The 115,928-nt window shown below is 56.1% G+C and overlaps 6 protein-coding genes, 1 long non-coding RNA gene and 1 other non-coding gene across 18 annotated transcripts; 3 read left to right on the forward strand and 5 right to left on the reverse strand.

Annotated features, from left to right (window-relative positions):
* Positions 1–1,403: 1,403 nt before the first annotated feature.
* AGTRAP (angiotensin II receptor associated protein) lies at positions 1,404–15,651 on the reverse strand. Of its 2 annotated transcripts, none has more exons than XM_047872853.1 (5): positions 15,527–15,651; positions 7,367–7,401; positions 5,542–5,647; positions 4,456–4,651; positions 1,404–3,090 (listed from the first exon to the last, which is right to left on the reverse strand). In XM_047872853.1, exons 1-5 carry the CDS (start codon positions 15,551–15,553, stop codon positions 2,975–2,977), a joined length of 480 nt encoding a protein of 159 aa, XP_047728809.1. In that variant the 5' UTR covers positions 15,554–15,651; the 3' UTR covers positions 1,404–2,974. The 2 variants fall into 2 exon arrangements, with proteins under 2 accessions (XP_047728809.1, XP_047728810.1); XM_047872854.1 differs by having other exon boundaries at positions 4,477–4,651; positions 15,527–15,649.
* Positions 15,652–20,017: 4,366 nt separating this feature from the next.
* LOC125174245 (small nucleolar RNA SNORA73 family) lies at positions 20,018–20,201 on the forward strand. The gene has a single exon (XR_007155360.1). It is a non-coding gene; the product is annotated as a small nucleolar RNA SNORA73 family (small nucleolar RNA).
* Positions 20,202–29,000: 8,799 nt separating this feature from the next.
* Positions 29,001–54,240, reverse strand: DRAXIN (dorsal inhibitory axon guidance protein). The gene is made up of 7 exons (XM_047871996.1): positions 54,152–54,240; positions 39,276–39,730; positions 36,785–36,975; positions 35,940–36,051; positions 35,425–35,514; positions 34,499–34,588; positions 29,001–30,773 (listed from the first exon to the last, which is right to left on the reverse strand). The coding sequence occupies exons 1-7, from the start codon at positions 54,172–54,174 to the stop codon at positions 30,661–30,663; spliced, it is 1,074 nt and encodes a 357-aa protein (XP_047727952.1). The 5' UTR covers positions 54,175–54,240; the 3' UTR covers positions 29,001–30,660.
* A 5,053-nt stretch (positions 54,241–59,293) lies between these two features.
* MAD2L2 (mitotic arrest deficient 2 like 2) lies at positions 59,294–64,622 on the forward strand. 2 transcript variants are annotated; one of them, XM_047872001.1, is made up of 9 exons: positions 59,294–59,375; positions 59,826–59,877; positions 59,973–60,127; positions 61,076–61,147; positions 61,704–61,804; positions 62,912–63,006; positions 63,336–63,409; positions 63,942–64,034; positions 64,276–64,622. In XM_047872001.1, the coding sequence occupies exons 2-9, from the start codon at positions 59,838–59,840 to the stop codon at positions 64,315–64,317; spliced, it is 672 nt and encodes a 223-aa protein (XP_047727957.1). In that variant the 5' UTR covers positions 59,294–59,375; positions 59,826–59,837; the 3' UTR covers positions 64,318–64,622. The 2 variants fall into 2 exon arrangements, with proteins under 2 accessions (XP_047727957.1, XP_047727958.1); XM_047872002.1 differs by lacking the exon at positions 59,294–59,375 and having other exon boundaries at positions 59,421–59,877; positions 59,973–60,091.
* Positions 64,623–64,742: 120 nt separating this feature from the next.
* Positions 64,743–72,203, reverse strand: FBXO6 (F-box protein 6). 4 transcript variants are annotated; one of them, XM_047872000.1, is made up of 6 exons: positions 72,056–72,203; positions 69,030–69,325; positions 66,992–67,118; positions 66,471–66,566; positions 65,436–65,571; positions 64,743–65,190 (listed from the first exon to the last, which is right to left on the reverse strand). In XM_047872000.1, exons 2-6 carry the CDS (start codon positions 69,292–69,294, stop codon positions 65,002–65,004), a joined length of 813 nt encoding a protein of 270 aa, XP_047727956.1. In that variant the 5' UTR covers positions 69,295–69,325; positions 72,056–72,203; the 3' UTR covers positions 64,743–65,001. The 4 variants fall into 4 exon arrangements, with proteins under 4 accessions (XP_047727956.1, XP_047727955.1, XP_047727954.1 ...); XM_047871999.1 differs by having other exon boundaries at positions 72,047–72,192; XM_047871998.1 differs by lacking the exon at positions 72,056–72,203 and adding an exon at positions 71,678–71,809.
* A 604-nt stretch (positions 72,204–72,807) lies between these two features.
* FBXO44 (F-box protein 44) lies at positions 72,808–81,982 on the reverse strand. Of its 4 annotated transcripts, none has more exons than XM_047873356.1 (6): positions 81,963–81,981; positions 76,799–77,087; positions 75,245–75,342; positions 74,969–75,064; positions 74,723–74,858; positions 72,808–73,932 (listed from the first exon to the last, which is right to left on the reverse strand). In XM_047873356.1, the coding sequence occupies exons 2-6, from the start codon at positions 77,061–77,063 to the stop codon at positions 73,772–73,774; spliced, it is 756 nt and encodes a 251-aa protein (XP_047729312.1). In that variant the 5' UTR covers positions 77,064–77,087; positions 81,963–81,981; the 3' UTR covers positions 72,808–73,771. The 4 variants fall into 4 exon arrangements, with proteins under 4 accessions (XP_047729312.1, XP_047729310.1, XP_047729311.1 ...); XM_047873354.1 differs by having other exon boundaries at positions 75,216–75,342; XM_047873355.1 differs by lacking the exon at positions 81,963–81,981 and adding an exon at positions 78,017–78,116 and having other exon boundaries at positions 75,216–75,342.
* FBXO2 (F-box protein 2) lies at positions 78,166–84,253 on the forward strand. The gene is made up of 6 exons (XM_047873353.1): positions 78,166–78,630; positions 81,835–82,215; positions 82,645–82,774; positions 82,849–82,944; positions 83,430–83,565; positions 83,807–84,253. Exons 1-6 carry the CDS (start codon positions 78,609–78,611, stop codon positions 83,939–83,941), a joined length of 900 nt encoding a protein of 299 aa, XP_047729309.1. The 5' UTR covers positions 78,166–78,608; the 3' UTR covers positions 83,942–84,253.
* Positions 84,254–106,337: 22,084 nt separating this feature from the next.
* On the reverse strand, positions 106,338–109,583 carry LOC125173184 (uncharacterized). Of its 3 annotated transcripts, none has more exons than XR_007154948.1 (4): positions 109,374–109,583; positions 108,914–109,106; positions 108,395–108,517; positions 106,338–107,720 (listed from the first exon to the last, which is right to left on the reverse strand). It is a non-coding gene; the product is annotated as an uncharacterized LOC125173184 (long non-coding RNA). The 3 variants fall into 3 exon arrangements; XR_007154949.1 differs by having other exon boundaries at positions 106,338–107,042; positions 107,542–107,720; positions 108,914–109,583; XR_007154947.1 differs by having other exon boundaries at positions 108,914–109,583.
* Positions 109,584–115,928: the final 6,345 nt, after the last annotated feature.

Raw genomic sequence — 115,928 nt, forward strand, 5'->3', positions numbered from 1 at the left:
CAGCTCAGAGCCTGGCGCCTCCTGCGGATTCTGTCTCCCTCTCTCCCTGCCCCTCCCCCACTTTCTCTCTCTCTCTCAAAAATAGACATTAAAAAAAAAAAAAGGCGCCAAAGTCCTTGAAATGACCTACTAACCCTTTGCCAGCTGGTCCCTGCTGCCTTTCTGACCTCATTCTTCCATCCCTCCCTTGGCCCCAGCCGATCGGCCTCCTGGCCCTCCTGGCCATGCCCGGTAACAGGCTGGACAGGAACACACACGCTCAGGCCTTCTTATGAGCTGTTCCCCTGCCTGCAACCTCACGCCAGATGCAATCCCCTGACACTTGGGGCTTTTTTTTTTTTTCTTCCGGTCTGATTCTGATATCCCAGCATCTAGAAGCCTCCCAGTTCCCATAGGCTCTTGGCTGCTTGTTGAATGGATGTTACAAAATCAGTTTTGGGACATGCTGCGTGGAAAGGGGGCACCCTGCCGGTGGCCCTCGCTCTCTCTGGGCCTCTGATGGCACTCTTCTTGCAGGACAGTCCTCCAGCTCCTGGGGCCACTTGGTCTGCATGGTCAGGGCGCCAGAATAGCCTGGAAGTTTAAGTCACGGTCCCCCGCCCCCGGAGCAGCCCTTGGCCAGTGACTGGAAAGCCCAGCTCCCTTGCTTTGTACTGAGTCACATGCTGCATTCAGGGTCTGCATCTGGGGATGCCCACCTAGGATAGGAACCTTCCTCTGCCCCCCATAAAGATCCGGTCAGACTTGAGGGATCTCTGGCTATACCATCCCCTCTGCTTGACACAGGCTCTCTTGGCTGTCCCCCCGCCACCCCCCCCCCCCACACACACACCCCTCACCTTTTCATTCCCTTTGGAAATCTGACATATTCACAACATACACACGGGAGCATGTGCCCACTGGAGGCCTCCCATGTGCCAGGAACTGGTAGAAACCAGAGAATTGGAACTTGGGTTTTAGTCCCATTCCTCGAAGGCCACACCCCTCCCCAACCCAAGGCCGCCTCAACCATGACCTTGAGGGGTGTTTCCTTCTAGTCCACTCTTCAATATTCCACCACACGTACCCTCATGAACGACATACAGGATTGCTTGGAGGTTTTTAAAGTCATGCTAACACTCTCATATTGCACACACCATTCTGCAATCTGTTTTGCTCCCAACAGGGGGACCGATGTCCATAGAGATAGGTCTGGGGCGCCTGGGTGGCTCAGCTGGTTGAGCATCCGACTCTTGATTTTGGCTCAGGTCATGATCTTGCAGTTTGTGAGATCGAGATCCGCGATGGGCTCTGCACTACCAGCGAGGAGCCTGCTTGGGATTCCCTCTCTCTCTCTCTCTCTCTCTCTCTCTCTCTGCTCCTCCCCCGCTTGCACTCTCTCTCTCATAAAATAAACTTTAAAAGAAAAAAAGAAATTGGTCTGGTTTATTCATTTGAACTGCTGAACCATAGCCACAGGATGAATACAGCACGGATCATCTATCCATCCCCTTCTGATGGTGAAGGTAATTCCAGGTTTCTTACAGCTGCAGCCACTCACCAACCCTTGGTCCAGAGCACAGGTTCGGTTCCAGAGGTTCCTTTCGGAGCTCCTGCCTCCTGACAGCGGACTCCTAATGTCTATTCCCTGAGAGCAGGCACCAGAGTTCAGCCCTGCAGCCCCAGGCACTTGCAGCAGCAGGCACTAAGCCCCTTAGGACAGATGGACACAGGAGGATGGTGGGGTTTTGCACTAGGCTTTGATCTCTTTGTGCCGGGGACAATCCAGGACGGCCTGGGGAAGTCCGGGCACATGAGGCCCGGAGACCAACACTCAGTCCAGTCGGAGTAGAGCGGGACCCTGGCCATGGGACGCTTGGGGCTTCTGGACAGGTGATGGTCCTCCTCAGCCCTCACACCAAGACACAGGGTCTGCCAGGGAGATGTCACCCTTTGCCTACTGACCCCACATCATCACAGGCTCAAGGAGCAACCCACCAACGCTGTTACTTCGGGAACTTTCCAAGGGCCAGGCACTGAACTCTCTGTGTGTGGCATCACCCTCCGGGTGGGCATTAGCCCTTTTCCAGAAGACACTGAGGTCAGAGATGTTAAGTTGCTCAAAGGCACATAGCCAGGAAGTGGCAGAGAGGGATTCAAACCAATACCCAAGTCATCTGATTCAGAGACACACATACCCGTCTGCCACACCAAAGAGGGCCCTCCTCTGCCCAGGCCCCGGCGAGGCCAAAGCTGGGTGCACGGCAGGCCCAGCTGGTCGTGAACCCAGGCTTCCTCCCGCCATGACAGAACTGGCAACTAAGCCCAGTTTCCCTGGGGATTCAAAGGAGAACTCTTCTCAGGAATGACAGGTCCCGGACCCAGCCCGGCTGGGACATTAAACGTGGCTCAAAACACACCCAGCTACAGATTCCCCAAACTTTTAATGCCGTGGCTCTGGGAAGGGCAGCTGGAGGCTGCAGAGGGTCTCAGGTGCTGCCGACACCCCTCCGTCTCCGGCCCCAAGGTCCCCAAGCACCGAGTGACCAGGCAGCGAGAAGCCCAGGGACCTCACTGCCACGCTGCACTGCTCCTGGGACTGAGGGCTGAGCACCACCTAAAGCTCTCAGAGCTTCTGCGGGTGGGGTCAACAAACTGTGGGTAAGGCCTGGCCCAGGCGGAGCTCGGCCTGGGGCTGCACGGGCAGGTGAGGAGAGACCAGGTTCCCAGCTTTACTGGCACGGGCCAGTGAGCTACCCTGAAGGGAGAGGAGGTCTCAGGGAGTCTGGGACAGGTATGCATGGGGCTCCTGGCCACTCAGGGCACCTGATTCAGGCAACCCCTGAGATGAACAGGAGAACACAGTCCAAGGTGGGCGGGGCGGGGGGGGGCATCTAGAACACCATCCGAGGCGCAAGGAAGGTGGTGCAGCCTGAGCTGCCTCCACGGTCTGTCATACTGGCCCCAGGCTGGGGCCCGGCAAAGCAGCCTGGCTTCAGTACCCTTGCGGGGCGTGACCCCTGCTCTCTGAGCCTCCGAAAGGGTCTGCGGGCGCCTCTGGTGAGTCAATCGTCTGGTAGTCGCTGCGCTCCTGTGACGGTCCGAGGAAACCTAGGGGTGGGGGGACATGGGGGTAGGGGAGAAAAAATGAAGGGTGAGGACTCAAGATGTTCTACCCACCCACCCCCACCAGGAGGGCCCTGGGACAGGGATGGCGAGAGCACCGCCCCCAAGCTATTGGCACGTGTGCAGCCAATCCTCCCATATCCCTACAGAGCAGGCATCTTGTCGCCCCCACTTTACAGACGGGAAAACTGAGGGTCAAAGAGGTGGACTGACTTGCCTGCGAGCAGGGAGCTTGAAGCTGGGGACACTAAGAGTCAAGCCAAGGCAGCACGAGTGCTCTCGGCCACCACGCTCGGCCCTGCACAGTGCACGCTTAGCAACTCGAGAAGAGGGTGCCCAGCCCTGGGCCCACAGGCTCCTCTCCAAGGCACAGTGGACACCGTGTTACTGTGTCCAGAAGGCCCAGAGCTGGCACAGCCGCAGAGCCCAGAGCGCTGGGCTGGGGGTGCCAGGTAGGTGAGAGGGTTCGAGGTGCCCCTGCCCTCACTCCCATCCCTGCCCTGCACATCTGTCCCGTGATCCGGAGCAGGTCCCAAGGGCTAAGGGCGCCAGCTCCTTCATGTGTCCAACGGGAGGAACGTTACTGGCTCCCCGCAACCCCCCGGCAGTACTGAGGTCAGTCAGGGGGAGGCCACAGGCCACCCCTGCCCTGGCCCGGCTGCTCCCCTGGGCGGGTCATGGGCCCCTCTGGGCCTCTCTTCTCCAGACCGAACAGTGCAAGACTGCCCCCCAGCCTCTCCCTACTTGTCTGAGATGAGATGTCAGAGAGAACAGGAGAACGGCCTGGCCACCATGAGAGGGGTACAGCTCAAAGACGGTGTTGGAGGGGTAGCTGTGGGCCGGGACGGGAGCGGGGTGACACAGATGTCAGCAGGGAGAGCACCTGGGGCTCAGCCGAGGCTCCCGCGGCCCATGCCACGCCAGCGCCTTCTTCCTTGGCCACCCAGACCCCACAGGGCAGGAGGGGAGGCTCCAGGCTGCTACCGCCCAGAGCTGCCTCGGAACCGGGGCACACCCAGCTGTATCCGTGCTCGGGCTAAGAGGGGGGTCCGGTCGCCACCCCCAACTCTGCCCGCGGCCTGATGCCGGGGAAAGCTCCCAGCAGGCTGGGATGGGAGCACAGGGCTGGTGCAGCAGAAGCCGGAGCTTGTACGCCTCCTGGCCTGGGGTTCCGCGTCCCCGCCACACTCCTCCCTGCACCTTGAGCCTTGGTCCCCAGGGCAAGGACGGCCCACTCGGGCAGGGGCTGTGGGCCAGGCTAGACAGAGTCAGGGGAGACGAGGAAGGCGCTGCCAGCACCTGGGCCGGGGACAGGACAGTCAGGGAGCCGGCCGCAGGTGGTGGCCTCACCGATATGGAGCAGGAGCTCACCCCCGCGCTCCCGGTACATGTGGTAGACGAAGCAGCAGGACAAGGGCTTGAGGAGCAGGCTGAGGATGGCCATGCCGGCACCAAAGCGCTCCGTGTCCGAGAAGCCGGTCCGCTGGTAGAAGATGCTGATGTGGACGATGTCCAGGAAGATGGTGGCCGCCAATCCACCCAGAAACTGCAAGACAGGCCAGGCGCAGGGCCCGTGGTGACCACGTGTCACCAGGGCTTAAGAGCGCGCCGACGCCCTATCATGCCCTCATGCGCCCCCCCCCTCCCCCCATATACCAGACCGGAAGCTCTGTCTGTGCCCTCCTGTGTCCTTAGGCTTTGCTGCAAAACACATCAGCAAGCAGGCAGGACCCTGTGGATGAGGCGCCTGCCCGAGGACTGCAGCACCGAGCGCGGGGACGTGGGGACGTGGGGACCCGGTCCGGACCTAGCCTGTGGCTCCACCAGAGCCCCACCCCCCACCACTGCCCCTGTTGCCCTTGAGGCCATGATGGGGCACGAGACTTGGCTCCAGAACCTCCAAGACAGAGGTCCCTTGGAGTTCGCCCAATCTGTCTCCAGCACCAGGGAAGTCCTTCCTCGGTCATCCTGACGGGCCGGTGCTGGAGCGCCCACCGCCCGCCAGGGCGTAGCGGTTGTCCATGACAGAGCTCAGCAGGGCTGTGTCCACTCTGACCTCGTAAGTACAGGAGCTCCCTCTTCGTGGGCCTCCAGCCACATCCCTCCCCACCAGAACCTAGAGGCGGGTTACGGGAAAGGGGTCCAGTGCCATCGAGGAGCGGCCGCTCTGGGGCGCCTGGGGGGACCCCACCTGTGCCACTCTCTCGGGGAAGGCCCTGAGCAGACTCGGGGAGCTCTGGGCCCGGCAGGCTGAGAAGCAGGCCAGGCTAGTGAAGACACACGTGGGCTGGTAGCCTGGGCGGGCTTATTCACAAGGCTTTAGAGAACGGAAAACGGGGGCACGAGGAGAGAGGATCGGGACGGGTGAGGGGGAGACCGGGGGGGGGGGCCACGACCACCCTGAAGCCAGTCCTCTCGCTGCGTCCCCCGCCTCACCAGGCTTATGGCGTCGATGGAGTCCCTCTGAGCAACGGCCCACACGCCCAAGGCCAGGATGGTGAAGTTTGCCCAGGGATAGGGGCCCTCGAACGCTATGCAGCCCCTGTGGGAAGAGGCACCGGAGTCACATGAGGTGACCGCCCCCCAGGTGCCCGCCCCCTCCCGCTCCCGGGCCTCAGGGCCCTCTGACGTGCCACCTGCCCGGCTCCAGGGCACCTCCCCTGCCCTGGAAATGTCAGCAAGCAAATCCCCTTGGCTTCACTTCCCAAAGGGACCCCGAATCCGGCCATATCCCTCCAGCTCCAAAACACCATCCTCCCCTGGATACATCCACGGATTGATCTCTGTGGCCTCTGCCCACCGGTCTCTCACTTCCATTCCTGCCCTTCCAGGGGCGACGATGTCGCTCTCCTGCTAAGAATTCTCCAGCAGTTTCGCGTCCCACTTGCAGTGAAGTACAGACTCTTCCCGTGGCCTGAGGAGCCCTGTGGGATCCGGCCCGTGACACAGACTCTCTTACGGCCCAGCCACTGCCCGTGCTGTGTCCTCTACCCTGAACACTTGGCCCTGTTGTGTTACTTTAGTCTCAGCCCAAACGTTACCTCTGAGACTCTTTCCCCGACCACCTAATTTTAAGTACCCACCTTGTCACTTTCTAACACAACACCCGCCCGTATCTTCTGTTCTGGGGGATCGTTACCAACTCCGGATGGATGCGTTTACGACTTGTCAACCCAATGACACTATTAGCACAGAGGCCCTGCTAGCGACTAGCACAGTTCTAGATGCTTTAAAGGAACTCACTTATGTGCATTTATGTTCGCAACTCTAGAAAGGGAGCACAAATACCGGCCTCGTTTTTAAAAACGAGGAAGGTGAGGCACAGAGAGATCAGGTAACGTGCCCAGGGCCACACGGCTTCTAAGTGGGGGAGCTGGGATTTGAACTCCAACAGCCTTAGCCCTTTTCCAGAAGACACTGGAAGACACCGCCATTGACGCAGGCAGTGTACCTTGAAGTCTGCAAAACGCACACAGAGGCTCAACTGTTTCCAGTCTTGGTTTGGCAGAGACATCTCCCCAGCAGCTCAACCGTCATTTCATTAGGCGGCAATAATGAAAATCAGCCCTGCAATCCTCGAGCCTCCCTTTGTGGCCCCAGGGAGTGTGGGATGAGCACTGCCACACCTCTCCCCCACAGCTCCTGAGGGGTGTGCCATCCATATACCCATTTGACAGATGGAAACCAAGGCCCCAAGAGGTGGGTGGGCCACTTGCCTAAGGTAACCCGGCTGGACCCTGGCTGAGCCAGGACCTGCCCGGGTCCATCTAAATCCTGAATCTGCCATCATAGAAGAGTGAGGGTCTGCCCCTAAGCAAGTGACCACCCTGTGTCTCTCAGCTCATAGAATATCGACTTGCTGAGCCACTGAGCTAAGCCACAGAAGGCGCTCAGCCCAGCGGCTGGCCCCGAGACACCCTCAATAAATGTTCGCGGTTATGACAGTTTCTAAAGCTACGCTTTCACCTTCCAATGACCTTACAAGGTAAGGAGGGGTGTCGGTAATACCGTCATTTTGCAGGTGAGAAAATGACTCAGGGGGTCTAAGTTTCCTCTGGAAACTGCCTGCCCCTCACACGTTCTTGGGACGTGGGGAGCTTGCTGAGGACGTTCTTGGCAGAGGTGCTATTTGGCTTTGGAACTGGCCAGGAGACCCGTGGACAAGACCCAGGCGACACACGGACAAGACCCTGGCGATATGTGCACCCAGATCCCGGGAGACAGGTGGACACAGAGCCGGGACACCTGTGGAGTCACTCACCAGGTCGTCAGCAGCCAGTGAACCAGGAGGATCGTCTGCGGCACAAAATAGGGGAGAGGGAAAGAAAAGATCTATGAATGTGACCACCAGATGGCAGGGGCGTGGGGGGGGGGGGGCGCGGCGGAGCTTTTGCAGCCAGAAAACACGGGACGCAAGCCCCTGTCTAGCACCTAAGACGGCTTCGCAAATACAGGAGGGGAAGAGCAGGGGGAGGGGTGGGGGTGGGGAGGCAGGCCTTGAGGGTCTCGGCAAGGAACGTGGATTTCATCCTCAGTGCATGGAGGGGATGCCACCAAAGGCTTTTCTACAACGAAGTAACCTGGTATGGTTTAAGAAAAAAAAAATCCCTCTGGCTTTTTTCTAAATGTCTACACTATTCCACCCCTCTTATCGCCCCAGATGTCCTTAAAATCACAGCCCCCGTTACTGGAACTGGTCTCTACTCCTGGTAATCAAAAGGGCCCTGCTTGGAAAGCAGACGGAGGAGGGAGCAGATGCTATGGGGAGGGCAGGGCGGCTGTGAGTTGGCGTTTCCGAAGGAGGGCACTCGGTGCCAAGGGGTAAGCAGGGAGCCGCCAGGCAAAGGGGAGGAGAGAAAGGTGTTCTGAGCTGGCGTGACAACAGGAACAGGGAGGCAGGAAGGGGAAGAGGGAGTGGCGCTGAACCCATGGGGGGCCAGGAGCCCCAGGTCAGGAGCTTCAGTGGGGTCCCAGTGGTGGATGGGGGACCCTGAAGGAGTTACTCAAGGGATTGGTGGGGGTCAAGCTGGGAGGGAGGGGAATGCCGAGAGCATGGGGAGGGGATAGCATGCCTGCCGGCCCAGAGAGCGGAGAGCCAGGGCAGGCAGAGCAGGGGTGTGTAGTGAACCGCCCCGGCTCCTGGACTGGTGAAAGGGCAGAAGTGGGGGTTGCCACCTGCAAGAAAGAACCCTGGCTGGGGAGGGCGAAGCCCCTCGAGAGGAGTTACCACTTACCGTGCACATACTCTGTGCCAAAAGCATTACACAACCTCCTTGGGGCCTCAGAACAGCCTCTGGAACAGACACTAAGCTCATTCCCATTTTGGGGGGCCTGGCTAGCTCGGTTGGGGGAGCATTCAGCTCTCAATCTCTGGGTCATGAGTTCAAGCCCACGTTGCGTGGGTAGCGATTACTTCAAAAAATAAAATAAAAGATCATTCCCATTTTACACATGGGAAAACTAGTCTCCGAGGAATATCAAGTCGATCCGGATTCCATAGATGGCAAGTGGTAAAACCAGAGTTCAATTGTAAGTGTGCCTCCGGGGCACCCAACTTTGCAGCGGGGGCCTGGGCTTTCAGCGGAGAAAGGCCATTTGAACTTTCGACAAATGTGGACATTTTCTGCACGTGGGGGAGGTGAAATCCAGAGCAGATGGCTGGGATGTTCCGCCTTCACCCCTCGTGCCCAGTGCGAGTGAACCAAAAGAGCTTTGGTGCCATGGCCCAAAAGCTCAACAGACTAGGAGAAGAGTTCTGTAGGGACTGATGCTCCTGACTTTACGGAGGTCCCAAGACTCTGAAAAAACCAAGTCTGTACAGTATGGAAGGCTGGCGCCAGAAGGAATCTTCGCGGGGCACCTGGCTGGCTCAGTCGTTAGAGCATCCGACTCTTGACCTCAGGGCTGGGAGTTCGAGCCCCACATTGGGTGTAGCGATTACTTAAATAAATAAAACTTAAAAAAAAAAAAAGGAATCTTCACGCCTGGCTACCTTTGTTTACTACCGAGCGCTTCCTAAGTGTCAGACCCCCATACTAGGTACTTTCTATACACGAACGCACCTCATTCTTACAGTCTGTGGAGGTGCCATTTACAGTTGAGAAAACTGAGGCTCAGAGGTAAGTCAGTGGCAGAGCCACTCAACAGATTCAAATCTGACCATTAGCCCAGTGTTGTCTGACTGCCAGGCCTCTCTGGGCCTGGGCAGATGTGCTCTTCCCGTTACAAAGATGGGGAAACTGAGGCAGAGAAGTCTTAGTCTGCCACGGGTTTGTTAAAATGTTTTTTGTAATGTTTGTTTCTTTTTGAGAGACAGAGAGAGACAGAGCGTGAGCGGGGGAGGGGCAGAGAGAGAGGGAGACACAGAATCCGAAGCAGGCTCCAGGCTCTGAGCTGTCAGCACAGCGGGCACGCAGGGCTCGAACTCACAGGCCATGAGATCATGACCTGAGCTGAAGTCAACGCTTAACTGACTGAGCCACCCAGGCACCCTTTCCTTTTATTTATTTTTTTAATGTTTATTTCTTTTGAGAGGGGGGAGGGGCAGAGAGAGAGAGAATCCCAAGCAGGGTCCGTGCTGTGAGTGCAGAGCCTGACACGGGGCATAGAGTAGGGGAACATGAGAAAATAGAGGATCTCATGAACCATGAGGTCACGACCTGAGCTGAAATCCAGTCAGATGCTTAACCGACTGAGCCACGCGGGTACCCCTGCCATAGGTCTGTTTTTTTTTTTCCCCCAGAGGCTTAAGAGATGCGATCTCATGGTGCTACTTTTCTCAGGCATTTATACTTTAACCCGGCATCCCTGGCACCTGCTAGGCACCCGCCCTGGGGACTCAACAGTGAGCAGAGGAGATGTGGTGCCCTGCTGCCCTTCCAGAACTTTTACATGGTGGAGGACACCTGCTGATCAGATCATCACCTTAGAAACGAAGGCTCCAGTGAGAACCTCTTCCAGAAGGAGGGTGATAGCAAAGGAACCGGAGACCCATTCTACAGCCGGGTGGGGTGGGGCCGTGGGGTGGTTCTGAGGGAGTGACTTTAAAACAAATTTTTTTATGTTTATTTAGTTTTAAGAGAGAGAGAGAGAGAGCACGAGCAGGGAAGGGGCAGAGCGAGAAGGGAGACACAGAATCCGAAACAGGCTCCAGGCCCCGAGCTGTCAGCCCAGAGCCGAGACGGGGCTCGAACTCGAGAATTGCGAGATCATGACCTGAGCCAAAGTCGGAAGCTCAACCCACTGGGCCACCCAGGTGCCCCGGGAGTGACTTTTTTTTTTTTTAATTTTTTTTTTCAACGTTTATTTATTTTTGGGACAGAGAGAGACAGAGCATAAACGGGGGAGGGGCAGAGAGAGAGGGAGACACAGAATCGGAAACAGGCTCCAGGCTCTGAGCCATCAGCCCAGAGCCTGACGCGGGGCTCGAACTCACGGACCGCGAGATCGTGACCTGGCTGAAGTCGGACGCTTAACCGACTGCGCCACCCAGGCGCCCCAGCCCCGGGAGTGACTTTTAAGCAGGGGATTAACTAGGGCCAAAGATCAAAGAAGAGCCTTTCAAGCAGAAGGGATGGAGCTTGCAAAGGCTCTGTGGCAGAAGGAAACGTGGAACCTTCTGGAAACTGAAAAGAAGCCAATGCAGCTGGACAGAAGAGGAGAGCAGAGGACGGACAGGAAGCTGGGGGGTGGGCAGGGCTGGGCCCGGGAGGTGTGGGAAAGAATTCTGATCTTTATCTCGAGAGCTAACCACCACCACCCGGTCTGTCTTAACAGGAAACCCTACCCACAAGAGGGGAGAAGTCTTGCCTCGAAGGCCACAGCACGTGACCAGTCGCGAGAGTCCTGGTGTCCGGCTTTTGGACTAAGAGAAGACACTGAGAAAGACAGCACAGGGGAGGCGGCTCACATCACCACCTTCCTCCTGAAAATCAACACCTAAGCCTTCCGCACTGCTGGCTTCTATTCCAGGAACCGTCTTAATTTCCAAGTGCTTGGCTTCCTCCATTCAGACCATGCACACAACGGGCCCTGAAGAGCTCTGCCTGATTAAGGTGAGCTGGATGAGGAGCAGGCCCCCAGGGTGCCCGCTGATGCCCAGGCAAGCCTGTGGGGAAATCGCTCTGTGTCACCTGTGAGATAAAGATTTTTCCTGGAGCCGAAAAGACCTGTAAATGCAGTGAGCGCCTGCCTAACGTCCAAAACTATGCCACCTGTTTGGGGAAGAAAAGAGTGCAACCTGGAAATACTGAGGATCCTTGAAGACACAGGGTGTCCCCACCATGTGACAGACATCACTTTTGCTTTATAAATACTGAAGAAATTAAGCACCTTTTGATCATGTCTCTTAAGCCCCTGGGAAAAGGAACCCGCAGAAGACTAAGCCTCAGTTTCCTCATCTTTGTAGCGAGAGGACACGCCCACCCAGGCCTAGAGTCCAGGAGAGTTCCAACCAGACACCGAGCCAAATGGGCCCTGCCCTTCCCGACACAGGAGGGAACAGTGACTCATCTCAGCACAAAGAACTGTCTGCCGGCTGTTGGGGAGGTTTCTGGGAACCAAGGGGACACCAGGGATTCTCAGGTACTGCCTGAGAGACTGGGGGATGGGGCGGGGGGGGAGGCTGGGCTCTGAGAACGTGCCTGGGGAGCCCTTCCTGGCTGGGCAAGAGGACAGAGACCTGAGCTCCTGGACTCGTCATACAGTGCTCGGCACAGGGGGCCTGCCTGACTCTTCCCCAGGCAGCATCCAAGGTGTCAGAAGACTGGGGAGGGGAGGGCCAATGGGCCACGGCAGCCAGGGGTCACAGGATGCTGGACTGGAGACCTGGGTTCTGATCCAGGGGCCATGTCCCTTTGTGTCTGTGCCCCAGGGTCCTTCTCTGTGAAATGGAGGCAATACCTATGTCCCCATATGTCCCAGCGGGGTGCCTCAACTGTAGAGAGACAGCGTCTGATAGTTACTGTACGTATCCACAGTCATGCCAAGCACCCCCGTGAACAGGCATCTTGGAACAGCGTCAATAACACAATTCCTGTTACCGATGAGGACCTGTCTGCCATGTGTCTACACTGCCCCGAACACTTGGACCACGTCACCCTGCAACTGTATGGGGGAGAGAGTATGAAGGTTCTTTTACTTGTGAAGAAACGGAGGCAGTGAGAGATTAGGTCACTGGCCCAAACTGGAACACTTATAAACAAGAGAGCTCAGATGCCAATCTCCGAATCGGTCTGTCTGGTCTGAGTTTTTCTGCTAATAAAAATGTAATGCCCCAGGGCGCCTGGGTGGCTCAGTCAGTTAAGCGTCCGACCCTGGATTTCGGCTCAGGTCATGATCTCACGGTCCATGAGTTCGAGCCCCACGTTGGGCTCTGTGCTGATAGCTCAGAGCCTGGAACCTGCTTCCGATTCTGTGTCTCCCTCTCTCTCTGACCCTCCCCCGTTCATGCTCTGTCTCTGTCTCAAAAATAAACATTAAAAAAAAAATGTAACGCTCCACCAACTTCTGGACCACTGGATCCTCTCTTAGCACTCTAGAAGGTAGGGTTTATTTTTATCCCCTTTTTACAGTGAGGAAACTGATACTCAGGTTAAGAAACCTGTTCAAGGTCACACAGCTAACAGGTAGCAAAGTCTATGCTACACGGTCGGTTTCTGGAGGAGAAAGGGAAGGGTGGATGGAAATGAGGTTTAAGCAGAAGGGAAGGCTAAGGGGAACCCAAGCGGTCACGTGGACCATGACTTAGACCCCTTGTTTGCCACTAGAGGGGCCATGGACGAATGGGGTTGGGTGTGGGGGAGATTCCTAGACAGGTGGTAGACAGACCTGAGGTCAACCTACAGATCAATGTATGGAATATAGTTCTATTAGTCCTGTGTAAACGTTCAGCAGCCTGTTACGTGAGGCAGTAAGACCGCCCAGGGCAGCTAAGGCTGAGGGACCCTTGTCAGGAACGGCGGGGAGGCAGAGTCGGGCGGTGGTTAACTGCCTGGGCAATGAGGCCAAAGATGTGGATCTGATCCTGGCTCCATGATGTAGAAGCTGTGTGATCTCGGGCAAGTTACCAGATCTCCTGGAACTGCTGTTTGCTCATCTGTGAAGTAGGGACAATAACGCCCGGGTCATAGAATTGTCATGTGGATCTAGCAACACAGGGAGGTAGAGAGGTACGTGAAACACGCAACACAGTGCCTGCCAGGGAGGCAGCCCTCAGCACACGGCCATCCTCGTTACTCCCGTCGGGAAGTCGGCTTCCTAATTTTTAACCTAATGCTGCTATTCCCTGGCCCCTCCTCCCGAAGATCTTTTCTCACAAGACCTCATGGACCCAAGTCTACTCTGTTCTCAGCTTGCCGCAATGTCATTTCTGCAGCTCAGGACTTGCCTCTCGGATGGGGCTCGGTTAGGGGCTGCCCTTTGGGTAAAGGGCCTGTGGCAGCTGTTTCTTTCACCTGTCACCACTGACCACTCTGGCTGGGCTGGGCACAAGCAGGCATCCAACCAGTTGCCAAGGAATGTATGAAATGAGGGGGTGCGGGGCCACAGGGGTGCGTTTTCCCAGCTCCCCGGGGGTCCTGATCTCAGAACATCCCACTTTGGTGCCTCCAGGGAAGGAGTCAACAGCCGCTCTCTATAGGGTGGCCAGATTTAACAACAACAAGACAGAACGCCCAGTGAACTCTGAAGTTTGGTTAATAAACAGTTTGTTAGTATGTCCCGAATATTGCCTAATACTTACGCCTAAAAATCACTCGTTGTTGGTCTGAAATTCAAATTCAGCTGGATGTCCTGTATGCTACCTGGCAAACCTGTCCCCTCAGAGCCTCCTAGTACTTCCTTATCTCTGACTGGTAGCATCGGTGACCTTTGGAAACATGGGGTCTTGTTTCTGCCTAGGGAACAGCCAGCCATGTCACTCTGGGGCACCGAATACCAGGACATACCTGTGGGTGCATTTGGCCTGTTAGGCACACGAAGTTGCTCAAAAACAAAGGAAGCCCCAAAGGGACTAAGGCTCCCCCAGTGGATGGAAACCATCAAGGCAGAAGTCAGTCTTAACTGGAGGCCAGGAAAGGACCTGGCTTTGAAGTCTGACCCCAGTTGGTCCAAAGCCTGACTCTGCCACTGAATCCCTGTGGGACCTCGGCAGGTTACTTATCGGACCCGAGCCGAAGTTTGCTCCTCTGTAAAAAGGTGACAGTATCGGCTTTCTCAGAAGGTGGTTGCGATCGAGCAAACAACCTGGCGCCCGGGAATGAGGAGGGTTCCCTGCCCTCTCCATTCCCGCAGCTCTGCCCCTCACCTGATTCTCTCCTAGCAATTATTGTAGGCAAATCTGTCATCAGAGAAAAGGCAGCCGGCACTGACTCACACTGCCCGGAACACAGGGGATGTTGACCCCAACAAACCGCAGCTGCCCTCCTGTAAACCTCTTAGGCTGGAAGCTTCAGGGAGGCAAATGGCATTAAGGAAAACCTGCCCATGTGGAGTCCGAACACAGGCCCCGTCTAACAATCCGCAGACGGATCACGTGTTGTCTTGTAGCCCTCTAGGCGTTAGATTCCTTTGGTGCCGGACGCCACGCGTGCTAAGTGCTTCGTCACTGGGGAGTAAGAGGCCATTCCTGGATACAGCCTCAAGAGGGAGGGCGCCCAGACCCAAAATGGCAGGTTTGGCCCAAGGCTCACACCTTGCTGCCCAGAGCTAAAGGTCCCAGCCCCTCGCTGGCAAACTCAGCCCAGAAGCGGAGGCCGCCGGCGGCGGGCGGGGAGAAAATGAAGAAGCCGCTGGCATCTTGAGGAGCTGAGGACACGCCACAGGAAATGAAGACACCCCAGAAAGGCTCTCAGCGTCCTCCTAAGTGTATACGGTGGGGGTTTTCTGCTTTTAAGTAACTTCTCTCGGAGTTCCCGTTTTCTTAAGAAACAGGGACGCTGCACTGATCAACTTTGGAAAAAGCACTCGTCTGCGAATTTCGGCTTTTCTTAACCCGATTAAGCCAACAAAGCAGCAGGGCGGTGCTGGGCGTGCAGGTGAAAGGTCTGCCCCCCTCTCTCTGGGAAAGGGCAGGTGTCCAGCCGCCGAGACCCCCCTCGGGCTCTCAGCGCCCGCCCCCAAGTCCGCCCCTCCCACCCTCTCCGGGGGGAATTCTGGGCTCGTGGGCCGAAGCGATCCTCCCGCCCCCGCCGCCTCCAGCTCCCTCGCGGTCTTCCCTGCAGGCCCTTCCCTGGATCCCTTTCCTTTTCCGGTCTGCGCATCTCCTTCCCGGCTCGGCTCCACGCACTCTTTCTCCCTACTACCCCTCTTGCCCCAAGCTCTTGATCCCCTCACCTCTAAAATCCTTCTTGGAAAAAAAAGCAAACGCCCGACACACTCTGGAGGGCCCGCCCCGCCCGCGCCCCGCCCTGCCCGTCGCCACCTTCAAGTTCACGGTAGGCAGCTCCATCCCGAGCCAAGCGGAGGGCACCTGCGCCGCGGCCGCGGGGGCTCCTAGGCTCCGAACTCCGGGCGCAAACTTGCCTCGCCCCGCCCCGCCCCGCTTCGGCCACTCCACCTCCAGAGCCGCTCGGGGCCACGTGAGGCGGGCCACGTGATCGCTGCCCCGTTGCTAGGAGACGGCGTCGGGCGGCGCCCGCCCTCCTCCGGGTTTCCAGCTCCGGCCGCCTCCGAGGCAGTTCCCGCAGGCGGCTGGAGAACGCTGGGATTTGTGTCGCCAAGGGCGCGGTATCTCGCCTGGTTAGTAACCTGACAGGTGGATCGAGGGGACCACCTGCAGCTGAAGACTTGGGGGGAACGTCCAGGTGCCCACAGCTGGTGTCTCGTCTCGTCCCTGCGGGTACCCTCCTCCTTGCTTCCTGGCGTCAAAGTGGAGACACTGACAATACCTACCTCATAGGATCCTGGTGAGGTTAAATGAACTCATTCCTGTTGATAATGAAAAAATTATTCTGACACTTGCTGGACCGGTAAGGAAGACTGTTGCCGTAGGGGTATTGCAATGGGGAAGCCTGAGGAAGCTCACCTCCCAGGACAGCAAGGACAGGCGCAGAGGGAGGGTCAGTGGATGGAAAATACCAAGAACAGACATCAAGGGTAGGGAGATACTTGCTAAACTGACCCAGCAGGATTCTTGCTAAAGGCAGGCGAGGACACCAAAGGTGGGGGATAGGGAACTTGATCAGATATGGAGGGTGATCAGATATCAAGGGTGGGGAGAGTCTCACTAAATTGATTTAGCAGGGTTCTTAGGGCTCTGCAGTCCCAGGAAGGATAGGCTGGATACAGAAGGCCAGGCCTTGTCTGGGAGAGGGCTCAGAGGAACCTAGCTAAAATTTGATCACGGATAGTGTCTTTGTGAAGGTAAAATGCCCAGAACCGTGCCTACCACTTAGTAAGTGAGCAATACACATGAGCTGTTGTTATTAGTGATACAGAAGGTTATTATCACTATACTGCTTGGGGCCCACTTGAGTCAGTATACCAAAAGCTAGCTGGAAAATCTAGCTGGAAAACCAGCAGAAAACCTACAGGACACAACTGTCTCCAGAAAGAAGAAGATTGGAGAGAAAAAGATTTTATCTAAACACTGTCTGCCCCTCAGCTGTAAATGGAAAGAATTGAGGAAGGAAAGGGCCATCTTACCTGGCACCCCTCTTAGACTGTTGACCACCCTCTCCCCAACCCAGACAGGAACATTAATTCTCCCTACCTCCATCCCCCTCCCCACCTCATCCTTCCCCCATAACCAGAGAAAATTTTCATTTGGAGAGCGCCAGCTTCCATTAGAGTCACTTGGGGTAAGGGGCCCCCTCGGATGCGTCTGAGTGCTTGTTCTTGCTTTTAGGAGGGAGAAACCTCATGGGAGGCTACAAAACTACCTGGGATTGGCGGTGGGAGGTGAGGCGTGGGAGGGTCCTGAGATCAAATCAAGACACATCCTCTGGAAGCGCCTGGGTGGCTCAGTTGGTTAAGCGTTTTCGACTCAGGTCATAATCTCACGGTTCATGGGATCCAGCCCCAACTGGAACTTTGTGCTGCTTGGGATTCTCTCTCCCTGTCTCTCTCTGCCCCGCGCCTGCACACACGCACTCTTCCTCCAAATAAACAAACAAACATTTAAAACAAAACAAAACAAGACACATACTCTCTCCGGACACGAAGGGAGACTTTTGCAAGACTCCAGGGCCCATTGGCCTAATTTAATGCCCTTTTGGAGACGCAGTCCTCCAGCCCAGGGGGCAGAGAAGCGCAAACTGGCCACCGTGGTTGAGAGCTGGTAAACGGCTACACCTAGTTTGATTTTTTGGGATTTAGCACACAGCGGAACAGGTGTTTGAATCCCGACTTTGCCACTTACTGTTTGAACTTGGGCAAGTTGCTTCACCTCTCTGTGCTTTAGTTTTTGCAAGTGTAAGAGGAAGATCGTAATGGTAACTTCCTCAAAGGGTTGTCAGTAATTAATACACAAAAAGCGTTTAGAATAGTGCCTGGCAGATAGTAAGCACTAAATCAGGATTGGCTGCTATTGTCATTAAGTATTAGTTATTGTTAATTATTGCTGTTGGATACCGAGAGGAGAGTAATTCCTCAATAAATGGTGGGTATTATAACACTATATTATTATTTATCAATTTTTTTTTCTAAGAAAAAGTCCCCATCCACCTGAGATCCTAGAGGTGTTTCATCCAAGCCTGTAGGGGTGTAATAAGACAGCAATCCCATTAGAAGGAGAAAATAAAAAACAACTCCTAGGATTAAGACTGACATTTAGTAAGTACTTATTTTGTGGCCCACGGTGTGAAAAGTGTTCTGTAGTAAATGCTCACAATGACCCCATGGTGTAGGTGCTATCCTGATCCTTATTTACAGTAAGATGATTGAGGTTAAGAGAAGTTGCAAAGATTATCCAAATCACTGGTGGGTATGAAACTGGCCTGGGGACCGAGGAGGTCTGGCTCTGGGACCCTCCCTGACATTCAGCCCCTCGGTTCCACTGCCTCCATCTTGGGAGGGAAAATACAGCCCAGGCTGGGATGCAAAGGACGGAGGGAGGCGAGGAGGCAAGACAGATTGCGGATGAAACACAAGGCTGGGTCTGTGGAAGGTCCTTGCCGCTCACACAGTGACACTGCATTCATCCCAGCCAGCTGGGGCCAGAGGCATGGGGGAGGGGGCAGAAGACCCAGCCGGCTGGGGTTGTGGGGGGGGGGGGGGTAGCTCATAGGAACAAAGGAAAGTGACTATTCTCAAAGGAGTCAGAGTTTCTGCCATGACCCAGTCCTGACTATGGAAGGACAAATGCCCCCCTCCCCAAATCCTATCCCACAAGGCTTTGGGGTCATAGCTTTAGTGAGCACAGTTTTGGAATTCAGGTTTAAATCTGTCGCGTCCCTCGCCAACCGTGTGTGCCTCAGCCAAGTTTTATCTTTGCACTTTGAGTACAGAGAGAGACATGAAGAACACCGATTCATTCATTCATTCATTCATTCATTCAGGGGAGAGTTATGGAACACCTGTTTGGGTAAACATCTGGGAGCAGAATGACCAGATCATTCGGCAGGTCATATTTACCTGTTGAAGAAATTGCCAGGCCGCTTTCCAAGGTGATTGCAGCGTCCTATCTTTTATTCTCCGTAGCACTTATCACTGTCGGAAGGTGTTGCTCTATCAGTGTACTTGCTTACTGCTTATTATCTGCCCCACCCCCCACCCCCCAACTAGACTGTAAGCTCTAGGAGGGTGTGACATCCTCAGTGCCCAGCCCCCTGCCTGGTGCCTAGTAGGCACTCAGGGAATGGACCGGCATACACCAACTGAACGAATATGTATGCCCCACCCCCCATCACAGACATCTGAAAGACCTGCCGCCCAACCCCCTGCTTATCCTCAGCGTCAGGCTCCATCCGTCCAGGAAGCCGCTGGGTCAGTGGGGCTAGTTGTGGGTGATGCAGATAACAGATAAAACACTTAAGGCAGCAGGGGAGGGGGGGAGGGGCTCTGGGGTGGCTCAGTGGGTTAAGCATCAGACATCAGCTTGGGCAGGTCATGATCTCACGGTCCGTGGGTTCGAGCCCCGCGTGGGGCTCTGTGCTACCAGCTCGGAGGCTGGAGCCTGCTGTGTCTCCCTCTCTCTCTGCCCCTCCCCTGCTCATACTCTCTCTCTCTCTCTCTCTCTCTCTCTCTCAGAAATAAATAATAAAGATTAAAAACATTAAAAAAAACCACACCTAAGGCAGAGAAGCTACTGGGACTCCATTTTGGAAAGGCTCATCATGGCTTTAATCCTCACTAGGGTAGAAACTTCTACTTTGTTGATGGAAACATTGTTGCAGTTTGGATGACTTAACCCGAGTTGCAATTAGCAAAGCTTGCATGGGAGCCCTGTAAAGAAAACCTGCGAACCCTCCTCGAGGTCTGTCTTTGGGGGCCAAGGATTCCGTCCCAGGTACAAGCCCTTTCCGTGATTCTGGAGGTGAAGGTGGGCATATGTACCCCCCATACTCCTAGAACAATGAGGCACGGATCAGGTGGATGAACCCGAAAGAGTCAACAGTAATGGCTGGTCTTTATTTTTTTTATTAAAATTTTTTTTAATGTTTATTTGTTTTTGAGAGAGAGAGAGAGAGAGAGACAGAGCACAAGTGGGGGAGGGGCAGAAAGAGAGGGAGGCACAGAATCCGAAGCAGACTCCAGGCTCCGAGCTGTCAGAGCCCGACGCGGGGCTCGAACCCACAAACTGTGAGATCATGACCGGAGCTGAAGTTTGACACTTAACCTGACGCTTAACTGACTGAGCCATGACCGGTTTATAAATAGGCTTTCCTCAAATTCACTTGTGTGGTTCACCTTTCCAAAGGTGAAATCTCTGGAGAACGTTTTGAGGGGGTGATGCTGTTTAATCAGAGGCATGGCAACGTGGGTATCCCGGGAGGTCGCTCTCCCCGGGTGCCGTCCGGGTGGCATAGGGAGCATAGGGGCTCAGCCCCGTGATGTTAGAGATGAAGCCGGGTCCACGGTCTCCACTTGAATATTCCTATGGCTTCTCAGAGCCCTGTGGACGATGACTGAGAGGACAAACCATGCAGGAAACATCTAAAAAGAAAAAAAGAAATGGGGCGCCTGGGTGGCTCAATCGGTTGAGCGTCCAACTTCAGCTCAGGTCATGATCTCACGGTTTGTGAGTTCGAGTTCGAGCCCCACGTCCGGCTCTGCTCTCAGCACAGAGCCTACCTTGGATCCTCTGTCTCCCTCTCTGCCGCTCCCCTGCTCGTGCTCGCTCTCAAAAATAAATAAAGTTAAAAAAAAAAATAAAGCGAGGCTCTATCTGCTCTGTTTTTCTGCTACGCCCCCTTCACTCCTGTTCTACACTTTGCCTCTGAACAAGCCAAAGAAGCGATGTTCCCACTTCTAGGGGGGAAGCAAAAAAGCTTTGTCCTAGGCCTCAAACACCTGAGAAGAACACCTAAGAGGAGCCAGATCCCAAACAGGTTCCAGGGCATCAGCTTCGAACAAACCCCGGCTGATGTTGACATCAACGCCTCCTCCCTCTGGTGGTTTATAAAATAGTTCCTGTTATTCGCCCATCACGCACCTCATCTTTGATTGGACCCTACCCTGGATTCCCGAAGGAACACGTACCCTAGACTCCTTTCCAGTATAACCCACGCCCCCACCCCCACTCGAAGCAACGGGGAGACTCACTCTCCTTTGGTTTCCGCATCTCCCAGACACTCCCATCTGTTACACTCTGTCACTCATGCTATTCATTAAACTAAACTCTGCTTTCACTCTCTCTGGCATGCATTTGATTTCTATCCTGCGCGGAGCCAAGGACTCTCTTGGCTGGGTCTGCGGCGCACCCCCCCCCCCCCCCCCCCCGCCCCACTCTGGCTTCTTAGTCCCGGCCTGCCTGCGTCAGAACCACAGCCGTCGCTTTCCCAGGGTTGCTTGCTCCTTTGGGTAAAGGTGGGTGTTTTTGGATCCCTGCCTTGCCTCCTCCTGGCACAGCTCCTGGAACTTCATAAATGCTCAGTAGGCAAATAGCTACCCTCCTGCTGTGAAGAAAACCACAAGTGTCTTTCGGCGTCTCCCAGCACGTCTGGGCCCACAGTGAATGCTTTTGGAACAGATGCACCGGGGAAGACCCCTTTGATGGGGAGCAGATGCCCACCCCCCCCTTTCCTTCTAGCAAAGACCTCGGCATTTCAGCCTGCTGCCCACCACCTTCCCAGCTTCGACACCCTCCCCTCCCCAGCGCTGCCACTTTGCATCTATGACACTTAATCCCTCCGCATTTTTTTCTGCATTGAGACAATGGGGACAGTGACAATCAGTCCCCTGGCGCTGTGTGAGGCACAAAGGAGGCTCCGAATATGAAAAGGTTTGGAGATGATTTCCCCCTGTCCTTCAGTTCTTAACCCACGGGAGGCCCACCGTTGTGAGGGGGTGCAGCCACTTCCTTTCCCAAGGGGGTAAATCCAGCTGGAAGAAAGAGAGCAGAGAACATCACGGAAACACCATCTGAAAGTCACATGCGCCTGTCACAATGCGGAGCCCTCCGCAAGAAGCACATTAGAGAAGGGCCTGGAAGCAGAGCCATGGCCCCTGGTGGCACATCCCCCTGGGGGGCTTTGATCTGGAGACCCGTCCTCCAGGGCACGTGTTAGCTTGTCACATGTAACCTGCCGGCTCTGTGTTTCTCGGCCTGAGGTCTGGCGGGGTTGGGGAAGGCGTGGGAGTTTTGTGGGTCAGTGCTGGCCTTTGGATCTGTGGCTATACTCTTCTTTCTCCTTCTGAGGGCCAGCTGCTGCCCACCGACTACAGGAAACGGGGCAGGAGCTGATGGAACCGAATGGAACCCTGAAGGACTGGGGTGGGAGTGGCTCTCTTGGGCTCCCAGACTTCATTCCCTGTCTTCAGCCCGGTCCTCGGTTGATGCGCGTACCGAAACTATCAAATGCCATTATGACTCACCAGTAAAATCACTGTGTCCACAGCACCATTTACTCAGAGCCAGGAAGGGGACATGGTCCCGGGGGAGGCATGTGCCCAGAGGGAGTCAGGTTGGATGATCCTGCTACATCCCTGTTCCTGGATTTCCTGGAGGTGCCTGGACATTGCTGGGAGGTGGGAGAGGCCTCCACTCTAGAGGACACATTTGTTTTTTGTGATTAGTCAAAGGGGGACTGATTCCAGGGTATTTGTCCCATTGGCACACAATTCGAACTTACAGCAGCATCCATGGCTGGCTTTTAGAGGCCCCGGTCAGGCTCCTTGAAGACTCTCCCTTGAGCCTTAAAATGAAGCCCGTAATTCCTGATGGCCCTATAGCTTTGCCACCTCATCAGGGTCCTAAGAAAATTACTGCGGGTGAGCCCCACCCTGGGAAGGCCCTGCCAGACACGTAGCGATAGTACCCTGTCCCTCCAGACACCCGTGTGCTCAAGTCAGGCATCGGAGAACACATCAGAGAGCTCCATGGAACCCTTGGCGAGCGTGGGAAAGGCAGAAAAGGAAACTGTGTCCGGTTCCAGGAAACAGAGGCTGTGTTCGACAACAGCCAGAGGGAAAGCTCACTGAAGAGGCTGTGTTGCCCAAGACAGAGCCACGGTGCCCCTCCCCGCGGCTCTGTCTGTCCCGTGGCATTTTCTTCATTCGCCTCGTCCATACTCCAGCAACCCTCTTTATGCCATCGTGGTTGTGCGTTCCCAGGCTCTCACTATGCACCCCCTGCCTCCCACTGCCTGGCCTGGCCTGGCCTCAGTTCAGGCTGTCGCCTCTTTCCCCGTCAGGCTTCTCATCTCTCCACGTGCTCGGGGTGGAATTTCAAGAAAGGCATTTGAGGGCTCTGGCTGCACCTTGCTGATCGCTCAGATACACGCACAAGGCCAGTTATGGGCCCTGGGCCCTGCAGCCCCCAAGATGCCTATCTGCCGTGGAGGGTTATCCTGGTGTTTGCTTTCACCCCCTTCTGCTGGGCCAGCTCAGAACCAAATGGCTTTTGGGTCCAGGTCTGCGGCAGGCTCTCTGAGGTCTCGCGTTCCTTGCCGGGGGACAGTAAGGGAGGCTGTGAGCCATGCAGGGGGAGGAATCAGAAAAAGGAAGCGGGGACTGGGGTCAGGCAGCGTATCTCCGCAGGTTTCACCAGTTGGGAAGCCCCTGAGAGGGAATCTCAACCCCCTCCCCCTCCACACCGCGGGGCCTTCTAGAAGGCAGCATGGTGAGGGCATGATCTTTGGTTCTGGCAGCCCAGGGCTGGGGTCTGCCTGGCAGAACTCCTGTCCCCTGCCGGCCCCGCAAGCAGCCTTGGTGATGCCGGATGCACTGTGCAGCTCCTGTGACCCGGGGTCTGGGTGGGAGTGGGTGGGAGTGACCAACCCCTAGTAGGTGCTCGGCAAACTTGTGGCATTTGGGAGGCAATGTGAAATCGGGGGACATAATCGAGTTTTGGAGTAGGAAAGACCTGGGTGGGGTCCCCGATACATCTACTTAGTTTTCCTGCTCTGAAAAAGGGGCTCTAATAATACCTAGCTACACAAGAGGAGGGTGCTTCTGGCAGTGAGGACCGCCCCGTAGATAGAGGCCACAGTTGTGTTTGGACGAATGTGTTCCCTCTCTAAACATGACTTCCGCTTTGTGCCGGGCACTGACACAAGGTCAAGGCTGGGGCATGGAGAGACAGTTCAGGACCACCATGCACAGAGCTGCCCAGGCTGCCCTGCTGGACTGACCAATCACCAGTGGGGAAGGGTCCCAGGTGTCCCGCCATGGTCCCCCAGGCACAAACATGTGGGTTTCAGGATACACCATCCTGGAGGGGGAGGGTGCAGAGAAAGGAGTTTCTCTGTTTAGCCATTTGCCTACGCAAGTGTCCATCACACCACCTTCCCCCATCCCACGCCCGCCAGGATTTCACGTCCTGAGACTAGGACTGGTGTGTCCGCTTACGTAACAGATGGCAGTCACTGCTGCCATCTGGCACTCAAGCTGGCAAAGCAGTGAGGGAGCCCAGAACCTCGAGACGCACCAAAGACAACTCTACCACGTGCCCGGGTGCTATGATCCAGAGCTGGAGAGCTGAGCTTCGCCTCTCCGTCACGGTCAGCTTCCTGTGTCATCCTGGCCAGCGGGAGTATGTGAGGATTTCATCACACACTAATCTAGGTGCCACTGTGAAGGCATTTTGCAGATTCGGTCAACATCTACAAGCAGGTGACTTCAAGGAAAGGAGAGTACCTTCAATAATGTGGGTGGGCCTCATCCAACCAGTTGAAGGCCTTAAGAGCAAAGACTGAGGTCTCAGAGCAGAAGAAATGTGGTCTCAAGGCCATCATATCAACTCCTGCCTGAGTTTCTGGCCAGTTGGCCTGCCCCATGGATTTTAGACTTGCTGGCCCCTATAATAGGGTGAGCCAGTTCCTTAAAATAAATCTGTATAAATAGATACAGGGAGAAAAGAGATATATAAATACACAAAGATATATAAATACAAATATGCTATTGGCTCTGTCTCTCTGGAGAACCTGGCCAATACACCCCCCGTCCAGCTACCTGATCCCCTGAGGGCAGCACCCAGGCTGCTGGCAGAGAGCTGAAATCCCTGTGGCCTTGAGTTCAACTGGCCTTGACTCCTCATTTCAGTACTGCTCTAACCCCTCATCAGTAGAAATGGATTTGAGTAGACATCCCAGGGCAGGAGGGGTTTGTAAAAGCCTAGCATACCTTTCTGCAACCACGGACCCAGGGGTCAGCAGTATAGGTTAGGGGGTTGGCAAACCACAGATCATGGGCAGAGCCAGCCTGCTGCTCTTTTGTATGAATAAAGTTTTATTGGAACACAGCCATGCTCATGCATTTGTGTATATCCATTCACAGCGTTGTCTGTGGCTGCCTTGCCCTGCAGTGGCAGAGCTGAGCTGCTGGGCCAGCAAGGGGAGGACTTTTGAAGCTTAGACGAAATGGAACTTTTTGGGCTTGATTCCCTAAAACCATCCCCAGAGAGAGGTTCGCCAGCTACTTGGGGCCTGAGTGGGGGAGGAAGTTGAGTTCTCAGGAAGATCTGATGAAGCAATTCTCATACCTAGGGCAAGGGGCTTATCAAACATGCAGATTCCCAAGACCCACCCTGAGAGATTCTGAGTCACAGGCCCGAGTGGAGCTCAGAAACCTGGGTTTTCTCCCTAGAGGATCCTGATGCTGGGAATCCCAGGCCCATGCTGTGGGAAACCTTGGATTAGGGTGTTTCCCCCATCCAGGCTGCAGAAGCCAGTCCCTCAGTGGTGCCTGGGCAGGGAGCGCCCCACAGGGACACCAGGCCCTTAAGAGCATCCCATAGTGGGGCCCCTGGGTGGCTGAGTCAGTCAGGCGTCTGACTTCGGCTCAGGTCATGATCTCAGGGTTCAAGCCCCGCATTGGGCTCTCTGCTGTCGCACAGAGCCCACTTCAGATCTTCTGTCTGCCTCTCTCTGCCCCTCCCCAGCTCACGCTCTCTCTCTCTTTCTCAAAAATAATAAAATAAGCATTAAAAAAAAAAAAAAAAAGGGCATCCCATGTCTGTGGTTACCCCGGCCCCCAGAAGAGTCTGGACCCTGGCTTGGCTTCAGGATGTGGAGTCCCCTAGAGCTGTTACACAGCCTTGGTCTGTATTATGATCAGCCAGGCCTAGCAGGGCCTGGTCCGTGGAGCCGGGCAGCAGTGGCTGGAGCTGCCACAGAGATAAGAGACGTCTTTCCTGGTGTTAAGCCAGGCCACTCCCTGGCCAATTCATGCCCTTTCCCATGATGGCATCTGAGCCTGCTTAGATGGCGGCGCTTTGTTCCTTTCTATCCTGCTGAAGCTGGCGTCTGCTGTTCTCTACACGTGGCCACCCAGACCCTGAATGAGGGCCAGCCTGCTGTGACGAGCCTTGTGATCTCTTTGGGACCTCAGCTACCCCAACCCTAAAATGGAGAGGGAGGCCAAAATATGACATTCCCACCAAGAGGCCTGGTTAAAGGGTCACGATGAGGTCCAGGTGAGGACAGAGACTCTGTCTCGTTTCCCGCTGAGCTCAGAGCAAATGCTCAAAGATGTGGCTGAGGAAATGCTAGGCTTCCGGTCCCCTCCAAACGCCCCGCGTGTGCTCCCTGCCTCTGCACACACAGATCATCTCCTGGAGAGTCAGAGAGAGACAAGAAAGCAGCTAATGAACCATTGGCTCTTTATTTACAGCTCACGGGAGCACATGCAACACGTCATCACAGGACTACAAGGGCCTGGCACCTCCCCCCTCCCCCTGCTGCCCCCACACTTTAAAGAGGAACCACAGCACCCCAGGGAAGTTCCCAAGAGTCAGAAAACCCAATGACTGAGGGCTCCAGGCCCAGGTGCTCCGCTTGATTTCCTCTGAAATTCCAGCCCTGCCAGGGCCTCAGAGCCTGGGGGTTTGTCCACCACTGGTTATTAACTAGGCAAACTGGATCTCAGATCTGCCAACTCACACACCCAAATGTAAAGGCTCTGAATTAGCTAAAAGTCCCAGACCATTCAGCTTTTCTGTTTCCCCCTATACATCCTAGACCCGTGTCTCTCAAACTCAATCGTGCACGAGAACAGCCTGGGTCTTGTTAAAATCCAGACGGCCATGCCCCCTGCCACAAATTTTGGTTCAGCGGACCTGGGGTGGGCTCGGGATCCCACACTTCTATCAAGCTCCCAGGTGACGCCATGCTGCTGGTCCAGGACCACATGGTGAGTAAGGAGGGACTAGGGAGCCTCCTGCACCCAGAAGAGGTCGAGGATCCTATATCAGATGACCTGTCCTGACTTAGGATTCAGAAAACACATTCCCTGCCATGAAAGTCCCTGGTTCTGCAAACCAGTTCCTGCTGCCCCCTAACCCCCTCCCCCACACTCCTCACTGTCTCCCATGAGAGGAAAGGTCATCGTGGAGGTGATGGTGCCAGTCCCGTGGAATCCCCAGTAAGGAGCCTAAGTGGTTTGCTTTCTGGCTCCTCCCAGTGTCCCTCCCAGCACCCACTTTCCTTGCTGTTCTGTTGTCTTACAGAGATGTCTTTGTAGGTTCCGTGTATGTCCACTGACTCTCCTGCTGCAAAGCGGGTCCATTTCCAAGGAGCTGTGGGCCCACCATCTCAACACTAGATTTTACTGGGTGTGTTGAATATGGCTTAGAGTCAGGATCCATCTGGGGTGAGGAAGGGGTTGTGGCTTTGGATTTGACTTGTGGTTCCTGTCATTCCTCAAGGGGCAACTGAAGCCGTCACGTTCCCTATGAGGCTCGGCCCTCACGTCCTCTGACCCTCAGCCCATTCCCAGCAGGCTGGGGAGCCACTCTTGGCATCGTTGGACAAATCCCAGAAAGGAGTCATGTGGGAACCGTGGGCACCTCTGGGGAATGGCGTAAGACTCCGAAGAAGGAATGCAGGAGGGCACAGGCCACCCAACAAGCAGCTATTGGTTTCCACTTGACCTCCTGCTCCGCTCTCCCTCTGGTTGTATTTAAATTGATGAACCTGTATTGCAATGCCACTTAACACCTCTTCCAGCTCAGCCTCAGTGCAGGAATCTGTACATGGCTGCCTCTGGCTGAGTCCAGAATAGGTTTCCAAACTTCTTTGACCACAGAACCCCGCCCTCTCTTTTCTAAAGGAGCATCTCCTGGCCCCAGTGTTCCAGGGGAAGGAGCCTGAATGGTGACTTTGAAATGATCCTTGAGTATATGATGGATCATCGTCAAAGAACAGAACGCCTACTGATACTATCCTGGGAAACAAATTAGCTCACACTGGGGGCTTATTATGTGCCTGGCACTATTCTAAACATGCTCTAAGGATTTTACGTTTACTTCTGGCAAGAACTCTGTGAAGGGAGGGTCATTAACCCAGTTTACAGATGAGGAAATCAAGGCACAAGTAACTTTCCTAAGGTCGCCAAGGTGGTAAGAGGTGGAGCGGGCTGTTTGCTACCAGCTGCACTCCCACAGTCAAGAGGACAAGGGCAGAGTTCAGGCCCGGTTGTACATTAGAGTTGCCTGGGGGAGCCTTGGACACAAACGAAGCCCAGACGCAACCCAGATCAATGAAATCAGCACTGGTGACACTCTGCCGGTGGGCCTGGGCATCAGTACCTTGGAAAGCTCCCCATATTCTTCTAACGTGAAGCCAAGTTTGAGACCAGTGACTGTAGCAGGAACCTGTAAACTAGCGCCCGTGGGCCAAATCCAACCCACCACCTGCTTTGGGATAATCTGCCAGTTAAGAGAGGTTTTTACATTCATAAATGGGTTTTAGAAGATCAAACGAAGGCTAATAGCTTGTGACATGTGAAAATTATATGAAATTCAAACCTCAGTGTCCACAAATTGTTTTATTGGAACACAGCCTAAAATATTTAAGTGCCCTTTATGGTAAAAAGTTTGCCGAATCCTGGATTAGGGAGAATTGACTTCTGTACCAGCGAAAGAAATGTAAGATAGACCTAAGGAAGAACTTCCTGGCAGAGGGGTTTCTTAAACACAGGGGGCTCTGGGATCCCTAACTCTGGTGTTAGGAGCTTTGCACCCACAGACCACCTTGCAACCGCGGCAAAGAGCTAGACTCCTCTGAATTTCCAACCGTGGAACTCCCCTAGTAGACAGGGATAGTTCCACGGGGCCTTCTGTGTTTTCCATTGCTGACGTCCCCGGGCCATCCTATTAGCCCCCAGACACAAGCGATGCCAGACATAAGCAATGCTGTGCTTCCTGCCTGCAGCCACCCCCTTAGGGTTCAATCACAATCTCAGATCAGCCACCCCAAGTGAAGCACACACAGCACGGGCGTAGTCTGGTCTTAGCCAAAACTGCTGGTGGATTTCATTTCCAAACAGCCGGCTTTGATCTCTTTCAGTTCCCCTGCCCCGTCCCCACGCCCAAGATTCCTTTGCCCATAGAACTTGAAAGGGGAGAAATGAGCAAGGATATTTGGTTTCTCCTAGATCTGTCTGCTATGCTTGGTGCCAGACCTCTGACCCTGACTGATTTTCCCAATGGAGTAAACAGCCCTGGCATCACGGGTATGGTCCCTCTGGCGGGTGTCCAGGCCAGCGAGGAATTTGGACAGGGAACGCTTTTGTCATTTGCAACCTGGTTTGCCCTGGACCAGAGGGCTGACCAAGAATGAGGTGCCAGGTGTGTATAGGGGGGATTTCAGTGGCTCTCCTGAAGTGGCCCTTAGAGCCAGATCTGCTGGGAGAGATGTTCTGAGGGCATCGTGGGTCTAGCTTATGGGGGGGGGGGGCAGGTAGTTTCAGACAGCACCTTGACCTCAGAGGTACCTCAACTCCTCAGTAGGCTTTGCTGCAGAAGTGTGGTGTGGGGGTCTAGAGATGTCTGTGGGAGGCCTGGAAACCACTAAGGCAGCATGCAAAATGGGTGCATATTTTGAGTCCATATTGGCATTCGATTCTCAAAGGGCATGAACCACAGAAGCTTAAGAAGCTATCAGGGCAACGGCAAAGCGCATGTCCTGGGACATGCACTCTTGTTTCCCCCAAACACATCATATCTCAGAATACCAACTCCCAGAGGGCAGCGACCAATCTTCCCAAGTCATGCCTTACCGGCAAGCGGGAGCTTAATGCATGTTTTGTTTTTAAAGATGATACACCTTTGTCCAGGGAAGGAAGAGAACAGTTCGTTTTTGCAGACTTCATCACAGGGAAAGGAACTGCCAGGGAATGCTTCTTTCCCACTGAAAGCCCTGGGGAACCTGGGATAAATCCTTGGTTGTGGACAAGCAACCACCCTTTGGGCCTGGGGAACCCGACAGGCTTGGCCTGGGTTCAAATCCCGGCTCTGGCGTTTACTCCCTAGGACCTGGGTGCTCTCAGTGGGGTCCCCATCAGCATCAGCAGCATGCCCCCCCACCTCAGAGCTTGTTAAAAATGCAGAAGCGACTGAGCCAGAAGCTGCATTTGAGCCAGATCTCCCCGGGGGTTCTTACACAGGTTAAGGTTTGAGGAGCATTGATCTGGGACCCTGGACAAGTCATAACTAACTCTGCCTCGGTTTTCCTCACCTATAAAATGGTGATAATGCCCACTCTGAAAGGTCATTGTGATAACTAAGAGAGATAACGTATGGCACGCATTTAGCACAGTGCCAGGTACGGCAGAGGTGTTCCCGCGTTCACCTCCTCGGGTTCTCTGTCTCTGGGAGTGGTCCCTTTACGCGCTCAGAAACCTCTCCATTGCAGTGCTGAGGTCGGGCAGTAGAGGGCAGTCTCGACATTGCCATCGCGGAGTACGCGGTTCCCCCAGGGGCCGCGGGGGCCTCGTGGGTCCTCCGGAGGCCGGGAGGTGGGCGCAGGTGTGCCGCAGCTCGGCTCCTGGGCGGGGGCAGTTCGTCCAGGGCTCCCCTGCCAGGGCTGAGCGTCCTGGGCTGGCGCCTGCAGCCTCGATCATCTAGTCCCCATCCGATCTCGCACTGCTAGTTCTGAACAAATTGCCCGGCTTCTCCAAACCTCGGCGCGCGCGCGCGGTCCCCAGGCCGGCGGGGAGGCGCCTCGCGCAGAGCCGCTAGACGTTGATGAAGGATCCCTGGTCGCCGTTGGCCGTCTCCGGCTCCACGCAGCGCCCCTTCCTCCGTGTGACCCTGCGGTTCCGGTGGAATTTGGCATAGCAGCGCAGCCCTGAGCGAAGAGAGTCAAGGGGGTCAGGGGGGGCCCACCGCCAGGACCCACCCCTTCCTTCCCTGCATCGCATCCTCTGGGACCCCCGCCCCCACCGCCCCGCACACTTTCACCACCCCTTCTTTGTGCTGCCCTAAAACCCACCCACTCAACACACGGCAGCAGCCCGAGTGGGCTTAGAAAAGACAATGCGCGGGGGGTGGGGTGGGGGAGGAAGGATGCAGAGACGGAGCACAGGGGCTGTTCGGGGCCGTGAAGCTGTTCTGTGATACTGGAATGGTGGACACATGATGCATTTATCAAAACCCGTGGAATGCTCAATGCCGAGAGTGAACCGAATGCAAACCATGGGCTTTATCAAGACAGTTCTTCAATTGTAAAGAGCATACCACACTAATGCAAGATAACAGGGGAAACCGTGCAGGGGGGTGGGGGGAGAGGGCACAGGAGAACTGTATTTTCTGTGCAAGTTTTCTGTAATCCCAAAGCTGCTAAAAAAGATGGTCTATTAAAAAGTGTGTAAAGGGATGCAGATTCTGCCCTCCCCTATAAACCTCCTGTGGCTCCCCCTGGTACTCAAATAGAAATCCAAACTTCCCACTCTGGCTTACAAGACCGTCTGGGACCTGGACCCGCCTCCTGTCTGCCCTCTTCACTTCCCACTCTCCTCTTCACCAACTCCAGCCACACTCAGTCTTCTTGCTTTTCCTCAACACCCAGTCATGCTCTGCCCCAGGGCCTTTGCACTTGCTTTTCTCTTAGCCAGAATCCCTTTCCCAAGCTCTCTGCATCCCTGGCTCCTTCACAGCCTTCACGTCTCAGAGACCCTCCCTGACCACCCAAATTAAAGTCAGTGTGGCCCTTCTGGCCCACCAGTGGGAGGGTTTCTTAGCTGAAGGTCTCTCTGTCATGGCCACCAGCATCTACTGGGATACACGGCAGGTAGATGTATTTTTCATTTAAGGCCTCAGAAGGCCACATCCTCCTGGTGGTGGCAGGTGGAAAGAGATGTGAGTGTGGCCTGAGCAATCCCACCACTTCAGGTTAGGAGGGACCTCAGGGAGAGAGGACATTGCTACTTTAAGATTCACTTATGTCACCTTCCGGAGAATAAAGGAGCAAGCTGCTGGGTAGAGTTTGTGCTTAGTGGCCTAGAATTTACACCTGGGTCACTGGGCTTCCAGACCTGTGGCCACACAAGTGACACTTGGAAAGGGGAGGGGATTCACAGAAGCCCCTTCAGAACCCTCCAGAACCCAGGCTGGCCCTGACTGCTGGACTTAAGCCCTGGGCCCCGTGTTCAGCATTTCAGGATCTCTCAGAGGTCCTCAGGACTCTTGGTCCTCAGGAGGGTTCCTGGCCACCGCCTAGATCCCTCTGGTGTGGCATCTTGGTGACAGCCGCCTCCTGGACCATCTTTAATGAGCTGCCTGAGTTGTCACTTCTGTTCTTTTTTTTTCTGGAGCCTGAGTCTCCCAGGAGGAAGCAAGCGTTCCTTCCAGGACCGACCAGTGCCAGAGGGATGAGAGGAAAGGAGCAGATGGGGCTTTGGACGCCGACGTATCTTCCGGATGCCTGGAAAGCTGCCCCCTCCTGCCTGAAGTCCAGGGGAGGAAAGAAGGAAGGATTCCTGGATGGTGGGGCCACCCCCTGAGCACCCGGCCAGGCACCAACCAGGCAGGTGCAGCTCAGCAGGGCCGCATCCCCCCCACCTGGGCGCCCGGGGTTGGACCTGCAGGCCAAGGATTGAGATCGGACCTCAGAAGTGTTCTGGCCAACCTGGACTGGAGTGCCCTCCTGCCGGCTCCATACCTCAGCCTCCTGCTCTGTGAAATGGGTCCCCAACCCCGCCTACACGGAACAGAAGGCAGTTTCCCTGCACCCTCCCCACCCTGCCTTCTCCTCACCTCCCTGTCGGTCCTGTCTATCTCCACTCCTGTCCCTCAGCATCCTGCAGCAGGGACCGTGTCACTCTCCCACCTAACACCTGCCTACGACTTCCAATTCTAACTCAAACAAGGCTGACAACGTCCCATGTGATCCTCCCCGCTAGCTTCTCCCACCCGGCCCTTGGGCCACCTTCTCTGTTGGCCACTGTATGCCGGGCCCACTCAAACACACCAGCCTTGTTCCTGCCCACGGTCCTCGCCTTTGGCCTGCTTCTTGCCTGGGGCTCTCTCTCCGTCCCCACACCCTCCATCTTCCGGAGGCTGGTCCCCACTGTCCCCTCCAGTCTGTCCTTCCTAAAACAAGTCTGATCCTCATCAGACCACTTGGATTATTTACTTTACAGCCCTTATTACTTTCTAAAGACACCTTATCTCTTTATTTGCTTCGTATCCGCTCATCCCATTAGAATGGAATCCGTGGGTGCACTTTGCCGGTTCTCTTCGCCGCTGAATCTCGAGTGTCCAGAACGGTACCTGATACTCAATAAATATTTCTTGACTTGGGGACGCCTGGGTGGCTCAGTCCGTTGGGCGTACGGCTCTTGATCTCGACTCAGGTCATGATCTCACAGTTTGTGAGATCGAGCCCTGCGCTGGGCTCTGCACTGACAGTGTGGATGGAGCCTGCCTGGGATTCTCTCTCTTCCCCCCTCTCGCTCTGCCCCTCCCCTGCTTGTTCTCTTTCTCTTTCAAAGCAAACAAACAAAATATTTCTTGACTGACTAGACCGTGTAGATGTATTGCTTTCACCGCAGATAATTTTTGAGGCTAATCTGGGTAAAAACAGGGCTTGTATCTCAGGATGGTCAGTAGAGCGACTGAGACCAAATTCTCCCATTCAGAACACGTGAACACTGATTAGCTAGTGAATGATACCGAGCAACTATTGTTCACATTTGGTATTTTATCTTTAAAAGCGTACTTCTCTTTTAGAGAGATATACTGAACTAATCACAGGTGAAATATCTGTAAACTCCCAAGAGTTGCTTCAAAATCATACTGGGAACTGAGTGGCGGGGAGAAGTGGCACAGATGGGCAGTGAGTCTGTAAATCCTGATGCAGAATGATGGGAAATCCCCCTGGGGGGCTAATGGTTGTAATAATGATTTCTAACACGTATGTTTGAAATGTTTCAGAATGCAAAATTAAAAGCATTCCCCTACTTTTCTGGCTGTGTGAGTTCGGGCAAGTCACTTAACCTCTCTGTGCCTCGGTTTGCTGATGTGCGGAAGGGGGATCATAATAGCTCCCTTTCCCGGGACGCTCGTGCGGATTATGGGAGATGGCGTGAGTGAAGTTCTCGGCACAAGAGCCCGGCACAGCGGGGCGCACCTGGGCAGGTGGGAGCTCAGAAGAGTTAAGGACGTAGCTGGCCAAGTGCATCCTCCCCTGGGACAGTGCTGGGGAATCCACCCCACCCCTCGTTATCACACTTGGAAGGCCTCCCCAGGGATAGAATTCTGGTATGAAAGTACCAGCCTTCTCAGATGTGATCTTATTTAAAGAGATGCGCGCCTCTCCTCCCTTCTCCCACCTCCAGATCACAGGAGATCATGCCAGCTTGTATTTCAAGAGGTGAGAAAAGCACATCTGAGAACCGATGCCAGGAATCAAGACTAAATGAGTTCACAGATTGGGAAGGCACCGAGCAAAGCTGTTCTTGCTCATGTTTTCAGCTCCCAAGGCCCCCTTCCACCCTCTCCTTGGCCGCATGCCCCTCTGCCCACCCTCTTCAGAGCCCAGGGGACCCCTGCCCCCCAGGAGTGCGGGCTCACCTTCCATACACATGCAATCATCAAAGCATTTGTTGTTGAGGCCGCGGTTGTGGGGCGTGCAGAGATGTTCCCGAAGGTCACAGCAGCTCCCTGCTCACACAGCAAGTGCGCGGTCAGCCACGCTTCCCCGGACCCTCCCACCGCCGAGCCCGCCGTCCCACTAGACAGGAGATCCATCATCTCCGTGGCAGGGCCGTGGCCCGGCAGGGTGGGCCATCTGGTGCGCAAGGCTCCCTACTGGGACCACCTATGGATGCCATGGCCGAGGCCCCCCAGGGGCGGGTGGCAGAGACCCCAGCTGCCCCAGATGGGCAATTGATAGAGCACGGGCAGAGTGAAGGCGGTGTGGGATGGCCTCCCAGGGAGAGGGGGCAGAACAGCTGGGGGGGGGGGGGCGGGTGTGGAGCTGGGAGGGGCTTCAGGGACCATTGCTGCCAAGGTCCACTTTGACAGATGGGAAAACTGAAGCCCCTCCCCCCCGCCGCCTGCCTCGGGGGGAGCAGCAGGGGGGTGGAGGGGCGGGGGGGACCAAGGTAGACCCGAGACAGGGCTTTGCCCACCACACACCGAGCCAGCTCTTAGGAAGACTGTCCAGCTGACCCCAAATCAAGCCTTTTCTTTGCACTCAGGGTGAAAGCCATGTGTTGCAGAGGAAACGGCCTGTCCGGGAGCTGGTGGTCTAAACACTGGGGATGACAGGGTCCCTTTCCCTGGGTTGCTATGAGGAGCAAATAAAGTATGACAGCGCCACTCAGGAAAGAGGTAGCTCAGGTTTTTGTTATTTCTCTCCCTTTTAGGGCCACGGACCCACAGGCCCTGCTCACGTGCCTGGGAACGTCCCCACACCCGTGCAGCCTCCCCTCCACCACCCCAACCCTGACCCTGCACCCAGCCGTGTGCCCTGGAGGCGGATGCTGGCTCCGTACCTGGCAGGCAGTCTTGATGATGGTCGCACGGCTCACCCTCAGCCGGTGACGTTCCGTTACCATCGCTGGAGAGTTTAGCCCAGTGTTTCTCTGGCAACGAGAAGTTCTGCTGTCAGAAGCTGATGCCAAGCAGAGCAGAGAGACTCGGCACGGGGGTGCCGGGGACTGGGTGCTCACGCTGCCCCCAGTACGGTGTGGCGTGGACAGAACTGTCTACCTCGCTCTCTCTGCCTTCGTCTTCTCCTCTCTAAAATGGGCTCAACAGCAGGATGGGCCTAACAGTTTTGTTGTGTTTTTTTCAGGTAAAACAAGCCGGTAGAGGAAAACGTTTGCCGTGTGATCGGCACTTGAGAACAGCCTTTGCCTTGTGGGTGTCAGTGCCAATTTAGACGCCACGCCCTCCCACTCCGGACACCTGTAGGTCAGGCTGGGCTCACTGGGGCCCCCACCGTGACAGACAGTGAGGGGGGTGAGGGAGAACCCAGGAGTGGGGGTGGAGGGCTGGGCGGACGTACCTTTCTTCTTTGCAGAGGGCCAGACCTCAGGTTTTAAGTCTTCATAATCGGTCCAGTCGAACAAGGCCATGTCCAGTGTGGGCATCACCTCCCCATCAGGCCTGGGCTGAGCCTGCAGGAGGGACATGGAGAGGAGGGAGCCTGGAGCTCCCAACAGGTGCGAGTCGAAACATGGGACCCCAGAACCAGGGGGTTAAGGAAGGGCTCCTTAAGAGGCCAGCTCGTCCTCTGCTGGGCAGCCTGGAATCCCGCCCTGGGGACACGGGGACAGCTGCCTAAGCAGTTCTCTCACTCTTCAGCCACTACCCCAGTGGGATGGTATTAATGCAGACAGGTGAGTTATCCGCCAGGCCCCTGACGGAGGGACTGGGAAGGCATTCGTGCCTGCTCAGGGTTTCTACACCTATGCAGCCGGGGAGTTGGGTGAAGCCCAGCCACTCGCTTTCCTGTCCCTTCTCTCCTCTGACAAGTCATTGGCTCTGTAGCACCGTAAGGCCACCACTCAGTTCACCTCGCAGCCAGCGGTCTCGGGGCTGGATCAGTGCACAAGGACGTGTTGGTACGTGTGAAAATTTTTCCCCGAGGTCCCTGCTCTTTTCCATGCGGACCCGGTGTGCTGAGCTGGCACCTGCTCTCTTGCCTGTCCCTGGAGTGAACCCTAGGACCCCTTTGTCCCGGACAGTAGCAGCCCTTTTAGCACAGAGCGTCTGCCGGGCTGCAGCTGAGTTGGACAGGCATCAGGAGACCTGGTCTGCCTCTAGCCCCGGTGGCCTCATCCCGCTCCCTCCCACCCCTGTGCCTCAGTCTCCCTAAATATACGATGAGGCTCTTCTGGGGCCCCTTACCTGGGGCCACAGGGATGTGACAGGCAGGATCAGGGACTCTTCTGTGGCAGGTGCTGCCTCAAAGGTGGTTAGGTAGAGGATGGTGGGGGCCAGGCTGGTGGAGGATTCCTCCATCGTGGCATCCGGTGCCTGGTCTTCGGACGGCTCTGCCTTCTTCATCAGGGAGCTAGGACCTCGGACCAAGGCTCGGCCTGAGACACGGAGTGGGAAACACAGGAGCTTTATCTGCTCACCACCCTGTGTCAACCCACAGCACAACTCACATTTCCATCTGCAATCAAGGAGGCAGCAGGGACTATGTGACAAGCCATGGGCTCAGCCAACACTCCTGTTGCCCACCTTCCTGGGGAGGTGGAAACGAGGGACTGGGGTGGTGGGGAGAGAGGAGGGAGGTCTTGAATGAACTTGCAGTGTTGCCGCCAGGAGGCAGCCCAAGGATGCTCTCTCTAAAGCAGCATTCCGGCCAGTTCAAGTCAGGTTAGCGGATACAGCCGGGGGCGTAAGTGCAACAAGTGGGAACTGGTGGGATTGACCACGGAAGGCTTCCCGGAAGAGGTGAGGTGTGACTAGGAGAGGCTGAGAGGCACTGCAATGGGGAGAGGTCTTTGAGATGGTAAGATCCACAGTTTGTCACGTACAAGCAAGGGCTTCCTATGTGGTGATAACCATCGCCCTGTTATATGCTGGGTCCTTCCTTACAAGCATTATTTCATCTAACCACGGTAGGAACTCTTAGGAGGTGGGTGCTCCTTCAGGCTTCATCTATGGGGGGTGGTGTGGACACGGAAGCACAGAGAGGTTAGGCAACTTGCCTCAGGACACACAGCTAGGGGACAGCAGAGCCTGCATTCAAACACAGGTCCGTCTGAGCACAAGGCCGATGCTTTTGGCCACAGATGCCACCCCCCCAAGACCCATGGGCATTGGGGTAAGTTGAGTGTGAGGGGACAGTGTGCAGGATTGGAGGTGGTCAGGAACAAAGGGGCTCTGAGAGAAGCTGGAGGCCCCGGGCTCACCCTTGCCTCTTTTTTCTCGGGCAAGATCTGACTTTGAGTTTGATTGGGTCAGTTGGGGCCACCCCACCCTCCGGAAACAAACCCCAGAGAGTAGAAAGGGGACTTAGGGACCGTTGAATCTACTCCATTCATTTTATAGACAAGGCAACTGGGGCCCAGTCAGCCAGAGCTCCCCAGCAGGTCAGCAGTACCGGGCCTGGCCTCCAGCACTGTCCCCTCCTCCACTCACCCGCCACACCGACTCTCTTGGGGTGGGGGATGGGGGCCCTTGGCCCCATGGAGCTGGGGCCTGGAGTTGAGCCAGGATGAGTTCATGCCTTGTGAGTCCTTGAGGATGCCAGCCTCCCCCACCCAACCTGACCGTGACCTCCAAGGGGGTGGGAGGCTGAGTCTAAGCGGGGATCTCTCGACTGTGTTCTGTCCACTCGGGGGGTCTCAGGAGGCCTAGCAAGGAAGACCCCAGCGGTTGCAGGAGGTGGGGGTGCCCAGCCTCCATCACGCTCCTCTTGGAGAACACCTGCCCCACATTTGTGGCCCTTGGTCGGCCCCTGGTGGCCTTGGGGCCAGGTCAGGCAGGAGGAGCTGCCTGGGCCCAGCTGTTGGGACATGTTTGTTCAGGGACTGAGTGGGCAAAGGAGGTGGCGGCCGGGGCCAGGGGGCGGCTAGGCCCTCACGGGGATTTGGGGATGTGGGAGAAACTTAAAGAAGGTGACCAGGGCCGCGGGGGAGCACCCCAAGAGACAAACAGGACAGAGGCAGGAGGGATAAGGGCGCCACGTCTCTCCCTGGGTCATCCGTGTCCGGGTCAGGGGACGGTGACTCCACACTGAGAGCAAGTTGAGAATTAGCTAGTAACAGCTACTGCTCACGGCACGTGATGCTTGTCAGGTGCCATTCTAAGCATCTAAGGGTAGATGGAGCCCTCAACCTCGTTTTGCAAAAGGGGACACTGAGGCACAGAAAGGGGACTTGTCCCGGGCACGCAGCTAGAAAGCGGCAGAGCCACAGCCGAACTGGGGCAGACCTAGCTTCGGAGTCTGAGCTCTCAGTCCCCGCTCTGGGATTCAGAGTTGAGTAAGTGTTGATTAAGTCCCCTGGATGGGGACCGAACTAGTGTATCTCTACTCCGGGCTTATAGTAGGGTGGATTTCGGTCGGACCCAAGGCAGAGCTTCCTGACTTAGGAGGATCATTCCCACGCTCCACCACCAAGGCTCTCCCAGCTCCCGCCTCTTACCAGATCACTCCGACTTTTGAGAGACCCCCTCCCCTCCTCTGGGGGTCCACTGCCTGCCCTCTGTGGAGCCTCTGGATATCCTCCCCGGCTTCTCACACCATCGACACTTCTCCACTTCCCTTGTGCCCGCCCCCACCCCCCTCTTGGAGTCCCCTTGGCCATTGGGGTATGCCCTTCCCTCATCCCCCCACCCCTCCTTTCCATGGCAGGACCCCACCCCCTCGCAGACCTCCGGCTACCTCTGTGCAGTTTCAACCTTTCCCTGCGTCTCTTGAACTCCCTGCCACGTTTCTTGACCCTCTCTGACCCGGGAGACCGGTTCTCCTTCTCCGGGTAGGGCAGTGCCAGCCCCAGGCCCTTGTCCTCCAGTAGGCCTGCAGGACTCTGCCCGGGCAGCGGCTCCCCTGCTCCAGGCAGCCTGGAGGCCTGCCTGGTGGTGGTGACCACAGCCCCATCCTGAGCCCGGCCGGGCATGCCTGGGCCCCGCTCCTTCTTGCCCAGGCCCCGCCGGCGGTGGTGGCTGGCCTGAGGCATCCACAGTGCTGGGCCCTGGAGGTCGATGTGATTCTCAGGAAGGTTCCGAGCTGGGGTTCCAGGTCCCAGGGAGCCTGCCAGGCTCAGCTCCGAGAGCACCAGGAGGGCGAGGAACAGCATGGGGACAACGTGGGTGCTGGGCCCGGCCATGAGCTCTGGTCTGTAAAAAAAGCAGCACCATGAGCAGACAGCTCAACAGCCCTCCTCGTCCTCTGCTCCCCCACTTCTGCAAATCCCTTCACCCACATCATCATAGCCCGGTGTCTCTCAGCCCGGATGGAGGGGGACTTGGCCCCCAGGGGACATTTGGCAATGTCCGGAGACATTTTTGGTTGTCATAGCGGGGCAGTGCCACCCCTTCTGGGGTCAGGGATGCCGCTAAACACCCTACAGCTAGCACAGGATGGCCCACGAAGGAGGCTTGCCGGCCCAGGAAGACCACAGCGCCTGAGGCTGGGAAGTCCTTGTTTGATTGGCTTAAGCAGAATCCAGGTTCCAGATTAGTCTAGAATTCTCTTTGCACAGACCTCTGCCCTTTGCCAAGTCCCCCGGAATGAGCTGCGTCCTTCCAAGCTCAGAAACAGACCTGTCCTGCCCGAGGCTTGATTCAAAGCCCAACTCCGAACAAACAGAACAGCCTCTTTGAGCGCGTGCCACGGGCAGGAATCGGGTTCGGAGCTTTGCGGGAACTCCTATCACTTCGTCCTTTCAACAAGCCTCTGAAGTGGCTCCTAGCATTTTCTGGAACAGCCACTAAGGCCCAGCGAGGTTAAGCCACACCTAGTAAGTCTCATACATGTAATTGCTACGTCTTTGCTCTGCACCTCCCTCGTGGCTGTCCCAAGACCGCTCGGTCCCTGTCTTTGCTCTTTTCCTCTAAGGGGCCGGGAGGTTCTGACACAGCCCTGTCTCTGCCGGCGCTCAGCAACTTGGGAAGAAGCTTGGCTCTGACCCCTGCAGGGTGGGGTGAGCTGACCCTGACCTACCCTCAGGATAACCCTTCATTGCCCACCAGAAGCGGGGCCTCCTCAGGGCACACACTGCTCCCCCCGCCGCCCCCCTGTGGGAGGAGGAAGCAACCCCTGGGTGTTCCAGAAGACGTCGGAGCTAAGGCTCATGAGGCCTGTGGCTGGGGACGGTGGGGCAGGTGCCCAACTCTGGCGACCACCCCCTGTGGCCCCACCTGCCCCCCACAACCTCCCTGCCCCCGGCTCCCCCACCCACAGCTTCGCCTTTAGCCAACTCCCAGTGAGGCTCTCGGAACGGGCGGGGAGGGCAGGCCGGACAGGGAGGCCGGGGCCCCGCCAGGCTGACCCACTCTGAGGGGGTGGGGGGCCGAAGGGGGGGGGGACAGCTCCTCCCACCTTGCCTGGTCCCAGCATCCTTTATCCGGCTCTCCTTTCATTCCAGCCTGGAGTGCCCTGGTCCCCAGCAAGGCCCAGGCCCTGCCTCTGTGGCCCGCAGCTCCGATCTTGCTAGAACCACCGACTGAGAGAAAGAGGCCGTCCTATTTCCTCCCACCCCGGGGAGCCCCCTGCGCATGCATCCCGGGAGAGCCTCAGGAGCCGTGTGGGACCCTGGGATGGCATGGCGTGACAGCTCCTGTCTCGTCACACAGCCTTCCGTGCCTAAGACAGTAAACCATGAAGCCCTGGCCCGCCTTGCTGTCCACCTCAGTGGCCACACGAGGATTTGGCCCCATCAACCTCACCTCCAGCCTTTCCATAATGAGGGCTCTGGAGGCCGGGGCTCAGGCAGCCGGGGCCTGTGCTCCTGGGCTCCTGAGGCAGCTGGGCGGGAGGAGGGGGACCATTCTAAAGGCCTGTCAGTCAAGTATTGTTCTGCCCCCGGGGAACCCCTTGAACCCTGTTTCCGGGCCTGAGGCAGATGCAGACTCCTCTCCAGGCTGGTTGGCCAGGCTTCGCTCTGCCTGGGACTGAGAAAGGCTTTGAGGCTGTGTGGGATGCTGTCCCCCACCCCGCGCGGCCCTTCTGTCTCACAGGGACAATAGCCTGAGAGAGGCCCACAGAGTGCCCTCACCGGCAGGGGTGGTGGGAATAGAGAGGGGTGAGGCCGGTCACTCCAGAAGTGCAGGAAGAGGCCAGATGAGGCAGAGGAGGAGGGGTGGGCAGACCCACAGGCCCTCGTGGGCCAGCATGCTTGATGCAAAGCAGGTCGGTGACTCTGAGAGCCAAGGTGTGAGCTCGCTGACCCGCCCGGGGAACTGTCTCAGACGACAGCCCCTCCTCTGCAGAGCCGGAAGAGGAAGCCCATCGCCACACCCTCAGGCATCATGAGCCCACCTGTTGGCGTCTCTCTCTCCCACCGGGGTCCTGTTGCCAAGAGTCTTCCAATGGCCGTGGGTCTGTTTACGGTACCCCAGCTGGCTTCAGGGCCATCTTTGTTCCCGCCCTCCCTTTGCACCCCACAAATCATGCGCGAGCCAGCCTGGGACAAGCAAGAACGGATTTCAGTGTGCGGTGCCGATCGATGCACCCCCTGGGAGCCATTTCTCTCCCCAGACCTTATCGGCACCGTCCTGCCCCCAGAGCAGCTCGTACTGCTGACAGATTCCTCTGACCATGACCCTCGCCTGCTCGAAACTGTCCTTGGCTCCCTATCGCCTTCCCATTTAACGGCGACTCCTTACCTCGGCACTCAAAACCTTATATAACGTGGCCCCGACCTGGCTTTGCAGCCTTGACTTCTACTTCCTCCCCCTCACGGTCAACAGAGACTATTCTCCGGGCCCCAAACACACCCCACCTTTCCTATCTCTCTTCTCACTTGGGCTGTCCCCTCTGCCTCAAACAACCCCCTCCCCCCCCCCATCTCTCTCTGTCCAAATCCTGCCCGTCCTCTGGGGTCCATCCCAAATGTCCTCTCCTCCAGGAAGCCCTGTCAGTCCCCCAGTTACAAATGCTCCCCACCGCGCCCCCACTTATGTGTGTCCAGCTCCTGAAGACCTCATGTGCCATCTTGTGCTGGGGCAGGCTTTTTTAAAGACTGACTGGACAGAAAGATCCTAGGGGGCTCTGTCCCTCTCTTCCCTCTGTTCCTATCACATCTACAGGACCCTGCAAATAACAGGCACTGACAGTGGATGGGAATGGAAGTGGACTGAGCGCAAAGTGACCCTGAGCAGAAGAACATAAGTAAATTCCTAGGGTGGGGTGTGTGTGTGCGTGTGTGTGTGTGTGTGCGCGCGCGCGCGTGCGCATGTGTGGGTTTGAGAGAGAGCATGAGTACTGGAGTGAAGGCTGGGCATCCTGGCACCACTTTGCCCTGACGACTGCATGAAGCCCTCTCTCCAAGCCCACGGGATTTGTTCGCGGATCTTGGCACAGCCCAGCAGCTGAGATGCCAGCCTGGCAAAGCGCCTCAGGAAACGTGGGCCTGCTAACAGAAGTCGTGCCAGGGATCCACAGCGATGAGGGGCTCCAATCCATTTCTGTCACTCTGAAAGCCAGTTGGAGGCTGCATCACAAAGCGCCGAGCATCCAGGCAAAAAAGGGGCAGCAGGCCCCCCCCTCCCCCACCCCCATCAGCCCTGGAGGGTTGTCCCCGCCTGTGGCTTGCTCACAAAGTCCGCCCTTCCGGGCCCCCGGGGCGGATCCCCTCCCCAGCAGCCTGGAGTTGCCCTGGATGAGAATTGTCGAGGGGACTTCAAGACCATCCGCGACCCAGAGATGGCCCTCTCGTAACTGAGATCTAAGTGACTCATTAAAAGCAAAACAGAACAAAAGCAAATGTAATCATAGGAGCTGCCGCTGAGACTGATTTCGTCCACTTCTCCCTGCGTCCCTCCCCGCTGCCCTGCACAGCATGTCATTTTCTACATTTTTAAACTGAGGAAACCGAGGCTCCGGGAGGGTAAAGCCACACATTCAAGATGATGCAACTCACCCAGTGCACATGGATGGTCCTTGCACACCACCGACCGTGCACTGAGCTTCATCAGGGGTCACCTGCCTCCCCCACATAATCTGTCATTGCTGTGAGTGCAGTCGAGGCCCAAGAAGGGGACCAGGCACTGGCAGCTGGGGACGGGGAGGAAAGAACTTATCTCATGTCCTTAAGCTGTCCCTACACAGTGGGGACAATTGACTGGGAGCTGTCTCCATCCAAAGGCTGCACACGCAAACGAAGGCAATTAATTGAGGCTGGAGTCTACTGTGATTCCTGAGCCCCTCCCCTCCCAACAGCCTGGCATTTAGGGCCAGAAGACTAGGGGGGTTCCTGCCCCACCTGCCTGGCAGACAACTGTGGAGCTGGACTGCCCCCGGGGCATCCCAGGACAGCTGTAGGGCTCACATTCCTGCCTTGCTGATCAGCTCACCAGCCGCATGGTGGGTTGGGATGGGGGGAGGGGGTGGGGAGGAAGAGGGATGGGGGGGTGGGGTAGTAGGGCTGGCGGTGGGGGGTGGGTCTGATGGGGATCCTGGGCCAGGAATATCAGTGATGCTCTGATAGAGCAGAGGATTACCGAGCTCAGTCCGGGCTGTGAGCCAGACAACCACCCACTGGGAGAACTTGGCCCATCAACCCCTCTCCCTGACTCTGAGTCTCCTCCTCACGTGTGAAAACGAGACATCCGAGCCACCATATTTGGTAGAGATACTTCAGGGTTTCTTTAAACGTTTGATTCTAACATCACTTTAAAAAAAATATTTTAAACTATTCTGAAAGCTGTAGCAAAGACAACAGACACTCTCAGACACGCTCTCGACTCAAATTTTAACACGAGCACTGCTCCATCGTCACTCGGGCTTCTCCTGGGTCACCGAAGAGTGTTCCAGGGGCTCAAGGTGAGCAGTTGAAAAGAACCGTTATGGGGGCGCCCAGGTGGCCCGGTCAGTTAAGAATCCGACCCTTGCTTTCGGCTCAGGTCATGATCTCAAGGTTCGTGGGTTTGAGCCCCGTGAAGTGGGGAGCCTGCTTGGGATTCTCTCTCTCTCTCTCTCTCTCTCTCTCTCTCTCTCTCTCTCTGCCCCTCCCCCACCCCTCTCAAAATAAATCAACTTCGAAGGGAAAAAAAATAATAAAAGAATTGTTGCCATTCGCAACTACTTATGTACGCGTTCCAGAATTTTCTGGACATGACCGGCCAAAGCCGGTTAGAGGCCCCGTCTCCCACAGACCAGTGCAACCAACATCCACTGCATGCTTTCATGTCACTGAGGACGAGTTCTTTTTTCTTGCTGATTTACTTTTTTTTTTTTTTTTTACTTTTTTTTTTTTTTCAACGTTTATTTATTTTTGGGACAGAGAGAGACAGAGCATGAACAGGGGAGGGGCAGAGAGAGAGAGGCAGACACAGAATCGGAAACAGGCTCCAGGCTCCGAGCCATCAGCCCAGAGCCCGACGCGGGGCTCGAACTCACGGACCGCGAGATCACGACCTGGCTGAAGTCGGACGTTTAACCGACTGCGCCACCCAGGCGCCCCTTGCTGATTTACTTTAAGGCAATAGGGTAAATCAGGGGCAATGATGGTTGGTCCCCTGGCACGTCTCTGCAGGAGGCTGAAGAGAGTCTGGCTGCAAGTAAGGCTTGAAGCTGTGTCTGCATAAGATGGAGAAGATTTTGATTCGGGGAAGAGATTATTGGTGGGGGATGTGGGGTGCTCTGTTCGTAAAAGGCTGCCTTTATTGGTTTTATGTATTAGGACTAGGGATCAGAGTTCATGGGAAATGATGTGCACTGCTCAAAAAAGTTGGGGTGGGGGGAGCAGGGGAAGAAGACCACCATATCCGCAGGTGGGGTGGCCTCAAGGACCTTGTCCGCCCAGGGAGCCTGGGAATTTATGACCTAGAGTGACAAGCCTTCTCCATCTGTCTGACAGCCCCCCTGTGGGGGAGGGGTGCTGGGTAATATCCTCTAGGATTCGAGTAAGCCCCCAGGGGCTAGGGGCATGAATTCAGAGGACATACTGGTAAATGCTAAAAGGTAAAACAAATTATATGATTAACAACCCCATGCCAGGGCTGGCCCTCCCTCTCCCTCGCTCTTGGAGGAGGCCTGCTGTGCTCTGTCCATTTCTCTAAAGGTGGCTGACCCCTTGGGCACCAGTGAGACCCTAACCCACAGGGCTTCTGGGATGGGCACCTTGAGACCAGTACAGGGTCTCTTTGGGACGATCGCAGCATTTCTATCTTTTTAGACTTCTGCAGAAAAGAATGCAAGGTGCTGGGGGTGGGGGCTGGACAGGGAGGTGTCTTAATTCCTGCTATTCCTCTGGCCACAGCTTGGGTCTTGAAATGACCCTTTTCATGGAAACACCCTAACCCTCTCCAGCTCATAAGAAACTTGCAGGCAACCACCCACCGCTAAACCTGAGCAGGAAAGGACCTCTGACCCCTGAGAGGCCGAGAAACATCTCTGAGATCTTCCTTCCTCGAGAGAACCCAGCTGGGAAGGGACATGCTGAAGTCACCCCAAACAGACTCCCTTACCCTTGGGCTCACTCTCTCTGTTCTCAGGCTTCGGTGATGAGCCCTCAGGCTCACGGGGACATGGCCCGGATCCTGGGCACTAAGGGCTGGATCTTGTTCTTCTGAGCAGCAGCCCCGGGCAGGCCCGGCCTCTGTGTGGGTGCCCGCTCGCCACAAAACCCTGGCCATGTTCCCTGCCGTGCTTTGGGTGACTGGAACAGTTTCCCATGCTGCCCTTCTTCCTCTGCTCCTGCTCTGCACCAAAACATTCTCTGTTTTGTGGTCAGAAGAACAAATCTGGGGGCGCCTAGGTGGCTCAGTCGGTAGAGCGTCTGACTTTGGCTCAGGTCATGATCTTGTGGTTTGTGGGTTTGAATCCCAAGTCGGGCTCTGGGCTGGTGGTGGGGAGCCTCCTAGGGATTCTGTCTCTCTCTCTCTCTCTCTCTCTCTCTCTCTCTCTCTCTCTCTCTCTCCCTCCCCCACTTTTTCTCTTTCAAAATAAATAAATAAACCTAAAAAAAAAAAAGAACAAATCTGATGACTGGCTCTACGGCTTAAAACTCTTCAGTGGACATTTTTACAACCTATCCAGAAGACAAGGGATTAGCTCCTCAATGTATAAAGAGCTCTCCCTCACGCCCAGCCCTTGACACCCCGAGCCTGGGAGCCCTGGGGCAGCAATTGTAGGCCTAGAACCCCGACTCAGCAGTGCTTAGGACGGATTTTTCTCAATGCAGGAATCATCTCTGGTTTTACGTTCCCATATGTCCATGAAGATTTTAGGAATGTCCTTAGAACGGATCTGCCTGACTCCTCCCTCTGGTGCCTCGACCTCACCCAGGAGGCTGGACACTTTCTGGAATGGCTAGAAGTGGAAAATGGAGGTGGCCATCCCCAGGCCCTCCTCTCTCTGAAAATAAATAAACTTTAAGAGAGAGAGAACAAGCTGGGGAGGGGCAGAGAGAGCAGGGGACAGAGGATCCCAAGCAGGCTCTGCGCTGACAGCACAGAGCCAGAATTGGGCTCGAACTCACCAAGCGTGAGATCATGACCTGAGCCGAAGTCGGATGCTTCACCAACTGAGCTACCTAGGGGTGCCCCTCCTTCTGTCTTTGAACAGTGGGGCTCCCCAAACTGGAGCTCCAGCAGAGGGGGGGGTGCTTAGAGCTCCTGGCCCCCTGGGAGCAGATTCCTGTCTTCTTTAGAGGGACCTGACTCCCCAGGGCCTGGAAAATGAGTGATTTTGCTGGTTCAATCAAAATAGTCCTAGTGTAGATGAGAGTGGGGGAGGGGCAGGTGGGTGGGCTTTTCTCAAGGCAGTTCGGAAATAGACTTTGTCCCTCTAGCTGTTCCCACCATCAGAACTCCTTGGGAGTCATGACGTTCCTGTCTGCGAAATGGGTTCATCAGGCTGTCTTGAGGTATGATTATTTAGGAAATCAGTATTTCTTCGTGCCGCGTGTAGGGCAGAAGGGAGTTCCGGTGTGCCTGGAAGCAAGGTGCCTACTTGGGCCTTGACAGTCCTGATCTAGTCCCCACCCTCTCCCTGTCCAATAGGAAGAGGACACAGAACAACCAGAGCCCCACCTACCCTTCCACAGGCCTTTGAGCCAACCCAGCCTCCCGCAGAGGACTCTATCTTGAGGGAGGCGGTGGGAGGAGGCGGGGTGGGGAAGCACGGGCTGCTGCTTTGCAGTGGAGACTGTAGGGGAGAATGACACCAGGCGGTCACCACCGGCTGAGCCCCTCTGGGTGCAGGACCTGGAGGTCACGTAAAGGAGCCCGCTCCAGTCTCAAGGAAGAGAGCTTCGTCTCTGCTCGGGAAACTGCCAGTCCAAATGGGGATACTAACCCTGGCCCTAGGGAGTTCCCAGTGTCACAGGGGAGATCCACGTCTTGCCTTGGAGGGCTAGGATCTAGGGAGGACTCCCAGACGGAGAAGAGAGACACCCCTCCTGCCCACGGGGAGCTCTCAGTCTAAACAAGGAAAGCGACTCTTGCCCCAAGGAAGCCTGCAGTCTGAAGAGGTGGACTCAGGGGCGCCTGGGGGGCTCCGTGGGTTGAGCGTCCGACTTCGGCTCAGGTCACGATCTCATAGTTCACGAGTTCAAGCCCGGCTCGGCCGCTGTCAGCGCAGAGCCCGCTTCGGGTCCTCTGTCCCCGCGCTCTCTCCGCCCCTCCCCCACTCACGTGTGCACAAAACCAAACAAACCTTAAACAAAGAAATCAAGAGGTAGATTCATTTGCTGCCCTGAGAGGTTCCCGATAGGAGAGACATACCTCTGGCCTTGGGAGTTCCCATAACGTGGGGGAAAACATACCCTTTGCTGGAAGGAGCTTCTAATCTGCAGGCAAAGACAGAGTGCCTGCCCTCCAGGTGTCCCCACTCTGACCTGCTGGAGAGGCCGGAGGTCCAATGAAAGCTCGAGGCACAAGCTAGTGCTGATTCAAACAGGTGTCGGCCCAAATCCATCAAGCTGAGCCATGGGAGAGCCCCATGGAGCAGGTGGGAAGAGCTGTGTGACCTTGGGCAAGTCATTGAACCTCTCTGAGCCTCGGTTTCGTCTGTAAAATGCCAGGGGTTGTGGAGGAGGAGAAGTAAACGTATATAAAGTGAGCAGAACCCAGTCCGGGCGGGATAAGCAGTAGCCCTTGTTATAATGGGGCTCTTTTATAAAAAGAGAGAGAGTGGGTGGTGGGTGGAGGGGGGGAGAGGGGTTGGTCCTGGAAGCATTTGTGCATCTGTGCCTGTGTGTGGGGGGGGGGGGGGGCAAGCGCAGGTGGCCATGTCCTCAGTCCTCAGTGGGGTGATCGATGGTTTCCTGTGGGGTGGGACAGGACAGGCCCAGGCCAGCCTGGAGAGGACCATTGTCTTGGTAAATGAGGTTTGGCTTCCCCGCCGGGGCGGCCCCATCTGCTTTTATTGTTTCCAACAGTAGCCTTGGGAATTCGCAGCCCCCCCAAGGCCTCACACCTCAAAAAACCTACATAGGGGTGTGGAGTTGGGGGCCGCCTCAGAGCCCCCGCCCACCCACCCAGAGGCTCCCGGCCTTGGGCTTTTCTCTCCCAGTGTCCCACGTCTACCTCCTGAGCCAGCGTCCTGCCTCCTGCTACATTATAGGTAGCCACTCCTCTCCCCGCTCCCCAAACAATCCTCCGCCCGCCCTCCCCTTCCCCAAACTTCATTATCTCGGGACCCAGACAATTTAACACCACTTGCTTTTGGTCAGACCCATCACTTAATCATCAAGTGACAAAAATGCCCGCTGTTGGCTCTGGCACAGGCCAGCGTGGGGCAGAAAGACACCTGGTGTCAGACAAGCCTGGGGATGAATCCTGGCTCCGAGTGCTTAATAGCTGAGTGACCCTGAGCAAGTCAATTAACCTCTCTGGGCGTCAGTCCCAGGTTGTCTGAGTATCATTTATTGGCCATTTACTAATCTGGGCCTAGAGCGTCAGGTGCATTATCTAATTTAGCCCTTTGAAGTGGGCAAAAATGACTCAACATGGGGCCAAATTTGGAGGGATTTGCCCAAGGTTACACTGCAGAGGGAGTGGTAAGGCTGGGACTTGATCTCATGGTTGTCTGAGAGGCAACCGTGCCTGTACTGTCAAAGGCAGGGTCTCTGACCACTCATGTTACCCTCAGTGACCCTCAGTGTAGACGCTGTAACTGTCCAGGACCTCTTGTACTGGAGGCCGTAACACAGAGCCCGGCACAGAGAGAGCCTCTAAGAACTTGTAGTTTCTACAGTGACTTCATCTCAACTGCTCTAGATTCTAGGAGGGGCCTTATCCCTTGGACCCCCCCACACCCATCCAGTGACGTGTACCAGATGGTCAATGCCGGACCACGGTGTTGTGTATGGAGAGCTGTCAAAGCTGGGACCTGCTGGTGGTGAGGGCGGCCTGGCCTCTAGTGGCAACGGTTCAGCCACCCTCCCGTGTCCTTCCTGGGGATGGCCTGTGTCCTTCCTGGAGATGGCCTCTGCTCAGTTGGCCAAATGGCCCACTCAAGAGGAAGGGCCAACAGAAGACGGGCAGAGGGGCTGCAGTGGGAAAAGAGGCAGGTCTCCTCCGAAAGAGCCAGAATAGGGATGCTCATCTAACACCCCCCTTGGGAATATGCCCAGGACCCTCTCTGGAGGGAGCGCCATTCTCCCCAGGCTGTAGAATCAGGGAGGCCAGGATGCAAATCTCTGCTCTACCAAATTCCTGGCTGAGACCAGTGAAGGAACTCCCTCCAGGTCACGTAGCTAGCAAGCCATCAGCCGGAATTCAAACCCATTCTGCAGGACTTGGGCAATCACTTCCCTCTCTATAATCAGGCACAGATATCCTCATCTTCCAGGGAGAGGAAGAACCCAGTACCCCGGGGGTTTTCCAGGAGGCTCGTTCCCCCTCTGACCTCCCCAGCTACGGTCTTTCGCTTCAGGGTCACCCCTGCCCCTGGCCTGGCCGGCAGGACCCGGTGGGACCCAAGGATAACCTGTGGCTTGCAATTTTCAGGTCACTCCCATCCCCTTGACCAAACGTTCCAGTCGGTACAACACGTGTGCGTGGAGCACCTACTGGGTGTCCTGGGACCACGAACGGAACGAGACCCAGCCCCGCTCAGGGGAGTGCAGGCCACGCGAGAAGGGGAGGCAAGGGGGGAGCAAGAGGGCTTCCCGCAAGAGGGGACATCTGACCTTGGCCTGGAGAGAGGGCAGGCTTCGACTGAATAGGGGCAGGGGAGGAGACGTTTCAGAAGGAGGGAAGAGCCAAAGATGCAATGATAGTGTTGTGGGTGGCAGGTGGAGTTGTTAATTTGGTGCCAACAGGGAGCCATTTGAAGGATTTAGGGCTGGGGAGAGGGGGCAGGTTGGACGGGCGGAGAAGGCACTGTCGTTTTCGTGTGGGTGAGGGGCAAGGAGCGAATTTTGGAGGGGTCGCAGAGGCTGCCGAACTGGCTTTCCCGAGGAGGCAGAGCGGGCAAGGGCGCCCTGGGTTGCCAAAGCCGGGCCTGTCCGCCAGGCGGGATCACGAGCAGGAGGCTGGATGCGGTGCGCCTGTGTCCCTAGTCCCTAAGTGCCAGCTCTGGCCATGGCTGAAAACAAGAACTTAGCCGGGGGAGCCTAGAACGTGCTGGCTGGGAGGAGGTTACCCTCTGCTGAAGTGGCCCTCATTGAGCCACTGCTGGATTCCGGGGGGGGGGGGGGGGCGTGGTGTGTCCCCTGTTATGAGGACACAGATGATCCGGTGGTCAGAGGGTTTGGGCAATTACACAGCAGGTCCAGGATACAGCAAGACAGTGCCCCCAGGGGGAAGGAGATGGCTTGTGTGCAAGTGCCATTAAAAAAGAAATCGGTGCAAGACAGAGGTTCAGAATTGGGAATGAGTCACATGGACGCCTCACGATGAATGACCAGCTGTTGGCAACATTGTCACAGCGACACTCATCTCACTTTGGAAGCAGAGACCCTATTCACCCTGACTTTTTAAAACTGCTTTTAGGACAAGCAGAGAGGAGGAGCGAGAAGAGGGGACGGTGCCTGTGACAGCAGGAACCCTGTAAATGGGTGGGGGCGGTTGCAACTGTGACAGCCACGCTGGGGGGGGGGCGGGCAGGGAACATTCAGGTTTCCCTGCAGTGTCTCTAAGCCTTGAATTGGGATCCATTTCCCCCCCTTGCTGGGGAGCCTCCTCCCCACCCCAGCCAGGGACCGAAGCCTCCCCCACGGCCACCAAGTGTGTCCTGTGCTGGCATCCAATCTGCTTTTTTTTTTTTTTTTTTTTTTTTTCACTGTTTCAACACACATCCCTGTGGGTAGGTGCTGTTATCCCCATTTTATGAAGGGGGTTTCGAGGCTCAGGAAAATGCATTCCTTTGTCCAAGATCACTCCCAGGGCCTCTGTCTGCCTGATCCCTGGGGGATGATGCTGAACCGCACCGGGACACTTCCTGCGGGCCCCGGGCTGGGAGGAGGGCAGCGGGGAAGGTGCGCTGGGCAGGAGACCCGATGGAGGCGAAGGCCGAGGGAATCCCCAGTGGAGGAAAGCAAGAAGACTTGGCGGGAAACCCAAGAGCCCTCGCATCTCAAACCCCGCAGGCAGCCGAGACCCCGGTGCGCAAATGGAGAAAAAGCCAGCGGAGGAAGAGGGCCAGAGCGGGGCCGTCGAGGTTGCTAGGGCGCAGAACCGCCCGGGCGCGTGGCCGCCGGCGGCGCAGGCAGAGGCGCACGCCGAGCCTCCTTCCCCCGGAACACACCTTAGCCCCCCAGGCAGCCTCGAAAGGGGCAGGAGGACACGCCTGTCAGCTCTGCCCGGGGCGCAGGGAGTCTTCGAAGCTTCTTCGAATGGTGGCGGATTCTCCGGTCCGCTCCCGCGTCCTGGAGACCGCCCAGAGACTCAGAGACAGAGAGACAAAGAGAGACGCGGTCCCAGAGGGAGAAGGGCTAGCGCGGAGGAGGAGGGAAGGCGAAAGCCGCGACCCAGAGAGGGCGGCCAAGGCGCGCGCGAGGCAGAGTGTCAGAGCGTGGAAAAGTAAGCGTCCGGCGGAAGGTGGGCGGGCGCGGGGGCCGGGAGCAGAGCCTGGAGCCCAGCGGTGACGCGGCGAGGGGCGGAGGCGGCGGACACACGGACCGACGGCTTCGAGGGCCGCGAGGGCAGGGAGGAAAGCAGCATCCTCACCTCCAACCACAGTCCCCCGCGCGCCCTGCCCCTAACCGCGCCAGGTAGCCCACCTTTGTCCGGGCACGCTACCAGGTGAGGAGGAAGGGCGGGGCCAGGGGCGGGCCAAGGCCATGCCTTACCTGTCCGGCCGGCGGGGCGGGGGCCGAGGGGCCCGGGGCCGAGCGCCTGCGGGAGCCGAGCGCAACGGAGGGCCGAGCTGCGAAGCGGGGACCGCGAGGAGAGGTGCGCGGGCGGCTGGAGGATGTGCCCAGGCTGAGAGGGGCTGGAGGGAAGGGGAGGGGGCCGGCGCGCGGGAAGGGGCGGGCGCGCGGGGAGGAGGCGGGGGAGGGGCGGTGGGAGTTGGCCCGGCCGCCCCCGGCTGAGGCGCAGCCCCCGGCCCGGCTGGGCCCTGCGCGCTCCCGGCCGGCGCGCCCTCGCCAGCTGCACTTGGCGTTCCGGGCCCGCTCCCCAGAGGCCTAGCCGCCGTCGCCGCGAGGGCGCGGGGCAGACAAAGGAGGCAGACAAAGGCGGGCGCAGCCGGGCGGCCGAGCGGGCACGGGGCGAGGCGAGTCCACTCCTCCCGGTGCGTAAGAGCCGCCTCGGTACTGCCCGGAGCGCGTGGGACGGGCGGGGCGCGGGCAGCGGTGGCGCATCTGGAGCGGCCCCGCCGGGAGCGGGCGACAAAGGGCCGCGGCAGGGGGTCCCCGGCGGACCCAACAATGGATCGGAGCTGAGCGCTCAGCTGCGGCCGCGTCTGGCCGGGCAGGGGCCGGCCAGGGGCCGGCCAGTCCCCAAAAGGATTATTCCGCCCTGGCTGTCAAATGGGACGGAAGAAATGCCCGGTGCGAGGGAGGCGGGACGGGGCACCGCGGAGCCTTTGTAGCCTCGGAAAGTGCGCGGAGCAGGGGGCGGGGTTCTGGAGAGGTCGCTCTTGGTTGTGGGGGGTATAGGCGGTCTTCAAACCGTTACCAGGTGAGAATCCCGGGCCTTGACGGCCGCACTAGTGTGTCTCCCCCGGTACACACCCTGAGAGGGAAGGGAGAGATACAATCCTCCTACCCAACGCGCGCGCGCGCGCACACACACACACACACACACACACACACACACACACACGGTCTTCCTCTCGCCACGCCCCGTCCAAAGTCCTGGTGGTGTTCCCGTAGCCCGGCCCAGCTGGGACAAAGCCAGCCCCCAGGGCCGGCTCATCCATCACCGCGCGGGGCGCCGTGTCCTAAAGACCCTGGGAGTCCGGGAATGCTGTGTTATGAGTCCCGCGGCCCCCATAACTCACGGCGGGGTCAGCGGGGCCACAGGCACTGCCAAGATCAAAGAGCTGTTGGGCAGGACCCGGGCGCGCGTGAATCGCGAGTCTCGCCTGGAGCCCAGAGCTCGCCCAGCGGCTTCCATTTCGATTGTTTTCCTCTTCCTCCAGAGTGTGGCAGTTATGGCTCAGAGGTTTAAGGAGCTCCGTTCTTGGGTCAGGCCAGATACCTGGGCTCAGCTGCTGATGCCATTCCGGGTCACCTGGGGCAGTCGCCTAACCTCTCTGAGCTCATCTTCCCCAACTCTTAGGGTTCAAGGATTCTGTTGGATGCAAGGAGATAGCGTTCCTAAGATCCTGGCCCCATGGGAAACACTCTAGAAAAATGACCTGCTATTGTTATGTAATAGTATCAGCCTGATGGGCACCAGGATGGACTGTGTTCTGAGCAGAGACGAGACATGACCTGACTTGGGCTTTAGGGACGAAGTACCAAGACATGCCACAATGTGGGTGAATCTTGAAAACACTACCCCCAGTGAAACAAGCCAGACGTGAAAGGCCACATGTTGTATGATTTATATGGCATGTTCAAGATAGGCGAGCCCATAGAGACAGGAAGTAGACTAGTGGTTGCCTGGGGCTGGGGGAAGGGGAGACGGGGTTTTTCTTTTTGGAGTCATGACAACGTTTTGGAATTAGATGGTGGTGATTGACGCACAGTGCATTAAAAACCACTAAATTGCATATTTTAAAGGGTGAACTTTATGGTTTGTGAAATACATCTCAATAAAGCAGTTATTGTTATTATTTTTAAAGTAGTAGTCAAGTTGGATCAAGGGTTCTTACTGTGTGGTCTGGGAGGTCAGCAAAACACTGGGGAGGGAATGGCATGTATGGGCTCTGCCCTGGCTGAGGTGTTGGAAGTGCCCAGTGCTGCTGGCCTAAGGTCAGGGCCCTGGCTTGGGTCTGAGGTTGGCCGTGGATCTGGGGAGCTGTATAGGTCATGCCTCACGCCAGAAGACCAGGTGAGGGAGGGGAGGAGCTGAGTGTGGGCCACATTCCCTTGCCTTTAGGCATCTCTGGCAGGGGGGATGCAGGTCCTTCCTTAGGGCACCTTGGGGACTGCCTTGGGAAATGGAGATGGGGAGGGGGTGCAGTTGAGGATGTTTTAGATGGGGTTTTGAAAAGCACGGTGGCTGGTCCAGAGGGTTTGTTCTAGGGGCTTAGACAGTGTGTGCAGATGTTAATATCATTGCCATAATAGCACGAATTGTGCATTTATATGCCAGGCATTGTGCACTTTATATATATATATATATATATATATATATATATATATATATATAATTACATAAAATTAATATATTAATTAATATATAGTTATATATAATTTTATTTTTTATTAAAAAATTGTAATGTTTATTCATTTTTGAGAGACAGAGACAGAGAGTGAGTGGGGGAGGGGAAAAGAGAGAGAGGGAGACACAGGATCTGAATCAGGCTCCAGGCTCTGAGCTGTCAGCACAGAGCCTGGCCCTGGGCTTGAATCCACGAACCGTGAGATCATGACCTGAGCCGAAGTCAGATGCTTAACCACAGAGCCACCCATGTGCCATATGTATATATATATATATATATATATATATATATATATTTGTTTATTTATTTTGAGAGAGACAGAGATAGCAAAAGTGGGAGAGGGGCAGAGAGAGAGGGAGAGAGAGAGAGAATCCCAAGCAGGCTCTGCACTGCCAGCGCAGAGCCTGATGATGCAGGGCTTGAACCCGTGAATCTGTGAGATCATGACCTGAGCCCAAACCAGGAGTTGGATGCTTAACCGACTGAACCACTTAGGCGCCCCTGTGCACTTTATATTTTTACAACCATCTCACACTTGTTCCCCCCCCCCCCAACCCTATGGAATCGGTGCTCCCATGATCCCATTTTACAGGTGAGGAGCCTGAGATTCAGAGAGGGAAGGGACTCACAGCTGGTTAAGGAGCAGTGGTGGGGAAAGACAGCACGTTAGAGGCGCGAGCAGCCCGGTGGGTACAGGGGGGGACATAGTGAGCATTCCCCAGCTCTTGTTTCATTTTTGAAAACAGCTCTTTGCACACCGCTACCTGTAGCTCGAGCACTGAAATCAGAGGCCTTTGTTCTCAGTCAGAATAAGTTAGGATTCAAGTCAGGCAAATGGCAACGAGCCACTGTCCGCCATCATTTCATCTTTCTTTCATTAATTCATTTACTTGCACTCATCGAGAACCTGGATTGGGCCAGGCACTGGGTGAGGGGCTGGACCAAAAGAATGAACAAGGCTGAGGCTCTGATCAGGAGGTGTCCCAAACGGCTGCATCCTTGAGCATCGGGGTACCAGTGGGATTGTTACTAGGCTATATGTGGCTCACTCTCTATGGCTCCCCCCACTCTCCTGTGTTTGGTGTCTTAGGAACCTTAGGCAGGGATGGGATAAATGACCTGTCATGTGATCAGCCTAGTGGGTATGAGGGGGCCTTGGCAGCATCTTAAGGGGCTGGATACTTCATTGCCTATTGTTTTACTCTGTTCGCTTGTTGCATATTTGTTCAGTGAACTCCAGGGATCCTCCTTTGCCCACGCAGGCCTTGGTCTTTGCAAGACTTTCTTACATCTTGCTCTCTCTTAGTTTCAGTTTAAATGTCTCTTGGGAGTGATTTTCTTTCTGTCCTCATTGCAGACCCTCAGGGACCTGTTCCAGTTGGCAAATAAGCCCTCTCTCCTCCTAAACATCCATCCTTTTCCTCCCAGATGCCCTCCTACATATTGTTATTACGGTGAAAAATATGCAAATAACTTGGAAAAACAGTCTCCCAGCAAATGGGTATTCAAAAATGTATAAATTAACCCCATAATGTAATCTTGGTCCCAAGACTATCCATCATGCTGATGTGCTCGAGATTCAGAAACCCAGATGCCACAGAGCCCTATGGATAAAAATGACAGATGTCTTCTTAGAGCTCCCCTGCCCCCGCTCCAGCTTCTTGGCCCCCGTGGAACCCAAGGCCATCAGAGGTTCAGGGAACATCTGTCCAGCCTGTTCATTTCAAAAATGAGGAGATAGAGGCCTTTTTGGGGTTAGGGGTCAGATCAGTTTGAGTCCCTCCTCACCTGTCTCCCAGACTGCATTCCTCTGCTTGTGGCTGACTCTGAATCCAAAGCCCCAAATGTAGGCATTTTGTCCATGGGTTTCTAGTTGACAAGGCAGGTACCCCAGTGTCAAAAGCTCTTGGGACTTCGCTTTCTGCATTTGAAAAATGTTGAGTGTTGGGTTGTATGTCTGCCAAGGTGTCTCTGAAGTTCCTTTAGCGCTGTGTGTCAGGGGACCTACAGGTGGCTTGTGCTTTGTCTTCTCAGGGCAGGGGGCTAAGGCTGGGAGCCTGGCATGAGTCCTCGTGTCGCTCACATTGTACTCTGGAGGCCATCCCATGGAAGCAGCTAGACTCTTGGGTTTCCCAGCCCAGGATCCAATCCCAAGAAACCCTTTACAAGAAATTGCCCCCCTAAGACTGCCACTTCCTGTCACTAATGGACAAACTGCTTGAACAGCCTCCAGAGAGGGGCAAAGAAGGACTCTTGCTTTCTCCAGGGCCAAAGTATCCATAATGATTAAGTCTCAAGGAGCCAGGGGACACTGTTTACAAGCCAGTGAGCTGCTTAACTGGCTCTGTGTGGAAACGGTTCTCTCCTTCATGGCATGATATGGGCAGTGTCCCCAAGTCTTGAGAAGGGCTGCCATGCCCAAAATGTGCCACCGAGTGCGTCAATTCCTGAAATAAACCATCTTATCCCTTTGGGTTAAATGTGGAAATGGTATGAAATGCAGACTTTCTTTGGGAACAGCCCAAACTACCGTGGCAATTCCCATGTTTTTGGGCATCAGGGTCCCCGGGGAACTTGTTAAAGGGCCCATGCCCTGCTTTGCACCCAGACTGGTCCAGTAGGTCAGAGAGGCCTGGGTTCCAGGAGTTTAATGGGCTCCCCAGGGATTCTGATGCAGATTTCCAAGGATTGCTTTGAGAAATGCTTTGCTGGTATTCCTGGCTTAATGGGCCAAGTCCCTTATTCTCTTCCTTATCCCCGCCCCATCAGAAGTGGGCAAGTGCAGGTTTGAAGGCATCCGGAGTGAAAACGGGTGCAGATCTCCAATAGCGACCTGTAATTGATAAACATTCCTGGCTCGATCTGGGTACCCACAGCTGGGTGTGACTCCTAACAAGCTCTTCTGTCCCTAGAGGTCAGAGTCGAGGTCCCCAGGCTTCTGATCCTGATTTGTTGCCTGTAACTGTGCTGCAACTTCTCTGACCCTAGTTTACTCACCTGTAAAATAAAGGGGCTGAAAATAAGTTGAAGCCCTGGAATCAGGTTAGAAGTCAGAACTGGGTTTGTATTCCAACTGTGTGATTTGGGCAAAGTAGGGAGCATCTCTGAGCCTGTTTGCCATCTATAAAGTGGGGCTGTAAAACAGGTGCTTTGCTCCTAGGGTTAAGGAGGGAATTAAAGAAATCAGTGCTCGACAGCGAGTTAGTGTTCAAGTTAGTGATTATTTTAATGTTAATATTATCATCTCCCAGGGGGCCTCTCAGCGGCTCCAGAGGCCATGTCTCTAGGGGATTCCAGAACTGTAAAATGTAGTGGGCCAAGACAACTCCGCGCGTCCCTTCCCTCAATAGATGTGTGATTCGGGAAGGTTACTTCACCCTTCTGAACCTCGTTTGGCTCCTCTATAAAATGCGGACAATCACAGTAACTGTCTTACGGAACTGTTTTGAGGATTTAGTGGGATAATCCACAGGCACACTGAGCCCGGTGCCTGGCACACGGCTGGGTCCCTATAAAGGGCAGCTACCACTATGATGCCCGGGCCCGGGAGGTTTTATCTTCTTGGGAGGTAAACCCAAGCTGCATTTAGTTTCTGGGTGAGGGCGGGAGTGAGGACGTCCCCGCCCCGGAGCCGGCGGATTCGCTTTCGGTTGGGCAGCTGAGGTCCGGGGATGGTGACTCTGCAGTTAGCAGTAGATGTCGCTGTCTTAAGTCCCCAGCTGTACCCTCCACCTGTTCCTCACCAGCAACACCTATCCGCTCCCTCCCAACGCGAGACAAACGCCCTGGGGAGCAAAATACGTGGCGACCTGACGTGGAGAGCGAAGAGGTCTTTTCTCGCGCCGACCCCGAGCCTAAGGGAGGCGGTGCCGCGCAGTCTCCGCGTCTCCCGCCTTGGGATCTCGGGCGGCGAGGCCGGGCCCCGCCCCCTCCCAAGCCCCGCCCCTCCGGCTGCCGCTCCCTCCCGCCTCCAGGTTGGCTGCGCGAGGAAGTGGGCGTGGCCGGAGGCGGTCGCTAGGACCTGCCCGAGCGCCGCGGAAGTCTCGGAGCCGAATCCAGGCCGCTGGTTGAGCGGGAGGCGCGAGTGGTCGGGTCGGTGGTTCTCCGCACCGGGGGAGGGGAGAGGGGCGGGGTTCCCTCCGAGGAGGTTTCCGGCCAGGCGGAGGGCGGCGTCTTAGTCCAGCCCCGTTTGGTTCTCAGCGTGTCCGGCTTTGCGCCCGCGGGCCTAGGCAACCCGCCGTTCCCTCTGCGGCCGTGCCCTTTTTGCGAGCACAGCTCTGGCCTTTCCTACCGCACCCCCCCACCCCCCGCCCCAGAGACAGCAGGGCGGGGGGCCAGTAGACAGAGCTGATCGGGGCGCAGCTAATGTCCCCGAGCTATGACGCCAGCGTGGGAGGTCCCTTCTAGCTGCCCAGATTCTGTGTGAAGGGGGACGTCCTGCCCCCGATTCCCCCAGACGGAGGGGAGAGGGGGTGGAGGCAAGCGCACCCTGCGGCAGTCTGATCCATTAGAACCAGCCCCCCCTCCTGCCCCACCCCCTAGGTGGCGGTAAGGATGACCACACTCACGCGACAGGACCTCAACTTTGGTCAAGGTAGGGAGGCTGGACTTGCGGACCCAGGGTGGGGGGGCGAGGGAGGGCCTGGGCCGGCGGGCTTCCCAAGCTCACCGGCTTCAGCCCCTTCACAGTGGTGGCCGACGTCCTCTGCGAGTTCCTGGAGGTGGCCGTGCATCTCATTCTCTACGTGCGCGAGGTCTACCCGGTGGGCATCTTCCAGAAGCGTAAGAAGTACAACGTGCCTGTCCAGGTGAGCCCCCGCCTCTGGTCATCCCCGAACTTCAAGGTGGGTAGAGGTTGGATTTTTGAACTCTTCCTCCGCTTTCAGGCTGAGCCCCCTCACTCCCCAGCGGCCTGGCCTTGCCGTTCAGTTCCCAGCCACAACTGCAGGGACTTTTCTTTCCATCCCTCTGAACTGGGAGTTCCCCTTGCCCCAAGTTAGGGACCAGACTCTCGAGAGTTGCCCCTGGGGCATGGTTGTATTTTAAAGAGCTCCTGGGACTGGCGAATGATTGGTTTGGGGAGGGGATCCCTGTAAACCTCAGGTACCCCTGCTCTCTGCCCTCATTGTAAGGGGTTGTTTTAGGTTAAAAGGCAGACAGAAGCAGTAAACAAATGCTACCCTGTCCCCAGTCTGTGGAAGTGCCGGCCCTTAGAAGGCACTCAGTAAACATTAGAATAAATGAATGAGCCAATACTGAAACGTGGTGGAAGCTTGAAGGATATACGAGGAAAAGGAAAAAGAATGGCATTTACTGTGCACCCTCTGTGTTGTACAGGATTATCTCACTACTCATCATTTTTTCTTTGCGAGACCGTTCACACATGAAGTAATTAAAGCTCAGAGAAGTTAAGTGATTTACCTGAGGCCACATAGCTCTTAGTCCCAGATTCTCAATTTTTGAAAATTGATTAAAAGTTTGGATCCCTTCTCTGGGAAAAATGCCTGTATGACCAAATACACACAATTTAGGGACTTCCCAGCCTCTAGAGGAGCCCGCAGACCCCACTTTAGAAACCCCTGATGCTCTAAGTGCTAATGTTGAGACTGAATTCTTCTGCGTTCTGTGTGGATAATTCACAGTCCTTAGCCCCATGATGGGAAGTCAGTCTCTTGGGTAGGGAGCCCTAGGGAGTTGCTGGCCTCTCTCCCTGGGCTCCTGGAGGTAGGGGTGTTGGGTGGTTTCCCCACTGGTGCTTTGGGCCTCACCAGCCATCGTGCGGTTGTGTGCAGATGTCCTGCCACCCGGAGCTGAACCAATATATCCAGGACACCCTGCACTGTGTCAAGCCACTGCTGGAGAAGGTGAGGACACCAGGCTCCAGCCTACTTCACGCCCAGTCTGTTCCTCCAGTGCTCCAGGACAGGGTGATGCTGGGACCGTGCAGGGTCCCTATGGCTCTATACCCCAAAGCATGTCTCCTGTTCCCTGGAGACCACCCCTGCCCCAGGATAGACCTCAGGGCACGTGGGCCACATTCAGGGTATGCTGGGCCCGGGAGCCCTGTTTTGTGGAGTTGGTCAAGTGGAGCCTGCCCCAGAGGGTTCTGGGTTCTTCTCACTTCTGTTTCTCTCCCTGCCCCCAAGTTCTGTCTGGGCTTGCCCCCTGAGGGTTTCTTCCTTTTATCTTGTCCTGCTCTCTGAGATGTCCTGGAACCGCCATGGGGCCCGGACACTCTCTCCCCTCCCAGCGTGTACCGCTCATGTCAGCGATGCCTACTTGAAATTCTCAAAGCCCAGGGACCCTCAGCCTAGAAGCTGAGAAGGGCTGTGCCCTTGCCGTCCTTCCTTGGGCAGGGAGGGAGGTGGTGGTGGTGGGTGGGCTACCTGGTCCTGGACTAGGGGATTCCTGTTCTTGCAGAACGATGTCGAGAAAGTGGTGGTGGTAATTTTGGACAAAGAGCACCGCCCAGTGGAGAAATTCGTCTTTGAAATCACCCAGCCTCCGCTGCTGTCCATTAGGTAAGCCGCCTCTCCCCGGACTCTTAGCTAGCTGGCTGGCTGGCTGGTATGAGGTCCCTAGAAATCGCCCCCATACTCACCCCTTTAGGGCAGCCCCTGAATACCTCAGCTTGGCCTGTGTTCTGAGGTCCCTACTTGGCTGCACCAAGCCACCTCTCTCCCTTCCTGCCTTTTAGAACCCCTCTGAAAGCCCACCTCCTCCAGGGAGCTCGGTAAAGAGGAGAATGGCAAGGAACACTATCCTAACGCGGCTGGCCGCCCTGTGGTCTTCATGTAACCTCTGTGAGGTCCACACTTGGCAAACCATCGCTTTGCTGAATGGTTATTCCCAACCTCCTTTTATGGACGGAGAAACCAAGGACCAGAGAGATGACATGAACCACTCAGGGCCACCCAAATGGTGGCAGAGCCGGGACCAGACCCAGTTTTCTGACTTCCTAGTCGAGTGTCCAGCCCATAGTCAACCAGAAGTTGACCTTGGGCAAGCGTGTTGGCTGGTCAGCTGCTGGTTTCCTGGTGAGGTCAGGGCACTGTTATCTGTTCCCACTTGCTGTGTGGCCTCGGGCAAGCCCTTTCCCTTCCTGGCTTGGTGTCCTGGGGTATGAAGAGGCTTGGGCTGTGTCCTTGTTCTCAGACCTGGCTGCACATTATAACCACCTGTGGGGGCTCACAGTGCCCCATTTGGACTTAGTTTCGGATGGGACTCAGCATGGGACTCAGCATTTTTTTTTAAGTTTATTATTTTGAGAGAGAGAGAGAGAGAGAGAGAGAGAGAGAGGTGGAGGGGCAGAGAGAGAGGGAGAGAGAATCCCAAGCAGGCTCTGCACTGTCAGCGCGGAGCCCGGGGCGGGGCTCGAACTCACAAACCATGAGATCACGACTGGTTCCGACGCTTAACCGAGTCACCCAGGCGCCACATTCGGCATTGGTTTTAAACTCTCCAGATGGTTTTAACTGCGTAGATAGGATAGGTGGCCAAGCCCTCCAAAGCCAACACGGTCAGAAGCAGAGAGGGCCCCTGGACCCCCAGGTCTGTTTCCAGGGTTGGTTGCCTGCTGGTGGGAAGGGCCGCCAGTGTGACGGGAGCCCCTCCTCTTCTCCTTCCAGCTCAGATTCCCTGCTGTCTCATGTGGAGCAGCTGCTCCGAGCCTTCATCCTGAAGATCAGTGTGTGTGATGCTGTCCTGGACCACAACCCCCCAGGTGTGCTCGCCCCCACCCCACTGTCCTCGGGCCTTTCCATGGCTACCTTGGCTCGGGCTGCATTCTCCGGTCCCTACTTTGCTGTATCAAGCCACCTCTCTTCCTTCTTGCATTTTAGAACCTCTCTGAAAGTCCACCTCCTCCAGGAAGCTACTCTGATGGACTCCACCGGGGTTCAGTCTCCCTATTGACTGTGTCTTGTCTTAGCACTTGGTTTACACTCTTCTCTCCTGGGGGGGGCTGCTGAGCCAGCCTGGGAGCGGGGAAGAGACTGTGCCCAGTGGCAGGCGTGACGTGGCCCAGCCTTGACCGGACTCTTGCTTCTTTAGGCTGTACCTTCACAGTCTTAGTGCACACGAGAGAAGCTGCTACCCGCAACATGGAGAAGATTCAGGTCATCAAGGTGAGAGGAGACCCGTCTGGGAGGGAGGGCAGGGAGACAGCCGGGAGGCTTTGAAAGCAAGATGCCACAGTTCTGAGTGGGCCGGGGTGTTGCTGTTCGCGCACCCTCAACATTGTTGGTGGCAGTGCCTGGCACGCGGCAGGTTTTTGTTGTGTGTTAACTGTGTGGCCGAATGCTGGTCGTTACCCGGCCTGGGCACCCAGTACTGAGAGGAGGGTGGAGCCGTGTCCTGGGGCTGCCAGCTCAGTGGTGGCTCTCAAGAGAGGGCGGGGGGGGGGGGGTCTTCACCCGCCAGTTTCTGAAATGGTGTCTGGGGCTCGTTAAATCACCTGGGTGCCCCGGCCAGCTCGGATCCATGGGCTCGGCCTCTCGGGTGGAGGAAGCCGGCAGTCCGCAATGCTGGTAGCTCCCTAGCGGCTCTGGTGTTCCCTGAAGTCTGGGGACCCCGGCGCTGGAGAGGGAGTGGGTAGCAAAGTGAGGACAGGCCACGGCCCAGCCCCCTTCCACCCGCTTCCCTTGGTCCCCACCCTAGGACTTTCCCTGGATCCTGGCAGATGAGCAGGACGTCCACATGCATGATCCCCGGCTGATACCGCTAAAAACGATGACATCAGACATTTTAAAGGTGAGCTGCATGGGGACCCGGGGAGCTTTACAGACGGTACGCTGAGGCTAATGGCTCAAGCCTCGGAGGAGATGACCAGGGAATGCCTGGCGTAAGGCTCCAAACTCCCTTTCCCTTAACCCGTGGCTGTGCCACACTGCCCCACCGCTGGCAGGGATCTGTCTGCCTGGGGCTTATGGGCCCTCCTGAGGACGTGCCCTGGCTGTGCTCCTGACCTTGGTGGTTTATTCCTGTCCACTAGATGCAGCTCTACGTGGAAGAGCGAGCTCACAAAAGCAGCTGAGGGTGTGATGCTCCGATCATGGATGTAACAACTATGGGACACTGGGGGCCCCCAGCCTAGGGCGGTGCTGAGGGACACCCCCTCCCCCCGATTCCAAGTGCTCTTATTGCCTCTGTGTATGGACCACCCACTCTCCGGCCCGGCGCCGCTCAGGTCTGGTTGCCTTCATGGAGGAATTTTCCCCAGGAGGGCAGGGAAGGATGCCGGGACCTTGATTTCTTGGCCTCCTGGGATGTGGCCGGCCAACACTGTCTGTCTGAAATACTGTGCTGTGAGTTGTTTCAATAAAGAGCCCCAAGGGCTGAGCTGGGCTGTCACTAACTGGAGAGGGGCAGGAGCAGCCAAATTAACTTGGGAGGAGGGGCTGCTTCTCTCCCAAAGTGCCAGGGACCCCCCCACCACCCGTAAACCCAACCCCAGGCTGGTTTTACGGAAAACATTTATTGTGAGAAAATGTCAGAGCACATGACTGGGGGCTCCCACAAACTGGTGGGTTTCCCCAAGGTTGGAACTGAGGCAGGAGCTCCAGGGGCAGGGGCCCTCGCTGCCGGCTACACGCTCCGCCGGAGGAGACCTTTGGCAGTCAGTTGGCCCAGACAGAGGACGGATGAATGGCTATCAAATGACGGGCTGTCAGAAGGGCCTTCTGAGGTGAGGGAAGGAGGGCAGGCAGACAACCTTCTCCTACCCCTCTGTGGTCTCAGGCAGAGCTGTGCAGGGGGCCAGGTTCCTGGTCATCTTCGGGCTGATAACGATGCTGCTGTTGGTGACGCGGGGCCCATACCAGCCTGCCCAGAACTGGGTGTCCTTGCCCCCGTGCTGGAAGAGGATGTGGCGGACGCCTGGAGGGTAATCTGAGAAAGTGTACGAGACCTGGGGGGGTGGGGAGAGGAAGAAGTGATCGCCAGGATTGGGGAAGGGACGAGATGGGGTGACCACCCCGCTGGAGAGGGGAAGGAAAGAGCCAGGTCCTGCAGGGGAGAGCCCCCTGGGCTGGACGCCACGGGCTCCAGGCAGGAGAGCTGGGGGCCTTCTGTGCCCTGAGGCTGACCCTTGTTTCTTTGCCCTCGTGGCCCTGAGAGAAGCAGGCGGTGAAGGGCAAGCAGGTGAGGCCTCACCTCCGTCCACTTGGCATTGTTCCATTGATCGATGGTCACGGGCGGGGGCTCGAAGGAGGCCAGGACGATGTAGTCGGCTGAGGCCAGCTGTACGCGGATGTGGTAGGTACAGCCACAGTCTGCTCTGGCGGCGAACCTGGGGGAGGGTGGGGCTCAGGACTGTGCACCCCAAGACAGAAGGTGGCCCTGGAGGTGGGGGAGGTGGCAGCCCCATAAACTGGAGCTCTGAGTTGGATTTCCCTGCTCTGCCCCTGAGGCCCCGCTGGTTTCACTGCTCCCTGGGCCCTACTGTGCCCTTGGGGCAGTGGAGCAAAGCAGCATCCCTTTTGGGTATCCTCTGCTGATGTCCCTTTAACACAGCAAAAGGGTCCTTACGGATCAAGGCCTGGGCTGCGGGAGCTGTGTCACCTGTACGTTATCATGGATCAGACTGGAGATGTGGTGGGAGATTTAAGGGGTGGCCTGTGTGACAGGGGCTGGTATGGAGCTCACCCTCTGCTCAGCCCTGCTGTCCACCCCTCTGCAGCTCTGGATGCCCCTCCAGCCCCATCCGTGACGCTTTGAGTGGTGGCCTAGGGCCTGGCTGGAATTGGGGTCCTGCCCCTGCTGCTTTGGGCCAAGCCAGAGTCCTGCAGAGCTCTGGGTGCCGAGCAGGAGCCTGGCAAAGAGCTGAGGGGTGCACAGCGAAGGGGGAGGGAAGGCAGATAGGCAGGAGGTGTGGAGCAAAGTCCAGGGAGGGTGCGTCCTGGTGTCTCTGCTGCTTCAGTACTTGTTTGGCGACACTTTATCTGTGGGCCTCAGTCTCCCCATCTGTAAACTGGAATTAACACGTGCCGACGCAGGGTGGCAGGAGGGCCCAGAAGCGCTGAATGAGCAAGCGCCGGGTCTGCCGGCAGGAGCGGCAGGGCCAGGGTGGCCGGCTCTGGGGGCAGCCCCGACCCCAGGACACTGCCAGGCACAGACTGGGCACTGCCTATGGGTGTTCCCAGAAAGGAAAGAGGGGAGGACGCAGAGCGCGGCCTGAGCCCTGCTCACCAGTCCTTAACCACGATGTCAGGCCGAAACGTGTCTAGCAGCTCCTCCCCGTAGCCCTCGGCCTTGAGGTCCACCAGCTGGGACTTGAGGCACATCCTGTGGAGCATAAGGAAAGGTGGACATTTCCTGGGTGTGCGCCATGGCCAGGACCCAGCAGTGTCCCCCGACTGCTGTGGGACCGCGGCCACTGGCTGGTGCTGGCCTATGAGAAACACATGGGGGGAGGGGTCTGACCCACCTGTGCCTCGGTGGCATGTGACCCCAGTCCAAGGGTCCCAAAGAGGGCACCTTGGTGAACTCATATTCCTAGATTAGAAACCAGAAGATACCTCTGACTTACCCTAATCACCGCCCCCCCCCCCCCGCCCCCTGCCATGAATCCAGGCTGCTGAGGACTCCTGCTCTAGGCATCCACTTCCTCCAGCTGCAGAGAGAGGCCCTCGCTGAAGCTTGAGGTTTGGCAAAAGGTGTCCTGACCCCCTTCCCCCTCGACACTGCCGGCTCGGTGGTTTGTCCCTTACCCAAAAGATGTGACAAAGTACTTCTTGACTCTGGAGTCGGGAAAGTCCGTCCCGTGGTCTCCGGGGAGGCTCTCCACCTTCCAGCGGTCTCCGCCGTTGGAATCGATCTGCCAGGAAGCCATATCCTCTAGGAGAAACGGACCAAGGTCAGATTCCCCTGGGTAAGTGTACAGTTGGCCCTTCCCTCCTGCTGTCAGGAGGGAGGGAGGTATAAGGCTGGGCTTACTCAAGCTCCCATCTCAAGGCGAGCACCCCTCCAAAGTGCCTTTCCTCCAGCACATTCCCCCCTGTCCCCACCATGTGGGCTCTGATCCGGGACCCTCCCTGTCCCATCTTGTCCCTGACGGGCTCTACTTGTAGCATGAAGCTGGGAAAAATAGAGAATATTACCAGAAATTCTAAACTAGCCTCTCCTTCCTTTCGTTCACACTGTTGCTGGAGGGCTCTGGGAAATACCCAAGTTTCAGTTCTCAAAACATGAAGTATGAAGGGCCTGTGATGGTACTTCTGTTCTTAATGGCTAATGTCAGTTTGTCCCAACGTGGCCCACTGACTTGACTGACGTTTCCCCTGACACCCTAGCTATGTAACTGAGATCCAAGGGGGCCCGAGGACTGGTTTGTGGGTTTGGTGGCAGGTCATGGGAACCTTCTGGGCTAGCTCAGACCCCCCTCTGCCCAGGGCAGGAGGGATAACCGTGAGGGTGGGCGTCCTCTGCATTGGTGGCACGTGGTGACCCCATACTCGTGATCCCCACCAGGTTGGCCTGGCATGTTCCGGTCTCCCCGTTCAGACATTCAGACTGAGCTGAGAGAACCTTAAAAAAACAGCAGTGTTTCTCTACCAAGGCTTTCCAGAACAGTCACCAAGGGAGCTTTTCCAAATTGCTCTCTTGCTCCCTCTACTAGAAGCCCACACCTATTCCCTGGGTGCCCTGGGGCCCGCCAGTAGAGAACCAGGGGAACAACACAGAAATCCAGCAGTGGGGCTGAGCCAAGCACAGGCTGCGGGCGGGCTCTGTGGAAGCTGTGTGAGCTGAGCCGGCAGCTCAGCTGGGTCGCTTCGGAGTGGAATCTGGGGCAGGCAGAGAGATTGGGTGTCTGGGCCACTGTCTGTGGGGCCTCAGAGAGGGGCCCGAGGGCCCTTATCAGTCAGGACCAGGCCCCAGCAACTGGGCAGTTCTGGATCTTCCGGTAGGACACTCATCACGGGCCTAGCGCTCCCCATCTGTAAAAGGGAGCCAACCTACATATTTGGTCAACTCTCGGGATCCTCGTGAGGGTCAAGAGAGAAAACCGACGTGAAAGGGGTTCCAAGCGTACAAACTACGCCTCAGTCGATTGCTGCTGTAGCCCCAACAGGAAGCCCGGTGCCTGGGATGTGGTAGGTGTTCAATGAAGGGAAAAAAACCACTGGCAGGCAGAAGAGAACATTCAGAGCTACGCAGGGGCCTCAAATTACGCAGTCACCTCTTGAAATCCTTATTTCCTTCATCTGGGTGATAGGGATCACAGGAGGATAATGACATTTGTGAAGACCTCAGTCCAGTGCCTGATGCAGAGGAAGCCCCTCCAGAAACGTGAGGCAGCTTAGACCGAACTCAAGAGAGGACGGTGAATGTGTACTCTGTTCATTCGACAAACGTTTTCTGAGCACCTGCTATGTGAAGGCATCATTGCAGACACTGGGCGGAGAGGGGCAAGCAAGACCCATGAAGTCTGGACCTTGAAGTCTGTGGCAGAGGGGGGAAAAAAAAAAAAAACGACCAAGAGATAAATAAGGTAATTATAGGTAACGAAAGTGTCATCAAGGAACTGAACAGAGTGGATGTGATAGAGATAGATGTGGGCAGGGGGGGAGGGGCGCGGGCAGGTGTCTGAACTGAGACCTGAAGAATGAGGAATCAGGGGAGTGTGGGAGGGGTGTGAGAGAACGTTCCAGACAGTGTGGGAATTGTGAGGGTAAACAAGGCCTCCTGAGTGGTGGGAAAGGGAGGGAACCGGCCTGGGGGCAGCCCCCCCCCCCCCCCCCCCCCCACCTTCGGCACATGGATTGCGTAGGAGATTCCTGTGGAGGCTGCGTAGGAAGTAGAAGATCTTCCAGTCGGCCACAGGCTGGTCCCAGTCCTCGGTGATGAAGCCCTCACGCAGGCACTTGCGCTTCCAGAGGGTCACCAGGTCGATGAGGTCTCGCCAGAGGCTGCAGACCAGGCGACAGCGCAGGAGCAGCTGGCGGGCGGGCACGTGCGTGAACACCTCCAGCAGGATGTTCTCAGGGAGCTCGTTGATGCTGACTGGGGCCATGGCTGGGGTGAGGTAGGGTGCACACACAGGCCTGTGGGGGGCAACACTGGTTACGAGCCCTGACCAAGCAGGCGGACCCCCTCGGATTCCCAGGGACCTCAGCCAGGGGCTCTTTTTTTTTTTTTTTTTTTTTAATTTTTTAACGCTTATTTATTTTTGAGAGAGAGAGTGTGAACGGGGGACGGGCAGAGAGAGAGGGAGACACAGAATCTGAAGCAGGCTCCAGGCTCCAGGCTGTCAGCACAGAGCCCAACGCGGGGCTTGGACTCAGGAGCTAAGCTGAGCTGAGCTGTGAGATCATGACCTGAGCCGAAGTCAGAAGCTCAACCGATTGAGCCACCCGGGCTTTTTGAAACGAGAGGGGTAGACGGCGCATTTGAGTGTCCTTCCAGTACAGAGTAGGCTGTCAGAATACGGAGTGGTCACATGCTATGCACATTTTTAAAAGAGTGTAGTAAACACATTAATAGAGACTTTAGGAGCTAATATTTAAAGGGGCCCTTCCCGCCCCCCCCCCCATTAAAAAATAATTGCCTAACGAGACGCCTGGGTGGCTCAGTCGGCTTAGCATCCGACTTCCGCCGAGGTCATGATCTCACGGTTCGTGAGTTCGAGCCCCGCATCAGACGACTTGGAGCCCCACGTTGGGTGAGCACAAATCCTGCTTTGGGTGAGCCCCACTGCTTTCTCTCTCTCTCTCTCAAAAAAAAAAAAAGTAATGGTGGACCTGGTGGCCTGGAAGACCTTGCCGAGGCCACGCTGTTGTCTGTGGGCTCTGCAGGAGTTTGTGGTGATGTTATTTGGGTGCTGGGAATTCACTATCTGTCTGGGGACGTAATAAAGATTTTATATTCCACGTCACAACTTCATTAAGCGGTGGGGCTAGTGCTGAGAAACCAACTTCCTCTCCCCAGATTGCTCACTTTGGCCTGGAAGCCAGATGTGCTGAAACACCCCAATGAGAAGCACCCGCCCCACCCCCAACTCCATTCTGGCTTGGACATCAGGCCAGAACCCACTTTGAAATGCTCAGAAACTGCAAAGCAGATTGAGGGAGCCTGAGCAAGCCTGCCTGGGTTTGAATCCTGGCCTGCAGTGGCTAGCGTGGGGAGCTGTAAAAGGAGCTAACAACTGTCCCAACCTCAGAAGGGCCAGGAGGACTGAGTTAGCACAAGCAAAGCACTTAGCATAGGGCGGGTAAAGAAGTGCTCCAGAGCACCATTACTCACACTTCTGTCGTTAACAGCAAAAACACTCCAGCAGCTGTAGTTACTCGCCCCCAAGAACACCTTCCACCCTCTACACCTGAATTGCACAAGGGTTCTGGAAAATTTACAGTGTCACCCTGGCCTGAATCTTGCCTGGTTATCCAGATCTCTAAGGAGATCCCCTAGGAGGGGAGAGAAGGCCAGCCACTGTCACTCAGATGGGCCTCATCTGATTACAGGTGGGAGGAGGAGGAACTATTCTCCCACCCCCAGAGTTTCTGAGATTTCTCATTTTCCATAGCAGCCTACGGTCTTCCCAAAGCTACCATCCCAGCAAAAATGAGGTGGGCGCATAATCTAGTTCCTGCCCAGAGAGGAGCGTTTCAGCAGGGCAGAGAACAATAGAAAAAGTACTTGTACCTTGCACAATAATGCTAGGATGGGAAAAACTGCGTGTGGCTAGGTCTTCCGATTTTTCAGAAGCAACTCTAAACAATTTTGAAAATACGAAACCTGTCAATTTTTAAATGTTGGCAACTTCTAAAGGCACTGTCTAGGCCAAATAAAAGTCGCTGGGTCGGAGTTAGAGGAGACTTAGGTACGAAGAGCTCCTCACCCAGGCGTCCAGAGTCTGGTCTCTGGCTCTGGTTGAACGTTATCACCCGCACCCGCTCCCTTAGTTTCTATACTTCAAGGGCGAGGCCTGACTGGGGCAAGAGGCGAAGCCACCCCGGGGCACCCTGTGCTGCTCACGTCCCCAGCCCGAGTCGCGACCTTCTTAACACCCCCTCCAGGTACTGTTAGCATGCCAACTTCTCGAAAGCAGAAGCTGAGGCTTGGGAAAGTTTGGGGCCGGTCCCGGGCCCCGCCGGCATGGTACTGCCGGGAGGTCCCAGATCGGCCCCGGGCAGGGTGTCGCTCCCAGGCGGCACGGCCCGGAGCCGGAGCCAGGACCGGGCGGCGCGGGATCCGGCCCGGCTCGTGACCAGACCTGGGCGACAGTGCCCCGCGCTGCCCCTCCGCCTCGCGCCGCCCCGACCCCCGCCCCGCGGCCCCCGGAGTCCCCGCCCGCTCGAGACTGCGTCGCCGGCTCAGTTAATGCCCCGCCCCCAGCCCCTCCCTTCCCTTCCTCCTCTCCCCCCTACCCCGGGGGGTTCCGGACACCCAAGCCCTACCCGCGCCTGTCCCACGCCCGTCCCCCGCGCTGGACTGCGACCTGGACGCGGGGCGGGACGCCCCGCCGGACCTGAGCGCCGGGTCTGCCTGGACCCTTCGCCCTCCGCTGCGGCGTCAGCTCTCGCCCCGCCCCGCCCTCGCGTCACGCGCCGCGCTCGGACCGCCCCCCTCGGGTCCCGGGGCCGCGCCCACCGCCTCGCCCCGCCCCACGCCTCGCCCCGCCCCACGCCTCGCCCCGCCCCACCCCACGCCTCGCCCCGCCCCACCCCTCGCCCCGCCCCACGCCTCCCGCCCGACGCCCGCTCCTTCCACAGCCAAGGGAAGGGAATCAGTCCTGAGGTCGTCGGTGCCTCCGCAGCGCTACCGACCCTCCGGACCTCGTAGCCTTAAGCTGTCTTCTCCTCCAGGTGGTGGGCGGCTCGGCAGCCGGATCCCACGTCTTCCCTTTGCTTTCTCCTCCCTCAGGGAAGTCCGAGCTTTCTCCTAACCAAGCGTCCACCTGTGCGCGGGTCACCCTGAGACCTCTTCACCCGTTCCTTCCGGTATAGAGGGAGGTGGGGCTCGCCCCAGAGGGTGATTGCTGAACTCTGGGCTGGAGCTTGGCTTTCACCTTCACTAGGGACTGGCTTCGCGTAGGCCTCAATTTACTCAAAAGTAAAAACCTCCCTGCGTTTTTGTCGGGATTAAATTTATTAATTCCTTTCTTCAACGAATAATTATCAAGCACCTACTTAAGGCAACCACAAAGGGTTGTGCAGGCTGTGCACTGCGCCAGGGTGCCTGGCCCAGGCCATCTTGGTAACTCGTCAGGGCTGCATCTCCCCCAAAGGTGTCTTTTACTAACTAGTTTACCATACTGCTAGTGAGTGGTGTCCCTGCCAAGGCTGAGGCCCTAATCTAGTTTGCACTGAGATAAACAGTACATTAAGCACCAACTGTGTGCTGCATACCATTCTAAATGCTGGGGCTTCATCTAATGTCAGTAAAACTCTTGGCAAAGTAAGTAAGCGGTAACTGGTGCCTGCAATGAGATACACACAAGGGCTACCCAGATATTCCCCCCCCCACCCCCCAGGGCAGGGCTCCCCATGAAACTTGCCTTTCCCCCTCAGAAACCACAGGGCACAGGTTGGGCTGGGAACACCTTTTATTTAGCTGCATGCAGCAGGAGCAGAATCACAGCACAGCTGTCCTTCCAGCAGGAGGGAGAGGCAGGAGTGAGGTTGGGCAGGCGGGGGTGGGGGGGTGTTCTGGGAACGGCAGTTCCAGGGGTGGGATAGGGGCTTGGGATGTTTTCCAAGCCACAGGGAAGGTGATCTGGGCATGGAGGTGGATGGGTGGTCCTTGAAAACCTCCCACTCATCTCATCCAGGGCTTACACGTCCTGGCTCTTAGAATCAGGGTCTAATCCTGCCCCCCACCTGCCCTGGGTTACCATGCACAGGACTCCAGGGGTCTTCTGGAGATCCTGCCTCCACCTGATACCCATCTGACTTCTGACTTCTCGGGCTTCATCGATAATGAGGTCAGTCCAGACCTGGCCTGGACCCCAACCCATCTTGGGCCTGCCCATCTCAGGCCAGGCCTGAGCTTGGCGGGCAAAGAGCTTGGGAGGGGCAGAAGACAGGCCAGCACAGCTCCTCTTCTGCTCCCAGATCTGCCTGAGCTATGTGGTCACCTCCCAGCATCTGCACGATCTAGGCCAGGCACAGGCTTGCCAGATGTCTTGACTGTCCTTGCTCTGAGGGCCCCCAGTGTAGACAGGGAGAAAGGGCCCAGGAGGGGAAGGTAGGAGACACGCATCTAGATTTGGCATCTGAGCTTGGAGACCACTCTCGGAGGAACCTGGGAGAACATCCTGTACCTCCCCAACCTCAGGGGCCCCATCTCTTAAAGGAGCCCACGCAGGCCTCCCCTGCCATCACTCAGGCTGAGACCTGGGGCAGAGCGCTGGCCCCCATGGCGTGTGAGGCTCCACAAAATAGGCAACTGAGGGGCAAGGATGAACCAGGAGGTCTGGGGGAGCCCGGCCCCCTCCCCTTCCCTAACCCAGCCCTTCTCTGAGAGCAGTTTACCAGTCGGGGTTTGGCGGATCAGGGCTTGGGGGGCGTCAAGGCAGTGGGGGCCCGATGGTGATGCTGCTGTTGGTGACCCTCGGGCCGTACCAGCCGGCCCAGTAGTGAGTGTCCACGCCGCCGTGCTGAAACCAGATGTAGCGGACGCCGGGTGGGTAGTTGGAGAACGTGTGAGAGACCTGGCGGCAGGTGGAGGGAGAGAGGTCAGGGGCCAAGGTCTTCATGCTGGCCCAGCAGTCAGCAGAACTGAGTTCTAGTCCTACTCTGTGATTTTGGGCAGACCCCTTCCCCTCTCTGCCTCAGTTTCCTCATCCGTAAAATGGAGCAGAGTCCTCCTGGGTCCGTCCACTCCACAGGATTGCCTAAGCGCAGCTCAAAGGAGCTGAAGGAAAGCGAAAGAGGTCCAATACGGTCATCACTGCGCACGCGTGGCTATTTCAGTTAAAATTAATCGAAACTAGAGAAGATTAAAAACGTAATTCCTCAGTCACACCAGGGACTAGCTCTTATTAAGTGTTCGATAGTCACGTGTGGCTATTGGTTACAGAGACCATTTCTCCTGGGCAGCACTGGTCTCAATTGGCAAACTAGGGCCTAGGGGCCCACTGCCTGTTTTTGTAAATGAAGTTTTACTGGCACACAGCCATGTTTATATAGCTGCTTTCACAACGCAATGGCCCAGCTGAAGGGTTGAGTAGAGGTGACAGAGACAGCAACGCCTGAGAAGCCTAAAATATTTGTGTCTGCTGCCCCCTGGTCTAAATCGTAGGAATAACCGATATTAGTAACTAGAACCCGTCAGCCTTTTTGAACACGGCTTTACCAGCATCATTTCGCTGATGTCTTTTCGAGCTCGAGCAGCTGGTGCCCAGGTGAGAAGCGGCAGAGCTGGGATCTGAACCCAGGCCCGTTTGACTGCAGTCTCAGCCTTGGGCAATATGCCACCTGCCCTCTTCCCAGTTCACATACCTCCCTCCACTTGGCATCGCTCTTCTGCTGGATTGTTGCCGGGTCTGGCTGGAAGGTCCCCAGCGGCGCATGTGCTGACGACAGGAGTTGAACACACAGCTGGTACTTGGACCCACAGTCTGGCCTGGCTGCGAACCTGCATGCAGAGGGAAGGCCGATCAGGGCCTCGGAGATGGGGGGCAGGGTGGGGGCGGGGCGCCTGAGTGGCAGGCCCCCCTCCCCCAGGCCCTCGCCCCAGGCACTCACCAGTCCTTGACCTCGATGTCCGGCCGTGTGGTGTCCATCAGCTCCTCCCAATACCCTTCGGCCTTGAGGTCCACCACCTGGGACTTGAGGCAGGTGCTGGGGAGGGCGGGCGGAGGGGTGGGAGGGGCTGGGGCTCAGCACTAGGGCACTGGGGGGTTAGGGCTGCCCCTCTCAGGGGCAGGAGATCCCTGGGTGAAGTGGCTTGGGCTTCCCCCCACCCCAAGACTTCCCCAGCCTCAGATCTTACTAATAAGAAGTCACGAAGTATTTCTTGACCTGGTCATTGGGGAATTCCTTCCTCTGGTCTCCAGAGAGGTTCTCCACCTTCCACTCATCGCCTCCATTCACATCCAGGCTCCAGAATTCAAAGCCCTCTGGCCAGAAAGCAGAACTCACGTCATAGGGAAGCCCCTCAGTGGTCCCTTTCTCACAAGTGCCCCTTCCTCCTGGATCTGCTCCCTGGATCTCTGCAGCTACCCTCAAGCCTCACGCTGTGGGATGCTGCGGATCAACAGTAGCTGTCTTTTTTTTTTTTTTTTTACTTAAAAAATTTTTTTTAATGTTTATTTTTGAGACAGAAATAGAGCAGGAGTGGGGAAGGGGAAGAGAGAGGGGGAGACACAGAATCTGAAGCAGGCTCCATTCTCCGAGCTGTCAGCACAGAGCCCGACATGGGGCTCGAACCTACCAACTGTGAGATCATGACCTGAGCCGAAGTTGGACGCTTAATCGACTGAGCCACCCAGGCGCCCCAACAGTAGCTGTCTTGTATTAGGTGCTTCCTGTGTGCCAGGCACCATGGCAAGTGATTGCCACTGGGAATCCCAAGACATGCAACCATGGGAGTGACCAGATCCCTTCTGTGATGGAGAACGCTCTGATGCCAGAGCCAGCCAGATCTGGAGCTAGTCCCAGCTCTACCAGTATGAGGCTGTGTGACCCTTGATACGTTGCTTTCCCTCTCTGAGGCTTGGTTTTGTCCTCTGTAAACTGGAGTTAAGAACAAGAGCTGGCAAACTTTTTCTGCCAAGAGCCAAAAGAGTTTAGGTTTTGTGGGCTACATACTATCTCTATTAGTCTTTATTTTTATTTTTATTTTTTTGACATATAACCATTTAAAATCACAAAAGCTAGTTTCAGCTCCTGGGCCAGGGGTGGCTAATGGACCATAGAGTGCCAAGGTCCATGGTCATGGCCATTGGGGAGTCAAGTGAGGCAGGCATCTGAAAGCTCTGGACAGCGTGGAGTTATTTCATTGTCATTTTGCTCCAGAATTTGGTCATATACTAGAAAATGAGGTTCCCATCCCACCCATCCCAGTGCCTGGCCCATGAGTTACAATGCAGTAAGAGAAAAAGAGAGCTCTAGGTGATGTAGAAATTTTGTTTTACCTGTTGTTGTAATATGCTGGAAAGAAGAGTGGATCTCTCATCCTGCCATGAATAAAGTCCCCTTTGCACTCTGGGGCAGTCCTAGTACGTCTAGCCCTGGAGTCTGGGATCCAGGCCAACAAATTATGGCTCTGATTTCCTGGTCTTGTGTCTTGGGCACAAGTAGTCCTGACTGGTCAACAGTCCCTCACTGGGGAAAGAGTGGAATGCAAAATGCCACTCTTGGCCTCAGTTTGCCCATCTGAAAAATGGGAGCATTAACAGCACCTACCTCTTGGGATTATTGTGGGATTAAGGAGTTAAGCCATCCAAAGTGCCTGGTTCATGGTAAATGCGTAATGAAAGTCAGCTGCTGTCACAGCCGTGTGTGTGTGTGTGTGTGTGTGTGTGTGTGTGTGTGTGTGTGTTGGGGGCAGGCCAGACCCACCCTACATCCCACCTTCAGCACATGGATTGTGTAGGAGATTCCTGTGGAGGCTGCGTAGGAAGTAGAAGATCTTCCAGTCGGCCACAGGCTGGTCCCAGTCCTCGGTGATGAAGCCCTCACGCAGGCACTTGCGCTTCCAGAGGGTCACCAGGTCGATGAGGTCTCGCCAGAGGCTGCAGACCAGGCGACAGCGCAGGAGCAGCTGGCGGGCGGGCACGTGCGTGAACAGCTCCAGCAGGATGTTCTCAGGGAGCTCATTGATGTTCCCCACGGCCATGGCTTGTGGCTTCTGGACAACCCCCTGTGGTTATTGAGAAGCTACCCTTCAAAGCCGGCCCCTTCCCCCAGAACAGAATATTTGCAACACCCCATGGTGGTGGAGGTTCCCATCCCAGCTCTGCCATTTGCTGTCTCAGGGAATTCACCGAGCGTCTCCAAGCCTCAGTTTCCTCCTCTGAAAAATGGGACCAGGAACTGTACTAAAATGGGTTCAAATGCCGTGACACAACAGATGCTCAATAAATGGTAGCTGATTTTACTGCCACCACACGACAGCCTCTAAAAGACGCTAAGGAGGCCCAGAGGGGTGCCAGTACCTGCCCAAGGTCATATAGACAGAGGAGGGAAAGACTCTTCTGATTCTAGAGCCGGCCTTTTCCAATAAGCAAGTCTTTACAGTGTAAATAACAATGCGCAGCCCCGCAGAACACTCCAGCAAGTCCTCCAACGGAGGAGGGAGAGAGATTGGGGGCGGGGGGGGGGGATAATTATCCTGGTGTCTGACGGAGGTCTAAAGAGCTCAAGCGACTTTCTTAAGGCCGCAGAGTAAATGATCCCCCTAGCTGGGACTGGAGAGGGGGTGGGCGATGGGGAAAGAAAGGCCTTTCCAACACTCCCATCTCCATCCTCGCGGCTGGGCTTTCAGCCCCACGACCCCCGGCGCGCGCGCTTCCCGCCCTGCGTTGTGGCTTTAAAGTGCCCCAATCCCAAGCTGGGGCTTGGACCCCTGAGCATCGATAAGCGACCCCGGCCCCGGTTCCCTCTTGCGCCGCCGCTGGAGCCCGCGCCGCGCAGCCCCCGAGGCCTGGGCCTTGTCCGCGCCGGGCCGCCCTCTGCGCACTGCCGCGAGGCCGGAAATCGCCCTGCTCGCCCGCCCGCCCTCCGGCCCCCAGCCCCGGACGGCCCGCGCCCCCGCCGCGGCGCTCCCCGCGCTCACTCCCGCCGGGTCACCTTCGCTTAGCCGCCGCTGCCGGATTCCGCTGGGCCGCGGGGTTGAGCGGACCTCCGCCGGCGGTAGCGAGCGCGTACGGCCCCGCCCCGGCCCCGCCCCCTTGGCCCGCCCCGCGCCGCGCCCCCCACCGCTACGTAGGAAAATTACCTGGAGCCGGGCGCCGGGAGGGGCCTCCGCCCTCCTCCCTCCTCCAGGGCGGCGCGCCCCGCACCCTCCGCATGACCCAGACTCGCGGTGCCCCCTCGCCTCCTCCTCCCAGCAGCCACCCCTGGAGGGAGCTGGGAGACACCCCAAATCGGATCCCCATTCCCATTGAAAAACCCGACTCCCGACCTTTCCCTGCCTCCTGGGTCCGCCTGGAACCGGTAGCCTCAGGCCTGGGGCCGACCGCTCCAGACTGCGGGGCGTCCCGGCTCCGGGCCAAAGGCGGGGCGGGGGCGGAGGCGGGGGCCTTTAAGAGGCGCGGCCAGCCGGGACCCGACCTAGACGCGGGCAGCGCCTGGACTCGCCGCCGCCGCCGCGGGACTCGGGCAGCCCCGCAGCCCCGCAGCGCTCCGGCTCCTCCTCCTCTCCAGACCGCCCTCCGCAGCGATGGACGGAGACGGTGAACCAGGTAGCCGCTGCCACCCGGATCCACTCGCTCGGCCCGGGAGGGGAGACCGAGGCAGGCGGGCGAGCGAATGCTACGGAGAGGGGGCATCAGAAAGCGAGGGGGTCCCGGAGACCGAGCGCGGCAAACTTTCACCCACGCAAACCCCTTGAAACAGTTTTAAAAGAGCACAGCCCTGTGGCTGGGGGCCTCCAGAGGTGACAGGGAGGGAGGGAGGACTCCTGGGTCCTATTTACCTGGGGGAATAGTGTAGGGGTAATCCCACATTCTCGCCTCTCAGCTTCCTGAGGGTCTGTTGGGTCCGGGTCTGGGACACATCTGGAACGCCGGAGGCTGCAAGCTTCCCCCCCCCCCCCCCCCCCCCCCATCAACTTCTTTTATTTGCCAGCTCTGGCCCTTGAACTGCGTGTATCCCTACGGCTTTCTTGGGGTTACCGGCTTCTCCTCACCCCATCCCTGCCTTCCTCCTTGGCTCCCTTGTCTGGAGGGGCTGCTCTTCAACTGGGTGGCCGGTTGCCCAGTGGGGATCAGGCCAGCGGTGAGGGAGAGTTGGGGCACAGCTCAGAGCCCTCTGAGACTGCCCAGTCATCTTGCCTGGCACCAAAGACCCCCCTCTCCCCATCCCTCGAATTCCCTGCTGGGCCTGTAGGGGTTGCCTGCTGAGTCAGGGTGGGAACAAAACCTGCCTGCAGATTTCCCCACCCCGGTCCCAGCAGGCCCATCTGAGAGTGGGCCTTCCTGGAGGAGTCAACAGGAAACACTGATGCACGCTCCGGTAACCAAGCCCCTCTCTCCCCAGCCCTGAAACTCCCAGCTCCTTCAGCCCCTGCTCCCAATCCGTGACCCCCTTGCCACGCCCTCTATAGGGCCCCAGAATGGGCTCCTGCTTTTTCCCAGGGCTCAGCTATTCCCTGGACTCCAGGGCCCAGTGCAGGTGAGTGAATCAGCCTGGGAGGCAGCTTCTAGGGGCCAGATAACTTTCCGACAGCAACAATGTGGGGAGTTGTGTGTACTGGAAAGGGGTTGGGGGGGGGCTGTAATTAGATCTGGGGCCTGGAGTGCCAGGCCTGGGGCCAGAAGAGGGGACTGGGCAAGGTGCACCTTTCGGGGGAGCATCAGGTGTCCACCAGGGCCAGGGCAGGGCAGGGGGAGGGCTGGAGAGGTGAGGACACTGGGGCTGGCTCCCCAGAGAGCTGTGGGCAGCAGAACAGGCAGGTGATGCAGCTTCAGGGCCTGGCATTTTCCTTTCTGTCTGCCCATTGTTCTTTCGTGTGACTTGGGAGAAGATAGGAAACTGGGCCTCAGTTTCCCCTCTGCAAAAAAGAAAGGGTAAACCCCCGCATCATAAAGATGTGTCCCCACCCCCCTCCGCCCCATGCAGCTAATAATGAAGGAAAGCGTTGTGCTCAGTAAGATTCACTAAATAAGACTTGCGGAGGACTGACTGTGTGCTCTGGGCTCTGAAGAAGAGGTAAACCCTGGTTCAGCTCTCAAGGGCCTGACTGTGGGATGGGGGAGAATATGCTACATGTGAGGAGGGGCGGTAAAGCCTGGCAGGCTGGGGTCCCGGCAACACCCAGACTTGGGTCTAGGCCCTGCCTGTTCTCCCTCCTCCCCCTGTTCAGCCTGTTTCTACCACTGCCTGGGCTTTCCAGGCTCTAGCCCTTAGGAACCCCCCATCCTAGATCTGAGAGCACTAGTCTCCCCCCTCCGCCCCCATCACCCAGAGTGGTCCCAGCCCCTCACCACCGTGTCTTCCTCCTCCAGAGATACTGTGCACTCAGTATCTGCTTACTCAAGGTTTTGATGGCCCAGCTGAGGCCGGCTGGGTTCCAGGAGATAGTCCAGCCTGAAGCTCCTGACATCTGTCCACCTCCTTACACTTTAGAATGCTCTTGCCCCCTCCCCTCCCCAGGGGATTGGAACATCAGCACTGTTCGAATGGCCTGGCACAATGATTACTCCCATTTTATAGATAAGGAAACTGAGGTCCAGGGATAGGACGAGGGAGTGAAAAGACCTTCCTTTCTTGAGCACTTATTACATCTCCCTGTCTATTTTATTTGAGAGAGAGAGAGAGAGAGAGAGAGAGAGAGAGAGAGAGAATGAATCCCAAGCAGGCTCCATGCTGAGTGCAGAGCCTGGGGTGGGGCTCGATCCCAGGACCCCAGGATCATGACTTGAGCTGAAACCAAGAGTTGGGCACTCGATCGACTGGGCCACCCAGGCGCCCCTACCTGCTCTCTTTTAATGAGCCCCCACATCATACTGCTGTGGCCAGCAGGGGATTACGATCCCTGTTCCCCTTTCCCTTCAGGCCTCAGATCCCCATGTCCCTGTCCTAATACTAGCAGCATAACCTTTGGCGAGTCAAAATCAAAGTCGTACGGTGCCTCCAAAGTCAACAAACTATTTTATTGAGGGCATTTTTTTTTTTTTTTTGAGCCTGGATTTGAACCCAGGCTTCAACCACTCATTTGCTGTGTGATCCTGATTGGTTTCACCTCACTATTGCCTCAGTTTATCAATAACATAGCGACAGCAGGAGGAGCAACCTCAGAGAGATGCTGCAAGGATTTAGAATAAATAAAAACGCTGAGGACAATGTCTCGCTCTTGCTAAATGCCCAGTAAACATTAGCTGCTGACAGTGTGCCAGGGAGGGATCGAGACGCCAGGCACTGGGGTGAAGCAGTGAGTGTCCCAGACCCAGTTCCTGCCTTCTTGCACTCACTCTAGTCCTGAGGGAGGTGTTTACAAACCAACACACCCTAAGACAAGCGCTAGGAGGGACAGGAACTCCACGGCTAGAAGATTTCATGGTGGGAAGTCCGGGAGCCGTCCCCAGAGGAGATGAGGGGAGGCAGGGATCTCAGGGCGCGGTTGTAAGGATAAAAGGAGTGGATAAAGTCAAGTTTGTGCAATTAGATGGGTGCCCTTAGAATCAGATTATCAGTTGCTGTTAACCGCTCGGGTTTACTGGCCCTGCCAGGAAACTCTTGAGACTGGGCGCTGGTCTGCGGCCCTAGCCCCCCGGGGTCTCCTCCACTGGGCGCCGGTCTCTGGCCACAGAGCCTCGGGCCCCGGTTTCGGATCGTCCGAGGGTGGGTGAGGGGCAGATACCCGACACGTCGCGGTTCTGAAGCTTGGAGGGGGATTTTCTGAGCAGAGTCACAGCCCCCGCCCCCCTCCCCTCCCCCGCCTGCAGAGAGCTTGGGCCAGCCGGAGGAGGTGAGCCCGGAGGGGCAGCAGGAGGAAGCCGGCGCGGAGGAGGCGAGCGCCGGGGAGGAGCGGCCCGAGGAGGAGGAGGAGGAGGAGGAGGAGGCGGCGGCGTACCTGGAGGAGCTGCCCGAGCCGCTGCTGCTGCGCGTGCTGGCCGAGCTGCCGGCCGCCGAGCTGGTGCAGGCCTGCCGCCTGGTGTGCCTGCGCTGGAAGGAGCTGGTGGACGGCGCCCCCCTCTGGCTGCTCAAGTGTCAGCAGGAGGGGCTGGTGCCCGAGGGCGGCGCCGAGGACGAACGCGACCACTGGCAGCAGTTTTACTTCCTGAGCAAGCGGCGGCGCAACCTTCTGCGCAACCCGTGCGGGGCAGGTGAGGGGCCCCGGGGAGCTCAGCTTTCCCTGCTGCAAAAGGGGCCGGAGCAACGCCAGCCTGCTTGGAGGGCTAAATGGGATAAAGCCCCGGCACGACGCCCCGCGGGGCAGCCCCCACAAGAATCCTGTGCATATTATTGGCCCCTGGGGCCGCCTGCTCTCTGGGGGTCCCTTTTCCAGGTCCTTCCACCCTCACGATCTGAGGCAAGACGGGCCCCGCGGAGGACCCTCCCAGGAGGGAGAGAGAATCTGGGGACGAACAGGAAATTCCTCCCGTTCCAACCCCTCGCATCACCTGCCTCCCCCCCCCCCCCACCCCGTTAAAGGACCACGTTCCCCTGCCCCGCAACCGATGGCGCGGGAACCAGCCCGGCCACACCCTCAGCAGGGAGTGGGTGACCAGGGTGGGGCTGTCGTGCTCTTACAGAGGACCTGGAGGGCTGGTGCGACGTGGAGCACGGAGGGGACGGCTGGAGGGTGGAGGACCTGCCCGGAGACTGTGGGGTGGAATTCATCCACGACGAGAGCGTCAAGAAGTACTTCGCCTCCTCCTTTGAGTAAGGAGAAGGGGGGTGGAGGGCACGGGGGTGGGGGGAGGGGTCTCCACTCCCTCCTAACTCCAGTTCCCCAGGTGGTGTCGCAAAGCGCAGGTCGTTGACCTGCAGGCTGAGGGCTACTGGGAGGAGCTGCTGGACACGGCTCAGCCGGCCATCGTGGTGAAGGACTGGTGAGCGGCCTTGGGGGTGGGGCCGGGACGGTAGGGAGGGGGAGGGGGAGGGGTGAGGGAGGGAGCAGGTGTGTGTGTGTGTTGGGGGGGGGCAACCTGGAGCCGCTGCCCTGCCCCAGGGGCCGGGGCCTCCCAACTCTACTGGTTGTGGCTTCATGGGCCACGGGGTTTTCGGGAGAAGGTGGAAACCCACCTCTCCTCCTGACTTTCAAAGGTGGGCAATTAAAAAAACAAAACCTGTCACTGTGGGCTGGCTTTAGCCCCGGGGGTGGGTCTGGCCGACGTGGGGTGTAGTCTCTGGGGTTTAAGGACCTTGGGCGAGTCCACGCTCTCTCTGGCCTCAGCTTCCTTATCTGTAAGACGGGGACCTTAGTAGTACGGGCCGGCGGGGTTGGGCGGAAATGAGAACTTCGGTAGCAGGCACCGCCCCCCGCAGTACCGGCTCAGCAGGGTTCCCCCGGCCCTCGCTCTGTCCCTCGGGGCAGGTACTCGGGCCGCAGGGACGCCGGCTGCCTGTACGAGCTCACGGTGAAGCTGCTGTCGGAGCACGAGGACGTGCTGGCCGAGTTCAGCAGCGGGCAGGTGGCGGTGCCCCCAGACAGCGACGATGGCTGGATCCAGGTGAGCCTGGAGGCTCCGGGGGGCGGGGCGGGGCCTGGGAGCGAAGGGCGGGGCTCATGGAACCCCCGCCCATGGCACGCGTGGCCAGGGTAAGGCAGACTTGGCGGAGAGGTGTGGGTGAGGGACCCTGGCTGAGACACCCAGAAAGGGGGCGGGCCAGGGGTTGGGAAAGTGCGCTGGGGTGGGGTGGCTGGGGGTGGCGTCAGGGCCCTAACCGGACCCTCCTACCTCCACCCCCCAGATCTCCCACACCTTCACCGACTATGGGCCCGGTGTCCGCTTTGTCCGCTTCGAACATGGGGGTCAGGACTCCGTCTACTGGAAGGGCTGGTTCGGGGCCCGAGTGACCAACAGCAGCGTGTGGGTGGAGCCCTGAGTGACCCCTCCTCCAACCTCAGCCCTCTTGGAGGTGCAGAGGCCTGGGGTAGATAGGCCTTAGTCAGTAGCCCCCTCACTTTTCCCATCCCCCCCCTCACCCCCACCCCCACACACTCCTCTCCTGCCCCATTCTCCCAGCCCAGCCCCCACACTGGGAAAGAGGAGTTTTGCTGGCGTATATGTGCATCTAGAAAATAAGATGGGTGAGGGTATGGGCCTGGGTCGGGCCCACCGCTGAATCCCCTGCACCTAGTACAGTGCCTGCCACAAAGTGGGCACCTAATAAATATTTGTCCAAGGAAGGAATGAATGAACAAACGGATGAATGAACACCGCCCCCTTTGCATCCTTCTCTGTCTCTTGGGGGCCCCTGGCCCAGCCTGGAAAAATACTTGGTGGGGCTCCAGCTGCTCTGGTTTCCAGAGGCCCTTGGGCCGGTACAGAGCCAGCCAGGCCCGGGCCGGCTGGACAAAGGCCGGGATTGTGAGGCCAAGGAGTGGGGAGCTGGGCCTGGCGCCTGACTGACACCCAAGCTGCCCAGAGGCCAGAACAGGGTGTGTGTGTGTGTGTGTGTGTGTGTGTGTGTGTGTGTGTCTGCCGGGGGTGGCGGGGGGGGGGGGGGGGGTTGCCCTCCAGGCCTCCCTTGGTCCTCGTCCTGTTCCTTTCTGAGACCAGGATGGTGGGTGGCGGTAGCCTCTCACTTAGCACGCGAATTCTCCGGGGCCCAAGGGATGGATGCCGGTGGCCCTGGTGGGGACGGGGAGCTGGGGGTGGGGGTGGCTAGGGGAGAGGCTTGGTGTCCCTCTTCAGTACAGGCGCACTTCATGCTGTCCTCCCTGGCCTGGCGATGGATTGAACGGCAGCATCTGGTCTCTGGTCATATTCTTTCTTTCTTTTTTTTTCTTAAAAAAAAAAAAAGTTTTATTTATTTTTGAGAGAGCGCCAGTGGGGGAAGGGCAGAGAGAGGGGGCAGAGGATCCAAAGCAATCTCCACGCTGACAGCAGTGAGCCAACGAGGGGCTCGAATTCACGAACCACGAGATCATGACCTGAGCTGGAGTTGGATGCTCAACTGACTGAGCCCCCCAGCCCCCGCCCCCCTCCCCCTCCAGCCTCTGGTCATTTTTCTAAGCCCTGCCCAGAGGCTGGCTCTAGCCCTGGTTTGAGGCGGCAAGGCCCCTTTTTTGGCCTCTCCAGCAGCTCTCAAACCCAGCCCCTCCCCAGGACTCTCAGGTGTTGGTCCTGGGGCTGAATGAGGGTCTCCCCACAGCCTCTCTCCTCTAGGCAATGGTGACCAATAAAATCTCAGTGCCCGCCCTGCCCCCCCCCCCCCCCCCCCCCCAGCTTTCCTTTGATTCTGATCCCTGTTGCCACCTGCTGGTCAGGTGGGATTGCAGGCTTTAAGCTGGGGCCTGCCTGGGCCTGGTCACTGGTTCGTTCCTTCACTCCCCAATCCTGAAGCCCCAGTCCCCGGGGCCCGGCTCTGTGCAGGGCCCCGAGATTCCAGAGGTGAGGAAGATACTTCTTGTCCCAGGAAGAGGGGGCATCCTGGGGTCCTGGGGCGCCTCCAGTTGTCTCAGCTCTGGGGGCATCCTCAGTCTGACAGGGGAGACGAAACGCTGATCTCGAGAACTCCCCAGTCTGAAGGTGGAGGCACAGCCCCTGCCCCACAGGCACCCTCAGTCCTTTCTAGGGGATGTCACAGTCCGGTGGGGGAGGGCACTGTTCACACCTACCTGAGTTTCCAGTCAGGGGGCGTGATGCCTTGATGAGTTTGATGGATGCCATAAAGGAAGAGGCTCACCCCTTGAGCTTCCAGGTGTACGTGAAGGTGCACAGGCGGTGGTGCCCTGGGGCGATGGACTGGGATGGGCACGCGGGGATCCCCGTGAGGATGAGCTTGGGGGGGCACTGGGCCCGTGCTGGGGCTAGGCGAGGAGGCTGGATGGAGGTGCGGTGAGCATGAGAGGCAGGCGTTGGGCAGGTGCCTGTGAGGACTGGATGCCAGGGCCGGGGTGTGGGGGCATGGAAGGTGCTGCAGGCGGGAGCTGGGGACATTCAGAAGAGAGGCCCGTGAAGGGTCTGGGGCTCTGGGCTGGTGATCTAGGATTGGCAGTGTATGTGGCCAGCGGCCAAAGCCAAGGCCACTGTTGAGGGCTGGGAACAAATGTGGAGTGAGGCAGGAGAGGGCACAGAGAAACAGCCTCTAGGGCTGTGGTGGAGAAGACAGAGCAGCCACGGAGGCGGGGATGGGATGGGTAGGAGGGGGCGAGGCCAGCAAGGCCATCTGTAGTCAATTCTCTGCACTCAGAGGAGGGAGCCAGAAGCCCCGAGACCAGATTCTCTGCCCTGGGGCCCCAGAGATGGGACCCCCAGAGGAGACCTGAGGGGCTCAGATAACGGAGTGCTCCAGACCCATTGTCCCTGAGGGACAGTCACTAGAGGGACAGTTGGATACACTGGTGGAATTCAGCAGACAGGAGTTCCTGAGTCACCAAAGAGCTGATGCTTCGGGAGCGGGGGACGGGCCAGAAAAGCACAGTGAGCTTTGCACAGGGCACTGTGTACTCACTGTGCACAGGGCACGTCCTGTCACTACATCCCCGTGCCCAGTCGGACATGGGGAAGGGGGAGAGGGCATCCTTACTCCTGTTGGACACGAGGATACTGAAGAGCCCAGGCTTTGCTGATGATACACGGACTTCACTGGAGAAGCACAAGTTTCAACCAAGGTGCCACGGGCTTCAAAGAGTGTGCGCTTAACCCCTCAGTTTTATTGTCCCTACCTGCCCGCTCCCCTCCAACATTGATTCTAGGACTGCAGATACCAGCTTCAAGGGAGGGGAAAACCTTCAGGGGAAGGTTTCAAGGGGAAAAGCTTATGCTGCCCAGCAGGGGGTGCCTCAGGGCCATCTCTGGACCGTGGGGAGTGTAGATAGCAGACAGATTAGCCACATGACTCAATGGCACCTGAACATTGGCTAAGGAGAGAGAGAGGCGCATGCTCCTGAAGGTCCTTTCCACTCAATCAGTGCTTATTGAGCACATACTGTCTTCCAGGCAGGGCAAAAACAGACGAGGACTCTGCCCCCTGGAATATATAGTCTAAGCAGAAAAACTTAAATGCAAGCAACTATATAAATGAATAAGGTAATTACTAACATGATCGAGCACTTAATATACATGCCAGGCAATACTTTGAGAGCTTTGTATAGATTGATTCATTAAAATAACCATATGGAGTGGGAATATTATTACTTCTATTTTTATAGACGAGAAAACGGAAGCACAGGGAGGTTAAGCAATTTGCCTGAGGCCGTACAGCTAATACATGGTGGAACCGGAATTCTCCCCAGCCACTTAGGCACTTGACTTCTACGTGAAGTAAACAAACTACAAACTGAGGGTAGTCACGCGATCAGGGAGGAACTCTTTGAGGAAGGGACATTGGAAGGATGAGGAGAAACCAGCCATGCCGATATCTGGCGGAAGAGCATTGTAGGAGCAGGACGTGCAAAGGCCCTGAGGTGGGAATGAACTCATTTACAGGTTAGAAAGTCTGGAGCTCAGTGAGCAAGCAGGGAAGCTGTTTGATATGAGATTGGAGATGTAGGCAGGCAATTCTGAGAGTTTCCCGAACACCCTACTGTGTGCTCTGACATATGAGGTTTAAATGCTTTAAGGAAAAACCTTTGCTGTATCCAGTAGGACCTGAGAATGGGGAGTTAGACATGAGCAGCTTACAGCCCAGGTGAGGAAACCACATTTCCCGAGAGTAACAGGATAACCAGGATGCTGATAACAACAATGGTGGGCATGATAACCACCATCCATTGGGACCTGGTGGGAGTCAATTCCCGTGCTAAGTGCACAGGCTCATTTAATCTGCTCAGTGGCCCTCTCTGGTAGACACAGACCCTTCCATTTTATAGATGAAAGAGTTTAGACTCTGAGATGTTGGGGAACTTGGTCAGGGACATACAGTGAGTAAACAGTTGTGGCTCTCCAGGTTGGAAATCCGGTTCACTACGGCACAGGGTCAAAGATGGGCACGTGCCAGGGGACAGAGCAATGGCAGGAGCTGGGGGCTTTGAGGCGAGGAAGAGTGGAAACAGTGGTGACAAGGACGGTGGGGCTCCAGGCCTTCTAAGCATATTCTTGGTTGCCCCAGACGGAAGGAGGGGATCCTAAGTGTTTCTGGGCCATTTTGGTTAAGGGGTTGAGGTAGGTAAAGTGACTTTTCTTTTAGATTTCTTTTTTTTTTTTAATTTTTTTTTCAACGTTTATTTATTTTTGGGACAGAGAGAGACAGAGCATGAACGGGGGAGGGGCAGAGAGAGAGGGAGACACAGAATCGGAAACAGGGTCCAGGCTCTGAGCCATCAGCCCAGAGCCTGACGCGGGGCTCAAACTCACGGACCGCGAGATCGTGACTTGGCTGAAGTCGGACGCTTAACCGACTGCGCCACCCAGGCGCCCCTCTTTTAGATTTCTTGGTAGAGCTCTTTGTTCAGTAATTTTTGCCATGGTAAAAAGTTCTCCTTCCCCTCTCTGATTTATTTTGTTTGTAAACCTGGATTTTTGTGTGCATGGTACATTTAGGAGCGGTTGTATAGGGAGGAGGGAAGGAAGGACCAGTTCCTCTGAGCACCACTAGGTGTCAGCATTGTCAAGGGAGTTCCCAGGCTGGGCTTCTGCCGGGTTCTCTGCAGAGGAAGGGGCATCGGCAGGCAGGATTTGAATCCACAGCTGGATTGGATTTCTTGCCTGGGGTTGAGTCTTGGGCTGAGGTTCTGCTTGGGGCTGCTCTTATGCCAGAGGCCCCTGAGAAACATTTAGGAGGCTGGGTCTTCTGAGGCTTGAGTCCTGTAAGACTAGGAAGGGCTGGTGGTCTTCGGGAATCCAGCCCCAAATAGGTCTCAGGGCCTACACCTCCCCCCCTCAACTCTCCCACCTGCTGCCCCAGTTCATCCCGAGCTCGGCAGAGCCCCGGGCTTTCCTCAGGGCCCTTCGCCTGCAGTGAACACAGAACACCCAGGCAGATCCAGTCCTGATCTCCTGGTGAGTAATGACTTTGCTATTTTTTCCCCCGTAAATTAAACCTAATCTTGTGTTGACTTTGCTGAACAAGGAGAATAATGAAGAAGATTAAGATGAGATGGTATTCATTCTCCTCCAACAAAAGCCAATTAATTGTTACCAGGATTACCGCCCCAAGCCGGGAGCCAGCACAGACTCTGGAGACAGGATGGGCAGGGCTATGGGGGGGGGGGGAGTGCGGGGAGGGGGGGGTCTCCTAGTGCTCCAGCAGGGGTCAGCCAGTGATGCAGCAGGAAAAATGCCAGTTAGATGTAGAGGAGAACTGCCTGGATGAGAGAATGGGCTGAAGCCAAGGAGGCGGCTGTGAAGAGTGTGGAATCCCTCTGCCAGGTGGGTTTTGTGAGACATGGGGAGAGGCTCCATGGGTCCCTGTGCGTACAAGGCATTTGCTCCCTGAGGCCCCTGACCCCTCAACATCTCCATCCCAGGCCACCTGACACCCTCCCCTGCCTTTCCTCCCTCAGGGTATCGCCCTGTGACCTGTCTCAGCCTCATGAACTCCATTTCTGGGGTTGCCTTTGATAAATGAACTTGCAGGCAGGGGTCTCCAGCCTCCTCCCCACCCTGCTTGCCCCCCTCCCTTCCTGTCCCAGGAATGAGGGTTCAGAGCATGGATTTGGAGACAGAAACACCTGGGTTTCACCTGGCTTTGCCGCTCGTCCTCAGCTGCAAAGTGGGATCTGAGTGCGGCTCTGAGGAGTTTAAGCACCCAAGCTTCCAGGCCCAGTTTCTGGCACCCAGTGGGTTCTTTGTACAAGACACGGGGCGGAGTGGGTCAGGTGGACTGCCACACCCCTGGGGCCACTGTTGAGAGGCTCAGGGGCGGGGGAACTAACATTGTCAGTCTCCTACCCCATCTACACTATCTCACGGGCTCCCCATAGCAACCCCTGGGGGAGACTTCATTTGCCACCCCAATTTATGAAAGAGAAGTCTGCGGTGCCGAGAGGTGGGTCTAGGGGTCAAGGACACAAACCGAGACCTGACCTGCGAGACCTGCAGAGCTGGCTGGGATGGGCCTGGATCCCAGGGGCCCCCGGGCAACTGTGCCCCTCCCCCCACTCCACCTCCCTTCAATGCACTTGAAAGGCGTTCAGCCCACACCTGAATGAATGAAACACTCCTCAATCACCATTTCTGGCCCACTAGGTCCCCATTTCAGACCCTCTTGCGTCCTGGTAACTCCCAGAAGGAAATGGATTGTGTGTGATTGCAAAATTCTTCTTGGTAATTCTTGGCAACTCACCCATCTTACTACGAGTATTAAGAAAAATCCACCCTTCCATCCAGATCTCGGGCCTCGCTTCATTTCCTGGGATTGATGAGGTTCTGTTGTTTTCCGAGCATAGCAGAAGTATCCCTGAAGTCCACATCTCACAGTTTATGATATTTCACACCTACTGAGCGCTCAGCACGTGCTGGGTATTGGTGCATGGCTTTATTCAATCCTCGCAGCACACCTGTGCCCTACTTCCCTTCTCATTTGAGAGACCGTGTTGGAACTGAGGCTCAGAGAAGTGCAGTCTTGCCCGAGGCCACACAGCTGGAATCCACACATTACAGGACGGGGATTCTTTCCACACCAGGAGGCTGTCCCACATCATGAGACTTTTCATGGTGGTTTCCGGTCCTGTACGGGGTGGGACTGGTGAAGGGCATGGGTCTCAGGGCCCTGTGAGCCATTGAGGTCCTTGTCCCTTGGGAGCTCGCTGACTAAAGAGGGAGACACCTAGGTCACCAGTTCTGACCCTCCCTGCCGTGTGACCTTGGCCAAGTCCCTTACCCAGTCAGTGCCTGAGTTTCCTTGCCTGTAAAATAGGGCTGATTATAGTTCTTACCTCATAGGGTTGTTATGAGGACCAAACGAATTAATATTTGTAAAGCATCAGGTAATGTTTGTTAAGATCAGAGCCTGTATATGGCAAGTAATATATGTGAGTTTGCTAAATGAACGGGGCACCTGGGTGGCTCAGTGGGTTAAGCGTCTGACTCTTGGTTAGGGCTCAGGTTATGATCTCATGGTTTGTGGGTTCAGGCCCCACATCGGGCTCCACACCGACAATGCAGAGCCTGCTTGCTATTCTCTCTGTCTCCCTCTCCTGCCCCTCCCCTGCTCGCACTCTGTCTCTCTCTCAAAATAAATAAACTTAAAAAAAGAAAAGTAAAACGAACAAGTCTGGCAGCTGTAGTCCAACAGTAAAAGGCCTATGAGGAGGAAGCCCACTATCTGGTGGGAACCCAGAGGAGAGGCATCTAACTTGGATCTTAATCAGAGAGGGCTTCCTGGAGGAGGCAGTGAGTGGACTCTTGATCTGAGGAGTAGTAGGAAGGTAAATCACTTCCTTAAGCAGCTCTTAGCTCCATGTACTATCAGTTGGAGCTCTGGCACTAACCGGTCATTTCCTGGGGCTTTCTTGTCAGAATTTATCAATGTGCAAACCACCATAGTGTCATCTGCGTTTGAACAGAAATCTGTGTCCCCGGGGACCCATGATTGAGGGCAGTGCGCCAAGAGGGTCCTGAATCTTCTCAAGATTGGTGGGTGGGCAGGTGCAGAGAAATCTCTGGTGGTAGAAGGTGTAGCAAGGCCCTGAAAGCCTGCATGAAGAGACAAAGATGTCTTTGGAAAAAAGAACAAGAGGGGAAAAAAAAAAAAAAAGGAAGGGAGAAGCAGGCAGGGAAATGATTTTCTCGGCTGGCGTTTCTCAGGGAATTAAATCTTGTTTTTCGTCACCACTGAGTGGAATAATCCAATATATTAAAGCAGATACCCCCCTCCTATTTATTGCTGTGACTTTGACCTAACAGTCTTGGGCTGCATTTGGAATCAGATCGTCCCGGGGAGGGAGAAGGGAGGGAGGCATCAGCCCCCTGGATCAATTACTCTGCTCTCCGACACCGGAAAAATGAATTATTCCCCCAAAAGCAGGCTCCTCACCCGATGAATTCTGCACTGCAGAGCTGGTGGAGTTATACCAAATTGAATTTGGTCTTTGAGAGACATTTAAAACCAGGTGGAGTGTGCACATTGCAGGGGGCGGGGGGCGGGGGGAGGGTCTGACAGCTGCTGGGACCTCTGTTGCCTGGCTGGGGAAGCCCCCTGCTCATAATGCTCTGGGGTGGGGGCCAAGAGGCAGCCACCCCACCTGCCCAAGGGGCCACCTGCATTCTGCAGGGGTGAGACATTTTGTTTCCAGCCCGAGGCTCAGAGAGGTGAGGTTGATTGTCTGAGGCCACACAGTGAGTGGGTAGCCATGGCAACCTGTTACCTTTTTGTCCCTTGCTCTCTGGGCCTTGTGGAAAATGGCCTCACTTCCCCCCCACCCCTCCCCAGCCCAACCTCAGGGGGGAACATGCTGAGATTGGGAGCTTTTCAGTCTGGGGCATTCTGCCCATTCATAGCTGTGTGACCTGGGACGAAGCGTAGCTTAATCTCTCTGGACATCAGTGTCCTGATCCAAGAAATGGGGTTCACTAAAACCCTTGTACTGGTTACCACTCTGTCGGTTGCAAATGACAGACACGCGATTCAGAGTGGCTTAATGAAAAAGTGGATTTGGGGCTCACATAACAGAAAAGCCCGGTGTAGATTTCTCCCAGGGATAGCTGGTTCCAGAGGCCCCAATGGCGTATTCGGAAATGGGGCTTTGTCTCTGTATCTCAGCGCTGTCTGGCTTCACCCCAGGCAGGCTCGCTCTGGAAGGGGCCGGGCACCCCCAACATTAAGTCCAGTGGGTTCACACACCCATCCCTGAGCAAGGCCTGGGGTGGAGCCACCCAGTGAGAACCACAGGCTGAGAGAAGGGGGCAGATGCTGTCCCCCCTTGAAGAAGGCGCTGGGACAAAAACCTCACACAGAGCCCCACCCCTCACACGCCCCGGGCAAGAATGAGGGGGTGTTTGGCACAGCGCTTGGCATCATCGGGCAAGCATTCTGCCCACCACGGCCCTGCTGGGGTTGTTTCCAATTTTCGCTGAGGAAGATGCAGTGTCCTCCTGGGCAGGTTTACAAGGGGCTCTGCCCGGGCCTCCCTCTGCCTCCCTCATGATCTCCTACTTTATCTGCTCCCCCAGAACCTCCCTCCCCACCCCCAGGCCACATCCCAGCCTTGGCCCTCTGCCTGGCCAGGAGTCCCCAGGGAAGGGGGGCTGACTCACCCCACACAGCCAGGGGACTGCAAGGGCTGCACTTTCACTAATGATGTGGGGAAGAGAGGAAAAAACTAGCCCGAGATGGAGCTATTTTAGCTGAAAAACCCTCCCCCTGGGTTTGAGCAGGTTTTTCAGGGCTAATGCACTGGGGCCGAGGGAGTTGTTGGGGAGGGGGCTGAGGCTGGGGTTCTGCAGGGGCCGGAGGCCTGACCAGGGAGACGGGAGTAGGGGTCTGGGGAGGGGGTCATGGGGGCTCTGTGCCCCAGAACTGAGAGCTGCTCACCCCAAAGTGGAATTGCCAACTCTCCAGTCACCCCTGCCTTGCTCATGCCCCACTGCCATCTGATCCAGCTTATGTGGGAAATAGCCCCAGTGGCCGGGACGATTTTGCCAGGCTTGATTATCTCTGGCCTGTATTGTGAAAACACTGGCTGTCTGTTTTATTTTCCCTGAATATAAAGTCCAGCTCTGATATTGGAGTTGCCTTTTTCTGTTACAATGTTACACCCCCTGCTTCCCAACGTGAGCAGAGAGATTCTGATGCACTCCACCTCCACCGTATCCATTAGACACCTGCCCGAGGGATCCAGGAAGGAGGAGGAAGAGCACGGAGGACAGGAGTGTCTTGTTTCCTACCCACCATGAAGGGCTGGCACGTGTGTCTTAGGGGTTTTCACTCGGCATCTTTCCAATTACAGAGGAGGAAACTGAGGCTGTGTTGCAGGAGGGGATAAACAGGCCTCTCTTGAGAGCCAGCCGCCGAGGTTCTGGGATCAGGTGTGCAAGGAGAGGGAGGTGGCGTCTTAGCCCATTTCCCCTGGGTGGAGGAGAACCCAGGCTGGTGGGGGGGGGGGGCGAGAGGCTGGGGCACACAGGTATTGGGGAGGCTCCAGAGCCAGGAAGGAAATGAAGTAGGAAGGGGGAACAGCTGGCTTCTAGGGGGTCTTCAGGTGCCTAATCTGACTGCCTGGCCCCGCCCACCAGAGGCGTGGGAACTCAGGGACCAGAAGAAGAGGTGGCCGAGCCCGGAGGTCCCCAGCTTGGCCGTGAGTGCAGAGTGACTGGCTCCACCCCTTGCTGGCTGTGGGACTCCAAGTAAGGCTCCAGACCTCTCTGAGCTTGTTTCCTCCTCTGTCAAATAGGGAGAAAGATGGGACCTAGCCTGTTCGGTGGTCATGAGAATGAAATTGGGTGGTGTGTGTAAAGCACAGTCAGGGCTCAAAACACATATTAGATTTCATGGGTATTATATTTACCCCTAAGACATAAAGGCTACTCCAGGCCTCTGGAAGAGGGGCCAGGGCGAGAGGCCCTATGAAGAACATGGAGTGGGGCCATGCGGGGCTTCTGCCTGTGGTCCACGGGGGTTTGTGGAAGGGGCAACCGAGGCGGCTGGGAGATGGGAGCTTCTGGACCTGAGGAGGGGGTGGGGCACCTGGCACAGGGTGGAGGCTGGGTTTGGGGGAGTTCACAAAGTGCTCTGCCTCCAAGAAGGCTTTCTAGAATCCCTTCCGTCTCGTCTGCCTGCCCCCACTTCCCAGCCACCAGCCTGGAGCAGTGGGTGTGGTTGGGGAAAGTACAGGCAGAACCCGGGTTCAAATCCGTTTCTACTACTAGCAAGCTGGGTGGCCTTGGGCAAGTTATTTGCCTCTCGGAATCTCAATGGAATTACTTTTCTTTAAAAATTTTTTTTCAATGTTGATTTATTTCAGAGACAGAGAGGCAGAGCATGAGCTGGGGAGGGGCAGAGAGATCCAGAGACAGAATCTGAAACAGGCTGCAGGCCCTGAGCTGTCGGCACAGAGCCCGACGTGGGGCTCGAACCCACGAACCGTGAGATCATGACCTGAGCTGAAGTTGGACACTCAACCGATGGAGCCACCCAGGCGCCCCTGAAATTATTTTTCTTCAATGGACATCGTAACACCTAGTCCACAAAGTGTTCTGTGTAAAGCATTGGGCACACACCAGGTGCTCACCAAGGACAGGTGCCGATCTGGTTTTGATGTGTGCCGGGGTGGGGGAGGGGTCAGGCTCCTACTAGGTCAGCACATAGTGGAGAGGTGGGGGCTTCTAAATGGGGCCTTGCTGGTCACAGCTGCCCTGAAAGGCTGTGGCTTGGAGGACAGAGGGCAGAGGCTTGGATGTGAAATGCTGGAAAGGGCAGCAAAAGGGTGAAAGTAGGGACGTTGCCTGGGGAGGTGGTGCTTTAGCCTTGCGGAGCCCAGATGTGCCCTGACTTGAAAGCACTGATTGCAGGTAGAGGTGACGGTGGGGGGGGGGGTGGCACGTGCACCCATCTGCCTTCCTGGGTCTGGTCTGAATTCCTGTAGCTTCAGTTTCAGGCCCCATACTTTGCCCTGACAGGGCACTGGCCCTCCTTGTCTTCTGCCAGGTGCCCTACCCAACCCCCCTCCCCCCGCCCCAAGTAAGGTTGCCTTGGGCGTGAGGACAGGGAGAACGGGGTTTCCCAAGTCCAGAGTTCAAGTCCACATGCTGCTTCTTTTTCCCAGTGGCCTTAGGCAAGTTACTCTAATTCTTTGGACCTCAGCTTCCTTCCCTGTAAAATAGGATAATAGGACTTACTACATGGGACCGCCGCCAGAACCAACAAAGTGGGTGGTTGAGAAAGTGCTTTATGAACTGTTAATATTTTGCAAATAAGGTTTGGCTGGAAGAATTGTCTCTCTTACAAAACCCTCCCTTGGAGACACTGTTTTATCGAGATTCTGGGCTGCAGCCTCATGCCTCCCCCCCCCTCCTTGCCCGCCTCCCAATTTCTAATGTCTGTTGGCCTCGGGGTACACTGGAGCTCTAGGCCTGACCTGATGCACTGGTGGATTTCTGGTTTTCTCTGGAGTTTGGTTAGCTGGGGGCAGTAATCTTTGCTCTCTCCTTCCCTGAGCCCTAGTTCCACTTGATCGGAAGTTGGTCTGGAAGGTGAGGGGACAGGCGATCGATGCAAATATACTCCAACTGGCCACTTGTGGCTTCTCCAAAGCTGGCATCTTCCTGAAATACTGGAACCAGCACACTGGTGGGTAGAGAAGGCAGCCCGTTAACAGCTTGTCCAGAACTCAACAGGAGAGCAGGGATTAACCAGAACAACAGGAACCTCAGACAAAACCTCTGGAGCCCAGCAGTTGGACTACTGCTTGGCTGAAGCTGGGGATTTTCTGTGTGCATAGGGGCCGGAGGTCAGGGACCAGTCATACTCTTCCTTTGGGTGCCCCTGCCCTCTGCCCCCACTTTGGGATATGGGGAGGCAGAACCTTAGGGGGACATTTGGGCCTTTGTCATCCAGGTCACCTGCAGTGGCTGCCTTGGGTGAGGTGAGATTTTTCAGAGGCCAGCCAGGCAGGGTGGAGGGAGATAACGCCTCTGGAACGGAGAGCGAGCAAGAGGTGTGGTTCAGCACCGAGGACAGCGCCCTCCCACCTGGACCAAAGAATCCAGGAGTGGAAATCCTGAATGGGAGAACTTCAAGTGGGCAGGGTATCACAGCCCAAGGGAAGAAGACGGGGGTGGGCACAAGGATTATTGGGCACTTACAGAAGCCAGCACAGTGCTGGACACCTTATTACACCACTCCAACTCAGCCTTATCTTCCTTCTCATTTTACAGCTGAGAAAACAGAAGCTCAGCAAGGTTAAGCAAGTTGCCCCAGGTCACACAGCTAGTTGGTAGTAAAGCATGGACCTCGATCTAAGTTTGTCTGGCTGTGGAATCTCTTACTGTTACTCTGGCCAGATGGGAGAGGCACAGCCCCTGCACGCTTGTGGCAAAAATGACCCCAAAGCTCTTGGGTTTGTAGCTGAGAGGCTGGGTCTATGTTTATGTGTGTGGCTTTGCGAATGCCTCTGGATGCACATGAGGGTGGCTTCAGTGGAGTGTGACTGTTTACAGGAGGCTGCGTCAGTCCCCAGGGGGGCTAGAAGATGAGAGTTGGTGTCACATCTCGGAGACCCTCCCTCCTCCTGGAAGGAGAGCTAGAATTCACTGTTGGCCTTTTTTTTTTTTTTAAGCACTTAAAGAACAGACCAGAACTGATAGCTAAATTAAACCTGCTGAGAGCGCCTGTTTAATTGAAAATGCCATCTGTAATTTAAATGTCAGAATCGGGATGGTTATTATAGCCGCCTTGAAGACTGGAGCTCATTTCACAGTTTCAAAACAGACCAAGAAAAGCAGCAAATGGGCCATGGCCTGCGGCGTTGTGGAGCGATTAATAACTTCTCTGGTCCCGCTGAGCTCCAGCTCCCACCTCAGCCCCCACAGAGGGAGTCTGGCTGGGAGCTGGGAGCGTGGGGCTTGGGCTCCAGGACTCAGCCTCCTGCCTTTCCCATTCCACATCTCTGCTCCAGCCTCCACTCAGCTGCAGGGCACCTTTCCAAAGTGTAAGGCTCATCTTGTCCCTCTTCAGGGTCTCCCTGGCACTTCTGGGATGAAATCCCAACATTTTAGCCTGGTATTCAAGGTCTCTGGAAGAGACCTCTGGAAGAGGTCTCTGCCTACCTCTCCAGCTTCAGCCCCAGCCTTGGCCCACTGCAGACATCCTGAATGCCTTCCAGGCCTTTGCGCAGGCTGAGTCCTCTGCCTGCAAAGCCATCGCTTCTCTTGTCTACCTGGTAAGTACCATTTATCATTCATGGCTCAGCCCTAGTGTTATCACCCGTAGGAAGCCTTCCCTGACTGTCCTGTAGCTCCCCAGAGCACTGAGCCAGGCAAAATTAAGGGCTTCTTTCTTGGTTTCCCATGGCCTCTTTGCTCACCTCCATAACTGACTTATCATGGTGCTGTCTTTTCCCTATTCTCCTTATACTATGAGCCCCTCAAGGACAGAGATGGGGCCTGGTTTATCTTGAGACCCCATGCCCTGCCCTGAGCAACCACGACAGCTAACATTTATTGAGGTCCTACTATATATCAAGCACTGCCATCAGTCCCAATTTAGAGGTGGGAAAACTGAGGCATGGAGAGTAACTTGTTATAAGCCAGGCCACGACTAGTGGTAGAGCTGGGATTGGAGACAATCTGCCTCCCGAGGCCAGGCTCTTAACCCACTATGCTATAGTGCCTCATGCTAGGCCCTCCGTTTAGAGAATGTTTGTTCATTGAACAGATAAAGAGCTCCCCAGCTGTGTTCCAGTCTCTACTTGGGGAGGAGATGCCATAACACAACAATTTGGTGCAAACTTCAAGGGAAGTTAAGCCAGTCCCTTCCTCTGATGGCTTTCCTTTTCTGGGATTCAGGTCTTAGGGCTTTTTCTTTGCATGAGGGACCTGAAGAAGGGGGTCACTGTGCCCAAGACCCCTATGGATTTAAAGCAGGGGTCCTTGTTCTTCGTCCCACCTCTCCATAGGCAACTCTCTGCCAGCCCACACTCTGCCTATGATCCCCACTTGTTCTTGACGAAGCAGTGGCATACAGGGGGACAACTAGTCCTGGTGTCCCAGCCTTCTACTTACAGCCATGGGACCATGGCAGGACATTTCACCTTTCTGACCTCACCGTCTTCACCTTCGAAATGGGGTCATAGTAGTGTCTCACCCAGAGCATTGAGGGCTAAGTGGAAGCATGCAGGTACAGTGTTTAGCAGAGTCCAAGGTATGATAGCTGTAACATTCAATCATTCACTCACCCACTCATTAGTTCCTTGTAGCCCATGTCCGGGGGGGTATCCGACTGTGTCCGCTCTGTGTTCCTGGGCCCCCAACCTTCAGGTCTGAGACATTTTAAACTGCTTCGTGGAAAGAGAGTCTCCAAGATCACATGCTTGTTCTGAGACTGGCACTACACCCATCATGCTGTCAAGCGTGGCCGCCGTCTCCCGACCCCTTCCATCCACACCCCATCTTCATGTTCTATCTGCCCTCTGCCCTGCTCCGTACCCCAATGTTCTCTTCCCTGGGGTTGTCATGCAGCCAACTATTCCCTCAGCCACGAGAAAAACAGAGAAACTCACTCCTAATTAGATGGGTTTCCATCTCCCCAGGTCTTCACTTCTTGCATGTTCTTGACTTGTTAGAGGAAATCGTGTATCGACATTGGTATTGATTTGCATAATTCAGATATAATTAGGAGAAAGGTTTGCCGGAGTGGCAGCCAGCGAAGCTGGTGCTGCTATATCCTGCTGACCTTGGGGAAAACTTGGAACCGGGCCTTTTACCCTCACTAAATTCATGGCTCCCATTCTCTGCAAAGCCCCGTAGGTACTTGTCCCGAGAAATTTACTCTTGTGTGAGGTTCAAGGCAATAGGAAAACCCCCTTCACCCCAACACATCTCCTTGTCTGGCCCTGCATCTGGAATTCTGACCATGAAGGCCACCCCATGGGCGCCTGCTGGGGATGTAGGAAGACATTATGTTGGCCAGGGGGACAGGGACCAGTTTGCTTATGATGCCCACCATCTGGAGGGAGGAAGAGGACTTCGGGGTAGTGTCATTTGGACAGTGGGAGGCATGGAAAGCAAAACCAAGCAGAGCTTGAAGTAAGAGACTGGAAATTAGTGTGACCCAGTGAATTACATTGCTGCCGTGATGAAAAGTGGTGGTGCGTCCTTGGAAAGATTAGGAACATAACGAGGCAGGGAAATAGATGAAAATGCACGCCCATGCCCGCTCTGTTCTGGAACCATTTCTTCATTTCTTCATCTATTCATTCACAGATATTTATTGAGGGGCTATTATGTGCCAGGCAAATAGTAAAGAATCAGGTGTTGACACTGGGGAAACAAAGCTGGTCTCTTATCACTGTAACTGGTAGATTCAGTTCCTACCCACTCTGGCCCAGGAGGATGGATTTGGCTCCAGGATTTGGGGCCTGGGGGTCAGGTTCTGGAAAGGACGAGTGCCCAGAAGACCATATGATACTTCCTTTGAATTGTGCCTCTATTTCGCCCTTGAGCTGGTTCTATTCTGGAAAGGCAAATGACAGCATGGGGGTGGGGTGGGGGTGGGGAGTGGGGCTTCCCAATCTTGCAGGCGTCACAGGAAGCAAGGAGACGGGCAGGGAATTTCTCTCCGGACCCAACCCCTGCCCCCACTCTGCTCCAATGTGACCCCTTTTGCTCCCACACAGCCCCTGCAGAGTGGCCGTCACCAGAAGCCACATCCAATTTCCCCAGGGAGCAATCTCCAGGCCACTGATTTACTCGTTAGCTGTCACCACGGGCACTGAATAATAAGGCCTCTTTCTGCAGAAAGGATATTAGAGGCTGAGATGGGAAGGGCTAGGGCAGTGTGATATTTATTTCCCCAGCATTTGCTGCTATGAATCACAAGGCTGTCTCTAACCTGCTCTCACACAGCACCACAAGCCCATCCTTGGGTCCCAAGATACTTTCATCAGTGTCCCAGGGTGGGGGCGGGGGCGGGGGTTTGGGGCTGGTCTGGTGATCTGTTCCAGAGCCCGACCCATGATTCAGGGTTCTTGTCGTGCATGTGCGTGGGCTGAGAGGAGGAGGCTATCAGCTGCCATCCTCCGTTTGCAGAGGTCTCTGATTCATTGATTCGCTCATTTGGCAAACATTTTGGAACATCTGCTGCTTGCTGCTATGCACTGGGCTGGGGGCTGGGCATTTAGGGGTGAACCAGTCAAGTCCAGCCCCTGTCCTGGGGCGCCCAAGTGGTGTGACATTTGCCATCTCTCTGGTACCACCCAGGAGGCGAGACTGGACGGGGCGCTGGTGGGGACCGGAAGTTGATTCTCCCTACGCTCTCCCCCTCAACCCCACCCCACGCCCCCTCTGCCCAGATGGCTAAGCAAGATACTCAGTCCCTAAATGCTCCGGTGGTATTTTCCAATCTTGTGCTAGGACTCCTCTGCTCTTCTTGGGTGGGAGAAGGAAACCTTTGCTTTATCAGCACTGACCTTCATCAGGCCCTTCCTGGTGGTGATGGTGACTTACCTAATCTCATTTAATTTCCACTTTGCAGATGAGGAAACTCGCCAAGGGTGGAGCCGTGGTGTGTGTGCCCTGGTGGGAGTATTTACCCCGAGGACACTGACAGGGGCTACAAATCAGGGCTTTCCCGCTTTGGAGAACTGGTTCTTAAGCATTTACCAGCACATCACTCACTGCACCTAAGCGCTTTGATGGATACCGTCCTCTGAAGCAGCGGCAAAGGATGGGGGGCGTATTGGAGCCACGGAAGATGTCCCTCCTTCCTGTAAGCAGCTGCTTCGTCTGGGGAGAACTGAGGCAGAGCAGAAGGACTTCCCATGGAGGCGTCGGGAGTTTTCAGCCTCCGTTTGGCCACTTTTCAACACCACAGGTCATTTTGGGAACCAGGTGTGGTTCCCGCTTTCCTCCCCTCCCACGTCCGGGCTAATGACAGAGTTAAGACCTTGCGGCTAATTGAGGCCTCAAGGTTAACTGGTGCTTTTATTGGTGTGAGTGATAGCTTTTTGTGGTGCTCTGAGGACAAGGCGGGAATCTGGCCGGAGGGAGTGCGCTCACAGGTAGACGCAGAGGCAGACGTGTCCTCTAGAATACCTTTTGTGTAAGGCCGGGTTTCCCCCTCATCCCTTTGAGCTCAGCTTTAGTGTCGGGCCCCTGGGGGAGACCCTGAGCGTCATAGCTACGGTATGTTTCTCTGCCTCCCACAAACCTTTCTTTTACTTTATTTTTCTGCTTACGTATTTCTTGTCTCTTTTACTAGAACACAAGCTCTGTGAAGATGGGAAGGAGGGACTTAGCGATTTGGGTTACAATTTCAGACGCTGCTTCTCCATCGCGTCATCTCTTCATTGTGGCCCCCTGATCCCTGCTTGGGGAAGACATTACACCCAGCTGTTTGCTTTTCGTAACTCAGTGGGGGTCAGCGTCAGGTCCCTGGGCTCCGAGTCAGAGCCCAGGTTTCGCATCCTGGTGGTGGTGCTTACTAGCTGTGGGATCATGGAGAAGGAGGAGAAGGGACAGCCCAGAACAGAAGCTTTGGCAGCAGAAGGAGCCCGCTCTCCCCAGCTCCTAGCCCAGCCCTCTGTGGCTCCGTGCTCCAGCACAATTTTCCTAGACACTCTGAAGCCTGTCTTGCCTTACGTTTTTGTTTTCTTTTAATTTTTACTTCTGTTGTTATAAAAATAATGCTTTCCACTGGAGAAAATTTGGAAAATGCGGGACAACGTGAAGACTGACTTAAAAGTCACCTTTCAGATAGGAGAATCATGTCCCCTGTCCTTCCTTCCTTTCCTGAATTAGCCCCACCCACCTGAGCCCAAGACCCCACCTTCTCCAGCAATTACAAGTAACATTAAAACTGCCTCCTGGACCAAGTTATTACTTCCAAGAATAATAGTCTCTGTTACTACAAGAAACTAATTAACAGCATGCAATGAGGGGGAAAAATTCAATTAATTAGTAGCTTAATAAGCGCTAGCAAAGACTTCGGGCTTAGCTTGGGAGTTGGGGTTGAGATGGGGGGGGGATTGAGACCCCCAGAGGGCAAGGAGTGGGGGCTTGAGAGGTGGGGGGGGTGAGGGCTGGCCTTGGGAACAGGTGGGGTCCCGAGGCAGCCTGAGCAGGTGCAGGAGCGCCGTCCCTGAAGGAAGAATTTGTTTCTGTTTCTGGAGATTTTGTTCTGCCTCCTGGGCTGAGGCAGTTGGTAGCAGGGACCTTCTCAGTCTCATCCCAAAGTCATGGTTCGGGGGCTGCAGGGGAAGTAAGGGAAGACGTCCCTTGCTCTGTGCTGCGGGTGGAAGGGGAGGTGGGCACATAGGGTCTCCTCTTCTCCCTCACAGCCCCTCCTCCTGGAGCCCTGCCTCACCCCAGCCCCCCGTCTCTCCTCCAGAACCTTGGACTCACCCCTGACATTGCCCCTTCCTCAAGCCCCACCCAAATCTGTCCCAAGGTCTTGTGGCTGCTACCTTCCAAGTGGTTCTCCTGGCTGGTGCTTGTTCCTCCTCCCGGCTCCTCAGCCCCCATCCGCTCTTCCTGGGACCCCCCTGCAATAGCCTTCCCACATCCAGCCCCTCCCCACCCAGCAGCTGCTCTGATCTCACCTTGTTACCTTCTCAGTCACCAGTGGTGGATCGGGTGGGTTCAAGGCCCTGCCTGGTCTGGCTGCAGCCTCCTGGCCCACCACCCGCCTCCACCTGCCCCCATCACTCCTCCAGGCCCTCTGTGTCCCCTGACACCACACCCGCTTTGAGTCACTTGAATGGGGAAAGCTCGGCACTCAAGGCTCAGGGTGCTCCTCTTCCCTTCCCTTAACGTGGTGTCCACACGGTTAGGTGTGTTTGTAAAATTCGCTAATGGAGCGATGTCAACTGCAGCCCATTAAGACCATTGTCTCTGTCCACTCTGTCACTCTGCTTTCCCACTGCCCAGCGGTCGGGGGGCTAGGGTGGCCCCAGCAGCTTTCGAATCCGTCTGAGGCAAAGCTGAGGGGAGATTTGTTTAGTGTGGGTTCAGTGGGATCTATGTATGTGGCCCCACGGTCTCTGAGTCTAGTTAAGGAGCCCTCCTACCAGTCCACCCATTACTTGCCCAAGGTTGTGACATGAAGACATGGGCCAGGAGTTGACTTGGGAGGTGTGTGTGTCCTGAGGCACCCGTCTCAGAGGGTTTGGCACGTGCGGAGTGGGAAGCCAGTCACTGGGTGTGGAAATTCTTCTTCTTATTTTTTTAAAGTTTATTTATTTATTTTGAGAGAGACAGAGACAGCACGAGTGGGGGAGGGGCAGAGAGAGAGGGAGAGAGAGAGGGAATCCCAAGCAGGTACCACACTCCCAGCGCAGAGTCTGATGTGGGGCTCAAACCCACGAAGTCATGAGATCATGGCCTGAGCTGAAACCAAGAGTCAGACACTTAACTGACTGAGCCATCCAGGCTCCCCTATGATTACTTTTAAAAGTAGGCTTCATGCCCGGTGTGGAGCCCAATGTGGGGCTTGAACTCATGACCCTGAGATCAAGACTTGAGGTGAGATCAAGAGTGGGACGCTTAACTGACCCAGCCACCCAGGCGCCTCTGGAATGTGGAAATTCTTCAGTGTAGGATTCGGTTCTCACAGAGGCCTCGTCAAAACCAGTTCTCTCCAGTTGGGAACATCCTTAAGGACACGTGATCTGCGAGTATAAACGCACTGTGTGTATGTTTCCTTCCTCGTTGGCGACCGTGTGAAATGGAATTGATTCGAATTCCTGTGTTTGTGGGTGCCTTTTTCTGTTGCTGCTGCAACAAATTACCACAAACCCAGGGGCTTAAACAATGCAAATTTATTATCTTATGGTTCTGGAGGTCAGATGTCCAAAATGGGTCTCCCATCAAGGGTTAAAGTCAAGGTATTGGGAGGGCTGCCTTCCTTTCTGGAAGCTTTGAGGGAAAAATCTGTTTCCTGGCCTTTTCCAGCTTCTGGAGGCTGGCTGTACTCTTTGGCTTGTGGCCCCTGCCTCCAGCCCTACCGGGCTCAGTCCTCCCGCTGCTGTCTCTGGTTCTGTCCCCGCTGCCTCCCTCTTCCACTTTTAAGGACCCTTGGGATTACATTGGACCCACCCACTCAGAGAGTCCGGTGTTGTCTATTTCAAGGTCAGCTTTGATTCCAGCTGCCTCCTGGTTGCCCTTTGCTGGGTAACCCAACACGTTCATAGCTTACGTGGGGATGAAGGCATAGCTGTCTCGTGGGGCCGTTGCTCTGCTGACCACAGCAGGGCACAGATCTGTAGCAGGTGTACAGAAAATGAAGGTGCCTGTGTGTGAAGCCACATGCTTTATGGATCCCGTATAACACAACACATTTGTTATATATGGGTGTATTATGTATGCGTGTGTTTGTATATGTGCATGTGTGTGTGTGTTTCACTCAGGCATGCTGGAAGAATGATTCTATCCTCTAGAAAATGATATTACAAAATCTTGACATATGTAGAGGGAATCCAAGAGTCTGCAGGCAAAAACGTAAAAAGGAAATATTACAGAGGTGGGTTAGGCAGTGAATAAAAATCCCCCCGCCCTGGATTTTGTAGTATTTGTCAGTTTTAAAAAGTGTGTAATTTGCAACACTTTTTCCATTCTTTAAAAAAAATTTTTTTTTGACATTTGTTTATTATTGAGAGAGTGAGAGAGACAGAGCATGAGCAGGGGAGGGGCGGGCGGGACACAGAATCCAAAGCAGGCTCCAGGTTCTGAGCTGTCAGCACAGAGCCCGACGTGGGGGTTGAACTCACAAACCTTGAGATCATGACCTGAGCTGAAGTTGGACATTTAATCGACTGAGCCACCCAGACACCCCATCCATTCTAAATAAACATTAACTTCATTTAGTTAATTCTAAACTTTATTTGGAACGTTAACATTGATGTTTAGGCCTAATTTGCATTCTATTTTTAAGATCCCTGTCTCCCACCCAGGTTATATAAACTGCAGGTCCCACAAAACTAGGATCCCCTGCTGCTCCTACCCCAGGACCTTTGCACATACTCTTCCCAATGTTGAGAGCTCTTTATGCTTCCCCCCACACTCTTCTCTTGGTTCTTCCTTTAGACCTCAGCTGGAACTTTATTTCTTCACAAAACTCTCTCACTGTGTGTCCTCCTCCCCAACTTGGCCCTGGGTCTCCCGGGTTTCTCCTTTGTGAATTATAACTATAATCAATTATTTGTGAGGTTTCCTGCTTAGGCCTGCCTCCTCATGGGAATGTCCGCTTCACGATCTTACTGTCATTTCCCCCAGTGGTTAGCACAGTGTGGCACTCAGTCCAAACTCCGTACCTATGTGCCGAATGTGGGGATAGATGGAAAGGCGGATGGATAGTGCTTTCAGGGCGAGGGAAGACGCATGCTCCTGAATGCAGACACCTGGCCAAGACCGTGCACCTCTCATGTGCTGGAGCTGGGATTCAAACCCAGAACTTTGCTTTGTTCTGGGTATGTGTGCCCTTCCACCACACCGCACGTTTGCAGCCCAAGGCCATTTAATGGGTGCCCACATGGGTGGCAGACCTGTGTGCCGACCCGTTCTAAGGCAGGAAGTTGGTGAACAGCTAGGCGGGATTAAATCCTGGGGGGGGGGGAGGGATAAGGAGCACTATCGACTGTCGTGGTTTGTCCTTGTGGGAGCGTTCTCTGCGAAAGGACCCCCTAGCTGGCCAGAGTCCCCCCTGCCTGCAGCCTGCCTGGTTGCAGAGACCCATCTTCCCGTGGCCCCTCCATTATGCCAATCAAAGCCAGCCGCCATGGGCCAGCCACTTCCAGAGGGAGGCCGATAAGGCGTTTATTGAATTTATGATTTTAATTTATGACAATTCTAATCCCATTACGGGCTCCCTTTTGTCTGCAGCCTGTGCAGTGACGGAGTTTAATTACGGCCGAGCAAGATTTCCCCCGCTTGGGGGACCTTTCCTGTCAGTCCTGGAGGTCCATCCCTGGTTGCTTGAGGGAGTTTAGTGGCTGGGGCTGGGGCAGGGGTGTGTGTGTGTCGGGGGGGGGGGGGGTGCAGTGGAGGAGAGGGGAGGCTCTCTGGTCTGCTGCTGTAGCACTTCCTGTAGTTGGCAGCCGCGTCGCGTAGGACGCATGGCGATGCCTAGTGAGTGACAATTAGGACTGCAGCATGGGGCTGTGCTGGGGGAGCAGTGCACAACCTGCACAGCTGTACAGACAGGCCTGGGGGTATCCAGAAATAGGTGGGGTCGTGGGAAAGACCAGGCAGTGTGAGCTTGGGGAGCTGCCAGGGCCTGTACATCAAAGGTTCTGAGAAAATGATCATCTTGGGGGTGGGGGGGGCGGGAGTAAGTCTCCACTGCCCACTCCAGAAAATGGGATGTCTTCCAAGTGGTCAGGGTCCCCAGGGGGAGGTTCAAGACAGGGGAAGGGTCACAGTGATGTCACAAAGTCCCTTGTTGGCTTCTGCGGAGGAGGAATCATGAACAGCAGTCAGGGGTCCAGAGCTGGTCCCAACTCCGCAGGAGCGGCTGTGACCTTGGGTCACATTTAGCTCCTCTGTGATACTCCTTTGTCAGCTGGGAAGTTAGGGGCAGGATCAGGCCTCCCCTCAGCCCAGAAGGAGAGTGTAGCTGGGGTGGGTGTGCAATGGAGGCAGAATGATGGACCCACATATCGGGTCAGGAGAGTCAGTGGGGGCTCCCGAGGCTGTGCCCGGTGAAGGCAAGAGGGCAGGGGGAGGGCCCGGACCTGGTCCCAGAGCTCAGGGACCGACAGAAGACTCGGGAGGAATGAGAGGACAAGCTTGTGGCCAGGAAAACCCTGGAAGAGACAGCAGCCTCGTACATGGCACTGAGACACCCTGCAACCTTGCCCCAGTAAAATCAGCATGAGAACGACCAACCCCCTCCCCCGATCCAACCCCCTCCGCCCCCTATCCTCCATGCCAAACCGGAGCGGGGACCTTGGATCGCAAGGCTTCCTGACTGCGCGAGGGGGCAGCAGCATTTCACGTCTCTTCCGGGCCTCAGGCTCTTATCTGCACCCGATGGGTGAAGCCCAGGTCGGCCTCCCAGAATCCTTTAGGTTCAGGCATTTGCAGAGTTGATGGTTAAAATAGGAAGACTTCCTGGAAGGGCCGGCCTGAAGGAAGGGGAAGGGGACGGCTTTTGGCAGGTCTGTAGGCTCCAGATCCTGATTCCTTAAGAGCCGGAGCGGGTGGAGGAAAATACAGGGGAGGAGGCAGCCTGGTATAGGGGTTGAAAACTCAGACACTTGCAGGGGTGAAGTGAGGGAACTCAACGGGCCAGACAGACAGGATATAATAGACTAGGGGGCGGCGGGGACCACGGCAAACTGAAGTGCGTATGTCCCGGCCATTGCTCGGCTCCAACGACCACTGCCATGTTAGGGGCGCTAATCTTGGGTGGTCAGAGGGTCTCAGTCCCCACCTGTAAAAGGGGCACAGGAACATGTCTCGTGGAGCTGGTGAGAGGGCTGAGCGAGCTAATGAATGCAAAGGGCTTAGAATAGTGCCTGGCATGCAGTAAGTGGCAATTACTTGCATTGCCAATTACCATGAGCGTTGTTATTCTCTCTCTGCACAGGAGACCAGATGTCTTCCTTCCCCGACCCCCAGCACACTCCAGATGGGAGGGTGGCGGAGTCTAATCATTGTGATCTGGTTGTTGGGGGCTCTTTGGAGCACCGGGCTTCCCTGGCTGGCCGTGGCCGCGTCCCGAATGGCTATCCCAGACGAGGAACGCCTGGGACCTGGGGGAGAAAGCAGACATGCTGGGGATGTCGCTGAGACTTACCTGGCATCACCTCGTGAGGGTTTTTCTCTTACTTGGGGAGGGCTATTCCGAGCCTGAGACACGCGTGTTTGCAGGCAGGATTTGTCAGGCTTTGCTGGGCCGAGAGGTGGGCTGCCGAAGAGCCTGGGGGAGAGGGGAAGTCACGCGGTGAGGCGCAGAAAGGCCCGTTGGGAGAAGGGGTCTGATTGTGAACCTTCGAGAGAGTCTCAAATGTGTCCAAGGACGGGGAGGGAGAATTAGGAGCGGGAGTGATGGGGTAATTGTCTGGCCGGTTCCCCACACTGCTTGCGTTCTCAATTCCGCCAGTGTTGGCGGAAGGAGAGGGTGTGAGCGCGTGTGAGGGCACGTGCACGTGCGTCTGGCAACCGCCCCCTTCACCTCCTGTTCCGCCTCCCCCGACACACTCTCCTTGGCTGACCCCAACCGGCCCGGGCTACACTTTCTCCCGTCTCCTGATTTCCAGTCCCGCATCTTTGGGCAGCCAGCGCGCGTCATTTGCCTCGCCGTGCCTTGTTTTACCTATCTGGAGACGGGGGTGGTCATTCTGGCCTCCGCCACTCCAAAGAGGTGTCACGAGGAGGCCTTCCGACGGTGGTGTCCTCAAAGGACCGACTTTGGCTTCGGATGTGTGCCTTCTCTCTTTGAAGATCTGAGTCCCCTGTGGTTTCCAGGCTTTTTGAAGCAGCATCGTATCTGATTCCCGCCAGGGAAGCTGAGGTTCAGAGGGTGTTTTACGGTATACTTTTATTGTAATTTAGGTGTGGTGAGACCCATAGATCAGGAGACAACTGCTGTTGAAAATATAGTTTGTTCCTCACAGATCCCAAGAAGAGAGGGTATAGTGGTCAGAGGGATAAGAACTCTGGGCAGCCCGGCCCTGTCACCTGCCCACCCACTGACATTGTGTGTGTGTGCGTGAGAGACAGAGCGATGGAGAGAGGGACGGAGGGAGGGAGAGAGGGAGAGAGATGTGTCTCACAGAGCATTGTGACTCAGCTCCCTCAGGACCTCATGGAACAGGGAGAGATGGTCAGAAACAGGCCGTGTCCCCAGGTCAATACTCTTCATTCCCATCCAATAATTCTCCATGAAAATCTTGCTCTGTGCCGAGCATGGCCTACGGTCCAGGGCTAGAAGCCCTTTCCCCCTGTCCCCCAAGATGGCTTCACAGAAGGGCAAGCACCCGGTCTGGGAGCCAGGACACTTGGCTCTGAGTAATAGCACCATTGTGACCCAGGACAAGCCCCATAACTTCAGTTTTCCCAACTGTACGATGGGTGGGGTGGGCTGGGCTAGAGGGTCCTTTTATCTTTTTTTTAAAGGTTTATTTTTGAGAAAGAGAGAGAGAGAGAGAGAGAGAGAGAGAGAGAGCGCACACTCAAGGGGGAGGGGCAGAGAGAGAGAGGGAGAGGCGGACAGAAGATCTCAAGTGGGCTCTCTGCTGTCAGCACGGAGCAGGGCTCAAACCCACGAAATGTGAGATCATGACCTGAGCCTAAGTCAAACTCTCAACCGACCGACTGAGCCACCCAGGTGCCCCTGGGCTAGAGGGGCCTTAAGATGCCCCCAAGTTTGACCCTCTGTGAGTAAAGTGCTCTGAGTAGTGGTTCCAAGCCTCCTTGCCAGAATTAGCTGGTGGGGCCGGGGGCTTTTCAGATACAGATCCCTGGGCCCTCCCCAGACCTGCCAGATGGCACTGTCCTGGGAGTGAGACCCAGGAGACTGTATTTTGGAGAAGTGATTCTGATGTAGTTGGTTATTTACCTGATATTTGGGAGCCACTGCCTAAAAAGTCTGGTTCCTCAAAGGGGACAACAAGCTTATTCCTGTTTGGGGCACTGCTTGCCTCTGCTCGCCTGAGAGCTAACGGGGTACATCGCACATGCAACTGGAGGCGGCCGTCGCTGCTGAGTCCAGACTCCAACATAAGGCTCCTGGTGGTGACGCTTTTGCATCCACACGTGGTAGGTGGCCCATAAGGGGACCCAGGCCTGCCAGCTGGTGGAGCATCTGGGAGCTGAGAGCTCTTCCTGGAGAGCCTGCCAGTGCTTGGGGACAGGATGGGACCTGGGGAGGAGGGGGAGAGAGGGTGCAATTTGGGGACACCCCAGGAGGCCACTGGGGAGGAAGGGGACACGTGACCTTGGCCAAGTCAGGGCATCCTTTTTGGGGCCTCGGTCTCCCCACCTGTAGAATGGGCGTGGCAGTGGAGGAGGTGGCTTGTCAGATCTTTAGAGCTTGGACATTCTGAATATCTAGTCCAGCCCTCAGAGAGGGCTCAGCTGGGGAGGGGGCCACACTGGGGGGATGGTGGGAGGGCGGTGGCAGGGAGGAGGTGCTTGGCTTGCGGGAGCCAGGGGGCAACTGAGTCCCCGTAAGTCAGTCCAGGGGGGCCAGTGTAGGCAGCAAGAGCTGGCGAGGGGGCCGCTGGGGTAAGGAACCGCATGGTTAGGAGCAGGCCTCCGGGGGGCCGAGCCACAGTCCAACCACGTGACTTTGTGGCCTGACCGCCCCATGCTTCAGTTTCCTCACTTCTAAAAGGAGGAGGACAGTATCTACTTCACGAAAATGAGTCCTCAGTGAGCTGGTCAAGGTGAAGAAAGGCTGAGGGCAGAGCTGGCTGGTGGCCTGGGAAGCTGCACCCACCCCCCCCCCCCCCCCCCCCCCCCCCCCCCCCCCCCCGGCTTGCAGTCAGAGACTTGAGTTGGCTCTCTAGCTCCGCCCCTCCCTGGCTCCACCCCTAACAGGACCTTGCCTGCTCTGCGTCCCCTCTCCTCACTGGGACACAGGTAGGGGTTGTCTTGTGAGGCTTGCGGGTGACAGTGAGGCTCCTCCCAGAGTGCACCTGCCAAGCATCTGGTTCCCGGGGTGGGGTAGTGAGCCTCGGGGCTGGGTCCTCCATGCGGGAGGAAGGACAGAGGGTTGTCTTTCCCCCTTTCCTTCCTCCTGCCTCCAATCCTCCCTCCTCCCTCCTCCCCAGCCTCTCATCTGGCCTCTGCTCTCTCCCTTCCGCTTCCCTTGTACTTTAAGATTAGACTTTATCGCTTGTGTCTTGAGGACACGGATTGACACGCGGGCGTCTTCGCGCATTTCTCCCCTGCCAGCGTCAGCCCCCCCGTGCGGCTGCTGGTGCTGGACTTTCACTGCAGTAGATGCACCAGGGGAGTGTGGGGGGGGTCCTGCTCCTCATCCAGCTGTGTAGACCTGCAGCTACATAGAAGGGACTTTCTTCCTTTCGATTTGTACCTCTTGCCTCCTTACTCCCTGTGCTAGACGTGGCCTCCCCCCCCCTTCCTGTGGTGCTCAGGATTCTAATTAAGTGGAAAAGGCTTTTACTCCTTACAATTCTCCAGTTATGAATAATGATACTGGCTCATAAATGAAAATTGCTTTTCTATTTAAATTCTGGTGTTTTTTTCTTTTCTTTTTTTTTTTTTTTTTTTTGGTTTAAAAAAGAAGGTAGGAACCCAGGGCTCTTGGGTCATTTGCAAGTTATTAATTTCAAGCAGAGCTCTAAGCTAGCTTATTAACGGTGAGGGTATTACAGCTGAGTTAAATGGCTGCGATATTAATTACCTTGCAGGCTTTTATGTATGGAGTAATGGCTTATTTCCGTGCTGGTGGGTGGTCTAGGTGAGAAAACACAAGTCCCCTTCCGGGAGGCAGGAGAGGAAATTGCTGGGATGTTCCTTTGGTAGGTATTGAGTCCCAAGAACTTGGTGCTGGGACTCTTGGTGTCCTGGGATTCCAGGCAAGGTGGCTGGATATGCCATGGTGCCTGGGTCAGGATGTCAAAGCCAGGCACAGGCAGGGGAGTGAACACTTCTTCCCAACTCGTGCAACTATGTCCCCTCGGCCCTCACCTCCACTGGGGACAGGCCAAGTGGAGGTGGGTTGACATGGCGGCAGGAGCTATTTCGGTCAGTCCAGCATCTCTACAATCTTGGTTATTTCAGCTCTGTTTTGGCCATATCGACATACTGCCTGTTCTATTATTTACTTACTATTTTTATTTCCACTGACTCACTTTTAAAAAACTTAAATTTAGTTTAAAGGGAAACTTTATATCACCTCCATAAATGGGAAACCAGCATCCCTAGTCATAAATTCAAAGCAACATAAAAGTGAATACATGACTGTTAAAATAAAAAATGTCAGCTCCCACGTGGGCAATGGCGCATTCGCCACATGGAGGCAAACCTCAGTCAGTTGAATCTGACCTCATGGCTGGTGCAGCACCAGGGTGGGAGTCAGGGGGTAGGTGACCCACCCGGAAGAACCAACGCTTTCTGAGTCCCTCCCAAGGAATTCAGTTGGAAGTTACAAGGCTATAGGGGAAAAGGAAGATCTGGGGAATTTCTGTATATTTTGAACTTTATGGAACAGCATGTTAAGGGTATGCAAATACCCCACCAGCCACCATTTCTTCTCGAAGGCTGATTGCTCAGGTGTATTGGGCTGGCAGTCTGGGTAGCCTGTCTGTGGTTCCTGCTCTCAGCTGGTCCTTGGGCTCCTAGGAGGCACAGCAGGAGTGAGGGGACTGTCCAGAGAGCACTGGCCTGAGAGTCAGGATGGAGGCAGCCAGGCACTGCTGTTACACTGCTGTGTGACCTAGGGCAGCCCCGTGGGCCTCTCTGGACTTCTGTTTCTTCACCTGAGGGGGCTGAACAAGATGCATCCGGGGACCCTATGATGGCTGACTTTATGTGTCAGTTTGGCATGGCTACAGTGTCCAGATATGTGGTCAAACGTTATTGTGGATTTTGAGTAAAGCAGTTTGCCTTCCGTAATGTGGGTGGGGTCTCATCCAGCCAGTCGAAGGTCTCCATAGGACAAAAGACTGATCTCCTTCCAACAAGGAGGAATTCTGCAGCAGAGACCCGGGGACTTGAACTTCAGCATGGGCTCTCCTCTGGGTCTCCAGCCTGCTGGCCCATCCTGCAGATTTTGGATTTGCCAGCCTCCTTAATCATATGAGCCAATTCCTTAAATAAATCTCTCCCTGTCTCTACATCTCCTGTTTGTTCTGTTTCTCTGCAGAACCCCGACTAGTACATACCCCCCTTTAGTCATCGGCCCCCTCTTTGGCATCAGGCAGGACAGACAGATGCTCATGGAGAGGACGGTGGCTGGTCTCCATTTCCCTCAGCTTTCTCTGCTGCCCTTGTGTGAACCTGACAGAAGAACTCAGCTCAAAGTGGCTTAAACCAGCGAGCGGGTGTATCAGCTCATGCCTCTGGGGCCCAGTGGTAAGCCCGCCCCGCTGCTGGACTCAGCCGCTCAGTGGTCATCGATCGTCCGATTATTTCCCATTGCTCCCCTCTCTTCCATTGCCGGTGTGGGTTTTGACTGGAGGACGGCTTCCTTCATGGCAGCAAATGGACTTCACACTTCCAGCTACGCCTCCCTGCACACGAGGAGGGAGATGTCCGCCCAGAATTCCAGCAAACGTCTTTGGCTGACTGGCCAGAGGGGTAACACGAATAGATGGGCTCAGACCTGGTTTGTTCGAAACCAAGCACCACGGTCAGGGGTGTGGGATGACCTTGTAGCAAGGGGGTTGGGGCGGGGTGGGGCTGGCCTCAGGCAAGCAGGGTGTTTTGGGGGTTTGTACAGGTGCTGAGCTCAGATGGAGCCCTGTGTGGTCCAGGCACTCTCCCTTCCCTTCTCTCCCTTCTGCTTCCTTTCCTCTCTCCTCCTTTCTCCCTCCTCTCCTCCCTTCTCTCTCCCTTTTATCCCCTTCCCACACCCTTTCCTTCCCGGTGGCCGCAGGCTACAGCCCTGCCTTGGCCAGCTGCCCAGTCACCTACTGGGAGACGCTGATGTGTCCATACTGTCTCTGCTCAGCATGACTGTGCCCTCTTCTTCTGCTGGCAGAGCCCCCTCCTTTGGGAGAACATCCCCCTGGCCACTCCATTTGGCTGTGGGGAGCGCTTCATCGCCGGACCCCTTTCTGCTTAGTGAGAGCCCATGAGAGCCTGGCTGGGCCAATCAGATTTCCTCTCTCATTCTCTCCTTCCCCTAAAGCCCATGTCAGCTGGAGCCTTGCTCTCCCCTGTTATGTGGAGGGAGCTGTGTGCAGGAGAGAGAGCGAGAGAGAGAGAGCGAGAGAGAGAGAGAGCGAGAGATCCATGAGCCCATGAGGTTGAAGGACATTGCTTAGTCCCTGGATCCAGCTGTGTCTGAAGCCAGCTCTACCATACCTGGACTTTTTAGGTACTGGAGCTGCTAAGTACCATTTCTCCGCAAACTAGCTTGGGTTGGGCTTTGGTTCCTTGTGACTAAAGGCCCCTGACAGGCATACCAGTTTTCATTCCTGTATTAATTTCACCAGTATGTATTCAACACTTCCTTCAGGCCGGGGATGCTGAAAGATGAGTATTATGATTAACCCTATCTCATAGGTGGGGAATGGAAGCATAGGGAATTTCAGCAATTTCCCCAAGGTCAATCACTTAGTCATGGTGGAGCTGGGATTCGAACCCCGGCTCTGCCAGTGTCTAATCAGCCAGCTCCGGACTGGAGCTGCTGTGAAGCCATCCATCTGAGGCCTGCCGCTAGGAAGTGACGGGGCTGGGATTTTCTCATGGCAGCAATTTCCACTTGCAGGTCAGAGCCTGGGGCTGGGGTCCCATCTTTCCTGAGAGCTGGCAAAGCCTCCCAGGCTGCCGAGGCGACAAGCGCTGATGGTGAAAGCCCAGCAGCTGGGCCCGGGCCTCCCTCCCCTGCATTCAGAGGCCCCTTGATCAGGGACCCTGCTGATTTCCCAGAAGCAGCTTGGGTCATGCAGAGGGTTCAGGAGAAGTGGCCTTGGCCTGTGTGTGACTGACCTCAAATGGCGGCCTTTGGGGTAGCAGGGGTGATGGCAGAATGCGGGGCGGCTGATGCCAAGGAAGCCAGTGTGGCTCCGGCTGGAGGCAAAGTTGTAGGTCTGGTCTTGGTGGCAGGCCCTCACGGTGGTGCCCCGTCACCCCAAGCTCTCCGGGGCCCTGGGCTCTCTGCTCTGATGAGGAGAGTGGGAGGCTAATCTTAGCGTCAACCCTCTGTCCCTCTTGGTAAGAGCTGTGCCTTGTAATAGGGGTCTTCTAGAGACAAGGCCTTACCCCAGAGATGAAGATGGGTGGAGCTGAAGCCACTAGAATAACTGATTCACCTTCCTAGGGGGTGCCTGTCGGGGCCATGAAGACCCCAGAGAAGCTGGAAGCTGGGCAGTTCTCCTGGGGAGGGGGGAGCCACCCCCATGTTGCTGCACCGCACCCCTCCCCCCCCGTCCACCGGGTCAGGCTTCTTTCCTGAAACACTCAGGATGAAGTCGACACCCCCTCTGGGAGGCCTTGCTGGTCTGTCCTGCTGTCCCCCCACCTGGACTGGCTGCAGTCACCATTGTCAAGGATTTCACACATTCAGTGATAGCTGATTACATTCAATTTAGACTTGGTCAAGCGCTGTTGCTTACTTTTCCTTAATTTATTTAAACTGCTTTATCTGCCCCCCCCCCCCGCCCCGATTTCAACCCCTACCACCCCCTCTGCTC

Source organism: Prionailurus viverrinus, chromosome C1 (assembly GCF_022837055.1).
Source record: "Prionailurus viverrinus isolate Anna chromosome C1, UM_Priviv_1.0, whole genome shotgun sequence".
Taxonomy (NCBI): Eukaryota; Metazoa; Chordata; class Mammalia; order Carnivora; family Felidae; genus Prionailurus; species Prionailurus viverrinus.

Coding starts and splice junctions, on each gene's coding strand:
- MAD2L2 (XM_047872001.1), top strand. CDS start 59,838: ATGACCACACTCACGCGACAGGACCTCAACTTTGGTCAAG. Junction 63,007..63,335: donor CCTGGACCACAACCCCCCAG/GTGTGCTCGCCC, acceptor TTGCTTCTTTAG/GCTGTACCTTCACAGTCTTA. Junction 64,035..64,275: donor TGACATCAGACATTTTAAAG/GTGAGCTGCATG, acceptor CCTGTCCACTAG/ATGCAGCTCTACGTGGAAGA.
- FBXO6 (XM_047872000.1), bottom strand. CDS start 69,294: ATGGCCCCAGTCAGCATCAACGAGCTCCCTGAGAACATCCTGCTGGAG. Junction 67,119..69,029: donor ACGCAATCCATGTGCCGAAG/GTGGGGGGGGGG, acceptor CGTTTCTCCTAG/AGGATATGGCTTCCTGGCAG. Junction 65,572..66,470: donor GACATCGTGGTTAAGGACTG/GTGAGCAGGGCT, acceptor ACCCTCCCCCAG/GTTCGCCGCCAGAGCAGACT.
- AGTRAP (XM_047872853.1), bottom strand. CDS start 15,553: ATGGAGCTGCCTACCGTGAACTTGAAG. Junction 7,402..15,526: donor TGCCTACCGTGAACTTGAAG/GTGGCGACGGGC, acceptor TTTGTGCCGCAG/ACGATCCTCCTGGTTCACTG. Junction 4,652..5,541: donor CCATCGACGCCATAAGCCTG/GTGAGGCGGGGG, acceptor CCTGTCTTGCAG/TTTCTGGGTGGATTGGCGGC.
- FBXO44 (XM_047873354.1), bottom strand. CDS start 77,063: ATGGCCGTGGGGAACATCAATGAGCTCCCTGAGAACATCCTGCTGGAG. Junction 75,065..75,215: donor TACTTCGTGACTTCTTATTA/GTAAGATCTGAG, acceptor CGCCCTCCCCAG/CACCTGCCTCAAGTCCCAGG. Junction 73,933..74,722: donor GCGATGCCAAGTGGAGGGAG/GTATGTGAACTG, acceptor ACCTGCCGCCAG/GTCTCTCACACGTTCTCCAA.
- FBXO2 (XM_047873353.1), top strand. CDS start 78,609: ATGGACGGAGACGGTGAACCAG. Junction 78,631..81,834: donor GGACGGAGACGGTGAACCAG/GTAGCCGCTGCC, acceptor CCCCGCCTGCAG/AGAGCTTGGGCCAGCCGGAG. Junction 82,216..82,644: donor GCGCAACCCGTGCGGGGCAG/GTGAGGGGCCCC, acceptor GTGCTCTTACAG/AGGACCTGGAGGGCTGGTGC.
- DRAXIN (XM_047871996.1), bottom strand. CDS start 54,174: ATGGCATCAGCAGCTGAGCCCAG. Junction 39,731..54,151: donor GCATCAGCAGCTGAGCCCAG/GTATCTGGCCTG, acceptor CTTTTTTTACAG/ACCAGAGCTCATGGCCGGGC. Junction 34,589..35,424: donor TCATCAAGACTGCCTGCCAG/GTACGGAGCCAG, acceptor CTGTGTGAGCAG/GGAGCTGCTGTGACCTTCGG.